The sequence below is a fragment of the Dipodomys spectabilis genome, unplaced genomic scaffold, assembly GCF_019054845.1.
Source record: "Dipodomys spectabilis isolate Male_0828 unplaced genomic scaffold, ASM1905484v1 ptg000024l, whole genome shotgun sequence".
In the NCBI taxonomy this organism is placed as follows: domain Eukaryota; kingdom Metazoa; phylum Chordata; class Mammalia; order Rodentia; family Heteromyidae; genus Dipodomys; species Dipodomys spectabilis.
Window position 1 is genome coordinate 24,344,756 of NW_024870701.1, and position 144,179 is coordinate 24,488,934.

The 144,179-nt window shown below is 41.4% G+C and overlaps 2 protein-coding genes and 1 non-coding gene across 8 annotated transcripts in view; all 3 read right to left on the reverse strand.

Annotated features, from left to right (window-relative positions):
- Positions 1–4,795: 4,795 nt before the first annotated feature.
- Positions 4,796–61,604, reverse strand: St8sia5 (ST8 alpha-N-acetyl-neuraminide alpha-2,8-sialyltransferase 5). 3 transcript variants are annotated; one of them, XM_042675252.1, is made up of 8 exons: positions 61,427–61,604; positions 40,755–40,868; positions 27,166–27,258; positions 18,024–18,110; positions 14,675–14,819; positions 11,795–11,907; positions 6,903–6,995; positions 4,796–5,300 (listed from the first exon to the last, which is right to left on the reverse strand). In XM_042675252.1, the coding sequence occupies exons 1-8, from the start codon at positions 61,555–61,557 to the stop codon at positions 4,832–4,834; spliced, it is 1,245 nt and encodes a 414-aa protein (XP_042531186.1). In that variant the 5' UTR covers positions 61,558–61,604; the 3' UTR covers positions 4,796–4,831. The 3 variants fall into 3 exon arrangements, with proteins under 3 accessions (XP_042531186.1, XP_042531187.1, XP_042531188.1); XM_042675253.1 differs by lacking the exon at positions 40,755–40,868; XM_042675254.1 differs by lacking the exons at positions 27,166–27,258; positions 40,755–40,868.
- Positions 29,876–29,944, reverse strand: Trnaa-ugc. The gene has a single exon. It is a non-coding gene; the product is annotated as a tRNA-Ala (tRNA).
- Positions 61,605–92,263: 30,659 nt separating the features above from the next.
- Positions 92,264–144,179, reverse strand: part of Pias2 (protein inhibitor of activated STAT 2) — a 70,990-nt gene continuing 19,074 nt past the window's right edge. For 2 of the 4 annotated variants that reach the window (XM_042675014.1, XM_042675016.1), the window contains 13 exons: positions 137,398–137,872; positions 128,346–128,430; positions 121,591–121,641; positions 121,376–121,466; positions 116,604–116,738; positions 114,070–114,175; positions 113,398–113,471; positions 112,213–112,373; positions 107,213–107,346; positions 104,391–104,562; positions 102,405–102,544; positions 97,431–97,468; positions 92,264–94,329 (listed from right to left, as the gene is read on the reverse strand). In XM_042675014.1, the coding sequence (XP_042530948.1) occupies positions 94,147–94,329; positions 97,431–97,468; positions 102,405–102,544; positions 104,391–104,562; positions 107,213–107,346; positions 112,213–112,373; positions 113,398–113,471; positions 114,070–114,175; positions 116,604–116,738; positions 121,376–121,466; positions 121,591–121,641; positions 128,346–128,430; positions 137,398–137,872 (1,845 nt within the window). In that variant the 3' untranslated portion in view covers positions 92,264–94,146. Of the gene's footprint in view, positions 94,330–97,430; positions 97,469–99,911; positions 100,387–102,404; positions 102,545–104,390; positions 104,563–107,212; positions 107,347–112,212; positions 112,374–113,397; positions 113,472–114,069; positions 114,176–116,603; positions 116,739–121,375; positions 121,467–121,590; positions 121,642–128,345; positions 128,431–137,397; positions 137,873–144,179 lie in introns of those variants that run through there. The other 2 variants (XM_042675015.1, XM_042675018.1) reach the window with 2 other exon arrangements.

Below are 144,179 nucleotides of genomic sequence, written 5' to 3' on the forward strand. Positions count from 1 at the left end.
ACATAAATGCAAGATCCTAACGTAACAACAGGGTTCTGAGAGAGGGAAAGGAATATAAACAGAGTGTGTCATTCCATTCTTTTGTTTAAGTTAGAGAAAGCAGGTGAGTTAGCAAGCAAGTGGATGAGCAAGAAGATTATAACTGGAGAATCAACAAGAAGATGATGGAAGAAACTGGGGAATGGAGGTACCAGGCCACAGACAGCTCACTCTGGGGCCCAGAGCTTACCAAAAAACATACAGGGGGAAGTTTATGCCTGTCTTGGCACAAAATAACCAACAGAGACACACACCTCCATTGACAATATCCCTTTGGTGGCGCTTAATTTATTAATGGGCTTTTTTGAACTGCTAGAACCCACTAGGTAATCCAAGACCTCATTGATGGAGTAACAGCTCCCAGCTCTGTGTCGGTTTTAAGGGCACAGAGATGACCTAGATTCTGCACCTTCCCTCAGATAAAGACAGACCAGCCACCAAAGACAGAGGGGCATTTATGCTGTGTGCTCGGAGTATATCCTAGCAAACAACAGTGATGCGATGGTCACTAGAGAAGTTCAGAGGAGGGAGTTCCCAGCCCAGGTCCAGAGGGAGGTAGTAGGAGCCTTACATGTTCATTGCCTGCAAAATTGATCAGATGAGAGGAAGGGGGGGGGGAAGAGGAGTGAGGAGCCATCCAAGGCATTTGGAACCACTTGAACAAAGGCACAGAGCCTGAAGAAGTACCAGAGGATAAGTAGCAGAAGGGTTTCTGGGAAGAAGCCTACTTGAGACATGGGCTGTATGACTTGGTAAAGAGACTGAAGTTCATGACACTACATAAGCAATGGGCCCCTTAAAAAGGTATTTTTAGTTGTTAATTCTCTGAACGCAGAGAGGTCATTCAGATAAGCAGAGGAGGGAATGAACCCAAGAGATCATTATGAGTTGGAACTGACCAGATTTAGTGCATAAACAGAGAATGAATCAGTTGGGAGGTAGGAGTAACCTAGGATTGGACAGAGGGAACCTGAGCTGACCATCTAGTGTGTGGCAGCATGGTGCTAGGCAGCACTGAGTCCTTGCAACAGCTAGCTGGTGAGTTTGGAGTCTCTCCCTTATTTTTCAGAGGATTAGTCAGAGCCCCTAGGGCCCATGGAGGTTCCTCAAGGTCATATCACTACTAAGCAGTAGGAGGGGAGTCTGCATCCAGATTATTCTTTTACCTCTCTGAGTTGAAGACAGGCTGAGATCGGAAATGCAGTGCAGAGGCAGTCCCCCAGGAGACCCTGGTGTTCATGCTTCTGTTCCTGGGGAGTAGGAGACTGCAAGCAGGGACACTGGCCTGCAAGTGAGAACTCCGATGTAAGGACAGGAGATACAGGAAGCTGTGAAAAGGCACGACTTCAACTGAGTTTTCCTAGTAAGAAAGAAAACCCTGAGGAAGCTTCACAGAAAATGAGTCATGAAAGAGTCAGAGGAGGAGCATCAAAGAGACAGGAGGCAAGTCACAAAGAAACAGCTTGTTAGGAGTTGGAGAACAGGAATGCAAGAGCAGAAAGGCCAGCCCTGTCAACTGTTCTGTTTGATAAGAAGACCTAAGACATCGCCTCTGCTTTGGCAATTACAATCCTTATGCTGCCAACCTTGAGGATTCAGAATCAACTTTTACACCACCTTCTCCTCCCTCTCCTTGCTAACTGTCCCTGAACCACTTGACAGCACAGCACACAGCCAGCTACGGTGTGTTTGCAAGATGCTTCTTTTCATGACTATATACACCTTCTGCCAGGAGGGCAGGGATGATGTTTTATTCATTACCTTTTCCCTGGTACTACTACAATGCCTGGCACAATGAGCACACAGCAAATAGATAGGCAATGACTGGCCGAAGCCCTCAATCCACTCTCCCTGGTTGTCAGGAAACACCCGCTATGCTCCCTCCCCAGACTGAACGAAGTCACTGGATACCTGTCTGTTCTCTTCAACTCTAGGTGGATAAATGGTCCCACAGGCCAGCCTGACCTCAAACCACCCTTCTTTCTGCTTGGCTAAGCACTGAATTTTGTACTTTCTCCTGCTGCTTTTCAAGCTTGGAGCCGCGGTTTCAGCACAAATGAAGGTGGCTCTTTTGTTCATGGGGAATCAATGTCCCTTAAATGAGAATTAAACTGCTAGTCAGCACTACCCAGAGGAACAGTGATGGGGCTGCAGAAGACACGATAGAGGGCTGCTGGAGTCAGTGCCAAGGTCTCCTGAGCCTTTGGAAAAAATATTACAAATGGTGGCTTCAGGAGAAAGCATGCAGTCTTAGTGTCAGGAGACTGCAAGGGTCCCAGTTGAGTCTTAGCTGACCATGTGGCCCTTGGACAAATCACTCATGCCATCACTTAACTTGTACTCTTTCTTGGCATCTCTTCACTAGGGGCCTCGGTTCTATCAGGGGCCACTGTGAGTGGGTTAGTCCTGATGCAAGGGCAGGGCTGGGAGAGGACCCAGGATAGCTTCTCTGAGTGTTTTCCCATTGAGCATATTGTTTCCATTGAGTACCATGTTGTGGAGACATTTTAGTCAGGATCTCTTCTGTTCCAGCCCTGATGATGCTTGTTAAGATAGAGGTTGAAAGCAAAGGCTGTATAGACCTGCAACAGTACCAGGGTTCTGTAGCTCTAGGGCAGTGCCCTTCATGGGTGAGTTCCTGAGTCACTCTGAGCCTCAATATCCTACTTGGCCATCAGAGCCTCCTTCTTAAGTGGGTCTTAGGGAGATGATGGGAGTTAAGCAGGGAAAGTGCTTAATGCAGGGCCTGACACAGAATGAAAGCAAACAAATCTCAGCTATTTTAATAATAAGTATTATTTATGGCTTAGATCCATATATCATGAATGCCTCAACAAATGGACACTGGAGATAACCTAGAGATCTTTTTAAACCTGTAGTTGCAGAGATGAGCAAACTAGGCCCTGAGGGACAGGAAGGAAGTATCCTAGGACAGAAGTCACAGCTCCCCCATTGGACTATATCCTCAGCTCCTACAAGGGCCCTGGCTGGGAAAGATTCAAATCCCAACATGCTTGACTGTGGGGACTCTGATTCACTAAGGCTCTTGTCCATCTGGAACTAGAATCTTTTCCAGAAGCTCCTTCCATGGGATAAATACACAGAGCCCAAGAAAACTATCACCATCTCTGACCTTGTGCACAAGTTTACCAAGTATGGGGCCATCTTTGTCAGTAGCTGATCTCCAACTTTTACAAACTTGAAGACTTTGGCCCCAGGCTGCCTGGAACCACCTCATTCAGGCCCAGATCCCAGAAGGCAGCATCTAGCACAGCACTCGGCATGGACACACATTCTGGGTGGGCTGGCTAGTGTACAATACAGCCCAAAGGAGGAGGAGATATGGCCCAACAAAGAGCCTAAAGGCCAGCATTTGCTGTCTCTTTGGTTGGGCCTGTGGCTTTGCCTGTAAAATGAGGTGATCAGATAAAAAGTCCCTCTTTCTTTTGTATTCCTGAAGGTCTTTCTTAGACACTTGCTTGGTAATAGGAACAGTGTGTATGATCTGCCTCTATCCTAGAGGTAGTACCTCTGGCACCATATCTTCCCAAGCCCAACCACAGAGCATAGAAGAACAGACATTTCAGAAATGTTTGAGGGAAAGAATAGCAAAGGGAAGGAGAGAACAAGAAAAGGAGGGCAGGCAGATTGAAGTCCTCCCCATGTTAATATCCTACAATCCCCCACAACTACATCTAAGTCAGCAACAATAACTATCAAGGACAGTCACATTCAGGGCAGGAACACACACAGGGGAAAGCAAAGGGAGAGAACTTCAGATATGAACATAACACATGAGTCCCCTCAGCCCAGGTGTAGTGACTTCCGCCTGAAGATGCTAGGGGTCTCTCCTTCACAGTGTAGAAACCTCCCCTAGGTTGGTATCAGAAGCCCCAACTGGCTTTTACTGCTAAGCTCATGTAACAAGTCAGTGATTTCCAGCTACCAGTTCCCATTTGGGAACACAATTTAGCAGAATTCTGCAGTACTGAAGAACGTAAAGAGGAACAGATCTTTATAAATAACTCCTGGTTAAAATGGAGCTGAAAATAGGGAGACAGAAAAGGAAGCAAATTGCTAAGCACTTATTGAGTCGATAACATTGGCTTGAAAACATCAGTGCAAATGGCTGGTCTGGTTTAATTTCCTTCTTGTCAAAAGGTCAAATACAGGGTGGAACCTAGAGGCACCAAGGCTGTGTGTCAGAAGATGGTTTGAAAGGGTGTGGCTCTCAGCATCGAGCATCTCAGGGAGATGCTAACACATCTTCCCACTGGGACATTTTGAGCTTAACTGGATGGTGTATCAAGATGAAGTCACTAGAGGCTCTGAGCCGCACTTCACTGGAAGGTCTGGCCACTGGACTGGCCTCTCAGCTCTGAGGCTCTAGATAGTAATTCACAGCTGAGTCCCGAATTCCATCTTGACTGTGTTCCAATGTCAAGCGCTCCGTCTCCTCCCTCTAGGCCATTTCTCCATAGGGCCTGCCTTTAGTACGGTTTGTGCTCTCTCCAAAGCTGGAATTGAATGGAAATGTGCTTATTCACTTGCAATGTCCAGGCCCCCTGATCCTGGGGCGGTGGCCCAGCTGCATGTTCTGAAGGGCAAGAAGAGAAACAGGGCAGTGGCCCAGGAACCCTGCAGGCCACATCCCCTGACTGGCTGCCCCAGGTCCCAAGCACAAAGCCAAACTACTGAAGGAGAGAAGGCTTGAATGCCTGCCCAACCAGGGGCCCCCAGCTGCACCAGGAAGTGGAGGAGGAGTCGGGGGCCGGTCTGACTGCCACCGGCATCAGCAGCAGCTGCAGGTGCCAGTGTGCACACGGAGGATGCCCCGGCTGTGCAAGTGCAGGAAGTTGAAGATCTCAGAGGGCATGGCGTGGAAGCCGGGGCGGGGCTTGATGTTGTCATAGTAATGGTGAGTGATGTAGAAACCTGAAGGGTTCATGGGGAAAGCCCAGAAGCCAAACAGGTGCACTTCCTCGCAGAGCTCCAGCGCCGCGGTGACCAGAATGAGGCCCGTGCTGATGCGCTTAGCACGCACCCCCAGGGTAAGCCAGTAACGTGACACATTGACCAGGTACTGAGGATGGAAATAGTAGACGGCCTGCGAAGACTCAAAGTCGTCCAGCACGTACTTGACGCGGATGGACACGTCGGTGTTGCGCGTGTTGTAGAAGGCCGGCAGCAGCACCGATGCGTTCTCATACACCTGCAGCACGCGGTAGAAAGGTCGCCGCCACTTCTCCAGCTTGTGGAACCTGCGCACGGGGGTCACAACGTGAGAAACAGGGGACAGCACCCTTCCCCCACGGCCCAAGGTCCTTTGCTTCCCCACTCCCACATCCTGAGGGCTTTACAAAAGGCGAGCTGGGGCTGGGAAGGTGGCTCAATGGTAGAGTGCTTGCCTTGCATGCATGAGGCCCTGGGTTTGATTCCTCAGCACTGCATAAGCAGAAAAAGCCAGAAGTGGCGCTGTGGCTCAAGTGGTAGAGCGCTAGCCTTGAGCTGAAGAGCTGAGGGACAGCGCCCAGGCCCAGAGTTCAGGGCCCATGACCAGCAAAAAGAAAAAAGAAAAGAAAAAGGTGAGCTGGGCCTCACAAGGCCACCTGTCCCTTCTTTCTCCACCCCCTCCAACTCAGCAGATGGAGGTAGGGCCGTTCTCTGGGATAGTCATGTATTTGTGAGTGGGTGCATAAGAGGGTTAAATGAACCAAGAGAGTAAATACTGAGGGTGTGGCTGCAGGGAGAGGACTTAACCCCAAAGGGTGAATGTAATGGCCCAGGGCAGGCAACATATGGAGGGGATTGAAGAGCCTGGACATTACTCTCAGTCTTCCCCAAGATTCTCAATGACAGGCTCCAACTGAACAGTCACCTGGTGCGGCTCCACCCCTCCCCTGGCCTCTTGGCCTACCTCTCACACCTTTTTCTGTACAGGGAACAGGCCTCCCCCATGTCCCTCACTCCGCTCTGGACCTCCTGGCTCTCTGGGCATCTGATGCAATTGAACAACTCACCCTACCCATCACCTGACTTGGACAGTGTGACGATGCCCCTCCCCTAAAACATTCCACAGATGCCTCCTCCCTTCTTTCAGGACCAAAGCTGAGGGGTTTTGTTTCAGGGGTTTTGCTTGTTTGGTTTGGTTTTGAGATAGGATCTCACTTTGCAGCCCAAGCAGCCCTGAAACTCACAATCCTTCTGCCCCTGCCTGTGGAATGCTGGGATTGCAGGGTGTGGCTCAAGAGGTAGAGAACCAGCCTTGAGGAGAAAAGCCAGGCAAGAGTACAAGGCCCTGAGTTCAAGCCTTGGGGCCAGCAAAATAAAATAAAATGGGCTCTGTTGAGGGATAAGTGTCAGCAGGAGGGAGAGGGAAAATGCAGAGGTTGAAGGAGGAAGAATAGGGTAGATGTATGTTATATGCGCATGTGAAAATAGAATAATAAAACTTGTTGAAATCGTTTTAAGAAGGGGTGAAAAGGTGAGAGAGGTACAGGGTGAGTTTGGGGTACACTGTATTCACGTTTGGAAATATCACAAAGTAACTCCCTTATACAATGTATGCTGATAAAAACTAAAAAATGTCCTAGTAAGTACATGCTGAGAAGTAGAAATGAGGGACATAATTTTGATATTTTATTTAATCCAATATATAAAAGCATGATCATTTCAACTTGTAATTATAAAAACATAAATGAGATATGTTTCACCATTGTGTTCCTAGTATGCTTTGTGTGTGCTTCCTTTTGCAGGCAGCCGGCACAACTCCATCAGGACCAGCCATATGTCCAGTGTCCAGTGGCTGCTGGTGACTGCTGAGCACCAGAGATCAACACAGTTCTAGCACGAGGGACACTAACCTCTCAGTGATGATGCTGGGGTTCACAGTGACCACATCTGTCTTCACCCCCACATCCACGGTATACTTCTCTGAGATGGGGGGCAGGTTACACCTGGAGAAGAGATAGGGCAGCCTCATGCAGGTGGTCAGCCATCTGCAGGTGGCTGGGGGGGATATTTGGGGCGTAGAGATACAGAGATGGTCACCCGGGTGGGACCTCAGTGGCTGGGTAATAAGACTGCGGTTGGTCTTTCTAATGTGGTATAGACAGGGAGAAAGGGAACAGAGACAACATCCAGGAACCAGGGAACAGGTGCAGCACCTTGTTCAGATGCATTTTGCCAAACTTCCTTCTCTACCATTGTACTTTTTAAAACAGTGGTCAATGGTCTCCATCAACAACCTCAATAAGACCTTGCCTAACTCTCCAGGTTAGCCAGAGGTCTCATTTACATCTCATTATAGTGTGATTTTATACATGTACCTCCCTGATTTTTCAACTAGGCTCTGAGGACCCTTATTAGGTAAACCATTTTGCTGGTTTGTAGAAATGACCTCTCATTTCTTGGAGAGTTCCACAATTATGTACATCTTCTTAGAATAGTCATTAGCATAATCATGAAGCCCTACTCATGAAAGTATCTAAGACTGAGGGCTTAATGGTCAAGCCACCACTCTCAGTTTTCCTTGGGGTGCACTATTGCTTTATAGCCACTCCTGCTTTAATAACATCTAGCTTTTGCTTAAATAAATCTACTCTGTTAAGGACTGCTCAGTGCAGCTGGGCACTGGTGGCTCTGTAATCCTGTCATGCCTTTAATTCTAGCTCCCCAGGGGGCTGAGACCTGAGGATACTGATTCGAAGCCAGCCCAGGCAGGAAAGACAGTGAGACTCTTATTTCCATTAACCACCTAAAAAACAGAAATAGAGCTCTGGCTCATAGTGGTAGAATGCTAGTCTTGGGCAAAAAAGCACAGGGACCACACGCTGAGTTCAAGCTCCAAGACAGACAAGAAAGAGAAAGAAAGAGAGAGAGAGAGAACAAGAGAGAAAGAAAAGAAAGAAAGAAAGAAAGAAAAGAAGGAAGGAAGGAAGGAAGGAAGGAAGGAAGGAAGGAAGAGAGAGAGAGAGGAGGAAAAGGAAGGAGGGAGGGAGGGAGGGAGGGAGGGAAGGTTGGTAGATTGCTCTGTGTGTCCATTTCTAAAGCCTTTCCTCAGCAAGATCAAAGACCTGGCACTCTGCTCCATTTCAGGTATTCAGACCATAAACAAGCCCAGTCCCAAGATTCACTAAAGTTCTAGTCCTGAGAATCCTCCAGCCAAAATCCAGTTATGAAGTGAAGTAGTCCTTGGCCCTCTGGAGGACGGGGTCATGGTGCTCAGAGAACAGATGCAGGAGAGCAGCCTTTTAACCCGTCAAAAGAAGAATGTAAGCAAAAGCCAACTGGCAGGAGGACTAAATAAATGTGGAATCCACATGAAGATGAGACTCAGAAATGCAATACTTGTGCAAAGCAAGCTGGAATGTAATTTTTAGGAGGCCCTTGTGGTATAGAGTCATGGTCTCCAAAATTGTCTGCAAGACCCTAATCCCTAGATTTTCTGAATAGGTTCACTAAAACAGAAAGGCTGAGACTGAGTTAAGGATCTTGAGATGAGAAGATTATTCTGGATTATCAAGGTGGGTCCAGGGCAATGCTGTTACAGTGAAAGAAAGAGAAAACACCTGACAACAGAATTAGAACCAGAGAAAGAGAGCAGAATACTGGTATTGAGGAAGCCATGAGCCTAGGAATGCAGACAGCTTTTGGGAGAAAGAAAAATAATTCTTCCTTCGTGCCTCTAGTATTAACTTCTGTTAATACCTTGAGACTTTAGATGTAAGACCATATAATCTGTGTTACTTCAAGCCCCAGATTTTTGTGGCAATTTGTTATGACAGAAATAGCAAACTAATATAGCTCCAAACAAGTAATTATAAGTAAAAAAGGATAAGACATGTATATGTAAAAGAACAATTTTTAATGAGAAAGGAATCAGTAAAAAAAAATTAAAGTTACTGATTAGCTTGGAGGGAGAAAGCAAATCAACTGAAACAATAGCTAGATGTAAACTTTCAACTTCTCAAGGGGTTGGTTTGCAAATACTTTGTAATTTTATTGTTTTGCTTCATACCAATGGAAGCATTGCAAATATTTCTTTACATCAAATGTTATGTAACAAATAAATAATAACTTTGAGAAGGAGAGTGTTAACTGGGTGAAGAAGGATGCTACTGTGCATTTTCAACAGAGGTCTAGGGCAAAGGCCTAGAGGAAGGGAACAGGAAGCATTGAGGATGAGTAAAACCTAGGTACTATAGCTCAGGAGAGGAATGGTACTAGGTGAGGTAGAGAGGGAAGAGGGAGCAAGACACCAAAGGATGTGGACCATGAGAAGGATCTGTCCCTCATCCAGGAAGAACATAGGTACAAGGAATAACTATACAGAAGAAATGTTTATAACAGAACCAGGTCTGCCATACATCTTCTATCAACACCCTAGGGGGGGCAGTTATATTTCCTTTAAAGATGGGGGTGGGCAAGGGGTGGCAGTCAGTGAGCTGCTGTGAGGTGCCAGCATCTTACATAGCATTATATACAATATCAGTAACCTTTAGGACGGATATTGAAGTCCCTGAGTTGTAATAGAGAAGCCAGGCATTTAGAAAGTTCAAGGGACTTGATGGTTTGGAGTGGTGGAGGGAGGGCAAAGGGCAGACCTGTCTGACCTTGGGCCCAGGGCTCTTTCCCAATACGGTACCATCCAGTAGGGACATCGCCTAGAATATGCCTGAGACTCCTGCATCTTGAGAACATAGGGTGGGCATTCAATGAGATTTGTCACTGCTGTACTTTGGGGACAAAAAGACAGTGACAATGATGAAAAACTCCGAGTGTCTCTAAAACTAGTGTAAACCATGATGTGCTATGACAGGTGTCGGGTGGAAGGACAGTGAATTCCCCAAGGGAAAAGCCGTTGTTATAGCCTTAAGCAAGAGATAATGTGGACTAACAGGAAGAAGTCAAACCCAGGCCTGTGTCCCCATTTCTGACTGTGACTAGCCACATGATCTTTGCAGAGAATGTCAACCTCTCCACACGGATTTGTTTAATTTATAAAAAGATACTTAAAGGCGTTAAAAAAAAAACATAACAGAACTTAAGATATCTTACATTGTTTATTCCATCATCCAAAGTAAATAATGTCACCTTGTCACCTTACCTTACCTTTGAGAAGGCAGAAGCAGAATAGTTGAGTCACTCATCTAAGGCAAGTCAGCCCCTTATTCAAAGTCAGGCTGCCTGGCTGCACAGCCTGGAGGCCTAGGCACCTGCTGTTGCATCCTGAGGGTCCTGCAAACTATCCTCCCACTTGCTCTTTTGCCTTTTCATTTCACACTCATTGTCTGGGTGCCTGGGATATCCAAGTTACTGGAATAGAACAAGCCAACCCACTTGGTCTTGGCTAAACATGCCATGTAAGAGGTAGCACCAGGTTCTGTGGAAGCCTACAGAAGGCTGCATGGGGAGCACTGTGGAAGGAGGTGGTTATCCCTGAGTTGAATTTGGAAGGATAAGGGAACAAACAAAACTGGAAGGAAGAGGCTAGGGTAGGTTGGGGAACATTCCAGATAGAAGGGACAGGATCTGGAAATCGTACCAGATGATTTTTTTTTGGACACCGTTGGTATGTCCAATGTAAGAAGCACTGACAGCTTTGGGGGGCATTTTATCTCATTTAATCCTCAAATTCTGAGGAAACGACTGTATTAACCCCACTTTGCAGATAGGTAAGATGACTTTACTGAGGCCATTGCCTAGAGGAACGTTTGGGTAAACTTCAAGACCTGTGAAGCTCCCCAGAAGATATCTTACAAGAGATTTCCTGCCTCCCTTAGCAGTGGTATGGCTAGACTCAGGGAGAGACTTGAGGCTAGAGGACTCAACTCTTGATTATGGATGCATTGGGCATCCACAAGGAGCACAAGGGCTCACCTGGCCAGCAGAGGTTGGTTTGTCACACATGTGTGTGGCACTATATGCACCCACCCATCAATGGTGGCAATACTACTTCCAAGCTTACAGCAGGGCATTGTTGGCTTCCCTCTTCTAGAGACAGAAGCCTGGGGTAGCACTCTAGAATCCAAAATATGTAGAAACTTTAATACTTCCAGTTGCATCAAACCTCCTCTACCTATTCATTCTCATCACTGGCCACCAGTGGCTGATGGATCCATGCTATAGTTTCACTTGAAGCTTTTATATTCTTTTTAAAAAGATTTGTTGTAATTATAATGGTAATATAGAAGGGATCACAGTCATTTAAATCAGGCAAAAAGTACATTTCTTTTTGGACAATGTTACCCCTTCCCTTGCTTTTATTTTCAACCCATCTTCTTTACCCAGGCTAAAGAGGAAAGCAAGGATCCCCAAAGAGATAAAAAGGCTTCCCACATGGAGAAAGAAATACAAGGATCAGTCTCCAGCTTAGTGAGAGCAAGCTGAAGCCACAAGTTCACACCAGTGCTTATGGAAGGGGAGAACCTGTCCAGGAATGTGGGTGCTCCAAGGACTCCATCATCAGCTGTGTGACCTATAAGTCCGCAGGGCCTTACATCTGGAGTGCTATTTTCTTTTTATATGCCTCTTATTGTACAGATGTGGAAACTGAGGGTCTGAGAGCTCAACATAGCCTTCCCAAAGGCATAAGGCTGGGCAGGAAGGGATTCCTGAGGTCCTGGGTGTATGCAGGGACAGGGAGTAGTGGATGAAGCACTCAAAGAGCAGCAGCTGGGCACAGGGTAGGCTTGCATAGGGCAGGGTGCATAGCGGGAGGACCATGAGAAAAAATGGCAGGTGGTTATCTTACCGGAAGACAAAGTCAGCACTATTGATCTCCCTCCCACAGCGGCTGTTCTTCAAGATGCCTCCATTGCCCACCACCGCACACTTCTTAAACTGGGACCGGTAGTAGGGCATGTCCTGGGGAGACACAGACAAAGTGTCAAAGCTAACACCTTCATCTGGATCCCTCCCTTCCGTAACCACATCCACCTCTGTGAGCTCTTGGTCACACAAAACAGCCACACAGGAAATGTGAGGGGAAAAGTGGTTTCCACTGAATACACAAGAAATGTGTTCAAGAGACTTGTTACTAGTCTCTTCCATCTCTACCACCCAGGAGTCCACTGGGGCACTCTCAAGCACATTCAGTGGGCAGCTTCCAAATGGAGGGGGCGTCCCATGGAGACCACACTGCAATGGGGCCATCAGAAACAATGCTATGCTCCTCTGTAGGATTCTGACCATGTCTACAGCCGATTTTCCTTGCAGGGACAGGCCCACATTGCCAGGCCAGAGAGAACAAGCCATCTCATAGTCAGTGGGAGAAGCTGCATCATTTGGCCTTTACAATAGGAAAGGGGGGAAAGCCAACATTATATTTGGAAAAATCATCAAAGGCTTATAATTTTTATGAGTTATTTCCCAGACTCCTGTAAATCAGGAACTAAATCAGGAAAATATCCATTGCTAGGCTTCATCCAAGAACTGTGGAATCAGGATCTGCAGGGCTGGGTAAGCTGAAAACATTTTATAAACCCCAATAAATAGTTTCCTTAGGGAAAATTGGGAAAATGCCACCCTGTGCCACAAGTTTTTATTTAGGAACTGGCACATCTGGCTTACCATCTGTTTTTACATGGCCTGTAAGCTGAGGATGGATTTTAATATACATTTTTTTCTTTTCTTTTCTTTTTTGTCAGTCTGTGGGGTTTGAACTTTGGGCCTGGGCACTATCCCTGAGCTCTTCAACTCAAAGTAACCACTCTACCACTTGAGCCATAGTGCCACTTCTGGTGGTTTTCTGGTGGTTAATTAGAGATAGGAGTCTCATGGACTTTCCTGCATAGGCTTGCTTTGAACTGAAACCCTCAGATCTCAGTCTCATTAGTAGCTAGGATTACAGGGATGAGCCACCAGCACCCAGCAGATTTTATATATTTTTTAATGGGTGGAAACAACTATCTGGAAGTGTGGCTCATGCCTGTAATCCTAGCTACTCAGGTAGCAGAGAAGAATCACAGTTCAAAGGCAGTCCAAGCAAGAAAGACCTTGAAACTCTTCTGTCCAATTAACCCCAAAAAGCTAGAAGAGGAGCTGTGGCTCAAGTAATAGAGCACTATCACAGAAGATCAGGGATAGCCCCCAGCCCCCAAGTTCAAGCCCCACTCTCTCTCAGAAAGAGAGAGAGAGAGAGAGAGAGAGAGAGAGAGAGAGAGAGAGAACAAAACAACCCAAAGGAGGATATTTTTTGACATGTGAAGATTATATGAAATTCAGATTTCTATGTCATGAGGATTTAGCCACTATCATTGGTCTACTCAGACCTATGGTTGAGTTTTTACTCAGACCTATAGCTAAGGTTTCTTCTCACCACTGGAATAACAGTGGAGAGTACTTGTGACAGAGAAAAGATGTCACCTTTCCAGAGAACATTTGATGACCCTGCTCTACTTTCTGGGGCCTCAGCAGTCTGGATCCTGGCTCTCTTTGGACCCATAGGCCAGGCCAGGCTGTTTCACAGAGCCATTGTTGTGTGGGAGAAATGCAAGTTCACCTGTCATCCATGTTGTACTCCAGGCCTTGAAAGATTCTTTTTGTTAAAGGAGACTCAATGCTATCCTCTGCATCATTATGATATGGGCAGACCCATATGCCATGTGTTACTATTAGTGACTTCCTGAAGCCCCCAGGAGGCTGAATCTTATCTAAGGGCTCTGGTACCAGTAACAGAATGCAAAGAGACTCTGGCTTTGTCTCATGATGCAGCCCCAAGGTTCATCCAGAAAGAACTGTGTACACGTCCACTCTGCATGTCTACAAATTGGACAACAAAGTCCTTCCCTGGGCCCAGAGTTCTCCACAATGTGGTTATGAATCTGTTGGTGAAGCTATAACACCCCAATACCTGCAGAACCACCTAGCAGACACTAGCCAGAGGTACAGCCTCCAGGACCACTTTTCCACATCTGGAGCTAGGATCTACACCACCGGTCAACTCAAGTGAGCCCATCTGAATAGGCTGTGTATGTGGATCCCTACCTCTGTATACCCCATGTTCATGCCAGGCCTGATCAGCACACTTCAAATTCCCTCATGTGAAAGGAAAAACACAAATGTCTTTCCTGTTTAAATCTCTGATATTACAGATGTTGTTTTATGAACAATCAAACCTATGCCTAATTCAAACCCCAGTATTATGGACAGAGACTGAAGCTTTAAAGGACAAAATGACCGCTCAAGGTCATCTGATATGAACTGAATCTCTGAGCAGCTGGATCTGTGTCGGGTTATGTTTTCTGGGGCTCATTGCCTTCTCATGTTTTTGCTCTGTGCCTGCCCCAAGTGGATGGAGGAAGGTGCAGTCCCTCTCCCACATAGCTGCAAGCTATACTCAGCATCAGTGCCGTAGACAGAATTTTAACCCCTTTCTTGCTGAACACAGGTGCTCAGATGACCACTCAAGGTCATCTGATATGACACACACAAATGACAGCCAACTAGCATCGGTCTCACCAGACAAGAGCTCAAGGAAATCCAGCAGACGAGCTTCTATGCCTAAGACAACTGGCCAACCATGACCTAGGTGTCAGGGTGCACACTACAAGTTGTCCTCAGGGTACTGCCCCTCAGACCACAGCAAGGGCAGCTCCATGGCCCATCCAGACCACCCTGGACAGAGCCTCACCTTAGGGAACATACGGAAGATCTCCGGATTGATATGGTATGTGCCACTGGTCTCTACCTCATACTTGAGCTTCGTCCCCACTGGAGTGTTCTTCTGTGTGGTGAAGAGAAAGGCGGGAGCATTGCAACACCTGGACAGAGTGGATCTGCAGAGTAGGGAGACAGGGAGGTGATGTGAGGCAGAGTGCAGCCTCAGCAAGAACAGAAGGGTCACAGAGGTGAGCCTCTCAACACCCCCCCAGCCTCCCACTGCTATCTACCCACCCAACCACCCCCACCTCTGCTGGTGCTTCCCTTCCCCCTTCAGTTGTCTTCCTACTGCCCAGGGGCCTCCACCCTTCCAGGGTGTAGGCCAGGTTCCCCCAAGGGATCCCAAGAAGTCCCAGCAGCCTCAGCTTTGCCTCCTCCCATTGTATTTGATTCAAAGGTTGTGGCACAGACTGGGTGTCTCACTCTTTGGACAGAACAGCCTGGAGGGCAGGGCCTCTGCCTCTCCCAACCCTGAACAGCGCTTGGCATTCATGTGGGTTCAGCCAGCCTAGGCCCACTGTTTGAGGGATTGATGGCTCCGCCCAGCTTGATCAGGATCTGCAAGTGTGGATGCATTCTCTGCTTCTTTCACTGGTCACAGTTGAAGACCAAGGAGTGAACTCCTCCTGAATGTCTCAGCCCCATGTTCTACTTGCCACAGATACTGACCGTGGCTCCCCAAACTCAAATCCACAGAATCAACAAAAGGTGAGAAACAGATGTAAGGACGAAGCAGACCATGACATAGAGTAGGGGGTGGATTCTGGCTGGCTGCCTATAGAAAGTGGGGGCCTGGCTCCAGAAAGTTTTCAGAAGTTCATTATTATTTCTTTAATCCCTTTGGTTTTCATCTCAGAAAGCTGAGCTCCAGAGAGGATGAAGTTCAGTTGCCAGCTTTTAAAAGCCACCTGCAGAGAAAATAGGGTTGATGAGGCGGCCATAGCACCAACCAGGCAAGACGGTTGATGTTCTCTGCAGCAGGTGCTCCACCCGGCAGTGTATGCTCTTGGGAGCCGGGGGTTGGGGTCCAATCCTGGCTCATCTTGTTCCCTCTTCCTGGGGGCCTGAAGGCCAGGCCATAGAGGGCAGTGGACTTGACCAAGGGCACAGTTCACTGCCCCTCTCACTCAGGGCTCTGAGCCCATGAGATCTGCCCCTCCCAAAGCTGCTGGCTATCCTCCAAGGCTCCGATCACATCTCCCACAAAGCCCTGCAGTGACCACTAACAAACTTTGTCAGTCATGAGCCTGAACTCTGGGCCTGGGCACTGTCCCTCAGCTCTTCAGCTCAAGGCTGGAGCTCTCCACCTGAACCACAGAGCCACCTTCAGCTTTTTCTGCCTATGTGGTGCTGAGGAATCGAACCCAGGGCCTCATGCATGCGAGGCAAGCACTCTACCACTGAGCCATCTTCCCAGCCCCCAACAAATGTTTTAACAGCTCCCACCAAAGTCAGGATGGAAGCTTGGATTTACAGCTTGGTATCAAGAACCCTAGATTCTAGTTTCTGCTCTGATCCCACAGCTATGGGGCTCCAGACAGGTTACTTTCTTCTCTAGGCCTTTGTTTCTTTGTATGTAAAATGCTAGGATGGCTCCTCTACTACTGACTCTCCAGCCTGCCAAAAGATAGAAGATGAAGACATCTACTCTTGTCTTTTTTATGAGTGTCTCTTTCTTGCAAGGGCTTCACTGGTGAGCACAAGTGGCTGCTAGTTGCAGAGTAATCTTTCTGTAAATAGTTAAATGTGGGAGTATGACGAAGGCTTCCAGTAGGGGAGCCAAAGCCTGGCAAAGAAGGGGCAACAGATCAGCATTATGAACCAGCCAGCCATTGGAACTTTGAGCTTTTCTGGTACAGGAACTCAATCTTGTTGGCCCATTAGAGTATTTCCATTGAGGAAGACTGAGTCATACTAACCAAACTTACAAGTAACTGATATTTAAGTGAGAATGCCAAAGCATCTTATTTGTAGGCAGCAGGGTAGGAAAGGACCCTGTTACAAGATTCCTTTCCTGTCATTGAAATGCTTGTGCCTCTTCTCCTCCTCTGCACCAGGTTTCTGCCAACCTAAAGGAAGAAGCTCATCACTGTTCCAGGAGCTTGAAATGAGAGCAGAGGAGGCAACTGATTGGCTCTCAAGGTTTTTCCATTTAGAGCTCAGCAAGGCCTGATGTCATCTGCCGTTCCTACACCTGAAACCACTCTATCTTCCCTACCTCCTTCCAGCCCCCAGCCTCACCCCTGGATAGTGCTCTCTGATTCCTTCCCAAGGCTCTCACACCGAATACGTTTCTCTTGTTGCCTCATTTTTCTATTCTTTCTTATTGCTTTAGACAAATGCATCTCATCAACGAGACTCATGTGCCATCCCAACCTGGACCACATTGTCTTATCTGTACTCGTCCCTCATCAGTGAGGTTTTATCATCTGGCTTCTAGGGTATCTACAAACCACCAGCAGGCCCGAGCTGAGTTTCTATGGTCTTCAGGGCTCATCATACTAAACATTCACATTTCTTAACATGAGCCACTTCAAGCTGCTATTCTAAGTCTTGGCCTGGAATTGCCATAGACTGGAACAAATGACTTATAAAGAAAGTACAAAATGCGGGTGACATTCTCCTCACCCCCAATCTCAGTACAGAATTTCTTTTTTTCTGGTTGCTCCTCAGCATATTGAAACTTGAACCCCAGGAGCCAAAATCCATCTTGACACAAGTGTCTGGGTCACATTAATTCCATAACATAAAGTCCACCTGCATTAAGAAGATACTCTAGACTGGCAGGAATTTAGAGATAGAGGGAACCAAAGCTCACCATTAATGATAAGGGAATTTTGGATATCTCTCATCTGCTTGGCTCACTCAGAACCTTGGGTTATAGCTGCTGCCTCTCAGTTAATTGTGGTTGGAATGCAATTAGGAAATAACCTATGTTAGGCTCAGGTGTCTGTTGCATGCTGTCAGAGTGCCAGCATGAGGCTGCTGCATTAGAGGCACCACCCCAGGAGTGGGAGGTAAGGGCACTGAGGCCATGGGGACCTGCAGGGACACCTGGAGCAAACGCCTTACTGCCAGGATTCTCAGTGAACCCCAACTGTGGATTGGAGAAGACAGCAGTGGCCTCGCAGAGATATGGCAAGGATTTCAAGAGAGCACCGAGGGCAGTGGTCTTGCCACTTCCCAGATGCCAAAGTCCATTGGAGCAGCTCTGAAGCAGATGCCCACCAAGAGCTGAGCCTTGTGAGACAATGGAAACCTGCAGAGGTAGCAGCGGGACCCCACACCAGGAGGAAGGGGGGCATATGAATGGTAAGTACTTGAACTGGTTGGCTTCCGAGATGTTCATAGCCCACTTGCATGTCTGGAGACTTTTCCACCGGTCAAACAGTTCCGATTGCTTCACCCTGTGGGAGGGGAGGACAGAGCAGGTGATAAGTCAGTCACCATGTGGTCCTGTATGGGGTGACCTGCCTCCGGTTTCTAGGCATCCGTGAGTATAAAATCTTCTTATTGTCAAACCTGGTAGCTAATGCCTGTAATCCCAGCATTTGGGAGGCAGAGGTTGTAGGATGAGGAATTCAAGGTAAGCCTGGCCTACATAGCAAGATACTGTTCCTCTCACCAGAAACAAAACCACCCAGGGGGTACAGCCTAGGAGGATCATAGTCTGAGCCCAGCTGGAGCAAATCGTTAGAAAGACCCTCTCTCAATCAACAAGTCCAGCCTAGCGGTATGCACCTCAGGTATGTGGGAGGAGGATTGTGGTTTGAAGCAGTCCAGGAAAAAAGCAGGATCCTTCCTGAAAAATAAGGAAAGCAAAAAGGGCTGCTGGAGTGACTCAAGTGACAGGGAAACTGTTTAACAAGCACAAGGCCCTGAGTGCAAAACCCCAGTACTTCCAAACACAAAACCAACCAACCCTCCCACCTTCTTACTTAGTACAATCTCTCCAGGTCTACATATCCTATCAGGTCTGACTCAAACCATCACCCTCCCTCACATGCCTACTCTCAATGGCCAGCATAATTCTCTCAGAAATTATCTTTCTCTAAGTGGAACAAGAATGCCCTAGCAGAATGCCATTGGAACCCTCCACACTGGGTACGGGTCACAGTAAGGCTCAGGACCAAGGCATATCCTTCCCAATAGGAGACTGTTATTTTCCAGTATCAGGTAAGAAAAGAAAAGAATCTTAAGGGCCCCTCTCTTTCCTCTAAGCATCACTTTCAGGCAAATCTCAGCATTAGGCTGTGCCTACACACTCTCAGAAAGGGGAATCTCAAAATCATGGACAAGTCTCTCTTCAACTGAAACTCTATGGAAAAAAACAGTATCTAAATTTGCATTTACACATTTATAGTTATGTATTCTCTTTTTGCCAGGCCTGGACTTGAACTCAGGGCCTGGGCACTTTTGCTCAAGGCTAGCACTCTACCACTAAGCCACATTCCTAGCCCCATTATGTATTCGTATATTCCATGTGGGATCTCAAGCTTTCAGAATAATGCCTAGCAAAATATAGACACTTGGTAAGTACTGTTGAATGAACCAAATCAAAAATACAAATTCCAGCTGGGTGTTGGTGGCTCATGTCTGTAATCCTAGCTACTTAAAAGGTAGAGATCAAATGGATTATAGTTTGAGGACAGCCCGAGCAAAATGTTCATGAGACCCTGTCTCAACCAATAGCTGGGCACGGTGGCATATGCCTATTATCCTTGCTGTAGAGGAGACTGAATATGGTGGAACATAGTTCCAAGTCAACTTGATCAAAAACATTGGTGAAACTCTTCTACCTCAACAGGAAAACCTAGGCATGGTGGTGTATGTATGTCATCTCAGCTATGGTGAGAAGTGTAAGGATCAGGGTCCAGGAGTCATGGGGAAAAAAATGAAGGCCTATCTCAAAAATAAGAAGCAAAAAAGGCTTGAGCAAGCCTGAGACTCTAGAGTTCAAACCCTAATACTGCCAACAATAACAAATATAAATTCCAGACCTCAGCATAAGTGTACACACCTGTAAACCCAACACTGAAGAGGCTGAGAAGATTCAGAGTTCAAGGATAGCCTGGGCTACATAGCAAGATTCTGTTTAAGGGAAAGTGGGAGAAAATCAAGGAGAGAATAACACTATTTGAAAAAAAAGTGTACTTATTATGTTACTTATATAATTGTAGCCTATGTAAATATATGTATACATATAAATATATGTAACTTATATAATTGTAACCCAACCTCTCTGTACATCACATTTACAATAAAAAAAGAAAATTTAGAAATGAAAAATGGCTGGGGAGACAGTTCAGCAGAACAACACTTGCTGAGCATGTACAAGGCTTTGGGTTTGATCTCCAGTATAGCAATAATGACAGTAACAATTCTTATGAGCACTAACTATGTCATAAGGAGTTAAAGGCTGCTTTTGCTTTTAAATAAAAAAAGCCCTGACTCTCCACTTGGATCTGCAGATGTCCAATGGATAACTAAACATAGGATAAAACTTGTCATCTCTGACTTCATTTTATATATGTCTCCCTAGTCTTAAAACTTGAGGACAGATTCTTGGTCAGCTGGGCACTTCGGCATGTTAATCATTTCAGGAGATTCTGTCTGAAAACTGGTAACACAAGCTTGATTAGCCCCTTTTACCTATCCTGCTACACCACTCTGCAAAGACCTTGGGGCAGGAAACTTCTGTGCAGTTACAGAACTGGAAGGAGTCCTTCCTCTCATCCTGAGGAAGGGAAGCCTTTCTCTGGAGTCCCCAGACTTCTTCAGGGGAGCTTCTGAAGTGCCCTTCTCAAAAGCTTCTAGCACAGAGAGGTGCCATAGCACAGTGACACCCTGACTTACTGCTCCCCTTCCCTGCACCTCCCTGCAATTCATAGGCCCCTAGAATAGCACCTAAATACCTGCTGCCTCAAACACTCTCAGGAACACAGCCCAGCCAATGCTCAAGGTCAGAGTCCTGACTCAAATCGTTCACCAGATCCTATTCTCTGTGCCTCCAGTGCCCTTGTTACACCCTGAACCATAGTTGGAGCCTGGACAACCTGACTTGAATCCTGGCTCCATCTCCAACTTTGCAATGTGACCTGGGAAAGTCATTTAATCTTTCTGGGACTCAGCTGTAACATGGATATCAGAGCCTCAGCCCCTCTGATCTCAGGGCTGTCTGAGAGATCAAGAGAATCACATGTGTGAAAATACTTTATAGACTGCTCTACAAATCCAGAGGTCACCTTTGCTTAAAGTTGCCTCTAGGTCCTCATCTCTTTTCTCCAAGGAATCACTAATACTCTGGTAGAGGAATAAAAAGGGTTCCCACCTACCAGATGATTAGAATGACAGGACAGGTATCTCAGTGGAAGAGGGATCTTGACAAATGGAAGGCACAAAAACAGGATGACAACATCCAGAGGAAAATTCTAAAAGGGGGCTAAGGGGTTGGAGGTTACGGATCTCCAAAATAGAATCCGTTGTAAGTATGTAAGAAGAACCATCAAGTTCATCCTACCACCTGTTCCAGCCAGTACTTCATATCCAGCAGAAGAGGAAGGATAACTCAAACATCTATTCCTCCTTAAAAAACTGGTATTCCCAGGTAAAAGAACTAAGCATTATAGCAGCAAATGGGTGAGCAGCATCTTGCATAATTTCATACTTACAGCTCTGACCAGCTTTTAATTGCTTCTAGTTTAAATATGGACAGACAACCAAGGGTCACCTGGTCTACTTATGGGAGACAGACCAAGATAAACCATCAGATAAGAAGACCACAAGAAAAAAAGTGGGAAGAACAAAAGAGACTCAAAACTATTCTACTCAGTGTCCCCAGAGATACTCAGAACAATGACACATCATTGGAAATAAACATGGATTGCTTGGGAGCAAAGAAAAGCTTTGGGAGAAGACTAGATTCAAAGAGAAAGCAAGGACAAATCTACAGTGGGCTCTAAGTAAAGATACACCCAACCTTCAACACAGAGAGGAAATGCCCAGACATCTTTCAGGAAGCTCCCGTGTGGCTAAACAAGAAAGCCACCTCCAAATCTATGCAAGAGGGTAAGGAGACCCTGGAAATGCCTGACTGGTGAAGAAGCAAGGGAAACTACTACAAAGTGTACTACAGAGATGAAGAGGATGGAGGTAAGACAGCTAGAAGCTCCAAGGGGGAAAAAAGTTAAGAAAGGAGATGGAATCAGGTACCTCCCTGATTTTGATAACAATAATTGTCCTAATAACAGAAACCACTCTGCTGATCTTCAATTTTTAGAGTCAATCTCTACAGAAATCATTTGCTATGGTTACAAACAAAATATAAATTTGTTCGTAAACATGTAAATCTTGACATGTAGGTAAAAACTTACCAATGAGTGATATCATACTCTAGAAGGTGGAAGTCAGGGTAATTTTAATAGCTGTATCTTACATGTCACAGTATCTAGAGACACCATCCCTATTTAGTAGAAGAAGAAATATATTCCTTAGATAATCTATCCATAGAGGAACTAAAATTAGCAACACACATTATATTAGTCTGTAATCTGCTGCTCTATCAAAATAATCAAAGTCAGATACTTACCAAAAAAAAGGTTTATTAAGCTCAGTTTAGAAAGCTGAAAGTTCAAGATCAAGTGGTCCCATCGCAGTGGTATAGCCTCTGGTGAGGTACCTCAACCACATCAGAGCATGCAGAGAATCAGAAAGGAAAAATGGCCACATCGGAAGAAATCGCATGACAAGTTAAGAAAGCAGATTTAGGAGGTAGGCTCACTCTTTTAAAACAACCTGCCTTCACAGGAATCCACTCACTGCACAAACCCAGCTTAAATCTCTTCCAGCAGTGATGTCCCCAGTGACCTAACTGCCTTTTACTAAACTCCCACCCCCTTAAAAGTTTTCAGCTTAACATTGGGGCCAAGCCTCCAGTACGGCAAACCATTTCCAAACCACAGCACCCTTCAAATGGGAAAATGTAGGGTGGGAGGTGAGACTGTGGGAAAAATGGGGGAGACCTCACCTACCAAAGCAGGACACCTTGAACTCAGGAAAAGTGGTGAATTGAGACACAGTAGCAGGCATGTTTTATTGAGAGAGGTGGAGGCAATTACCAGAAGAAATGGTTGAGAATCAAAAGGAATCGAGCTGGTATGAGAGGGCGTGGAACAGAGGATTAGCTTTTTATTATTATAAGCTTTTGTGATCTACTTGTTTTTCATGTGCAAGACACAGTGATCACATGAGAAGACAATGACCTTCTCAGCCTCCTTCTTTGTTCCCTTTTCTTCCGTGGTTTCCGCTGTGTGTATGCAAGTCCCATCCGCTTTATCTGCCCACTCATTCATTGCACAGTTATGTCCTGAGCCCATGCATGGTGAGATGCAGAGATCTAAGCCCAGGCCCTCCCCTTAAGGAGCTCCAGACATGAGAGGACACAGACTTGTGAATGCTGTCCTGGACTTCAGGTTCAAGAACCACAAAGGGCCTCTAGGCTCAGAGTGGGCATCTGCCCAGCTGCTAGGCCTCTCAGCTTAGCTCTCTCTTGGTTTCATTGTTGAGCTAGGTTCTGGGTTCCTAGCCACAGAAAAGTGAGAGGAACACGGGAAGAGGCCAGCTGGGGAGTTCAGGTACAACCTCATCTGGTTATATGCACAGGCAGAAACTAAAGGTTTTATTAAAAAATACAAGCTCTAGAATGACCACAATCAAGTGTAAGTATTTAACAAGAATCAGCAACAGTCATTTTCATAGCAAATCACCATAGAATAATTCCATGTGTAGCTGACACTGTCAGAAAGAAAGGCACTTTCCATGTGGGAATTTTCTGGCTGACTGATTTTTACCATTGATTCGAGCAATGTTGGAACCCAATTATTCCCAGATGAATCACACGCCTCCCTGTTTCCTCAGACAGAACACTAGCTGACATTCTGTGTGCCTGAAGGGACATGAGTGCATCCATCTAGCCACCTCCATCCACAGATGGAGATTTGACCTTCTCCTGATGACTCAAGGCCGGACATGTCACAAGTCCAGGTCATGGCGCTGAGCTGGAGCACAGCAAAGCCTGCAGGTTCCTAGATGATGTCAGGGCCACTCAGATCAGATGCCAGCCTCTGGAGTGCTCTGATTTCATCCTTTGAGGGCCTACAGATCACCAGCTTGAGGACTCAGGAAGGAGGCACTGGGCTGCTATTTCCCATTGTCCTCTAAACTGACCCATAATGACCCATGAGTACCTGTCCTCACCTCTCCTCTCACTCCAGACCTCCTGGATAAGGCTGAATAAGACATGCCTAGCCATAGTACATGACAGGACATGCTGCTTGTGCAGTTGTCCATGCTTTCTTATGGTGTTTGTGTGTAGGCTCCAACCAAGGGGCCTGAGTAATTTCTCATCTGCTTCCCAAACAGAAGCTGAGATGGGTACTGTCACAGGCTAAATTGTGTCTCCCCAAAATTCATATGTTTCCTCCAGTATTTCATAGTGTGACTGTATTCCAAGAGTCTTTAGAGAGGTAATTAAGTAAAGTGAAGCCATGGGGGTGGATAATCTGATATGACTGATGTCCTTATAAGAGGAGGAGATTAAACAAAAGGCACAGACTTAAGAATAGCAATGTGGGGACACACTGGAAAGATGACCATCAACAAGCTGAGGAAGAAAACGGTATGTTTTTATTTTATTTTATTTTATTTTGGGTTTTTTTTTGGGGGGGGGGGTCCAGTCGTGGGGCCTGAACTCTGGGCCTGGGCGCTGTCCCTCAGCTCTTCAGCTCAAGGCTAGCGCTCTACCACTTGAGCCACAGCTCCACTTCCAGCTTTTTTTCTTTCTGCTTATGTGGTGCTGAGGAATCGAACCCAGGGCCTCAGGCATGCAAGGCAAGCGCTCTACCACTGAGCCACCTTCCCAGCCCGTTTTTATTTTTTTTTTTTTAAACTATTTTCCTTTTGAAAACTCGGGTATGTGCTGAAGTTCCAGTTGAACATGTAGGACCTAAAGTAATTGGATTCTGAGAAAAATAAGAGGCTTTCCATTTATGGGCTTTGAATGTGGCTCCAGACTGGGGTCAGGGTGGTCTTTGTCACTTAACTCCTCAGCAGTGTTTCAAAATATCAAACAGATCCCACTTCCATGCCCTCCCTGGGTTTCCTGTTCCTTGGAAAAAGACAAAATCCCAATGTGAGTCTGCATCAAGAGGCACTTTTTGTGGCACAACCCCTGTGCCTTCTGCTCAAGCTGCCCTTCAAGCTGCTCTGGTTCTTCAGAGCCCAGACACAGCAGGCTCCATCCTGGCTCGGGGCCTTAGAAAAACTGTGCAATCTGGGATCATCCTAACCTAGTTAATGTTCGTTGCTCTGCAGACCACAACTCCACTGTCCCTTCTCAGGGAACTTTGCCTAGCAATCCCCTTCATACCCAGCCTAGATCAAGTTGTCCCTCATCCATTGTCTCCTTAGGGCAATTAGTTACTCATATCTCTTTCATCTACTGGGCTTAGAGCTCCACGAAGGCTGGGATCACAGTAGTATGTGCTTGACTCAGGGATGAACTGACTGCCTAGGAGGTGGGCTGCCTCATATTTTCATCTCTAGGGAGTCCACAGACCACTGGCCAATACAGGAGCCATAGCCAATGTGGACACCTGGGCTCAATCTTGGGATTTTTCCAGCAGCTGTTAAGAAGTCCATGTGTTAATGGATTATTCCCCACAGTGATGTTATTGGGCAGCTTCAGAACCTTTAGGAGGCAGGGCCTCATGGGAGGATTACAAGTCATTGTGGAAGCCTAGTCTCTTGCTCTTTCTCACTTCACATCCTGGCCATGAAGTGAGCATTTGCTCCATCTCATGCTCCATAACATGATGTGCTGCCTTTCCATAGGCCCAAAAACAACGGACCATAGACTGAAACTTCCAAAACTGTGAACCAAAATAAACCTTTTCTCTTTATGAGTTGATTTTCTCAGGTGTTTATTAGAGAGACAGCTGACTAACAAGACTCTGGGCATGACAGTCCTGCAACAATTGTTGTGGCAGCTGATTTCAGAAGGGAAATAAAGAAGTAGCAGGAAAGAGAGCCAGGCATTTATGTTGACTAAGCACATACCATGCATGCCTCTGTATATGCAAACTGTTGGGCCACCCACTTCACATATATTATTTCAGGCTAGTCAATAGTAGCCCCTTAAAGGTCTGCAGTATTGTGCCTATTTTTAGAGCCAAGAAAAGGCTCAGAGAAATTAGGTAATTTTCCTAACAATTCAGAGCTAATAAGGCATTGAAATCAGGTCTGCCTGATTCTCAAGGATCCATGCAGTCCATATGACCCATACCACCTGGCATCATATCCAGTGGCTACCAGAGAACTTGGTCTTGCCTGTGGGACTGGGCAGAAGTCCTTTGCGTCACATACAGAGGCCATGAGTTATATGAGCTCCTAGCATTGCTACTTCTGAATAAACTCTTATTCTTCCACATTCATACCTGTGCTCTCAAACTAATACAGACACCCCCCTCCAAAGGGGGTCTGCTGAATTCATGCCAGTTCCATGCAGGAGGGAAAACTGAGGTGGGGACAGACATGTTAAAATGTTCAACTTTTCCTCTTACTGGTGAGAGATAAGCCTAGTTGATATGCGATTGAAAGGGTCTGTCTCAGCGTAGTGTTTGGTTTTGGTTATTTTTTTTTTTGCCAGTCCTGGGTTTAAACTTAAGGCCTGGGCACTGTCCCTGAGCTATTTTGGTCAAGGTTAGCACTCTATCACTTGAGCCACAGCTCCACTTCTGGCTTTTTTGAGTAGTTACTAGAAATAAGAGTCTCATGGAGTTTCACCTGGGCTGGCTTAGAGCCATGATCCTCAGATCTCAGCCTCCTGAGTACGTAGAATTACAGATGTGAGCCACTAGCACCACCTAAGCCTAGTTCTTTTGATGTGTGTGAGAAATCTATGTAAAGAGTCTCCAAACATAGATGATGGTTTATGCACTCTGGACATGCTGGGTCTCCAGGAAGGAGAACCTAGTGCTATAACAATGAAACACTTCATCCTTTGGTGCCACTTGAATATCATATCATTTAAATATTTTAAAAATCAAAACTTTTAATGAAATTAAAATTTTAAAAGCTATAGTAAGAAGGCAGTGCTTATTCCTGTAGTGCAAAGTACTGAATTTCAGGTCAGACTCTCCCATGCCCTCTACAATTTCTACACAAGGACAGCCCAAAGATGATAATCAAGAAGACTGGTAACAGAATCCAGGATGTTAAGGCCGAAGTCATCAGAGGTGACTTTGAAAAGCTGGTCTTTTGCCATAAAACAGCTTCCAGGGCTTTCAGATGCCAGTGACCTGGAGAATGAGACCTAATTTTTGCTCCAAGACATACATCCACCCTGTGCCCGGCTCCCTTCTGCCCCTGGCCCACCCCACCTCCACCCAGCCCAGCCCTACTCACATTGACAGCACCTTCACCTCCAGGATCTCGTGCCTCAGCTCCAGACATCTTGTGGAGTTATATTCAAAAGGCCCCTCGTAAAATTCAAAGTACCTGAGAATCAACAGGAACAGAGGTTACATGGAGAAGCAGGTCAGGTTCTCCATGGTCTGCCAAGGGTCCTGTTGGAGGGAAAGGGTCTATCTCAGTCCACCAAGTGAAGTGAACTAGCCCTACCCCAGCAGAAAACCATGTGGAGGCTCCAGGTATGGGATGGGGGAGGTGGTAAGGGTGATCAGGAGGATCTACAAGAATAAGAGTGCACTTGCTCCAACAGTGAAAAGCAGACGTAGGTTTGGGTTCCAGGGTGTGGCTGTGAAGAGGACGAGTGCAGAGAGATGCTCCGGGCACTGTAATCAGACAGAGTCGGGGAGGGGGGCTAGAGGCAGCAGCCCTTGGAGGAGGCAGTGAGTCTAGAGGCCTCTAGGCTACTTGTCCTTCCTGTCCTTTTCTCCTTTCTCCCATCCTTGGGAAGATGCTCAGTCAAGCATTCACATTTCTTCTTTCCTTCCTTCCTTCCTTCCTCTTTTCCTACCTTTCTTTTTTTTAAGTACTGAGGTTTGAACACTTGGCCTTCTATCTGATTAAAAAACTATTGTACACATGAGTAATGCCTCTAGCCCTTTTTTTTTCATACTTTTACCCTGGGATCAGACCCCTATCTTCCTACCTATACTTCCTACATAGCGGGGATTAGAGGTCTGAGTCACCTTGTCTGGCTTGTTACCACCACCCCTCCCCCCCAGCCACACAAACCTCTTTCCTTTTAGTTAGAGTATATTGATTATAAAAAGGGGTTCAATTTTTGGGCTAGGAATGTGGCTTAGTGGTAGAGTGCTCACTTAGCATTCATGAAGCAAAAAGACACCAGTGGCTCAAGTGGTAGAGCCCAGCCTTGAGCAAAAAAACCAAGTAATTTCTCAAGGACTTGAGTTCAAGCCTTAGTACCAGCACAAAAAAAATACAATTTCATATCTGATACTTTCAAAGTTATATTTTAAAATTTCATTCTGAGTAATTTTACTTAATCTAATATTTAAGTAATACAATTATACATTAAAATAATTTTGGATAGTATTTTCAAATGTTAAAAACACTTATCCATCGAATTGACTCCTATTTACAAAATAAATTGGCTCTTTGGTGTCATCATGAAAGACTTTAGGCAGCATTCATAGAACTAAGAATTGATTTGCAAAGTATCAAACTTCTCTCACTTCTTTCTCTTATGTTGGAACTACTTTCTCTGTCCTTCTCACCTGGAAAACTCAGATCCAGTCCTTTGGTACTTAGCTCTAGTGCCCACACTTCTGGGAAGTCTTCTCTGATCCCAACTTCAGGGCTCCCTCTGTACTCTGTCATAGGACAAATAACACTATATTACAAGCCTTTTTATGCATCTATGGCTCTCCCATCTGTAAGTGTCTCAGACATAGTCTATGTCCTTGTTATTTCTCTACCTTCTGTACTACAAATGTAAGAAAGTGAAAGACTACATTTCCCAGACTATTTGCAGCTAGAACTCTGGGTGCAGTTTGGGTTCAACCACTCAAAAGCATTCACAGGAGTGAATTCCAAGCTGTTACATGAGATGGATGGCGAAGTGGAAGGCATGGTTTCACTGGTGCAGAATGCCACAGAGGTGGCATAACTCTTATAAACTGCACTAGTGGCAGTACTTGTGTGATTGTATCGGGGCAGCAGCTTTCATGATGGCCCCATTTGACAGTCATTTCTTCAGCCTTCCTAAAGATTCCGAGCTAGCTGTGCCCTTCATAAATCCCTTTCCCCTTCAACTAACTGACTTGGATTCTGTTATCCATGTTATCCAACTAAGAACCAGAGATCATCCTGGGGCCACCATACAAGTTCATGACCTTGGCTCTAGCTTACTTAGTTCTCACAGAGAAGTAAGTCACAAATAGCCTGGTTTGCAACCAGAGATGGTGTCACTAAGCCTCTGGAATCCACTGGGTTTGGTGAAGCCACAGACCTAGGCTGTTACTAAGAAAAGCTCCAGATGCAAACGTTAGAAAACTAAAGTCCTTAGGGAGCTGGGAAACTGGGAGACATCTCTCCTGCATGGCTACAAACCAGCTTTGTGTGACTTTGGATAAATCGCTTCTCCTTTCTCTATTTCTTTTTTCTCCTCCTTTAAACTCTTTGACCTAGGCAGCATCTTCCCTCTGTCCAGCAGCCCTTCCATTGCTCCCACAAAACCACCTGGCCTTCTCCCTTCATCCACCACTGGCCTTCCATTCTCATGAATCCCACCATTGTTCATATACCAACCAGGCAGGTGGTTCCAAATGGTCTCATGACATGTGTCTAATGACTCTTAGCTGGAGATAAGTTCAGAACTGGGTTCTCATCTCTCATTAGCCACTGCTATGTTTGTGCCCCTCAACCCTATGTTGAAATCCTAACACTCAGTGGGATGTTCATTGGGCCTTCAGGAGGTGATGGAGCACAACCCTCAAAAATGGAATTAGTATCCTGATTTTTTTGGGGGGGGGTCCGGTCATGGGGCCTGAACTCTGGGCCTGGGTACTGTCCCTCAGCTCTTCAGCTCAAGGCTAGCGCTCTACCACTTGAGCCACAGCGCCACTTCCGGCTTTTTTCTTTTTGTTTATGTGGTGCGCCACTTCCGGCTTTTTTCTTTTTGCTTATGTGGTGCTGGGGAATCGAACCCAGGGCCTCATGCATGCAAGGCAAGCGCTCTACCACTGAGCCACCTCCCCAGCCCCCATCCTGATTTTTTTTTAAAAAGATCTGGGAAAGACAAGACCCTTTGCCCCTCCAACTGTGTGAAAATACTGCAAGAAGGTGTTGTCTATGAACCAGAAAGTTGCCTTCACCTGAGTTGTGGACTGCCAGCATCCAGAACTGTGAGAAATTAATGTTATGTCTGAGTTACCTAGACTATGGTATTTGATTATAGCACTAACGCAATCATAGTGACAGAGTGAATACGCTGAGGAGCATTCCCAGGACAGCACTAGCACACAGGAAGGACAAGACAGGTTCACTCCTGCTGTCCCCTTTTTCCTATAACCTAAAGGGCAAGTATTGCCAATGGATGCCACTGGGATTCAGGTACTTGTTTCTAGTCCTCGCTGAATGATGGCAGAGCTGAGTCAGGGATGAATAACTCCAGAAATCTCTCCACCATCTGCTCCAGAGACTCACTTCTGCTGAGTTTAGTAAACCAGCCCCCCTCCCATCCACCATCCTGAAGATGGAGTCTATATGTAGTCCTGCATGGGTGTGAGGATGTCCTTGATCAACCTGTCCCTGCTGTAGACTCCAGATATCAAGCATATGTTCCTGAGGCTTTGGCCTACTACAGATTCCTAGCGGTTCCTAGAGGTAATTACAAGGAGCTTAAGAGCATACCTGTCATATGCAGCCCAACCAATACAGATCTGAGCCAAGATCCCCTCCTCCCTCTGATCTACTATCCCATGTCCTCATGACCTGAGGGCCAGGTACTAGGTAGCCAGGGACTGATCCTAATACCCTAAAACTAAAAAAATAGCAAAACAAGTCAATTATACTTACAAATCTTGCCTCATCATTCCTGCCCTTGAAGACTCTTCCCTCCCTCCCCAACATACACATATTTCCATTGCCTCCTGACTGGCTCTGGTACTTCCCATTTGGCCCTGTGTGGTGTGCCAACCCTCTTGTCTTCAAGGATCTATGAACAACACCTCCCTCCCACACACACTTTGCTCACATCTGTCAGTTCTGCATCTATGTCCCATCATCACCTGATTAACTCAAACCCCATATTCTCTGAAAACACACTCAGCCAGTTCATCAAAACTGCTCTATATGTGGGTTTGATGCCTCAGTTTACCCATCTGGAAAAGGGAGTTTTAATAACCTTTGCTCCTTCTCCATCTTGGGGAACTTCAAATGTCACACTGTCTCACCCCAAGATAATGCCTCTGATGGAATACCCAAGAGATCTGTGTGGTCCAAAACAGCCACACTGAAGACAGTCAGGAAAAGGATGCTCACATAGCTTTGTATAATGATAATAGAAGATGCTCACATGATAGTGTTAAATGCAAAATACAAGTTACAAAACTGCGATCCCCAGAAAGAATTTCACACACATAAGGCCAACCCTGAAGAAAGCAGAGAAGGAGGGCGAGGTGTTAATGGGGGTTTCTTGGAGTCTTGGAACAAGGAATGGTTTTTAAAGTGTTTTTTTCTGTGTTTTATAGGTTTTCTGTAGAGTTATGATTCTTTCATTATAGGCAATCACTGATAAATGTGCATCATGGATTCCCCTTCAAATGCCTTCAGCTTCTCCTTTATCTGCAAAGAGTCTGAGAGAACATCTCTTCTTTCAATTCTGGAAAGACTATCTCTCCCCAGCTCAAAGGGAGGGAGGGAACCTGGCACTACACTAGGCATCTACGGGTATAAAGTCCTGACCAGAAGGTGATATCAGGAGCTCAACTCCTCTCTGATACCATTTGACTTCCAGGAGCCAAATCTGATGCTGATGCCAGGCTGCATCTGTCCTGCCCTCATGGTCACTGATATGGAGGTCTGGAGGTGGGTTGGAGTAACTACAGTTGCCTGGTCAACAGCCTCATTAACTAAGGAGACAAATGCTAAAGGCTAGAGGGGTCACTGGTGGCCCTGGGTATAGTTGCCCACTTCCCATTCACATGGGAACTAGTTTTGTGAGTTGAGGAAGTCATTCTCAGCAAGCTTCAAGTTGGCCTATGAGGAGCCTGCTCTATGCCCCTGAGCAATTCCCACCATCCCTTTCCCAGAAGCCACCTGTAGGGGCTGCATCATGGCCCCATCCCATCTCCAGAATCTCTCAGGGGTCACTAGGTCTTCCTTGGGGACACAAGATTCTGGGCCCCAGATATTACTAGCTGGTAAGAGGTGAGGGCCTCTGTGTTCCACTCTCTACCCGCACCCCTACCTTAGCCCAGTGGCTGGTAGCATTCAGAGTTCCCTGGGCCATGCAAGAGCATATCTGGTAGGCTTAGCCACCTGTCTAGTAGGGTGCAGGGAGCAGGGAAGCCATGCCAGCTGAGCAGTCTGAACCCCTGGGCTCCTGTCAAGCCTGAGACAGAGTCTCAATGAACCTCAGAGTGATTGGTTTATTCCACATTGGTAAGAATACGATGAACTCCTATGACACCTTTGGGTACACTAGGAAAAAATACTTTTTTGCCAGTTAATCATGCCTTATACCAGGCATATGGCTGATGGAGTGAAGGAAAGCTGAATCTCAGCCTTCCTTGACTCCTTCGCTATCTTTGTGCAGGCCCATCCTGCACAACTCCATGGAGCAGCCTGATTCCAGACCACTGAACTGTTATCTCATTTAATGCTCCCAAAAGCCCTGAGAAGCATTCATTAATTCCTTATTTTATATCTGAAACTCAGATTGGGCAGCTTGCCCAATTTCATCCAGCCAATGGCACTGCAAAAGAAAGCTGAGAACCCAGGGTCTTCATCATATTTGTGAATCCTTCCCCTTCCACGGTTCCCTGGGGGGGTTTTCTAAGCAGGCAGCCCCCTCCCCTTCCCAAGAGTGACAGCCCTGCAGCAAGCTTGGTGCTATTCCTGGAGCCAGAACAGCTGTTGTCTGGAGTTAGCATACCACCCATCAGCAAACGTTCAAGAATCAGAATTGGGAAATCACAGTCTAACAAGTCCAAGGACAGAGTATCTTCCAGAGAGGTCAGAAGGACTCGGTTGTTAACCAGTGAGGCCACAGCTGCAGGAGGGGACACTGTCACACTAAATGGAGAGCCATGGCTGGACCACAGCCTTGATCAACAGCCTCGGATGTCACCTGCCCTTTCTGAAACACAATTTCCTCATCTGTTGCCAGAAATTGCCTTTGTAAAATTCCTTCAGAAGCCAGGAACCGGTGGCTCACACCTCTAATCCTAGCTACTCAGGAGGCTGAGATCTGAGGATCGTGGTTTGAAGCCAGACCAGGCAGGAAAGTCTATGAGACTCTTACAACCAATTAATCACAAAAAAAAAACCTGGAGGGGCTGGGAAGGTGGCTCAGTGGTAGAGCGCTTGCCTTGCATGCATGAGGCCCTGGGTTCGATTCCTCAGCACCACATAAGCAAAAAGAAAAAAGCCGGAAGTGGTGCTGTGGCTCAAATGGTAGAGTGCTAGTCTGGAGCAAAAGGAGCTGTGGGACAGTGTCCAGGCCTAGAATTCAAGCTCCAGAAGGAGCAAAAAATATAATAATCTCAGCTTGAGACACTATGTCCAGGTACTGGTGAGTGTTCTATCTGCTTCTGATGGGCTCTGGCCATTTCCCCAGGATTCAAGCCCAGAGAAGTATCCTAACTGCAGCTTTCTCTTTCATTTCCCACCAAATCTCCCCACTTGTACCTACTTAATCACCCCTGTCTCCATCCTAGTATGGGGTAATGATTTGATTCTGCATTCATCTCTGTGTCTGGGATAGTCTTCTTCCACATGTCTTCCTAATTACTACTGAAGCATCATCAGAGGCAGCCCAGGGTCAGCTTTCTCAGCTTCCTGTCAGCCCTCCCTCTGGTCCTCAGTCCTCTCACTGGCACTGACTCTCACCTCCACGGCCATCCTGAGCCCCTCAGAGGTACAGAGGACTTTTCTCTCTTCCATCCACTGACAATTTTCTTATCTGTTACTGTGGGCTGTACCAGGCACTGTTTTAGGCAGAATACAGTGATGAACTTTCCAGGCAAAATTCCCCACCCTCATTCAGCTTCCAGAAGAGGAGACAATAACATTTTCATTCACCATAGTGCCAAGTAACCATGAACACTACAAAACAAACAAAATAATGCAAGGTAGGAGACTACAGAGAAATTGAATGTGGTAGAGGAGCCGAAGAAGGCCTTTCTGGACAGAGGACATGAGGAAAGGGGTGCAGCCCTAGACTCTAGACAACAGATGTGCAGGAAGAACTTCCCAGAGAGAGAAAACAGTGAGTAAATACAAATGCTCTGAGGACAAGCACCAGCAGCTGCAGACCAGCCCCGGCCAGGGTTGCTGAGGCAGAGAGCAGTGGAAGCCAGAGCAACATGTGGTGCCCGCCACGATGGGCTGGTGGGCTACGCAGCGGGATGGGAACTCACGGAGCACTTAAGCAAAGAGTGGTAGGATTTGATTTAAAATTTTACATTGTCTGAAAAAGGGATTGGAGAGGTTTGAAAGGAAACTGTGAGGATTGAGGAGGACAAAGAGGTACAAGTGGTAGCAAGGCAAGTGTGGAGGAGACTAAGAAGAAACACCTGGGGGATGAAGCTGGCAGCATGTGTTGATTGCTAAGACTTAGCAAGTAAAAGACAGAGAAATCCATGGGAAATCTTAGAATTTCAGCTTAGAAATGAATTGGGTAATGAAGCCACGCAAGGAAGCAGAGTGATAGACAGGTGTGGGTGTGAATGGAAAGGTAAATAGCCATAGGAAGTGTGCTATTACCTTCAGACATCCAAGAAGTAATAGGTAAGAGTTAGATAAGTGTGTGAAAGGACCAAAGCAGAGGACACGGATAGAGACAGATGTTCCAGAGGCAAAATACCCAGAGTTCCCTATCAACGGAGAGGCTGTCCCCTCCATGAAAGAGAAGAAATAAGAGAATGGGGGACAAGCCTGAGATTAGCTCTGGAATATAGGTGATAGGAACTAAGAAGGAATTGAGAAGGAGGACTTAGGTAAGAGGAAATCCCAGGCACGCTGCCCAGGGACAGGAAGCTCCAAAGACGCAAAGATCAACTCCATCCCACTAATGAATCAAGCTTAAGGAAGAAAGGAAGACACAATGGATTTGGCAACTCAAAGGCCATCAATGACCTTGACAAAAGTAGATCCACTGGCACAAACTGAGGCAAGACTGGGAAGCGTTGGTAATAGTGACCCTGGAGTCTCCACAAGAAAGAGAGCTGAGGCCCTGCAGGGTAGAAGCTGAGGGCTCTGGGGAGAGTGCTCCAATATATGGAAGGCCAGCAGGAGGAAAAAGAAAGGATAGGCTTAAATTCAAGTCCAGCCAAGCATTAGGGAAGGAAAGTTCACACTCAATCTAAAAAAGCCCATTCTAACAAGGTGGTCCGATCACATGATAAAGGATGGCTTTGTGAGCCTCCATGGCCTTCTATCCTAATACAGTCTTAGTGACCACTGGTTGGGGAGGTTGTAGTGCTATGCCAGGTTATGTGGTACTAAGTGCTTCTAGAACTTCTACTTTCTAGTGGACAATCACAAGCCTTCTCCAAGCTACTGGTCCTCTCAAACCCAACCATCATCCCTCCTTTCTATTCTTCATTTCTTTCTATCCTGACTGCCTCTCAAAGTCTTTTGCCTTGCCAAATACCTAGTACAGTGTTCTTAAAGACAGTGGAGGAGACAGGAAGTTCAGAATATGAGGAAGGGGAAGAGAGAGAGTAGATGATGGTGAGTAAAGGCAGAAGAAGTTTAGGGAGCTGGCTAGGATGAGTAGGGTGACCCGACCTCCTCCCTCTAATAGAGAAGGATGCTACCGTACCAGCCCTATGTAACGCCTATCACTGAAATGATGAATTTTTCCAAAAGACAGTCTATTTGCAAGGCAGCCAAATATGAAAAAACGGAGACCAAAGTCTTAAAAATCCACCTTGCCCAGGGATAGAGTTTGGGGATATTTATGGAATACAGAAGCAGTGCAATTTAAGGCAAGGAGGAAAGTGATGGGAGGGAAAGTAATCAGTGGTCTGTGAATACATAATCAATCTTCATGGCCCTTCTCGAGATGCATCTTTAGAAAAAGCAGTGTTAGCATGATTTGAGGAGATTTTGGCCTCCTAGTGCTAAAGAGTCACCCATGAGACAACTGTGAAGGCTCAAGTGAAGAGCTGGTGGTTTTCATAAAAGCAGCCTTCAAGTACCTGAAAAGTAACCTAGGCAACCATTATCACCATGACCCACACATCAGAGGTGTGATCTACAGCAAAGCTTGCAGAAAACTAAGAATATATTACTCAGCTGTGTGACCTCCAAAATGAGTGATTTTGTAGTCAACAAAAAAAAAACAAGTGAAGTTAAAAGTTCAGTTCAGTCTTTCCTTCCATTTCAAAGAGAGAAAACCTAGAGAAGTGATGCTACTTCTGCAGGATAATGCCCAGAGTCCAGGGCAAATCTGAAGTCAGGCTCTACCTATAAGGCCCAGACTGGGGACCCTACCCAGGACTGAGTGGCAGTGATCTGTGAGCCAGCTACAGAATACATAATCTTCTCAATATCAACCTGAGAGATGCTTTAATGTCTCCAGTTTACAGATGAAGAAACCGAGGCACAGAAAGTTTATATAGGCAGTTATTTGCCCAGAAGACTTTAATTCATTAAGACTCAACTAAAGTCTTCATATCTAAGGGTTCAGGGTGCTCATGAAGCAAACATCCGAAATCTCCCCACACCAAACCCCCACTTGAAACAGCCAAATCTCCTGAAGTCTGGTCCACATCAGATGCAGAGGAGGAAAGGGAGAAGCCACCATTTTTGTTGTGCTTGTTTTTCTAGCACCCTACCCAGAATATTCTGCCAGACCTGACTGTACAAATTCTTCTCAGATGGATGGAGCTCAGGAGCTCTGTCCCTTCTGTCACATCTATCAAAATGAAATTTGACTAGAAAGGCTCATACAAAACCATCCCCATGGGGCCCACAATTCAGGAGCACTGCCCAATGCTCACCTTACCACCATACCTGGAATCCCACTATGAAATCTGGGGCTGTGCTTTTCCAGTGCAGAACCTCTATGTGTTTACCTTGTAAGACTTGAAACTACCAAGTGTAAGGTCCACTCCTGGATGGGTAGCAGACTCTACCCTCCTCGCAGCAAAGTCTCCACCCAGTACCTGCGTTACCTAGGCAACTGGGACACCTGGTAGAGGTCACATCCACATCCGCTGAGGTCACATCTGAATTTGATGTGGCCACACCTTTCTCTGCCCATACCCTAGATAAGGCCTAGCCCAGGCCCAGACACTCTCTCGCTGCTCTTTTCTAGCTCTCTCTGCTCTTTTCTAGCTCTTTCCTCTCTCTTTCCTCTCTTTCCCAGCTCTCTCTCATTCCCAGGCCTTTCCCAGCCACGTGGAGTGCCAACCTTGCCTGGTCCCAGCAGGTCTACTGAATAAACCTACCCCTTACCTGAATACCACGTGCGTGCTGCCGTTCTTACTCGGCTACCTCTCTCTCTGCTCTTGTCTAGCTCTTCTCAAGCTCTTTTCTCTCTCTTTCCCAGCTCTCTCTCTTTCCTAGGCCTTTTGCCAGCTGCATGGAGTGCCAACCTTGCCTAGTCCAAGCAGGTCTACTGAATAAACTACCCCTTACCTGAATACCACGTGCGTGGTGCTGTTCTTACTTGGCTACCTCTTTTTAAAAACCTAACACCAAGGAGGCAATTGCTTCTACCCCTAGAGCAGTTCCTGGAAGACAGGTACCTAGGATAGGCTAGAAGACACTGAGCGGACTAGGGAGGAAACATACTCTGCCCTGCCTCTCCCCAGAGTGTGGGGATTAGGAGGTGTCTCATTTGGTTACCACAGAACTACATTTCTCCCTTTGCTACATCTTCTACATTTCTCTCGCTTTCCCACCCCCAACTTCTGGTTTCCTGTTCTTTACACAGTAGTCTAGAACCCTTAGGTTACACTGCCATCTGCTCTTTCCAAGAAAAAATCATTTGACAGTTTCAACCTGAGAGTAAGTTTATGACTTTAAAGTGTTTCTCCTTCCTAGAGACACGTTTTCAATGACAGTGCCTGAAGACAAGGTTGAATCCAAAAGAATAAATCTCTAAAGGGAGATTTGGAAACACTCAAGTTTTTATTACCAATACTTTTCTAGTTCACTAATTAATTCAATCTTCCATTGAATCAACATTTATTGAGCATCTCTTACATGGCAGGTACCATCATGGCTGCTGAGAACTTTAAGAAGAAGCACAATCTTGTCTAGCTGAGGTGAAACAAACAAAAACCCCAAAACTGAATTTGCCAAGAACTGTCCTCAAAGACTGTCCTACTTGATCAAAGAAGCCACTTAAATAGAAACATTTGCTGATTAAATATTGTCCCTATCTGTTCATTAAAGCAGTTCCCCTAAGGATGCTTATTAGACAACACTTCGTAGGCCTAGATTTGAACTTCACAAAGTTATATGTCAAGGTCCATTTTCTAGCTTATATACTGTGCAATTCAGCGTGGCCTTTCCCCAAGCATGTACTGAATGAAAAGATCTGACCACAGCTGTGACGTGTAGGCTCTGGCCCGGACTTTCCTTGCGGTCTCATTGGGGGGTTCAGACTAATCATTTGGACTGACTTCTTCCCCTTATGGCTCCTGCTTGCACTTAGGGTATATGAATCATCTGCTGTTTTGCTCCGCTTTATCCTTGGTTATATTTGGTATTTCCTGACTTCCCTTCCAGCCCAGTTAATAATAAATGATAACAGGTTGCACCACACTTCCACATACCACACAACTATAGATAGAAAAATATGGCACACACTGAATTATTCAATAAGTGAATAACACCACAAAGAGCATTCAAGATCCCCCAACATGGAGAGTTGTTAACTGGGATGATATACATGAGATCCTCATTAAGATCCTCCCCCAAGCCCTGAAAATCTGCTGCCAGGAGCTGTCCAACCCATTTTAAAGAAGGCACAAACTGCTCACTCACCAAGATCAAAGAATCTCCCATGTATAGCTCACTTTTGGTTCCTTTCATCGTCATTGCCTACACATAGAAATAACACATAGGACAGTTTTCTCCAAATGTAGGCAATCTGGGAGTTAACAAGCAATTGATATTTGAAATTGAAATTGTCCTTAAGTGAAATTCAGGATGTGTGGTCATGACATTTATTCTGTGACTAAGGGAATTCTTGGTCAAATGGCAGCACTCCAAAAGGAAGTCAAGTCAGCTAGTAGTGACATTGGATAAAGGGCACACTTGAATTCCAAAACCAAATGGATAGAAGCCAGTGGTATCTCTGACCCTAAGGATTCAGTGGCAGGAAGGGCAGGCTGGTCTGAGTCACTGGAAGGAGAAGAGGAAGAGAAAATTAACAATAATGGAGATGAAAATGGATGGAAAGGTGAATGAAAGGTGAATCAAGAAAGGTGGCAGGAGAAAGGGCGAGGAAGACAGGAAGAGTAAGGAGGCAAAAGAATAAGAGGAAATATTGAGTAAGAAGGCTATACTGACAACAGAGAAAGGCAAAGACAGAACCCAATGCAATGGCTTCAGACACTGCCCAGAAACAGCCTTTCAGGGGGTTTTCTGTCCTAACTACTCTAGTATTTTCTAACCTTCTCAAGTATCCATTTAATCCAGGTTCCCTTGAAGATGGACAGTTGCTCAGTTGCTTCAGACCACCTCCCATCTGTCAGGGAAGACACATAGCAGATAAGCCAACAAAGGATGCTCACTATCTGGAGGTCAACTATGGACCACTCATTCTTCCTGTAATGTTCAAGAATGTCATGTGACTGGCCATGTTTACTAATACTCATATGTAGGAGGATCATCCCAAGAGGCCATCATCAGAACCTTGAGTCATCTCACACACTCCTTCCCCCAACTCGTACAGGGAATTCTGTAAGTCCTAGTTTCTGACATTGCAGTCACGCCTTACTCTTTGAAAACATTAAACAAAAACATACCTATCAGGGGTCCCCTGATACTACTTCTTTCCTGAAAAGTCTAATTCAAGTTTAAACACCAAAAGCAACCAAAAGGAAAACCCAAACTACTTTCTCAGAAAGTGAACCTGAAAGTTAACCCATCCTTAGAAATAAAAAAAAAATTAGAGAACTTAACAGTTTAATTAGCCCCTAAACACCCTTAGCTAGGTGGTTCCAGCCATATCCAGCTCCAGGTAAATAAGAACATCCTGCTTTATCCAAAGAAATTCTCCATAAACCATCCCTGCAAGAAGCGGTTTTAACCAAGGATATTCCACCTTCACTTATCCAACAAACATCACTGAGCTCCTACTCCTGAGTAGGCAGCATGCCCTTTATTATGGACTTTGGCTCAACAGGCTACAACAGAACAAGAGAAAATAACTGTGTGATGGTATGAATGTGGCACCTCAGTGCTGTCTTGATGGGAGTGGCTCTGTTCTAGCCAACAGCAGTCTCACTAGGTACTATACTTCAGAGGAGCAGAGAGCCCTCACCCAACACTCACCCCTGGTGTCATCCACATTCCAGCCAACATCTGAGTTCCCTGCTGTAGGTATCCACCTTCAAATGTAGACTTGAGACCCAAAGGCTCTAGTCCAGTCTACTTAGAAGGAGCCAGAGAGTCCCTACTTCACTGAAGTTGGGACCTAATCCTCTCACTTCACATCGACTTATGCCTTAAGTAAAAGGAAACAGGTGGGATTCCAAAACACAGCAATGGAGACACTGGACCAAGGCATTACATCTCCAAGGACAGGCAATGGACAGGAGCTGATGGATTCCCACAGGATGGGTTCCCACCCTCAAGACATTTTCTGGGGTCTGTACCTGGAGCTGGAGTCACTGCCGCTCTGCACTGCCACTGCTGGGTTGTCGGTGACATTAAAGAGCCCCGTCCAATTGGCCAGTGGGTCACCATTCTGCCAACCAAGCTGGAGGCCTCTGGCAAGAAAATGAGGCAGTCGGTATACATGCTCATTTGTTGGGTGAAGCCAGTCTACCAGAGAGCTACAGTCTATCCTTGTGCCTATATAGCACATTGCTTGGAGCTTTACTTTCTTGATGGTGATGATCCTAGCCATGAAGATGGCAATAGCAAACCCTTCCTGTGACTCTGCCCTCCTACAGCAACCCTTCACTTCATCTTCACCACAGGATTGAGATCACACCTTTTACACTCAGGGAAACCAAGGTTCAGTGGGATTAAGGTCATAGGGCTCTTCCACCTCCTAGGTGTTGCCATCCCCCAATTCTTGTTTCTAGAAACGATCTCTAGCAGCCAGTACATTGTCTTTGTCAGGCCAGACATACTTCAAGGATTTTTTTATCCAACACATAAAGATACTATTTCTGGTTTAAGATGATGGACTGAACACATCTTTATCTCCACTCCTTCCCCAAATTTAATGAAAATAACCACAGAGCAATAATAAGGAAGTGATACAAGGGACTAGCAACATTTTGAAAGATGATAAGCAGATGGATAATTGATTTAGAACAAAGACAGTGGGATCCTGAGAACCTCTAAGAAACAAATGGAGCACTCCTGAAGACTTGGGCATGAGAAAGGCCAAAGCAGAAGGGTCAAGACAGGTGTGCAAAACTGTCCCAAAAGCAGTAGAACTGTGTTAAGACTGAGCAAGGGGGCAGGTAGACACCCTCTACACACACTCAGACAAACTAGGTCCTCTTCCTAAGCTCAAGCAGTCTGCACTTCACCTGTCCATATACACATGGTAGCAAGCTTGCTCCCTGGAGAAGCTGACCCAAGGAGAATCTATACTCTTCTCATGTGCAGACTGCACTGAGAACTGGAATATGCTGAGTGCACCTGACTTCATGTTGTACCATGTGTGGTTCTGAACCCTCCAGTTGGGCTACAAGTACATTTCTCAGGAGGGAAACCAGTCAGGTTAGAGGATATGGCTAATAAGAAAGGACTAGCACCTATTTGAGCACTTGGAGCAAGCTTTCTCCAGCTGGCACTGTGGCTTTAGAGTTCTTTGTTGTGGGACTGTTCAGTGTCTTATATAATTTCAAGCAACATCTCTGTCTCTGCTGCTAACTAGATGCAGCAGTTGTGATGATCAAAAATATCTCCAGGGGTCAGGCATGGTAACACATCTGCAATCTCAGTTGTGAGTTCTAGCTCAGCCTAGGCAATAGGAGACTGTGTCTCAAAACAAACAAGCAAGCAAGAAAAAAATCCCAGATGTTGTTAAATATCCTCTGGGGGCAAAATCATCTTGACTGAGAATTATTATATAACAAATGTTCTAGTGACGACTGGCTCTTAAACATGCACAGTTCATTAGCGGTCACTCCAGGTAAAACCAAAGCTGAACTTGAAGGCACAGAACTAACAAAATTTTTAGATAGGAATTCAGGAGACAAGCAATAAACATATTTTAATAAAACCCTAACTAATAAATAGTCTCTCAGCTAAGGGAAGAACATACAGGGGCTGGAGTAGATCCATGTACATCTCCACTTATGAACTGATTGATGCCTTTAGTTTAGCCTGTACCTCTGTTCCCATATTTCAAGTGAGAGAACTATCTTAAACATCTCCAGCATCCTTGACCAAAACTGTCACAAAGCTGAGGCATTTGCTTCAATTACTAACATCTCCATCCTTGGAAGTCAGCTTGCCTCCCAAGTGCGTGTTTGCCCAGCTTCCCAGATGCATCTGAACTGAAGAAGCCCCTTGGGGCAATGCTAATGGAGAGTTACATTCATGAGGTGCTCAATCAATGATTTGTTGAGTGGCTGTTAGTTCCCTTTTCATTGTCTCAGTATGAACCATTGAGAGAGCTAAGCCTGGGAGAGGAAGCAGATACAACTCACGGGACAGAGCTTGAAGCTCGATTTCACAGTCCATTCAGAAGTGCTTCATTCTCATTTGATTCTATAGTTATTCATTAATTTACTAAAGTGGTTACATTTCATTATTTAAGAAATTTGTGAGGTATTTCTTAGGCAGCATCTGAGGATGTTTAAATCAGAAAAGAGACATTTGTTGAGCACTTAGTATGAACAATGCACATTACCTATATGAAGTTGATTCTTCCAACAGCTCACACAGAAAGTCTCATTAATGATGTTTGTAGATAGCAAAATGAGTATTTCAGAAAGTTTTAGCAAACTGCCTCAAGTCTCAAGGGTAAAAAGTAGCCAATGTAAGACTTAAACCCAGAAATGGCTCATTCTAAGCTTTTTATTCCTAGAAGGCTTCACAAGACTATCTGTAGACCAAAAAATTATTTCCATCTAAAATTTTGCAAATTAAGTGGTTTATAAGCATGTTCAAATCAGTTCCAAGCCCAGAAATCTGTCATGAAACCCATGAGTACTTTAAAAAAAAATCTGGTCAACCAGACACTAGTGGGCTCATGACTGCAATCCTAGCTACTCAGGAGGCTGATACCTGAAAAATGTGATTTGAAACCTGCCCAGGCAGCAAAGTCTGTGAGACTCTTATCACAACTAACAAAAAGGCTGGAAGTGGCACTGTGTCTCAAGTAGTAGAACACTACCTTTGAGCACCCAGGCCCTGAGGTCAAGCCTCAGAACTGGAACACAAAACATTTGGTCAGCCAGGTGCTAGTGACTCATACCTAAAATCCTAGCTACTCAGGAGGCTGAGATATGAAGCTTGCTGTTCAAAGCCAGCCCAGGCAGGCAAGTCTGTGAGACTCTTAACTCCAATTAATCATCTGAAAACTGGAAGTGGCACTGTGGCTTAAGTGGTAGAGCGGAGCACTTGCCTTGAACTGAAGAGCCCAGGGACAGCGCCTAGCCCCAGAGTTCAAGCACCACGACTGACCAAAAAAGAAAAATTGGTCAATAAAACTTGAGTATGGCCTGCACAAAAAGACATCTAGCCACACTGCTACTCCATCATCTACAGGAAAGAGTCCTTTCCAATTGGGAAAGGGAATCACTAAGCACACTTCACAATCTTTGAGAAGGAAATAGGATGATGTAGAAAGTCTCTCATTAGAAATTAAAACTTTAAAAAAAGCAGTCTATAAGAGATATATATTAGTAGCTATACTTTTATATGGCTTTATACCAAAAAGCTGGTTATATTTGTATATGGAACTAAAGCTTATTCCTTTTTTGTTTTTGCAAGCTTTCTTGATTCATCTTAAAATTTGATGGCAGAGGAAGGGCAAGAGGGAAATTAGAAACATCTACCATTTTGACACTGTAAATGAACAGAGTCAAGTAAGAAAGGAGAGACTATACTCTGAAGAGAGGAAGAGAAGAAGAGCATCAGGAATCACAAAAGAAATGGAAGAGTAGCACAAAAGCACAGAGAAACAGAGACAACAGAGAAAAGCAGAAGAGAACAGCTCCCAGATCATATGGCTCTGCAGAGCAGGAGGGGAGCTAGAGATGCCATTACAAGGAGGTAAATTATCAGCTGGGGTCTGAAACCACTGAGACTTGTTTCCTAGGAATTGCATAATGGTGTGTGTTTGTTGACATTCAAGAGTGAGGACTTTCATCATGAAACTTCCATAACTGCCTCTTCTGCAAAGGAAGGTTGAACTGCTTAACTATAAGCATTGAGACCAGCGGACAGAGAGATTAGGACAGTCACCCCAGTGCAGACTTCAATGTTCTGTTTCTCCCCTACTTGCTGACATACTCAGGAGTTATACCAAGGCTCAGAAGCTTGCTATGCTTGAGGACACAAACCAGGATGTACATACAGAAAGTAGAAACCTGCCCTGTGCATAGCTGTAAAGCATCAGCCAACAGGAGCTCCCAGTACACAAAGAACGAAGGCTTCTCTAGAGATAGCAGCTCAGAGACTTTAGTTAGTTTGTCTGGATTTAAGTGCCAATGAGAATCAGGCCACAAGTTCCCTGAGCGTGCAGGCAAATGTTTGGCCTCTGAGCCATAACTCTGTCCAGTGGTGATAAATAACACTTTAACCATAATACTACTCTATTCTTACTAAACAATGAGAATATTTCAACTGAAATAGAAAATATGATTAAAACTTCTAAACAATAACTTGACCTTATATGCATTAAATCAATAATATAGAAAGACAAGTAATATGAAAATTTAAAAAAATGAAAAAATAATATAAAAAGTTAAAACAACATGCCTCCTCCACATGTCAACAATCCCATAAAGGATGTGAAATTTCAAACAATGAAGTCAAAAGATCAATAATAAGATAAAAAACAAAAAAGATATGTACAAGTACGTGAATTAATTTTTAAAGATATAAATAAACAGTTGAATAAACTCAAGGGGAATTCAAATAAACAACTGAATAAAGTAAGTAAATTCATGTAGGATATGAAAGAGGAATTCAATAAATTCTGAAAACATACTGAAATCCTGGAAATGAAAAGCTCAATTGTACAAATAAAAACTCAATAACAGGGGCTGGGAAGGTGGCTTAGTGGTAGAGCTCTTGCCTTGCATGCATGAGGCCCTGGGTTCGATTCCCCAGCACCACATAAGAAAAAAAGTCGGAAGTGGCGCTATAGCTCAAGTGGTAGAGTGCTAGCCTTGAGCTGAAGAGCTGAGGGACAGTGAGTGCCCAGGCCCAGAGTTCAGGCCCCACGACCGAACCCAAAAAAAAAAAAAAAAACTTAGTAACAGTCTTACTAATAGAATGGAACATTGAAAGTAGAGTGTCAAAAATCAAAGATAAAGTAGACAAATTAGATCAATCAGACTAAGAAAATGTGAAGAGAACATTCAAGACCAATGGGACAACATCAAAAGTCCAAATCTAATCATGGGCATAGAAGAAGGAGAAGAGATACAATCTAATGGCATAGAAAACACATTCAATAAAATAATAGCAGAAACTTCTCCAATCTTGAGAAAGAAAGGATCATTCAGGTACAGAAGGCTATCAGAACATATAACAGGCAAGATGATAAAAGAAACATAGTTCAGACACTAAATTACAGAACAAAGAAAAAATTGATGACTGTAACAAGAAATAAGTGATGAGTCACATATACAGACAAATCCACTAGAATAACAGTAGATTCTTCAACAGAAACTCTAAAAGCAAGAAAGCCAGAGAATGATATATTCTAAGTCCTAGACTGAAATACTCCAAGCCCTCAAAAAGAGAGCTGCTGACCTAGATTAATGTATCCAGCAAGGCCATCCTTCATAGTTGATAGCAAAATAACAATCTTCTATGATAAACAAAAGCTAACAGAGGTGGGTGCCAGCTTACACTTGTAATCCTAGCTACTCAGGAGGCTGAGATCTGAGGATTGGGGTTCAAAGCCATCTTAGGCAGGAAAGTACATGAGACTCTTTTTAAAAAAAAATTATCAAGATGATGTACAGAGGGGTTACAGTTACATACATAAGGTAGTGAGTACATTTCTTATCAAACTTGTTACCCCCTCCATGAGACTCATCTCCACTAAACTACTCAGGAAAAGCAGGAAGTGGCACTATGGCTCAAGTGGTAGAGTACCAGCCTTGAGCAAAAAAAGCTCAGGGCAAGTGCCCAGGCCTAGAGTTCAAGCCTCAGGACAAAGCAAAACAAAACAAAATAAAAAAAGGCTAAAGGAATTTATAAACACTAAATCAGCACTTCAGGAGATATTTAATGGGATCCTACATACTAAAGAGAAAGATATGTACCACTAGAAAAATACAACAAAGAAGAGAAGATTAGTAAACGAGGATTGGGAAAGAAGTATATATCACAGAAGCAGGAAAATGACAGGAAACACACATGCTTTTCAATATTAATATTTTTATTATTGATATTTGATCCCAATTATCCAACCAAAAGACAGTGATAAGTTGCATCAAGAAGCAATTCGTGACCACTTGATGCCTCAAAGAAATGCAACTCACTAACAAAGACAAACAGTGGCTTAGGGTAAAAGGATAGAAAAATATTTTCCAAGCAAATAGACTCTGAAAGCAAGACTCATAAATGATAAACCAAAAGAGTACGAAGAGATAAAGAAGGTCACTTCATATTAATAAAGATAACTGTTCATCAAGAGGAGATAACAATTGTTAACTTATGTGTGTGTGTGTGTATGGATATATGTGTGTATATGGATGTGTGTGTATATGTGTGTGTATGTGATATTTAGCATATCAAGCTCATTAAAGAAATACTACTGGAGTTATACGCACAGATAGATCCAACACAACAATAGTGGGAGACTTCAATATCCCACTCTCACCTCCCCCCCCACCAAAGTTCACAAAGACACTTCAAAATATACCAAATGGCCTAAACAGATATCTACAGAGTATTTCATTCAACACCTGTACAATGCACACTCTTCTCATCGCATGGAACTCTCTCTAAAATAGGTCATATTTTAAGGCATAAATCAAGTCATAATAATATAAATGAAATGATCCCCTGTAGTGTATCAGACTACAATGGAATTAAACCAAATCAACAACAAAAGAAACTACAGAAATATTGAAACATAGACTAAACAATACACTACTGAATGACCAGTAGTCATGAAATTAAACAAGGTCAAAGGAGGGTCATAAAAATTCCTAGAATCTACTGTAAATGAAAAATCTACCAGGAAATCTTTGATACAGCAAAGACCATAAATGCAAAGAAGAAAATTTATAGTATGAGCACCTACATTAAAAAAATCTCAACAGATAGCCTAATAATGGATCTCAAGCTTATAGATAAACAAGAACAAGCTAAATCTAAAATTAGCAAGTGGAAATAAATAATAAATATTAAGTCAGAATTAAATGAAGTAGGGACAAAACAATACGATGAATCAATGAAACACAAAGTTGGTTGTTTGAAAAAATAAAAAAGATCGATAAACCTCTAACTGAATGGATCCAAAGGAGGGAAAAGCCCCAAATTAATAAAACTTAGAGATAATAAAAGAGATAGCACAACCAATACCAATGAGGAAGAGAAAAGCCATATGAGGATGAAGGCAGGGACTTCCAGCCAAGGAACACTGATGACTGCCCGCAGACAACCTGACAAAGGGAAGCACAGAATAAATTCCCAAGCACAGCCCTAGAAAAGGAGCCAAGCCCAATGACATTGTGATATGGGACTTTTGGCCTCCAGAACTGTGAGGTAATAACTTGGGTTGTTTGCCCTCACAATTTATGGTACTTATGACAGCAACCCAGCAAACTAAAATATACAGAACTACCTCTTTAATCTTCTTTGCCAATATCTTCCTTTCAGGCTTCACTCAAATTCTAAACTTTTTCCAGTGGTTCCCAAACTTGACCTTGAAAAGCACCAGGAAATGTTTGAGTTTCTGAAGACGATTGGAAGAAATAGGGAAGGGCTGAGCTAAAGAAGAAAGAGCGAGTTGGGCAGGACTGGAGCCTCCATGCATGCTATTTTGAGCAGAACAGGTGAACACAGGCTCCGCTATGATGTACTGCCTCACTACAGGTCCAATCAAGGAAAATCAGCCATGAACTGTAATTTCAAAAACTGAACCCAAACCAACCCTTTCTTCCTTTAAGTTGATTATCTCAGGTATTTTGTCATAGTGACAAAAAGCTAAATAACATATTTTTCCTCTCAGCATAAGCATTAAATGAAGAGGAAGACTGAATCAATTTAACAGGACTATGGTATAGATTAAATGAAATAATCCTCATTTAGGACTATCTGCTTCGGTAGAGACTGGCTTATTAACCTTTGTTGAATGCTTGTAATTAATATAATTCATTATTCAAGGTTTCCACTTGCATATGTGAGGGTCTACCAGGATAAGTATGGTGAAGAGCCGAAATCATTCAATAAGAAGTAAACAAACATGGATGACTCCAAGAGAAGATATTAAATCTTCTGAGAGGTAAAATTTTCCTGGAAAGAAAGCACATCAAAAAGAAGATAAAGGAAAATGAATGAATCTGTAGATCATGTTGAATGAGATTAGCCAAACTCAAAATGCTAAACATTGTACGTTCTCACTCATTTGTGGAATAAAGATATAAAATGATATTATTGATAATGATACTATAGTGGTGTCATAGTAATGGGAATAAAAAGACAAGGTAGACTATATAGGAAGAGATCAGTGGGAAAGGAAAGAAGGAAAGGAAGCGATACTAATTAGTAAAGAGGACCAAAGGCATTACAGATATCTATCTATCTATCTATCTATCTATCTATCTATCTATCTATCTATCTATCTATCATCTACCTATGGACTGTAACATAAATAAAAAATAAATAAATAAATAAAATCCAACACTTAGCCGGATGCCGGTGGCTCATGCCTGTAATCCTAGCTACTTAGGAGGCTGAGATCTGAAGATCACGGTTCAAAGCCAACCCGGGCAGAAAAGTTCATGAGACTCTGCTCTCCAATAAACCACTAGAAAACCGGAACTGGCACTGTGGCTCATAGAGTGCTTGCCTTGAGCTGAAGAGTGTAGGGACAGTGCCGAGGCCCAGAGTTTAAGCCTCACAACCGACCAAAAAAAAAAAAAAATCCAACACTTGAAAAATGTGAGGAGCGTGATTTTTTTTGTTGTTGCTTTGTATGTCCCTCCTCCACGGTATAACCCCTGTTTTCACTGTATTTGATGTTGGTATAATTTGGGGAGGGGAAGGGAAAAAAACAAAATGTTTAAATAGGGATACAGGTTGATCCATTACAACAATAAGATGCACAAGATGTTATGTTGAAAAACAAACTCTACAATTTATTGGGGGAGGGGAGTGTAGTTGTGGAGATGGGAGGGCAGGGATGGTAGGGGAAAAACAAAGGAGGAGGCAACATTGCTGGATAAGAAATGTACTCATTATCTTGCTCATGTAATTGTAACCCTCTGTACAGTATTTTCACAATAAAAACTTATTTTAAAAAAAGAAAAATGTGAGCAGGAAAAGAGCAATGGCAACATTGCTGAGGGTTGAATTTGCTCAAAGTACGATGTGTACATATATAGACCTATCATAATGAAGTCTCTTCATATTACAAATATATCTTAAATTTTAAAAAAATAAGCTTGGTACCAGTTGGTCATGCCTATAATCCTAGATCTGAGAAGTGTAGTTCAAAGCCAGCCCAAGCAGACAATTCCTCAAGATTCTTTTTTTATTGTAATTTTTTACTTTAATTTTTATTTATTATTTTTTTTATTTTTGGGGGCCTGGTCCTGGGGCTTGAACTCTGGGCCTGGACGCTGTCCCTCAGCTCTTCAGCTCAAGGCTAGCGCTCTACCACTTGAGCCACAGCGCCACTTCCGGCTTTTTTTCTTTTTGCTTATGTGGTGCTGGGGAATCGAACCCAGGGCCTCATGCATGCAAGGCAAGTGCTCTACCACTGAGCCACCTTCCCAGCCCCTTCCTCAAGATTCTTATCCCCAATTAACCAGCAAAAAGCCAGGAGTGGAGATGTGGCTCAAGTAGTAAGTGCCAGCTGTGAATGGAAAAGGCTGAGCTCAGAGCTTGAAGCCCAGAGTTCAAAACCCAGTAGTGGCACAAAATAAATAGACCAATAGACAGGATTGGAGACAAAGAAGGAAGAAGAAATGATACCTAGGAGTGAGGCGATATCTAAGGACTTTGGAGTAAGAGCAAGAAACAACTACCCTTTGCCTAGAGCAGAGCTGGGCATACAGAAAAGGGCAGGACTAGAGGCACATTTAAGGAAGCCCTCAGCCCTCAGACCTGTGCAAGTATAGGGATGGCACCGGCAAGTGAGAGTCTCTTAAATTTTGTTCCTTGGATCCTTTATGTATCTCATCTTTATCCCAACCCTGAAGCAGGTTATCAGTAGCCATTGGCCGGGACCAGCCAGGATATCAAGCTTATCTGCCAGCAGAACAGGTGCCATCCCAAGCTGCAGTCAGTTCAGCATCCTGTCTCCTTTCTAGGCCACTTTCCCAAGAGCCACACGCTGGAGAGGAAGATCTTCAGCTTCCCATGCTCCCAATCTCCAGGAGCTGCACCTGTTTCTCAGGGCACTAGACCAGTAGGCTTGGTCCCCTGAGGAGAGGGAGGAGAGCTGGCTCAGCGATGAGAACCTTCAAATGCACGTATGAAGACAGCCCAAAGTCAGGCTGTCCTTTTCCTTGACCCAATTTCAAGTCCTCAAGTCTCAGGCTTGTATCATCCACACAAAGCAGCCTAGATCTGGACCCTGGAGGTGTGGGAGGAGGAAGGGGGCAGGGAGACAAAGTACAGGAGCCTTTTGTACTTGGTGCAGAATAGAACAGGCCCTGCCTCTCATAGAAAGCAACAGGCCAGTGCTGGGCAGTACACGGCTAAGTACAGAAAGCGTGCTAGGAATTCAAGGGAAAGAAAGAAGTCTGTGGGCTGGATACAGAAAGAGAGGCAGGATTTGGACTGAAGGGCAGGCAGGAAGAAACAGCAGGCAATAAACAACAGCATGGGGACAAGCACAGTGTTTGGACAGATGTCACGTGTGAAAACGACCCTGGGCTGACAGGAGAAATGCTCAGCTTGAGCGTGGGCTGCAGATACTGGCTGAATATTTGGAGTGAGATTATTATTTTTTTGTTCGGGGGGGGGGGGGGGGATCATAATCGTTCTCTGCAACATGGAAGATAGAGAAACCCTCTGTGACAGGCCCTACACCACCACTCCCCACCCTTGCAGGAATGAAGGCCTTCTTTCTGTCTTGTTGGGGATCCCACGTGCTGAGAAACCTCAGCTTTCAACTCTCTCCTGGAATTACCTTGGATGAGGAGAGTCCTCTTCCCCAAGGTCATATCCCTTTCAGGGAAGCCCTCATTCCTCATCTAATGCCCGAACAACCTAAAAGTATAATGGTTTAACTCCTCACCCCAAATCTGGACAAGTCTGGAGGGCAAGCAATTCCAGGCCTGCCTATGGGATCAGCTGAGGCTTTTGCTGGGATTATATTATATCTCAACATCACCCTCTGCTCAATCATACTTCCCCCTCCCTTTCCTGGCTATTGATCATTACAGAACCTCTTACTTAACATCCCTCACCCTAGGCTCAGACTTGCTTTCCAGAGAACCCAATTTGCATTACCTTCACACTACAAAAACACTAAAATAACCAAAACATCTATAAAATGTCTTCCTAAATCTGATGAAGAGAGAAGTGAGATGAATCTAAAGCCAGAGGCTGTTCAAGAGGCATCAGCCCATCCCACATATTTCTGTCGCCTTGGTAAGAGTCACAGGACCTTCCCAAGGTGGAAGGTCACACTAGAAACCTGCTACTCAAGCCAAGAAGACACTAATAATCAAAAAGATAAAAGGGACGAAAGGCAGAATAGGGTAGGATACACACACACACACACACACACACACACACACACACACACAGAGGCAGAAATAAAACCTTATTCATAAGTAATCACAATAAATGTGAATGTTCTAAATTTTCCAGATAAAAACTAAATTTTCTAGATAAATACTGTAACTATATTCTGGTTATGATGGAAGAAAGTAAACATTGAAAAGAAATTAGCATAACCAATGTCAACTTTTGACTTACTAAAACCTTTTGAGTAGCTTTTTGTTGGTGGTGGTGGTAGCTGTCCCTGAACTTCTTTGTGCTCAAGGCTACTGCTCTACCACTTGAGTCACAGTGCCACTTCTGGTTTTTGAGTGGTTAACTGGAGATAAGAGTCTGATCACAGGCTGGAAAGGTGGCTCATTGGTTGAATGCTTGCTTCACATGCATGAGGCCCTGGGTTTGATTCCTCAGCACCACATAAGCAGAAAAAGCCAAAAGTGGCACTGTGGCTCAAGTGGTAGAGTGCTAGACTTGAACTGAAGAGCTGAGGGACAGTGCCCACACCCAGAATTCAGGCCCCATGACCAACCAAAAAAAAAAGGAGTCTGACCATGATCCATAGATCTCAGCCTCCTGAGTAGCTAGGATTACAGGCATGAGCCACCAGTGTCCCAATTGAATAACTTTTTAGTTATTAAAAAAATTTAAGGCATCAAAACAGGAAATACCTGGAAATTTCAAACTTTTCAAAGCGTATGAATAAAAATCTCATTACAGAAATTAGAATATATTAAAAATAATGAAAATACCTCTAGTAGTTAGTAGCTACTAGACTTCCAACAAATTACTTAACCCCATTGTGCCTTAGTTTATCCATCTGCAAAAGGAGAATTATAATACTGTCTATTGCTATTGTTATAAAAATTCAGTATGTTAATATGTAGAGCAGTTTTATTAGCACAACAGGATTTTTACTTGCTGTCATTGCCATCATCATCCCAGAATTAAAGAAATACAATTGGAGAAGCACATTAAGACTGAAAATAAAAGAGACAGCATCCTACACAAGAAGGTTGAAAAAGAATGACAGAATAAAACCAAAGCATAAGAATTATTTAAATAAAAAGTAATCGAGATAAAAATCAACACAGCAAAAAATCTGGCCACTTAATAAATATTATTAAAATGTAGAAAAGTAAGTAAACGATGCTACAAAATTTTAAAGGGGGATAAAAACTCATAAAGACTATTAGGAAGCATGACAATTACGTTGATTTTTTTAATTTCTAGAAAAATATAATTTACCAAAGTTGGAAGGAGAAATAGAAAATCTAAATAGTCCTACAACCACCAAAGGGTGAGATTCTCACTTCAAGTTTTTCTGCAAGAAAAAAAACATTAGGTGCAGACGGCTATACAGGTGAGTTCTATTAAATTTTCAAAGAATAGATGAGCTTGGGTTGGAGGTATGGCTAAAGCCAACTTAGCAAGTGAAAGGCTCAGGGTTTAAATTCCAGTACTGAAAAAGGAAAACTCACAAAAGAATAGATGGCCTCAAAAATGCGCACAAACTATTCTAGAAAACAGATAAAAAGGGAACACTCCCAACTAATTTGGTAAGATTAAAAAATCAAAGACAGCATGGAAAAGGACTTTATATGCCAAGATTATTCAAGACATGAGAAATAGCATCCTATCTAAAAATAACAAAGAAATTTCACATGATGTATAACATGAACAAGCTAGATTTTATTTCTAAAATTATATGCACACCTAATATTGTAATTTTTCAGCTTTTACTAGGGTTTGAAATAAAGGCCTGGGGCTTGCTAGACAGGTGCTCTACCACTTGAGCAATGCTCCCCAAGCCCTTTATGCTTTAGTTATTTTTGGAATAAGATCTCCTGTTTTGTCAGAGCTGGCCCCAGACTATGATCCTCCTATTTACACATCCCGTGAAGCCGAGATGACAGGTGCAAGCTACCATGTCCAGACATTGGTTAAGAAGGGTAGCATTTTCTCCTGGGATGCTTTTGAACTACAATCATGACAGTTTCCATTTCTTGGGCAGCTGGGAGTATAGGAATGAACCACCAAACCTACCTTTTTAAGTTTTGTGTTTGTTTTTTGAAACAAACTATGTTATGTACATATATATCAGTCTTCTAAGTGCTAGGATTATAGGTGTGAACTCATACTCAGCTCTGTCAATGAAAATTACCAGCTTAAAAAATTAGGGATAAACTATGTATCATCCAACTGCTGTAGAAAAATAATCTGATAAAATATCCAGACAAAAGTGGGAAGCGGTGGCTCATGCTTATAATCCTAGCTTCTCAGGAGGTGGAGATCTGAGGATAGCAGTTCAAAGTCAGTCTGGGCAGGAAAGTCCATGAAACTCTTATCTCCAATTAACCACCACAAAACAGGAAGTGGTGGTGTGGCTCAAGTGGTAGAGCATTCACTTTGAGCTGAAGAGCTGAGGGACAGCGCCCAAGCCCAGAGTTCAAGCCCCACGACTGACAAAAAAAAATCCAGACAAAGCCTTGTATTTTTTCACACATGCATATATTATATTTTAATCAGTATAATCCCTTCTTTATTCTCTCTCTCTCTCTCTCTCTCTCTCTCTCTCACACACACACACACACACACACACACACACAAAACTTCTTAACACAGTATGAGTTCATGAAACTTTCTAACCTATCAGAGGATATCTACAATCTTTTTAAAAAGCTAAACAAATATCCCCAATGGTGAGACTGTTTGACATTCTTTTTATAATTAGGATTTATCACAACATGTACAAAAACTAACTCCAAATAGCTACTTAGAAGACTGAAATCTGAGCATCACAGTTCAAAGCCAGATCAGAGAAGGAAAGTCTATAAGACTCTTATCTCCAATTAGTCACAGAAAAAAATGGAAGTGGAGCTGTGGTTCAAGTGGTAGAGAGATAACTCTGAGAGAGGGACGGAGGAAGGGAGGGAGGGATGGAGGAAGGGAGGGAGGGAAAGAAGGAAGGAAGAAAAGAAAAGAACACTCTCAGAAGAAAGCATAGGTGTGAATCATGATCTTTGACGAGACAATGGCTCCTTAAATATGAAAGCACAAAAATAGATTTTTGGATATTTTGTGCTTCAAAAATACCAAAAAGAAAGTGAAAGAATGGCTAGATATACAGCTCCATAGTAGAGCACATGGCAAGCACTGGTGAGACCCTGAGTTGGATTACCAGCACCACATAAAATAGGAGGGATAAGTCACAGAATGAAGAATCACATATCTGATAACAGATTTACATTTAGAATCCATAAAGAGTTCTCACAATTGAATAATAAAAAGATATTCCAATTTTTAAGTATAAGCAAATTATCTAAATTGCCATTTTCCAGAAGAAGGAATAAACATACACAATAAGCACACAAAAGATGTTACAGGCTTGAGGCACGAGTTAGCAGTAGAACACTGCATAGCAATTGTGAGACCCTGAATTCAAACCTCAGTACAGGGGGAAAAGGATATTCCAGGGCCAGGCACAGTGGTACAAGCCTGTAATCCCAGTTATGCAGAGGAGACAAAATCCTATTTCAAAGCCAGTCTCAAGCAGATTATGTGCAATTTTCTCTAAAAAACAAGCTAGAGACAAAAGGACTAGTGAATGTCTCAAGTGGTAGAACATCTGCCTACCAAGTACAAGGCCCATGACTCAAACTTCAATACCACTAAAAGAGAAAACACGAAAGATACTGCGTATCAGCTGGAGGCATAACTCAAGCCTGACTAGCAATTGAAGACTAGGCTTCAAATCCAGTACTGCCCAAAGAAAGCAAGAAATGAAGATGGTACACATAATTAGTCATCAGAGAGATGCACAATCAAAACCATAACGAGACATCACCTCCAAAGCAGCGTACAGGTCATGATGGGTCAAAAAAACTGGTAATAATGAATATTGCCAATCACACATATTGTAGAGAGATTAGAACCCTCACATACTGCAGAAAGAGTGCACAAGGATGCAGCTTGTTTGGGAAGCACCCTGGCACATGCTCAAATGATAAAAACAGGGTCACCATATGACCCAGCAACGCCACTGCCAAATATAAACCCAAGAGACATGGAAACATATGTCCATGCAAAAGCTTGCACAGAAATGCTCATAGCAGTCATTCAGGACAGCAAAGAAGTAGAAGCAACTCCAATGTCCATGAGATGAAAAATGAATAAACAAAGCCTCCTAGCTCCTCCCACCCCACACAGCCTCCTCACCCCTGTGGGTGTGGACATTCCTCAACTTCCCCTCATGCCTTATCCACTGTCATTTTCCAATCTCTTCCCTCCCGAGTATCTTATCCAACCCCATCACACAGACCAGCAAGTGGTGTGATTGTATTTGTGTATGTGTGTGTAGAGCTGAAGATCCAAACCAGGGCCTTACCCATTCTAGGCAAATAGTCTACCTCTGAGCTACATTCCAAGTCCCACAGATCAGCATTTTCACACACACACACACACACACACACAAAACATGAACACACTGAGGCCAAAGGAGGATATGCACAAGAGTAGGTGACAAAGGCTCAATAGCTATGTGCATGTGATCACATAAAATAATATTTTAGTGCTCACCTTGAGCTGAAGAGCTGAGGGACAGCGCTCAGGCCCAGAGTTCAAGCCCCCCCACCCCCAAAAAATAATAATAATAATATTTTATGAAATGAACTTCAAGAAACATAAGATTTTTTTAAGTTGCTATTATTGCTGATTTTGTTTTCTTTTTCTTTTGTCTGGCTGGTTTTTACTTGGGAGGATAAGGAAGACAGAAACGGTGGAACAAAGGGTGAACAAGTACAACTGCGGCATTCATTAGACACTACGTGGAAAATGAACTGTACATCTTGTGGGTGGAGATGGGAGGAAAAATTGGGAGAAAGGGAGAGAAAGGGAGACATGGTTTAAAAAGAATTAGAGCTGGGAAGGTGGCTCAGTGGTAGGGTGCTTGTCTTGCATGCATGAGGCTGGGTTCAATTCCTAAGCACCACATAAGCAAAAAAAAGCTGGAAGTGGTGCTGTTGCTCAAGTGGTAGAGCGCTAGCCTTAAGCTGAAGAGCAAAGGGACAGCACCCAGGCCGAGTTTAGGCCCCACGACCAACAACAACAACAACAAAAACTGTACTTATTAGCTGACTCATGTAACTGTAACCCCCTATGTATCATTTCTAAAATAATAAAAATTAAAAATTAATTGATTTATTTTTCATTCCATTAGTGTAACAATCTTTTTGAGCTTCTATTAAGTACTACATATTGCTCTGTCCTTGGAGAACAACAGGTCCCTTCTCACCACGTTTCTACTTTGTTTTCCTTGTCCACTTCAGCCCTGTACCTTGGCAAACAACCTACACTAAGGAGAACACTCAGTTCCTCCCTTGCTCCTCACACCTTGCTCATTTACTTTCAGCCCCTTCCTTCTACCTCTACCTGTGCCGCGCAATATTCCTCTTTATGATCTCCTTCAAACACTTCCGTGAACCCTGAACACACTGATTCACTATGGCTCCCTCCTCATTTGGAGTCCTTTGCCTATTCCTTCAGGCATAGACCATATTTGAGTTTTGTGTCTTTCTGTCTTTCCAACAGCCCAGAAACTCCCCAAGACCCTGACCTGAATCATCTTGCACTTCCAGTGGTGCTCAGCATATAGTCAATCTTCATTAATATGAAGCAGACATGAGAAATAAGACCATCCAGACAAATGTCCCAACTTCGTTCCTCCTTTTTCCTCCTAAACCACACAGCCTGTGCTTTCTCCAGGAGAGGTAAAATACTTCCCAGGACATTACACTGCTCTTCCTTCTTCCTTCCTAATCAAGGTTGATCCCCAGAGTCAGACAACTCAAAATCAGCCTTCTCAGATATGCCCTCACTGCACAACTCAAAGTAGAGGCCAAGGGTCCAAAGAAATTCTTATTGGAAGAGCCCACCAACTCCATGTCCCAGGAGCTTTGCTTCTGCAGCAGCTCAGTGGTGCAGCCTTCAAGAATCTCTGACCTCTGAAGTGGATCTACTTTCTGAGCCAAGTTCTCCTCACTCTTGACTGGGCTCTAAAAACACCTATATGAAGCACAGATAACTTTCCTTCCCAGTGGCTTCTTTCAAGTCAGTACACTGCTCAAAAATCACATGTGGCTCCCTATGGTAGAATAACCAAGTTCACGCCATCCTTCCCAGTTTTCCAAACATTTCATTAAAGGCTCTAGCCACTGTTACATCTATGTGCTGCTTTCCTACATTCCTCCTTCCTACATTTCCTACATTTCCTCCTTCATTCCATCCTGGAGTGTGCTCCAGGATCCATGTGTTTGTTGTTCTATTTCTTTGTTTCTTCCAAGTACTATCCCTGCATACACATGCACACACACCTGCCCTAATCTTCAATCATTTCTTCACTACCTATATTTACATATATTATGGGTCAGAAGCATAGGTGGCCCCCAGGGTACAGCTAGAAAGCAAGCAGTAAACCATCTCAGAGCTTGACATTGAGAACAGACTTTCTCATTCTGGGCCTACTGACACCCAGGGCTGATCATTCTTTGTTGCAAGAGGTAGACTGCTCATCTAGGATCTTCCTAACATCTTTACCATCTTCTTCTGGATGCTAGTAACCCCTGTTTGACAACCAAAAATGTCACTTCTCATTGTGTAGGGGCAGAATTGCCCAGGACTAAGAGGTGATGGACTGAAGTATCAGGGGAACCTGTTGTTACAATCCATTGCAGGGGAAGTCTAATCCAGTAATCTATATGTCAATGGCCTCCAGGAGAAATCCTGGTGCAGTGCTGCAGTCAATACATCCCTAAGGTCAGCTCATGACGATGAAGATGTGTATCAGAAACAGGACTGATGAGCAAATGCGGTGTATAAGCACTGTGACAAAATACAACTGATGTGGAAGCCATAGGCCAGTCAGGACTTGGAACAGCCTCCCCCTCCCCTGCCCCCGATGGACTAAGTGCAAGTGGGCTCCGGTGTGGAAAAGACGAGAGGGGCCAGTGCCATATCTGTACCCTTCCACCCCTGTTCCAGCTCTCTTCAGTTCTGGATACGCAAGTTCACTCTTCTATCCCAATCTTGCTTTTCTTCAAGGCCCACTCAAGTTCTGCCTCCTCCTGGCAGTCTTCCCTAACTTCTACATCACTGCCTCTCAAGTAGTTCAACACTTAATTCTTATCTTATTATTGCCTTCTATTTTCCCAAATTGACTTCGACCCCCACCTCCCTCAGCACCAGGACCACTCCTTGGCTTCCTGTTTGTTTTGTTTTGTTTTGCCTGTCCTATGGCTTGAACTCAGGGCCTGGGTGCTGTCCCTGTGCTTTTTTTTTTTTTTTTGCTCAACACTAGCACTCTACCACTTAAGACACAGCACTACTTCTAGGTTTTTTTTCTGAGTGGTTTATTGGAGATGAGACTCTCACAGACTTCCTGACCAGGCTGGCTTCGAACTGTGATCCTCAGATCTCAGCCTCCCTAAGTATCTAGGATTATAGGTGTGAGCCACTGGTACCACTGGTGCCCAGCTCATCATTGGCTTCTTTATAGCACCCAGGTTCCCTTCAGAGATTGGCCCTAGACAGATTTTCCTTGTTTGGTTGGATTTCACCCAGTCTCTGGAGTGAAGCCCACAAGGTGGAATCTAAGTAATTTAGAAATGGGGTCTCTGGAAGAAGGAGAATGGAAAACAACTGGTACAGACAAGACAGATCATCTGGCAGGCTTGCCAGAACAAGCAGGTTAGTAGTGTAGTTAGCTTTTGCCCTGGCACTGATACCTAACTGCTGTTGTCCAGGGAGGAGTCCCGGTAGCCCCAGCAATTCTGGGGAGGCACCAGTGGGGACAGCAACCCAATGCTGCCCCAGTGAGGAACAGATGCCAAGACAGAAGCCATGGAAGCACGCTGGTTCTGAGGTTACTTGGGAATAGGGTAGGGGGAACAATAATCACAAAAGAAGGAGACAGATGTGATCAGATCCAATAAGAGACTCTGCAAATGTCCTTTAAAGACCATGTGCTCCAAGGATGAACGCTCTCTGGAAAAGCCAAGGGTAGCAAATGGCTGGGAATAAATGTTTGGGACAGGAGGTCTCATACTCCCCAGCTGGGGGGCAGTTTATAAGTAGGAAAACAATCTGCCTTTTTAGATTTCCTACTAGAAGCAAGAGCAGCAGCAGCAACCCTGGCTCTCCCACTCTCTGGGCAGGCCAGGGTGTGATCATATGATAGATACTGACGCCATAAGATGGAAACAGAACTGCTCCATTATTTTTGAGAAGTTTTGAGAAGATAATAGGATGCTTATGCAGCTGGAGATGCATTTTCTTTCCTAACAGTCTGGGGGAAGGACTGTGAAGCTTGAGAGATACAGCTGCAAAGGACAGGCCTCCTGCAAGGGGCCAGGGAGGACTCTTCTATGCACTAGAGGCTCCAATACAGCATCAGCCTAAAGCCTAACCCCAGCGCCCCCAACCAGGCAGAGTAACCTGCAGTGTTACCCTTCAGGACGCATTTTGGTATTTCCCTGTATCTTCTGCACACAATAGACAGGCTCTGCCTGAATTTCTGAATGACAACTCCTACTGCCCTTTCTGTTATGGAGTTTGCCCCTGGCTGAGGTCAAGGTGAGAAGGGCCCAACTTCTGTTTCATCTCGGACCTTTGGTACAAAGGATGAGAACCAACCATCTGCTTCTGAAGGAACTAGGCTGAGAGTTTCACAGATCCAGTGGCTGTTCGATTGCAACAATTCATTATTCCCTCTGCATCGTCACAATCCACTACCACCACCACCCACACACTAACCCAGCCTTCCTGTGGGTTGAAAAAGGCATCTCCACCAAGGATCCCTACAATAATTTAAGACTCATCAGGTTAAAAAAAATAAAAATAATGCTCAGGGCATTCACGGGAATTTACAGTCAATGTGGCTGCTTGGAATTCCAAACTGCTCCCCATTTTTCACAGCAGAGCAAAGTTGTCGCCCCCTCTCCCCCCCCCCCAATCCTCCTGGTCCCCAGCTGCATGAAGCAGGAGCTAGAGATGCTTTTGGGGAGGGCCAGGAGCCTAGCCTGCCGCGGCTAGAGTGCTTGTGGCTAAGTGGAGACCCCACACAGCTCCTCACTGCTGGTGGGCGCTGCAACCACAGCGTCGGTCACTTGGGCCATCGCCCATGGGCTCCGCACATGTCACCCAGCCTCTGGGACTTTCTTACCTCTTGATGTAGTTCCTGCCATACAGGATCTGTTGCAGCAAGGTCACCAAGGCAAAAGCGCAGATGAAGATGAAGAGCAAAGTTCGGTTCCCCAACAAATCTCGGCTGGCCGAGGGGTCTGCGTAGCGCATCCTGGCGGCTGGTCGCCGGGGATGCGGAATGCGAGGCGGCCCGGCAATCACGCGTTGGGTTCGGGGGCCCCGGGGGGCGCACGGTGGATCAGACGTCTCACGGTTAGGCGGTTAGGCGAGCAGGAGGACTTCGCGGGGCAAAGTTTCCGGCTGGCGCAGCCAAAGCCAGCAGCATCCGCACGTTGGTGGAGCCGCGGCGACAGCAGGGCACTGCTGGCCGGGGGAAGCTCCGCCGCGGTCCCAGGCCTTTCCCTCGGCTATTTGAACCTCTGGGCGCCAGTGCCGGGCAGCCGCCGACGTCCCCGCAGAAGGGCGACTGCAGGTGCCCCCGACCCGGGGGGCGGGAGGGGGGTAGGCGGGGAGCAGCTCCTCCCGCTAAGGTGGCGGCCAATGGGGAGCCAGGCCGGGCTTGGCCCGCCGGTGCGCTGGGGTGCGCCGCGCACCGCCCCCTCCAGGCGTGCTCCAGATCGCCGTTGCCGGGCGCGTGGGGCTCGCCTGGGGCGGGCTGCGTCCGATCTTCGGGGTCGCGGCCAGGGAAGGGTGGCCTCCGGTTCTGCAGCTGGAAGGTGAGGGTCTAATGACAGGTGGCCCGTGGAGAGGGGTAGAGGGGGCCGCGCAAAACGCGGGGCTTAAACGGTGGGATTAAAAGAAGGGCAGGACGCGGGGAGCAGAGGCTGCAGAACTGGGCTTGCGGGAAGGGATCATGTATTTGCATGCAGCGCGCAGGGAACTGAGTCACCGCCGTGGCCGCGTCCTCGCGCGCTCCTAGGGATTTCAATGGAGAAAGCGGAGCAAGGTCAGCCCGGCGGCCCTTCAAGGACGGCGCGCACCGCTCTGGCAAGCTAATGGCCTTGCGGGGCTGCCGGCCCCGCGCCCTCCCGGAGCCCAGTTTGGCGAGGCAGACCTTCAGGGGCTGCTGGCCTCCCTCCCCAGGCCTCTTCCTCCTCCCCTACCACAGCTCCTCGCTGTCCCCCCGTTCGCCCCATCACCAAGACAGGAACCCAGTCTCATCCTTGGAACCACGCTTAAGTCATAGGTCAGGGTGTCTGCCGTCTTAGGGTACGTTGGTCCCCGAAAGTCACTACGTCTGGAAGCACTCTGTGCTTCAGAGTGTACGCCAAGGAGAATAATCACATGAGAAGGCCTGACCTCTGCAGAAAACCTCCCCGGGAAAAATGCCACCCCCTACCTTGCTCCAGAACTGCCATCCTCACACCGTACACTCCCAGCACCTGGATTCAGGTGTTTGGGGGCATTCACTGCTCATCCCTGGCTAGACGATCCCAGGGCTCCCTACCCTAGGTCTTCCACACACGCTGGGAGGTTCCAGAGTGAAACTAGTTTTGTGTTCAAAACCCATACCTTTTCAAGAACAACTTTACTTGGAAATACCCAGCTTCCAATCTCCTCGAACTTGGCATTTGGTAATTTTCTCCTGGAATTGGAAAGACCAAAGAATGCACAGCAAATTCCTGCGATTCGGACTCCATCAATGATTCGGAATCTTGTGTTATGTTAATTCACAAAGCCAAAGTAGATCTTGTATGTCTGTATTTAATTACCCGAAAGGTCATAAGTGTGGACTTTTAAAACAATTCATTTATTAAACTAAAATAACCAAACACTTGGAAAGCCTATCCTTGTAATATGACAATTCTTGTGTTCTTTTGGTGTTTTACACATCAAAGAGCGCCTATACTCAGGTACATTAATGAATTTTCTTCTCCTAGCCTCTGACTAACCTACATTACAGATGTATGTATCAAAGAGCTAGTTGTTCAGAGCAATTCACCTATCAAGGAATCCTTAGGTTCTTAGATGCAGTTTTGACAGATTGCTTAAGAGTGCATGTTCAGTGCGCATGCAGGCATGCCCCTCCCCCACACCACTGGCTTTACTGCTCTACTCTGGTTATTTTCAAATTTTGGAGCTGTTGTTGTTGTTGTTTTCCATCTCGAGACATCTTCCTTTGTAGCCTAGGGTGGCCTCGACTCACAATCCTGCGTTGGTCTCCTGAATGGTGGAATTACAGATGTGTGCAACCACATCTGTCTATCTTCAGATTCTTTTTTTTTTTTTTTTTTGGTCAGGTCGTGGGGCCTGAACTCTGGGCCTGGGCGCTGTCCTTCAGCTCTTCAGCTCAAGGCTAGCGCTCTACCACTTGAGCCACAGCACCACTTCCAGCTTTTTTCTTTTTGCTTATGTGGTGCTGAGAAATCAAACCCAGGGCCTTAGGCATGCAAGGCAAGCGCTCTACCACTAAGCCACCTTCCCAGCCCTATGTTCAGATTCTTGAACAGGGAAGTCCTGCATGTCACTTTGCACTAGGCCATGTAAGTCAGGTAGCAGGTTCTGCACACAGGTCCCAAGTTGATGACAGAAGTTAGATTTTTCATGTAGTTGGCACTCGTAGAATTGGTTAGTCTTTTCCAGTCCATGCAAGACACCATAATTTCCTTTTCAGTCCTCCCTCCCGTCAGGTCCTACCCACTCTTAAGAGTAGTCTGGTTACAGGCTTCTTTTAACAAACTAAAGAAAATATTTTCTAGTAGAAAATTCAAATTATCCTAAGAACTTTTTTTTTTTTTTACAGTATTTTTTTTTACAGTTTGAACTCAGGGCCTTGAACTAGCTAGACAAGTACTCTACTACTTGAACTTCACCCCATCTCTTCCCCCACCCCCACCTTTAACATTTTTTTGCTTTATTTTTCAGGTAGGATCTTGAGTTTCCTAGGCCAGCCTAGACTTTGGGCCTCACAATCTTCGTTACAGGCCTCAGCCTCCACCTTGGCCTATTTTCAGAACTTTGTAATTTTAGTATAATACATTTATAAAAAGTACAAGACCCATAAATTTACAGCTAGCTGTGTCTTCAGAAACTGAACCCAGCCATGTGGCCAGCACATACTTCAGAAACAAAAAACATGGGATGTAGGCATGGCCAAAATAGAACAAGTCAACCCTAGCTAGTGCTAGGTCCTAAGCTTAAACCCTAGCACTTCAAAAGAGAGCAGGGGGGGGGGAACGAAGGGATGGGAGGAGTGACAGAAAGAAGGAAGGGAGAAGGAAGGAAGGAAGGAAGGAAGGGAGGGAGGGAGGGAGGGAGGGAGGGAAGGAAGAGAAAAATGTATTCAGCCCCCTACAGACTCTCCTAGTTACTAAGTACTCAAGGTTAACAACCATTCTGACTTCAAACACCAAAAGTAAGTGTACTTCCTGGCCCTCTAGTTCCCTTAAATGAGCTCATATGGTACATATTTACGTCTAACTTCTTCGACTCAGTGTTGGTTGTGAAAGTCTCCGTGCCACTGTATGTAGTGGGTAGACCTCTCAATGACCTGCAAGACCCTCATCCTCTCTTATTCTTTACCCAGCCATTCAATGAGTATACGTCTAGGTGCTTCTGGGCAAGGAAGTTGTAATTAGGTGGAAATCGGTTAGAATGAAGATTGGGAGATTGCCATTCCGGGGCCTGACTGGGCTTCTTGTAAAGGAAGTATAAGAGGGACTGATATGATGGGGCTCTTTATAATAGCCTTTGGAGATAGAGGAAACCAACTGGCAAAGGATGCAGATGGCCTCTCAGAGATTGGCTTCTAGATGACAGCCAGTGAGGAAATGGGGGACCCAGTCTACCAATCACAAAAAAGACTCTGAATTCTACCAACACCTGGAATGAGCTTCCAGGAAGGTCCTGAGCTCCAACCACCTCATACTTGATTTTGACCTTTGAGACCCCCTCAGCAGAAACTCCAAATAAAATTGCACCCAGATTTACAACCCACACACAACTGGGGGTTCACAAGTATTACTCAGGCTACTAAGTTTATAGTCATTTGTTTCATAACATAGAAAACCAGTACCTCATATAAAGTGAGAGTTTTCTCAATCTTACCTTGTATGGCTGTAGAACTATGTATTTATCTTTCCTACTGGACATTGAGTAGCTGGTGCCACCATGAACCTTGAAGTCATGTGTTTTTTGGTGAATAAATGCATGCATACTGCTAGATGTCTGTATCTGGAACTGAAATTGTCAACTCAGACAGTGTATGTATGGTTCAGCTTTAGAGGATACTGCCCAAGAGTTTTCCAAAAGGATAAATTGTTTTTCAGTAGATATTTTGTTCAGACTTGCTATGGCCAGAAAGGAATAGTCCCCAATCCGAGGTGACACAAACATGAATCAGCTAACCTAAGAGCAAAAAGCCTATGAAGCCAAAAGTAAAAATAGTTGAAGGACAAAAACAACTCCACAGATCCTTACCCTCCATGAAGGAGGTATTTACTCTCCTTAGTGGCATGAATTAACAGAGAACAGCACTAATGCTAGGGCTTTGTAGCAACACTCTGCCTCTGTCAAGGATATGTTTCCATTTCTTAATACTCTGCAAATGACCAGCAACAGTCCAGGGTGCCTTTACTGACATTGCTCTTTTATCCCGATGGTGTTTTAAACCTGACTTCTTCATATCAAATCAGGGAAGCTAGGAATCCATGGCACATTCTTCAAGAAGGTATCTTTAACCTGCAGAATCTCTGTAGTGGAGTCAGAGACCTAGCAAAGGTTGTGTAACACAGTCTGTAGTCCTTGCTTTTGCTATCAGGATGGAGCCAGGTTCCATTCCAAGCCGAATTTATATTCTGATCCCAGAATTGCAGCAAACACTCAGGAGGCCTTGCAAACAAAAGAGTAAAACACATGGCTAAGTGATCAAGATGCCAGATTCAGCAAGCACCATTTTTATGCTGTAATTGCCAGGAGTGGGGACAGCTGTATCATTGTTTAAAACACACACTCACGCACAATTAAGCCAAGAACAAATGTCAACACTGGCACACAATCTGCTAAATTACTGATAACTGATGGGCATTACTCACACTGTGAGCATTGTCTCCCAATATAAAATAGAAAGGCTTGAAAAGAAGAAAAAAAAAAGAACTTGGAGGGGTTTTTTTTTTGTAGCTTTAAGAAAAGCAGCTTTTTTTCGTTGTTGTTTCATACGGCACAACTGCAGCCTGCCATATTATGTAAGTGGCATTCCACCCATGTGTTCAAGGAGTGTGTGATAAGTACATGCCGTTCTGGGCCTCTTTACATTTGTGTTAACCAGCCAGGCCTTCAGGAGGCTGACTCCTAGCTTTGAGACACTGTAACAAAGAGCATTTTGCTGCCTGGTGAGTAGAAATGCCCTCATTACAGCCTTGCAATCCAAGTAGCTGGGGTCTGCCCCTGTACACTTACTTACAGACATTGGACTTCATCAGTCCTGTTTTTATTAAGTTAAATAATGGAATGGCAATTTCAACTCCTTGTTCCATTTCCTTATGCAGGATGAGTTGTATTCTATAAAATTTATGATAAATCCTTTATCATCTTTTGAACTCTTAGCCCTCACATCTCCAACCTGAGAGTACCCTCTTCTGTCCTAAGACATCCTCCTACATACTTCTCTCCTACATTTCTTCCAACTGAACTAATTTGTTTGAAAAGGTAGAGACATCATCATCACCATAATTATTCCATAAACTAACAAATGCATCAGAGTTCAGAGTCTGTTCCATTTTGGATGAGTTGTATCCCCACAGAGAGGCAGGAACAAAAGCACTGTCACAAGGTTGCTCTTTCCACACTTAGATGACATGGCAGCCAAAATGGACCCTGAATCTCCCTAAATTCTCCTTTATAAAAGCTCTCTCTATAGTAGTGCTTCTTCATGTTTTCCCTTGGGGAGAAACACGGAGATCCAGTCTGTCCTTTGAGGAATGAATTCAGCTGGTTTTCATAACAAATCTGTATAGGGCTTTCAAGAGAATGATCTGTAAATATAGCTGCCTAAAATGTTTATCATTCCTCTAGTGTCTGAGAGGAAAAGGATGAGAGTTCTAAAGCAGTCCCAATCCTGATTCACCACCAGCCTGTTCTGAAAGCTCTATGCATTTGGCAGACAGGACAAAAATGACCACTATGTACTAGACATTGTGCAAATGGGAGGAAAGCAAGGCTCAATGATTCAGTCTGTGCCCTAATAGGAGTTTAAGTTCAGTGAGGAAGACAGACTATGGACAATCACAAAAGTAAGAAAAGTATGCCTCTGACCTAATTAGAAGTGACAGGGAGGATAGTGGGGAGGCAGATTGGCAAGTGGTGTTTGGCCTGAGTGTGATATGCAAGAATGATTAGCCAGGTAGAGATGATGGACTAGGAGGCTCTGTGTAGGAGATGTGCATGGGCTGGGCCCTGGTGGCTCACGCCTGTAATCCTAGCTACTCAAGAGGCTGAGACCTGAGGATCGTGGTTCAAAGCCAGCCTGGACAGGAAAAAACCATGAGACTTATCTCCAATAAACCACCAGAAAACCGGTAGTGGCGCTGTGGCTCAAGTGGTAGAGCGCTCATTTTGAGCTGAAGAGCTGAGGGACAGAGCCCAGGCCCAGAATTCAAGCCCTATGCCTCCCCCCCCCCCCCAAAAAAAAGAGATGTGCATGGTAGTCAACATAGCTGAGGCTAGGGATGGGAGGGCAAAGGCCAGGGACTTGGAATTCTTCCATGGAACCATTGCAAGATTTTGGGTAGAAGAATAATACAATTCCTCTGCATCTTTACTAATCTGCACACTGGTAGAGCAGCACCTGAGGTAGCGATGCCTGGTGGGCATGGATGGGCTGGCTTAACTTTCTTTTCCCTGCAGGTGTCAGACTCTCACCCCCAACCCACTAGCAGTTGGCTCTGCCACTGAGCTCCAGTTATTGTACCAACTTGAGACTTAATTCTCTGCTTCCTTCCAGAAAAGAAGGGAAAGAGAAATATGATCACTACTTTATAAAAGCTGTCACCATATTAAGTGCCTCATTATTCAATTCATTTGAGATTCCTGGAAATAGGTTAAGCATGGTTAGAGCCCGTCCACTGAAAATTTGTGTCGTTGGCAGAGCATATCTTTGGTACAGACATTTCACACCTCTTTGGGCCTCCTGTGTCCTACAGGCTCCTGATGCAATTCCACACTCTTCCCCTCTCTTTATAATCTCTGCTCTTGGGAAAGGCTTTGCTGGCTTTCATTTAGGTTTTACTATTCTTGATAGAATGAAATTTAACCTGAAATATCCTGAATAGATGTGGTGTCCTGTTAGACCTGTGTTCAGTGCACTGCAAGATGGACAAGTGGCTGTCATCTTAACCACATCTTCAAACATTTAATTCAGTGTGCTGGAAAATAGTTTTCCTACGGAATATATATACACATATATATGTATGCTTTTATAACAGAATTAGTGAAAATAGAATTTGTACATATTTATTGCCATTCAACTACATCCATACTTACTCATGATTACAAGTCAAAACATAATCACAGGATTGTTGTATTGTGAGAAGAGACTCTTATCTACAGGGGGTCTCAGATTGTCATTACTCACAGGCCAAGAGGACAAGTGGGGTTACCAAGAATCATCATCGTTCCTGAAGGTCAGGCAGTAAAAGCAGAAGGCTTTGTGGACCATACAGTTTCTGCCCTTCTTCTGTGCTGTGGAAGGTCACACAACACAGGATCCAGTGGGTGTAGTCAGAATTGGCCCACAGGCTGTGTTGCTGGCATCTAGTCCACATACTGTGTGGTATTCAGGACCCATGCACATAGTCCCACCTCAGGACCTAATGGGTCTCTACAACAGACTTCCTTTGTGCTTAGGATGGTATTCATGAAGACAGGTTATTACATGTGACTATATTATGATCAACATATCAGCCCAGACTCATTTATCCTTGAAGCAGAACTGGAGATCATGGGTGACATTTCTGTGCACAAGTCATCCATAATCTCATAAAGGCATGTCCTTGGCCATCTTGGATCATGGAGCATAGATTTGTTGGGTTTCTTGGTGAGACTCCACCTCTACTTCTGGAGACAACCAACTATTGTTTTGAAGGTCCGTGTGTCAATTAGGAGCTTCTGACTACAGGAAGAGGAACTAGGAGGAATTCATTATTGTCTCACACATCAGGAAGTCTGGGGGGCAAGGGTCACACATGAGCTCCTCAGTAATCCTAGGACCGAGGGTCTTTCCATCTCTGGGATGGCTTCTTCCTCGGGGAGCTGGCCTCATGGTGACTTCAGCAGTAACTAGGACAGCAGTAAAAGAGAGAAGGGGATGGGAAGACTGAGTGGGGGAAATACTGACTCTGATTCTCCCCCCAATCTGGGACCAACAACAATCACCCGAGGAAAGCTGAGCACTTTCTTGCTTCAGCTTGGATGAGACAATAGGGCTATATTGTCACCATTGGCTCAGTTTACCTCCCCAGGTGCTAGGAGAAGTACAGATACCATGGGCTGCTACACAGATGGCAGGAGAATGGGTGTTGGGAATATAACTACATGTCCATGTCAGGAGAATCCATTATACACCATCTTTCCCTCTTTCTTCCCTTTGGTGGAACCCTGGTGTTATGATGAAGAGTGCAGAGAACTAAGAGGGTGGGGAGACCTGTACCTCCAGCATCCTAGAACCATGCCCATCTCCAAACACATGTGTATACACATATATACACCCATATGCTAGACCATGACTATAACCACCACGCTTATAGTAAAAGAAACCAGGTAACAAGTATGGAACCAACTTTGACTTTTTTGTTTTTATGCCTTCATGTTTAGCACAAAACTGTGACATGCTGAAGGAGGTAGCTAGCAGTGCCCCCAGAGACTGACAAAGGACAGGAGAGACACCTATCACCTCTGACTGTAAGCTAGCTCTGCAAGTGTGACTATGTCAGGATCAAATGTCAGAGCCTTTTGTAACTAAAGACACTATATAGCCCCTAAGGTAACAACATGTTCTTATTTTTTTAATTTTATTTTTTGGTAATACTGGGGTTTAAACTCAGAGCTTCATATTTGCTAGACATACACTCTGTCACTTGAGGCACAGCCTCAACTCTTCTTAGTTATTTTTCAAGTATGGTTTTCATGCTTTTCTCTGGTCAGTCTAGACCACAATCCTATTTATATTTCCTTCATAGCTGGGATGATAGATATACACCACTATGCTCAACTTTTTGCAAGTGCTGATCTCAAACTTCAATCCTATCCATCTCCATGACCCAAGCAGCTGAGATTACAGGCATGAACCACACTGCACACATCCCATAAGCCTCATTCTTTACTATGACCTTGGACAGGGGCTGAAATTTCACAAACGTTGAGGCTCAACCAACCCATGGCATTGGTCAGGTACCCAAAGTAGTATCCTCTTCCCCACCAATACTTGTCCTACACTGTCATCCAGCATGACACTCCAATGTCCTAGATGAAGCTCAGTCCATGGCTGTCCCTCTGCCACCAATACCTTTCTACCTCGAGTCTCACCATCTCAGCTCCTTAATGCAAGTCCAGAGCTAACCTAGGAAAGAGAACAGTAGAGCTGAAATAAGCCTGAACGCTAGGGCTGGCACTGACTGGTCATCTGAATAAGGACTGATTAGCTTTGGACTTATTTGAACTTTGGAACTTTACCTGTCTTCAGATACTTAAACATAACATTTAATGTCATCTGCATAGATGCAAATGAGAGCTGCATAAGTGAACGTCAAGAATACATTAGGACTCAATAACTATATGCTACAAAGTTCTTCTCTTCCTTTTTAACCTTTGTAAAACATATAACATATGTTCAACAAAGCACATAAATCACAGCGTACAGCTCTCCATGAATTATCGGGAGTAAAGCCACCCATGTAAAGAAAATAAGGAAAGAAAGGAAGTGGCGCTGTAGCTCAAGTGGTAGAGTGCTCGCCTTGAGCTGAAGAGCTGAGGGACAGCGCCCAGGCCCAGAGTTCAAGCCCCACGACCGACAAAAAAAAAAAAAAATAAGGAAAGAAAGAAACCCAGCAGCTCCTGGAGCCCCATCCCCATCTCCTCCCAGTTTCTGGTGCCATCTTGAATCCTTTTTTCTTCTTCCCCATACTCTTCAGGCCTGATCCATCCCTCGATGCACCTGATCCCCACCAGGGCTGCTTTCCAGAGGCTGCCTATAGTCTGGTATAGTAGGAAAGTCATATACGCTGGAGCCAAGGTTCCCAAGATCTGCCATTCAGCTCAGCAGCTTTCTAGCTTTGGGGATCAGAGCAAGGCAGGCCACCTCCTCAATAGCACTCAGTACTATCCTGAGTATCTGCACCCTTTTGGGTGCCTCCCACAGGACCTGGGCTTGGCAGGAGCTCTGCATGTGGCAGCTCAAGTTCAATCACTGGAGTGTCACAATGGCCTCGGTGTGGGCCTCTCACCCTGCATGGGAACACTCACCATGTCCACTGTATCATCCACAGAGATGCCACAACTCACCTAGCATCACATGGTAGTCATGGCAAAGTGGAGGCTGTCACTGGGCTCTGAGACTTACCCACATGATCCAAGTTGCCAAGATAGAGGCAGGGGGATTCAGATCTACCCACAGTCCTCTAGCTGTCCCCATGCTGGTTTGGGGCTAGGCTGCCTGGTTCTTTAGAAGATTCATCATCATCCTCACTACTATTTATCTGAGCACCCCTGAGATGCTTCCTAAATAAGGACACAAATGTCAACCTTACGACACTTGCTAATAAAAACCAAGTATCTCAGCAGGATTGGGTTCCAGTGAGGCCTAATAATAGCTGCAGACATGCATGAGGACACAGCTGGGAATGCAAAGGGTGTGCAGGACCCTTCAGGACCAGATGGAAGGTTGAGACAGCCAGGGCCAAAGGCAGGGTCTTCAATCAGTACTGGTGGCAGCCAGGCCTAGAGCTACAAATGGGCACCTGGCAGGCATTGGAGGGCAGTGAGCCAGCCCCATCCTGGCTACAGTAGCTAAGCCAAGGCAGTTCATGTCATTGTCCAGTAAATATTACCAGATAATCACCCTGAAATAGGCACTCAGTAAAATGGGTATGTGTAGTTTGGGAGTTGAACGTTCCTTACCTCTTCCCAAGGAGTTCAGGTATTTAGATACAGGTTAAGTCCTTCCTTAGATACATAGACTGACAAACAGATAACCCTTGAGAAGAGGCCTGGGGCCATGGCTTCCTTGAGGGGTTGGCTGACAGAAGGGAGGCACATTACTGCATCTGGTGTCCCCTCCAGCAGCCTCTCCTCTTCAGCTGCCTCCACTTCCTGGCTCCCCTTGGCCTAGCTCCCTGTCTGCTCTATGGAGCTTGACAAACACACACAGCCACACTGAGGGCTCGCTGTGGGGTGGGCCTGTCCAGCTCCCTTGCATCAGTTCATCTGATGGGCACAATCTTGTGAGACGGATCTCACCCTACACATGGGGAAATGAAGGCACGAAAGCTTACATGTAATTTGGCCAAGATGACCCAGTGAGTAAGGACTAGAAATGTGATCTGAACATAGAACCTACGTGCTTCTGCTTTAGTCAGGGTTTGGTCCACCCTGCAGACACACTGTTGCCCTGCATCCCTGGGCATTTTCACAGGCCTGGGTCATCCCAGGGCCTGGGGTGGCATCAGTATGCTGATCTGGATGACCAGATCTATTATGTGTCCCCCTGCAGGGCTCTGCCTATGTACTCAGAGTCTACGCTGTGATCCTAAGCTTTCCTCTACCTTCCTTCTAAGGGTTTGAAGATTCTAGAGGTTCTATTCACCTGGAAGCCAGCCTCACTGGTTTCCTCTTCCTCTGAGCCTATCAGTGGCTTCCTGGCCCTGGCCAGACCTAGGGGCTGCAGGACAGAGAAGCTAGCATGGTAATACAGCATAGTATGGGCTGTAGAATCACAGTGAGAGATCTATTAATCTTCCTAGTTTTGTCCCCTTGGATAAGTTTCTTAGCCACTCTGAATCTCCATTTTTTCATTCATGAAATATGCCAATAAAATAAACTGCTGATGCCTAGCTTCTTGGGATGCTGACAGAAGGAATGCAGTTCAAGATCAGCCCCAGCAAAATGTTCATGAGACTCTCCTCTCCACCCCTAGCTGGGCATAGTGATGTGTACCTGTTACTCTAGCCTCATGGAAGTCTGAGATCAGGAGGATTATGTTTCTAGGCCAGACTGAAAAGTCCCCAAGAGTTGACCTCAATGGAAGAAGTTGGGCATGGTAGTCACTTGACATCTCAGCTATGATAGGAAGCCTAAAATAGGTCTAGGAACAAGGTAAGAACAAGGTCAAAAATAGCCAGCACTAAAAAGGACTAGAGATACCTAGCAAGTGCTAGGACACGAGTTCAAATCCCAGAGCCATCAAAAAAACCCAGAAACAAAATCTACCATCCAGAGGGTAGTACAAGCTGGCTACACAGTAGTAGTCTAGGGACAGTTAGCACCAAACTCACATCTTGTCAAAGCAAATCTGAAATCTTAAAATCAAGGATTCTACCTCCTAAAATCACACTTCCTGTTTTCTACTTTAAAAGACCTTCTCCTCTGCTATATTCGTCTGGCCCAACCTGAAGTCTCCATTCTCCAGTGAATGGCTGCCTCCTGGCTTTCTGCCTCTATTACTTTGTATAGACCTCATGGCAATCACTTTACTGACATTATAATATATCTATAGTTTCATCACACTTGGTCTGCTAATGTTTGGATTTGATTCAGTAGCATAAAACAGATTACCCGAAATAACAGTTCTTACACTCATGAGAGCTTATTTCAAATAAAACAAATCCAGAGGTAGTGAGCCCAGGGATTCTGCGTTGACTGAGTCTGCCAGGGACCCTCGCTCCTCCACTCTTGCTGTCTGACATTTTTTAGCACACTGACTTGTCCAATATGACTGCATGAGCTCCAGCTACAACGTCTACATTCCAGCCAGTATAACAAGGATGTAAAAGCTCTTTGCTAAAAAGCATTGACTCTTCACTGCGCCCTGCAGATACTCAATGGATAGCTAAAAGCAGATTTGTTTCTGCTCTATATCTGTCTCCTCCGCCTTACAACTTTGTAGCAGAGGGCTGCTCAATTCAGAACATAAACATGTTAATCATTTAAGTAGTATCTGTATAAAAACTGGTAAAATGAGGTTGAATTGCCCTAAATTCACCTAATCTCTTATCTCTACTTACAGTTGAAGGCACTCACCAAAGAATAAGTAGCTCAGTGGTAAAGCACTAGCCTAGCAGGCACATGCCTCTGAGTTTGATCCTAAGCACTATGGGGTGGGTGTATGTATGGACTAGTGAACATCCTATGTCAGATCCCTAGAGAAGCACTTTGAAGTCTCCTGTTGTTGCCTAAACCTTCAGTCATCTTGGATTCCAGGAACAACATGCCTTGCAGGCAGATTACCCATAATGAAACTGCTCCCCTCAAGAGGGTCAATTACTTCTTGATGGGAGCTGGGCTCACTCCAGTTCAACATGATGAAAACTATGTTGCTGTAGCAAGTGATGACAGTGATAAGGACCACTTCCAGCCACCTTGCAAAACCAGAACTAAGAAAATGATCCACCAGACCAAGACTTGTTTTACATACCTCTAGTCCTGTCCCAATTCTCCCTGCATTTAAAGCTAAAGCTCACGTCAGAACCTGGAAACTGGAGCAAGGTGCTTGTTCTGCTTCATCTTCCCCATATGGCTAAATTGATGAAGTTCTTTTCCTGCTTTCCACCATTGCTTTTCCATTTGATTTCTGGGACAAGTGGCCAGACTTAGTTTGTTGAGAGACTCACAACAAAGTCCTTTGGCCTAGGACTCCAATAACACCACCACAATAGAGGAAAGATGAAGAGTCCCCCACCATCTCTCCTCCTCCTCAGGAACCTCCACATCTAATGCCTTCCTTGTATATCTCACTGGCCAGAACTCAGTCACATAGCCACACCTAGTTTCTGCTCCCTTGCAGACCCAAATAAATGAAGAAAAAGCAGAGGTCAGTCCTACTGATGCACCTGCCTAGTCAATCCACAGCTAGGATGACTATGTCACCCACCTCTGCCCCCCATGTGGTCCCCAGTGCTGGAGAAAAATCACACATTTGTGTGGGCAGGCATCTCTGCAGTACCCCTCACCCCCCCCCCCCAGACAAATCCCTGATCTTGTGTTTGGCCTTTAGACTTCTTGTTGTCCTTGCAAGCTCCACCTACACTAAAGGCAAGAACAGCCCCTTTCCCTGACAAGCCCCACAGCCATGCTCAGCACAGGGCTGAGCATGCATTTAGCAGAACTGAACCCATGAACTAAAGCACTAAGAACAGCTTAATTTACACATTCTCCCATGAGTACCTGAGCAACACTCCCAATCCTTTCATTGTTTTGGGGACAGTCTTGCTAATTTTGCCCTCTCCTGAGTTTAGTCTTTCTGCCTCTCCTCAGAGTAGCTGGGATTATGATGTCACCATGCCTAGCCAGAATTGTATTTAAACCAGAACCTTCCACACTTCCTTCCAAAGAAGAAGGTAGCTACAGGAAAAAGGGGGCTTGAGCTGGTTGGCTTGGAGTATTTCAAGGACGGTGGCTCCTCAACCCCAGAAATCCTCTGATCCTTCCTTAGAGGAGATAACCCTTGGACAGATGTCATTTCTCCCCGAAGCTCAGCATCAAGCGGCCCGTGGCCCTGCCACTGTGACACGCCATCATCACACTCTGTGCATAGGCACTTGGCACCAGGCAGGCACACAGCCCATCTCAGAATGGAGAAAATCACTCTGCAGAGATTGTCAGTATTCCCAGAGCTCTGTATTCTTACAGAAACGTCTTCATTACAGTGCTATTCATGTGAAACCACCTGGGGCAGGGTCCCCCATTATTCGGAAAACAGAGAACAGGGAGAACAGAACTGGCATCCAAACCTTACCCAAGCCTCCTGCACAGGACCTCTGGTCCCTGGCCCACTGAAAGGACTCTGAGGCGGCGGGGAGCCATTCTCAGATTCCATATTAGATCCCAAGTCCCAGAGGCCTCCTTTCTCCTCACTCCTACCAGAGCTAATGAGGGCTTGGGTTAGAAAATCACTCAGAAGCTCTGGGGTTCCTACTTTGTGTGAAAAAAATCAGACTTGGAAGTTGCTATAAAAAGGAACAAGAAAGCAGATGTGTCTCTTTGTCTTTATGTTCCCTGTTTCATTTATCACACACGTAACAGCTACTCATTTTCACATTTTCCTGTCATTTCCTCCCTCCAACATGAATTACTTAAAATAATAATGCCTCTCAGGGTCAGCCTGACAGCCATGTGCAGCAGGCAGCTGTTCCAGAGCATGGATGAGCCCCAGCGAAGCCTCCATGTCCTGCCCACTGTCAGCCGGCCAGCAGCAGTCACAGGTGATGCTGGGAAGGGAGGTATGGGGACTCTTCCTGGACAGGGGTGGATATTGCCGAAGACAAGCCTGGTTAGTAGAGAGAAGAATGCAGGTCAGCTGATATGGAGACAGCATCTGACCAGAGAGGATCTAGATTTTACTCAACATAGTCAATATGCTGGGTAGCAATGGTTATATTACTTCCAGTCTCTGGGCCTCAGATGCCTCAAATGCTGCAGAGGTTACAATTTTGTTGACATATCACATCACCCCAAGTCCACCAGGATTCATTTATTCTTCATGTTATATGTCCAGTGGGTTTCTGGCAAATGTATACTGTCCTGTATCCAACAGTAAGTACAGGATTATGTCACACAACTACCATAAGAATCCTCTGCACTCTGCCTCTTCCTCCCACTAATACCCCCCCCCCCCCCAGCAGTCATTGTCCTTTTTACTGTCTTTTCCCGAATGTCATATACTCGGAATCCCTGCAGCCTTTGAAGTTTAGCTTCTTTCCATTAGTAATGCCTTTTTGTGGCTTGATAGCTCATTAAAAATTTTTTTAAATGCTGAGTAGTACTCCATCATCTGAATGTACCACCATTCATCCACTGACCTCTTGAAGGACATCTTGATTGCAATCAAGTTTTAGCAATTTACAAGTAAAGCCGTTATTAAATATCCATATGCAGGTTTTGTGCGGTTAAGTTTTTAATTCATTAGGATAAACCCTGAGGAGCATGACTGGTGAGTCATATGATAGGAACATGTTTACAACCATATGTGTGTGGTGTGGGGGGTGAGTATGAGTCCTGGGGCTTGAACTCAGGACCTAACGCTGTCCCTGAGCTCTTGTGCTCAACACTAGCACTTTACCACTTGAACCACTGCTCCACTTCTGGCTCTTTAGGTGGTTAACTGGATGTAAAAGTCTCCTTCCCAGGCTGGCTTCAAACTGTGATCCTCAGATCTCAGACTCCTGAGTAGCTGAATTACAGGCACAAGCCACCACTGCAGCCAGCTGGGAGTATCTTTACTTTTGAAAGGAACTGCCAAATTGTCCTCCAAAGCAGCCATCTCATCTTGCATACCTACCAGCAATGAACATCCTCACCTGCATTTGGCATTGAGACAGAAGAGAGGGAGAGATGGAAAGGGAAAAGGAGAAAGGGAAGAGGGAACAAGGTGGAAAGGAACAAGTGAAAGAGGAAGAGAGAGAGAGAAAGAGAGAGCTGTATTAAGAGTCAGTAGAGTTGGGTGTGGTTGAGAAGCTATCATATCTTATACTCATACCTATAATTGGAGATACTCAGGAGGCCAGAGGAAGAAGGATTGTAGTTTGAGGCAATTAAAAAAATTGGGGCTATAACTCAAGTGGCAGAATACCTGTCTATCGTGTGTGAGGTCCTGTATCAAACCCCAATATCATACACAAAATGATAAATTAGAGTTTTCAGAGTAAGACAGATTTAACAAGCAGTCAGTATGAAAACAGCATTAATTACAGTCACTGAGAAAAACTGCTTGATATTTCTAGCAAATTATCATGCATAATACATACTAAGTCCAAGTTTTTCAGGGTTCCTTTCAAATCAGAGGTTTTAATGGCAGTACTTAAGGAGACAGGCTATATTACCCATTTACTTGGGCCAGTCCTCTTACCCGACTCACAAAGATTTCACTTGAAAAAGTGTCACCAAAGACAAGGAAAAGACAATGGGGATCAGGAACAAGGAGGGATATGATTTGTAGGCCATTGACATGCATAAGTTAATCTGTATGATTAAATCTGCTGTGATTGTATTCAATTATACCTTTTTCTCTAACTCTGAAAAAGAAGCACAATTAGACATGAAAACACATTATAAAACCACAATATGTAGCATGACTCTTGGATTACTAATGAAACAGAACAGAACACATGCAATCAGATCAAAGTACAGACAAGAATTTGGTTCAAATAAAGAGGTGGCTCATTGTTGAAATCTCTAGACTCCCTTTAGTTCCAGTTTTGAGAATCATTCTTAAAGTTTAGTTTTTTATTTTATTTATTTATTTACTTATTTATTTATATATTGTCAGTCATGAGGCCTGAAATCTGGGCCTGGGCGCTGTCCCTCAGCTCTTCAGCTCAAGGCTAGCACTCTACCATTTGAGCCACAGTGCCACTTCTAGCTCTTTCTGCTTATGTGGTGCTGAGGAATCAAACCCAGGGCCTCATGCATATGAGGCAAACATTCTACCACTGAGCCACCTTCCCAGCCCCATCTTTTTCTTTTAGTAGTTATAAATCATATGGCAAAGTCAATGGCTTTACAAGCAAATATAAATTACTGGTTTCGTTTAGGAAAAAGTAGGGAGTCTAACTAGACTGAAAAGTATTTGAAAATGTAACCAAAGCATCACCTCTGGGGCAGGCCAACTGGTTGGGAAAATAGTTGCTCTAAATTATGAGAGACAAATGAGAAATCTCTTAAATTCTTCGAGAAGGGAGGTTCCAAATGGGGGCTTTACTTTGTCTTATCTATTGTTATGTTTTTTCTTCAAGCTAAAGGAACATCCACTTGTACTTAAATCATTTGGGACAGCTGGACTATAGGCTCAGTGTTGCTGCTGCTTTCATGCTCTCATGGCCCACAGAGTTCAGAATCTGCATCCCTCCCCACTGTGGATAGTGGATGCTGAAAAGTGCAGTAAATTTTCACACGAGTCAAAAGCTGCTTGTATACCATAAAGCAGAATGCTCATAAGCAAGAAGCATCCCTGATGCAAAGCCTGAGTTTGAGGGTTGTCAATGCCTGATGTTGCCCCTTCCCAAAAGGACAGGCAGATGCTGATTTTGAATGTCTACCCACTCCATCTCCAAAAAACACCAAAAAAACTAAAAACAAAACTTTCCTTGCTGTTTGGTGATATATACTTGTAATCCTAGCACTTTGGAGGTGGAGACAAGAGGATCTCAAGTTCCTGGCCAATTTGTGCTAGACAGTAAGCCCCTATCTCAGCAACAACAAACACAAACAAAAACCCCAATACCACTTAGTTGCTCTTATCACATTACAAGCCACCTTTTCAGTATATTCTATAGCCTATTTCATAACACACTCAAATTTTCTACACTTTACATATACCAATCAATTTTAAACATGGTCTATTTTAAAATACAAGCACTTCATGTTTATTTATTTTTTTTGGATCCGGTTGTGGGGCCTGAACTCTGGGCCTGGGCGCTGTCCCTCAGCTCTTCAGCTCAAGACTAGCGCTCTACCACTTGAGCCACAGCGCCACTTCCGGCTTTTTTTTTTTTTTCTTGTTGCTTATGTGGTGCTGAGGAATCGAACCCAGGGCCTCATGCATGCAAGGCAAGCACTTTACCACTGAGCCACCTTCCCAGCCCTTCATGTTTATTTTTATTCATTATTTCACATCAGTCTTTTTGGCTATCTTTACCTAAGAGTGACTTTTAATATCCAGTTTGGACTTAGCTACTTTAAAAAGTAAAAACTAGCCAAGGGCTGGTGGCTCATGCCTATAATCTTAGCTACTGAGGAGGCTAGATTAGTAAGTTTGAGGTGCAAAGCCAACCCAGCAGAAAAACACTCAAGACTCTATCTCCAACTGCAAAATGTTGTACTGGATGTGTGGATCAGGCAGTAGAGCATCAGCCTTGAGTTAAAAAAAAAAAGCCGGTGAGGCCCAGATTTCAAGCTCTGGTAATGGCAAGTAAGCAAACAAATAAAAGCAGTTACAGTAAATTTTGTTAATTTCAATGTTGCTTATAATTTTTTGTTGTTGTTGTTGGTTGTAGAGCCTGAACTCTAGGCCTGAGCACTGTCCCTGAGCTCTTCAGCTCAAGGCTAGTGCTCTACCACTTGAGCCACAGTGCCACTTTCGGCTTTTTCTGCCGAACCCAGGGCTTCATTCATGCAAGGCAAGCACGCTACCACTCAGCCACCTTCTCATTGCTTACAAATTTCTGTACAAACTGATCCATACATGCAGAATGAATTTAGATCTGAGTTTTATAAAACTCATTCCCAGTAATAAGGTTCCTGATTGACCCCTTTATCAGTTAGCTCCCAATTTGCTCTCTCAACCAAAGTGATCCTCAGTAATAGCTCAATATGAAGATCTAGGATCATATAATCAGGAAGGTGCTGAAGACTTAAGTTCTACCAGGACCAAGAATGCTTTTGTCTTTACCCCATCCAGTACCCAGAGCAGACAGAAAATGAAGTTTCACTAATTGAGAGAAGTCTTGCTTCTCTACTCCCACAGCCAAGAGGCTCTGGGGCTGGAAGTCTCAGGTATTGGGCCTTGGCTTCTGTGGCCTTTACTTAGTTGTCTTCATCTCAATGGGGAGCACCATTCCTCTATCCTATATTCTACCAGACATCCAGCAATATTCCCTCAAAGGACTTAGGGCAGGCTGAGGGCAGCTAAGGTCCAGGCAGCTTCACAATTTAACAAGAACTCCCCAAGCTGGGCACGTGCTGCATAGACAACTAGATTGGAGTTGAGTAGTTTGGGTGGTAGAGCTTCTGGGGTAGGCAGTGACTAAGCTTCAGAGAGCTGCAATATCCCAGGGCTCATTCCCCTTTCATTCAGTCCAACTATGTATCAAAGGCATCCCACTTAGCAGGCATTATGGTTGTTAACCTTGGCTGTAATTTAGAATTGCGAGGGGAGCTTTTAAAACATGCCCATGTCTGGGTACCTCATCTTCTAGAAAACTGACTCATTAGTTTGAGGTAAGGCTCAGTCACAAGTTAATTTTCAAAAGCTCCCCAGATGACTGATGTGCACTCCAGGCTGGGAACCACAGGTCAGTTTGCCTAGATGAAATGGATATGGATATAGTAATAGAGACTTCACACCATCCTTCAGAGCCCCACCACCTCAGCCTTACACAATTGGTTATGGCTACTCCTGAAGGTACCAGGATCTCATATGAAAGGTCTTGGGTGGAAAGTTTGGAGTCTGACTCTTGGCCAAGAATGTGTGGCTAGGGTTTCTCTGTAGAAGAGGAGAGGATAAGTATTTCCATCTTGCTCATATGCATAGGATATAACTTTTTTTTGGAGAAAAGTTAGATAAAAAAAGCATATTAGACTGGGTGCCAGTGGCTCATGCTTGTAATCCTAGCTACCAAGGAAGCTGAGATCTGAGGATCACAATTCAAAGCCAGCCCAGGAAGCAAAGTACATGAGTCTCTTATCTAAAATTAACAACCAAAAGAGCCAGAAGTAGAAGGATAGATCAAGTGATAACCAGCCTTGATCAAAAAAGCTAAGGAACATCACTCAGGCCCCAAGTTCAAGCCCCAGTACTGGCACAAAAAGCAAAAAGCACTTTAATATACTTCATTAATACCCCAATGCAAACAATATGTTTTAGTATCTTTTACTTTTTCTTGGGTTGCAACACTTTTACCTCTAAGCTGAGTAGAATTTCAAAATTAAAAATTGTTACTAGTTACACAATTAGTAAACTATAGTAAGTTTATTATATGCAAAATATATCCAGTAAGAAAATATTTCAATTAGCAGTTTGAAACCAGGTTTATTTTAGGGCTTCAAACTGTTGATTTCTTAACACATGCTGGCTAGCAAATACTTTGATGCACTGGGTTTAATAATTTTATCAGTATGCATTGCTTCACTACTTATTTTTCTATTTCAGTCCTCATGAAAGGGTAAAGATCACAGGCTTAATTGAGGGCTTGGAAAATAAAAGCCATTTATTACAACCTGAGACTTAATAATCAGTTAATTTCTGACCACTTATATAAGTTAAACAGTGGAATAGCTCTTTAAAAATGTTAGGTATTTCTCTAATTACATGTATTTTATTTCTCAAAAATGACCAACTCATATAAATTGTGGTATATGTACATAGTGAGTTTTCTTTAGCAGCAAAGAAAAATGAGCTTCTCTTTGCAGGAAAATGACAGAACTGAAGATTGTTATTAACATAATCACTTGAGTAGATTGTATTAAGTGATTAAACCAATCCCCCAAAGGTAAGTATCATGATTTTTTCCCATGCATGAAGTTTAGAATGAGCTATGAAATTGAAAAGATGACAACTAGGGATATGGGATAGGAAGAAGAAAAGTGGAGTTGGGAAGGGAGGAAAGGGTCAGAAAAAGTAATAGAGGTTGTGAATACAATCTTGAAGAACACTATGCATACTTACCTAAAATGTAATAAAAAGAACACTTGTTTGGGCAGGATAAAAAAAATGACCAACCCCAAAGGATCATTTTAAGCCACATTTTACACAAGAGGAAACTGACCATGGTGCAATGCCAAAATCACAATTGACAGAAGACACAGATTTTTAACCTAGGCAGCCTAGCCTTCTGGTATTGCTAACCACTACCACTCGGTCTGATGAGACTGCATGAGGCAACTTAATTTCATTGAAGTGAGGGGGAAAATCTATTTCGGATCTGCTTCTTCTTCTAGAAACCTCATCTTAAACACAGAACACTTGCCTGTATTTGTAGTTCTGTCAATGTAAGAGAATGTCCCTCAGCTGGGACGCATGTTAACCAATCCTGTTTAAGTCTGCCACCAATAATTTCGGGTATTTTCCATTCTAATCCACTCAACAAACACTGAATCCCTGTCAGTGCTCTTTAGTTAGTGCAAGGGAAACAAGGTCTTTTCTTCCCAAGAACTTCCTATTAGAGACAGAGGTTAGCTGTCTGTGCTGGCCAGCAGGGATCAATGCTGCAGTGTTTCTAAAGGTGGCTCTTAGCCTTGACTACATATTAGGAACACTTCGGAGAATTTTTTTTTTTGGGGGGGTCTGGTTGTGGGGCCTGAAATCTGGGCCTGGGCGCTGTCCCTCAGCTCTTCAGCTCAAGGCTAGCACTCTATCACTTGAGCACAGCACCACTTCGGTTTTTTACTTTTTGCTTATGTGATGCTGAGGAATCGAACCCAGGGCCTCATGCATGCAAGGCAAGCACTCTACCACTGAGTCACCTTCCCAGCCCAAGGGAGATTTTTTTAAAAGGTCACCAGCCAGAATAAACTAGAACCTCTTGGACATTTCCTTAAGACCCCTAAAGCAGTGCTAGATCCCACAGGAGCAGTGCTAGATCCTTGTGAACTTGCAGGAAACCAACCCAATTCTACTCAGCCCTCTAAAGGATTCTATCAAACCCAAGTTTGAGCACTGACTCAATCTTCAACCAGAGGAAACTGCTCTGCAGAGTTGCTAAGCATACAACCAAATGTGAAGAATGGACTGAAGGCTTTAGTCATTTGACAAAGCTTTTTTTTTTTTTTTGGTCCATCATGGGGCTTGAACTCTGGGCCTGGGTGCTGTCCCTGTGCTCTTCAGCTTAAGGAGAGTGCTCTACCACTTGAGCTACAGCACCACTTCAGCCTCCTGAGTAGCTATGATTACAGGCGTGAGCCACTAGCACCCAGCTATTTGGCAACTCATGAGTGCCAGCAATGTGCTGCTCAAAATGCCAGGGACCCAGAAAGGCCATAGTGAAGCCCCTCTTGCATGAGCTAAGACTGGGACATCAATCCAATAAATAAGCAGATGTCTGACAAACACAATGCAGAGAAATTGGTGTAAGGGGAGAAAGTGGTACATGGGAGGCTCTTTCAGACTGGGTTCTCAGAAGACAGTTATACTGGACATGGATGCTTGTCTCACAAAGCAAAATGTAAGTGGAGCACATGGTCCAGAATAAAGACCATATTGCCCAGGCTTATTTGCAGCACCCAGCCATGACAAAAATGAGGAAAAGGGTCATGCTCTAATGTCAGCAACCAAAAGGAGGCTGGGTTCCGTAAGGCTGTAGGGCCTTATACATGTTTAGGCCATTGGTATCTTGGGCGGTCTTCATATTTGTGATTGAACCCAAAACTAATTGTCTTCATGTCAGTTTTAAAGGAAGCAAACCATGCAGGTATCCGGAGGAAAAAACAGCAGGAGCAAAAGTCCTGGAAGTGAGGCTGTGCTCAGAGTAGTTGAGAAATAAGGAAGCTAGGATACTTGGAGGGAGCTGAGGCAGCAAGGGGTGGGAGTGGTTCTGATCATAAAGTTTTACTTTTCAGCTTATTGTTAGTTCACACATACAAAAATGTGCATAAGCATATATATATATATATATATATATACATATATATATATTAAATAAAGCAAGCATCTCTATTACCATCCTTGGGATTAATGAGGGCAAAGCTGCAAGGACCTCAAAGGCTTCCTGTAGTGCATCCTGTACTGACTTTGTGATAATCAAGTCACATCACCCATACATAAACTAGCTGGCTTTATCCCAGAGTTCAGCTGTTTGCTATATGATCCCACAGATAGTCCCTTGTGCTCCACACTGTTGGTCTGTTCAATGCTATTGAATTTTAACTAAAAAGTGAGTGATCTGTGCCTGAAAGGGCCTGGTTAAGATGGCAAAACTTGTAAGGTCACTTAATTATGTGTTTTATATCTCCCTAAACACTAAGAAAGAATTTTACAGCCAGGCACCAGTGGCTCACGCCTGTAATCCTAGCTACTCAGGAGGTTGAAATCTGAGGATCACAATTCAAAGCCTGCTTGGGCAGGTAAGTCTGAGACTCTTATCTCCAATTAAACACCAGAAAACCAGAAGTGGTGCTGTAGCTCAAGCAGTAGAGTGCTCGTTTTGAGCTGAAGCTCAGGGACAGTTCCCAGGCCCAGAGTTCAAGCCCCATGACTGGCCTCTCCCCCCCCCCCCCCAAATTACATATGTGGGAACTCCAGATGCCTCTTTTGTAATTTGCCTTAATACTGGCAGTCTAATTTGCAAGGGGGAAAATCTACTTATTTCCCTGTATTCTATGCTTGCATATTATGAGTGCAGCAAGTTATCTCTTCACAACATATATTCTCTCACTCTTGGCATCTCTGGATGGTTGGACATTGTTAATCTTAATGACATACCTTACCAAATGTTTCTGTTTTTGCTCAATTACCAAGATTACTGTATTGCACTCCTTTATTCTGTTAATGGAATGTGAATTCCATTAGCTGATTTCTGTTCAACTGTCACCAAATCATATGGCTAAATTCAACTAATTATTTGTTATCCTTTTTGAACACTCCTAATTGAGTCTGCCAGAATCTCATCTAATTTTTGTAATTGTAATGTAACTTTTGTAAACTGCAATGTTTATAACTTTTCTTTTTCATGCTCTCCTTGTTCCATTGGGTTTCAAGGGTATGTGAATTGTAAAATGAGCTAGGGAATTTGGGGGAGTTTTCTTTATGCTCATGAATGGTTTGTTATATAAAAAATGGAGTTATTCCTTTTGAATGTTAAACTCACTGGTGAAGTCAACTAAGCCTGGATTTTTCCTTGCAACTGAAGTTGTTCAATCATGTTAATTTCCTTAAGTGATTATGAAACAATTCAGATTTTTCAGTCTCTTAAAACCTGTACTGGGTAAATGTCACTTTGCTATTGCTATTTACCCACCTACATTTTTGCCTTTGTTCACATAAAGGTATATATAGTATCACTATCATGTTTTATTTTTTGTCCGGTCGTGGGGCCTTAACTCTGGGCCTGGGCGCTGTCCCTCAGCTCTTCAGCTCAAGGCTAGCACTCTACCACTTGAGCCACAGTGGCACTTCTGGCTGTTTTCTTTTTTGCTTATGTGGTGCTGAAGAATCGAACCCAGGGCCTCATGCATGCAAGGCAAGAGATCTACCACTGAGCCACCTTCCCAGCCCATCTGTTATTTATTAATAATATTTACTGTTTTTCTTTGTGTGTGTGTGCCAGTATTTTGGCTTGAACTCCAGGCAGCACACACTCATTTTGCTTTTAACTGGTACTCTACAACTTGAGTTATGTCTCTAATCTGGTTTTTCACTGGCTAATTGAAGAACTCTCAAATTTGTTTGCAAGCATGAAAAACGAGAGAGAAGTATGTAAATATCAGACTGAAAGTCCTAGCTAATGCAGTAAGACAAGAAAAGGTATTCAGACAGGGAGAGAAATAAAACTGTCTTTCCTTGCAAATGATATAATCATCATCTATGCAGAAAGAAGAGACCAAAAATTGTCCTGGAACTAATATGTTGGCAGGATACAAGATGAACATAAAGAAGCCCATGGCTTTCTTACATAGCAGCAACAGATACTGGAATTTGTAACAATGTTCCCTCAGCCCCGTATTTACATTAGCACCTAAGGGAGGTGAATGGAATTAGAAAGAAATTTAATAAAGAATGTATAGGACCTATAAAGGGAAAAATATAAAACTCCCAATGAGAGAAAAATAAAAGGATAAATTCCCTGTTCACAGACGTCACTTCTTGCCAATTGGATCTATACAACCAATACAACTCTACTAAAAATCCAACAAATTGTTTTGTATACAGGCAAAAGAGAATGGGCAACATGAGATTAAAGAAGCGAGTGTGAAAACAGACTCTACTCAAACTTTAAGACTTACTATGAAGTTTTATTAAGAACAGTGTAGCTAGGTGCTGGTGGCTCACACTTGTAATCCTGGCTACTCAGGAGGCTGAGATCTAAGGATTCTGGTTCAAAGCCAGCCTGGGCAGAACAGTCTCACAGGGACTCCAACTAACCACTCAAAAACTGTAAGGGGTGCTGTGTTCAAGCTGTAGAGTGCTAATCTTGAGCACAAAGAGGCTCAGGGATAGTGCCAAGGCCAAGTTCAAGGCCCACAACTGACAAAAAAAAAAAGTGTGCTATGGTGAAACAGATCAATGGAGCCCAGTGGTGTCTCTCTCTCTCTCACACACACACACACACTCACCTTGATAAACAGGAAAAAAAATCCGATGGCTCACACCTGTAATCCTAGTTACTTGAGAGGCTGAGGATCACAGTTCAAAGCCAACCGGGGCAGGGAAGTCCATGAGACTCTTATCTCCAATAAACCACTAGAGAACCGGAAGTGGTGCTGTGGCTCAAGTAGAGCCTAGAGACAGTGTCCAGGCCCAGAGTTCAAGCTCCATGACAAAAAAAAAAAACAAACAAAATAAATCCTAAACCTGCCAAGAGATTTATAGCTTTCCTTATGAACTATTTACTCATTGCCTAGGCTCCTTTTAGTCATAAAGACAATATTGTACATCAGCTCACATTTTCGTAAGCCTATTACTCTTTGTAATCCATTTAGTAAAAAAAAAATTGAAAGCTAGTTGACAATGGGAAAAAAGGGAGTAAGGCATGTACTATATATGCTATGGCATGGATGATTCTTCAAATCCTAGGCAAAATGAGAACAGTCACAAAGACAACACAGCCTGTGATTCAATGCTTGGAACTGCCACATGTAGAGACAAAGTATTCTAGTGGCCATTTAGTGCTGGGAAATAAGGTATGATTATCTGGGGAAATAGAGAATGAGGGATTTTTAGGCTACTGTAGCTCATCTGAGCATGTGGGCATGACTTACAGGACATGAGGTTAACTTGTTCCAGTTCCAAAGACCTGAGACCAATAATGATTTGGGTCACATTTGCTACTCTTATGAATAAATTATATCTACAATTATATTGTATAACTCAGTATGATATATTCGACCCATTTAAGGAATTCCCCCAGTACATGATCTAGATTCTCAACTTTTATACATACAGTAGTGTAACTTTACAAGGGGTTAAACATTCAATTTTACTGTTAATCTGCTTATACATTTACCATCTCTACCATGCACAGTCCTACCAACCCTTCATGGACAACTTGCATCTGGAGTCTGCTGTGAGACTTTTCTGCCCAGGCTGCCTTTACCCCACCTCCATACACGATTTACCACTGCAAACACGTACATTCTCTTACTTTTCTCTGTTGGTAGACATCTGCTGTTCAGGTAATAAATTTTCAACAGGCATTAATTTTCCACTTAGCACACTTCAAATGGAAATGATTATCCATCTTTTCTTCAGTCACAAATATTTATTGATCATCTACTATGTTAGGCTCTAAAATGCAAGTGAAATGTTATCTGCTATCACACCTGCCCTCATGGAGCTTACAGTCTAGAAGATACAGTAAATTAATACATAAAATCATTGGTGTGGTGAAAAGACCACACAAGATATAAAGTGGGTGATATGAAAGAAGACGTAGAAATTAGGAAACATCTGTGGGTATAGTTTGGTGATACAGCATATGTCAATAGACCCTGGGGTTTAATCCCCAGCAACAAAAATGACAAAAAATAAAAATAAAACAGGATATGGAAGGACTTTCAAGAGCAGTGAAAAGCTGGATTAAAAGCCAACTTCTCACTTGGACTGTCACTTACCCTCCCAGAATGTTTCCACATTTGTAAAATGGAGATAAGCACATTAAACTTGACAACACTCATTACTGTTAATGGTCAAGAAACTCTTCAATGCCTTTCCACTGTCTCACAAGACCTCTTCCTTGAGAGGCATTCAGACAAAGGCATCACAAGAAGGTGAAAGAACAGCAACTAGCACTTCTTGAAATACACAGCACTCACTTAGAGCGCAAGGCATAGCAAGATCTCAGGTTACAGCCAAGTTTGTTACTGCAAAGCAGTGAAGAGGTAACAAGACTGAGATGTAACTAGGCATGGCTCAGGAAGGCATGAACAGGCCACTGGGAGTGACTGGAGTACATATCATGAAGGCAGGTAAAGGTTAAAGAGTGATAAAGGAGGCTTACACATCTTAAATTAATGCAGGAAATCCAGGGAGAATTCGGTCATTTCCCTAACCTAAATGACTGACCACTCTGTCTCCATTCTCTGTAGCATATTATCAATATGATGATCAATAGCAGCTTATCATCTCAGGCTAACAAACAGACCCTGCCCTTACTGCTGTCTCTGTTAAAGCACATAGTTTTGAGCCTTCTTTTAAAAGAGCTCATTTCCACTCCTTCCTGATTACTGGTCATGATCTGAAAGTGTCATAATCATCTGCATTTCCAAACCAAGACTGGTATCACTTTAGTCATTTTTGTTAAGTCAGAGGTCTTGCAATGGGTGTGGGACAGACCTCCCACACCCAGTTTCATCATGTTCCAAATAGGATACAACTTGCCTTTAAAAGACTGCTCATTTTTAAAAACTGGATTAAAGACCTTCTGAAGCCAGAGACAAGATCTCTTAACTACTACTTTATCCCACATACACATAAAAAAAAAAACACTAAACATTCCTTGAATGACTAGTCTGATGATGGTCCCATTGAGGTACTCTTATTTTAAAACACTCTATAAACTTTGATAACACAAAATAAAGGAAGCTTTAAGATCCATTCACAAATAAAAAGCAGTACAAAAAATACTATGCCATGCCAATCAAGAAAATGCTACACCTTTAAAATGTGAATATAGCATGTTTTCTTTCCCCATAGCAGCCCTTAGAACATCAAGAATAAGATCTAACTAGCAAAATAAGCCTTACCATTTGTCCAGTTTGAGTTGGACTGCCTTTGTCTCAGTAGGTCCTAATGGCTTTAAGGAACTCACAAAGGCCAAATGGAGCCTACAAGAGGAAAGAGAGAGCCGGCTACTAGGGGCTGGCCCCAGGCATAAATAGCTTAAAACAGACCACAACACAAAATGTAGGCTGACAAGAATACAGATGCTGCTTCATAAGGCAAACCAAATGTCTTATAAACGACCTAGCTGTTTTAGTGTGTAAAGGAGCTGACATGTAGCTTATATGTACATACTAGGCACATTTTGAGACTTGAGCATCAGTACATTTTGGTGTTCAGGTACAGTGTTGTCCTGGAACCAATCCCCCACTGATAATAAGAGACAAGTATATATTTAAAACTGAAAAAACCTCAGGAAAAAAAAAAAAAACCTCAGAAAATGTCTGCCAATTAGATAATTTAACCCACTTTACGATCAGAAGAGCTGAAGATCCTAGTGCAAATTCCTGTATAGAGAAGTTATGCTCTTAGAAAATGTATTGCAACGTGTTTTCTAACATCCTTCTCCCCCAAAAGTGTGCGTGGGGAAAACAAATTTAGGTTAAAATAGCATCAACAATTAAAAAGCGGAGGACGCCTTAAATTCTTTTCCACAAGTTTTTATCATATATATGTACAAAAAGATAGTGAATCCAACTGCCCAACTCAGTATCTCCAAGTTTCCACACCATACGGACCCAGGGCAACTAAATCCAAGGTCAGACACAAGTTTAAATGGCCTTAACTTTACATTTACTAAAATGAAGAGTAAATAATCATTATAATAGACACGGAGAAAAACTTACAGAAAAAATGTCTAGTAAAATAAGTACTTAAAAGGCAAACCTGAGAATTAAAAGAATGTTTTGTGAAACCTTTCTTAAAAATACAAACATTATTAATAAATATTTTATTCCAAGAAAGTAGGCTACTAAATGTTGAGTGTCCAAGACGGCCTGGCCTGAAGTTTTAATGGTCTCTGTTGTGTTCCACTTACCCTAAAATCTCCTTGCTCCTTTCTTTTCATTCTGTAAGACTATTCTAAGATAAACTTTTTGATACTTGAATTCACCTCAACTGTTTCATTTGGCCTAGGGCAGACGTTGAACATTTATAACTCTGGGCTGAAAGGGAAATAAAGCTCTAAAGTGCTCACCTACAGGCCAGAAAACTAGTATATAGACTATAAGCTATAGACAGCACCTATTATACTGCTAGAAGTTATCAAATCAAGGGAAAAACCTTCTATATTTCTTAGTGAAGGCAGATCAAAATCCAGGTTAAATGACTGTAATTAACTGCAGTCCTTTCCTTTAAATAAGATACTCTAGATTAAAGCTGGTTGGATTCCAGGTAACAATCCACTCCTCTTTGCCATTACACTTGGTTAAGCAGACATCCAGGTGACAAATACACTACTAAAAGGTCAGATCCTTAAAAGTAAGTAGCTATATTAAGAGTGGCGCTGTCAAAGGTATAAAAAAAAGTATCCTCACAGATATCTAGAAAAGCTCTAACTTTTTAAGTTTAAATTCTTGTGTATTTTTAAGTCTTAAGTCATCTGAGATTTTTAAAAATTTTCAAGCATAAAGCACCAAAAGTACACATTGAAACTGTTCATATAAAATAGTAATAAAGAATGCTGGGCATGGTAGTGTACATCTTTAATCCCAACACTCAAGAGGCAAAAGGAGGAGGACTTTGAGTTTGCGGTCAACCCGGGCTACTTAGCAAATTCAAAGCTACATAGCAAGACCTGCCTCAAAAAAAAAAAAAAAATAAGGGCTGGGGATATAACTGTTAGAGCACTTGCTTAGCCTGAACAAAGCCCTAGGTTCCATACCACTGAAAAATAAAATAAAATAAATAAAATAAATAGCGACAATGAAACACATACCAAAAGTAACAAGTACTATTATCAACTGCAATAACTAAGAATAAACTAATTTCTAACAATATATTAATTTACTTTATAAAACACTGTTTGATTAAACAGGGAAAAAGGGAGACTCTGAGACTAATGGATAACAAAATGATAACTATACATCATTCTTTTATTAACAAATTATGCCACACAAATCAGATTACTTTATCTAATTACAGAATTAACAGAAAGTCCATCTGTACTTACAGCAGCAACATAAAATCCTACTGTAAAGAAATTTGGTATTTTCACAAATACTGTTACCTGGGTTGGAACCTACTAAGATGGCAAAGCTGGTGACTGTGGTACAAGTACTGCTGTAAAAGTTTGGTCTGGCTTTGCTGTTCCACACTTAATGATACATAGACCTCCTAAAGCTACAGCCTCGAATACGGGATGATGTGAAAAACCACATATTACGTCAGACACAAGAACAGCACACAAAGGCCATGAAAATTTGAGAAGGTAAAAAAGCAATCCTAGGAGGGATGAGTCGCATCCACCTTGACATAGTAAGCCCCTCACCTGACACTTCTATTTGAGAAATCAGCCACTATAAACAGTTTTGCCTTAAAATGGATAAACCTTGGAGATAGAAAAAAAAATTAAGTACTAAATCCTCAAGAACTCAAAATGACTTAGGAAGTCAAATGGAGCAAACTATAAAAGCTGGATGAAAATGTTTCTCTATAAGCCAAACCCAGTTATTTGAGGGATTAAAAATCAAACCCCATAGAAAACTGGTCTTCAAAGTACAGCCGGCACAGCCACAACAGCAGTGTTTCAGGGAGTCATAAAATAAGACTTTCTCACTTAAATCCAAACACTTCGGTCTTTTGTGATTTGGGGAAAAAGAATGATCCAGATGCTGCTCCTAATCCCTTCCCATTTTCTTTTCCTTAAATTTGAAAATCACTGCTGGACAGAAACTGTACTGACAAGATATATGATCACAAACAAAATATAATTTGTCAGTGCCACCAAAATTTGAAAGGTTTCAGCAAAGATTATGTATTTAGTATTCTCTTCTATAAAATAAATGAGCAAATTAAGCTTATGGGAAGAAACTGATTTTTGTTATCTTCATCTCCCATATAATCCCTTCTGCTGCCTCCAAACCATCAGTATTTCTGGACACTGAATGAATATTCTAACAAACATTCTAGCCATTTTACCTCAAAAATATCTCAAAGGCTGCACAGAATTTGTTTTTCTTAAGAAGGAAAGCCTCATATTTATAGAAAACTCTAGAATGAAAATGTACAGTTACCAAAAATAACACATTATGTCAGAGCAGAATCTGCATAGTGTTCTTAAACATAATCACTAATAAAGAGCAGCTAAGTCCCAGCACTTCACTCTGCATACATTAGCAAACAGTGTCAAAAGTGTAAATGACAACCAGAAAAATGCACAATATAGTTTTCTTTGATGTGATCATGAAGCGTTGACCTTCAAGAAGAAAAGCGGTCCCAAGCTCCGGCCACTTATCAAAACTTCACTGCTTCAACAAAATAGAGCAAATCTCTGTGGAAAGGACTCATTCAGCAAACATGATTTCTTTCCCCATATTTTTTCCTTCACATTGGATCAAACAGAAGTTGTTGTCAATCTAGAATCAGTGATTATATCTTTAATTAAAAAGTTTAAATTTTATGTACATAATTTTATTGCTGTTTATTGTAACAAAAAAGTTTAAGTTGATTTGTAGAATCCATCCAGTAATATATGAAACAAATCCACTGCTCAAGACACCATTATGGCTGAATGTAGCTGATGCTCAGCTTATGAGTAAGGAAAGTCCTTTCAAGTCATTTGGTTCTTGCTGGAGTCATCTGTGTTCATCTCTCAGAAAGTGAAAGAATCCATTTGATGTTTCAATAAATATCAAATTGCCAAAACTAATAAACAAAAAGTTTCCATGGACCAAAGATCCAAGAAAGCAGTTTTGATGAATGATTCCCAGAATCAAATAAGTCCTCCTTTAGTCCAATGAGATGATGTCAGGAATATTACTTCCACTGCTGGTTATGACCCCTGTCTCACTCCTGCTGCTGGATGAACTAACATGAGTACTGCTTTCATGGGGGCTGGTGGTGGTGACAGACGTACTGCTTGCTGTTAAGGGTGAGGTGAGACTATCCAAAAACATAGGAGGACAGTACTGCTTGAAACAAACAATGATGTGGATAAGGAAGAGGCTACTTGGTTTTAAGTAAAGACTAGAAGATATGTACAAGTGAGAGCCACAAGTGAAATCCCCCTGGGACTTAAAAAAAATTTTACCTCTGGGTAAAAGATGGCATAAATTTAACTACTTTATATTCTTTAATGAATGCAGTATACTTTTTATTCAGTTAAAATGTATGCATAATTTGTTTGTTGACCATATCCAGAGGTAGAGGTACCTGTGATGTCAACAATAACTGAACATTAAACCTTAGCCCCAAATTTGAGACTGAGACTTAAGCACAAAGTAATTTGTTCAACTAAATGTATTTAGATAAGATTTAAACAAAATTATGAAAGGCTAACAAGGATTTTCATATTATGAAAAATGCTAAGGCAAAAATCCAACAATTTCTCAAATTATTATCAAACACACCCTTTATGAATTAAAAATGACCAGCTGAATAATGGCATTAGACTCCTGTGGACATACATACATAAATGCATACTAATAATACTTGTTAATTTAGACTGTCAACATTGATTCTACACTACATAGTAGTTAATTACTAGAAGATGCTCCAGAATCCTATCATACCATCACAAAACTCTGGAACATATCTTAGAGAGCTACATAATCTTCCTTGCAATGTTTGCTTTACATCTTTCTTCAAAGTGTTCATATTTCATGTCCTCTTACCATCCTGGTGGTTGACAAAGAACTGGGATACAATGTTCTAACACTGACCATGAGGAATGGTTTAAACATTATTTTTTATGTTACAACAGAATATTTTATATGAGAAACAATGCCACCGACTTTTTTAGCACAAGTGATATCTAATATACTGCAGAATGTGATTAAAACTGAAGTTGCCTAAACTGTATTATCTCCCTAAAATGGTAATAACGGCTTCAGATTTAGCTGTCAGTCAGAGGAAGAACAGATACAGTTTAGACTGCATTTCAATAGTCACTTAATGTTTTGGATGCAAATCAGTTGTTTCTTTGGTAAAAATTACTGCCACAGGGCTGGGAAGGTAGCTCAGTGGTAGAGTGCTTGCCTTGCATGCATGAGACCCTGGGTTCGATTCCTCAGCACCACATAAGCAGAAAAAAAAATGGAAGTGGTGCTGTGGCTCAAGTGGTAGAGCGCTAGCCTTGAGCTGAAGTCGAACTGAGGGACAGTGCCCAGGCCCAGAGTTCAGGCCCTACAACCAGAAAAAAAAAAAAAAAATACTGCCACACACAGTAGAGGAAGATGCCTTAGGTCTAAAAGAGTTTGTAAGTTTAAAAAAGTTAAACTATCAAATAAAATTTTTAAATTTTTTTTAAATCTCTGTACTTGTATGATCTATGTATCTGTGTGTATGTATATGTGTATATCTATCTGTCTATAATCAATCATCCATTTGGTAGTATAACCTGGGGTATGAACTCAGGGCTTTGAGTTTGCTAGGCAGGTGCTCAACCACTTAAGCCACTCTTCCAGAATGATTTTGCTCTGGTTATTTTGATATAGGTTTGCTCTTGTTATTTTGTCACCTTTTTGCCTGGGTTGGGCCACAATCCTCCTATTTACGCTCCCTGTTATAATTAAAACACTAGGTGCGTTATCACCACATCCAATGTTGTCTGTTGAGACAGGGTCTCATGGACTTTTTTTGCCCAGGGTGATCTGGAACTGTGATTCTGCAGATGTCAGCTTCCCAAGTAGCTAAGATGACAGATGTAAGCCACCATATTCAGCCTAAGTCAATTTAACTATAAGTGAGGGGAAAATCTAGAAAAAGTCCAGAAACTTTATTGATGTTATTTTCAGTCTGTCTTTGACTAGAAAGATACTCGTTTATAAGTGCTAAATGCTAAAGTCTTGTTCCCAAAGGATGTGTAACTCAATACTCTTGTCTTTCAGCGAATTTACTTTTAACCCTACATCCCTATGTATACTTCTGCACAAACACAATAGGTATTATGGGGCATTATGGGGGTGAAAATGGAAAGTAAAGATTCTTTGGTAAATAGAAGGCACAAACTTAGCAACTTATGAGGTAAAAGTCACTCTTCTAGTATTGTCCACATATGCCCACATTTTTTTTTTTTAAACCAGTACCAGGGTTTTTTTTAAACCAGTACCTGTTCAAATGGTACCATATTCCTTGAGCCAAACTTCCAGCCTGGCTTTTTTCCTGGTTATTTTGGAGAGGGAGTCTCAGTCTTTTCTTCCAGGGATAGCTTTTTAACCTCCTGAATAGCTAGGATTATAGGCACAAACCAGCAGTAAAAACTGGTCATCGTTTTATAAGCCTGAAGAATCTATATCCTAGAGAAGTAAATAACTATGGTATAAAATGTGTTTATAAATGCTAAAATTTCCTCAGTCTACATGGGACAAAATTACCATGTAGTTTGTGCAATCAAATACAAAACACAAAGAGGAGGCTCAAACTAGACATGCAATTAGCTGATGCTGAGCAGTCCATGGAGCAAGCAATATGTGGGTTCTTCCTTCCTAAGTGCTCTTTTGATATTTTCTTGTCCCCTTCTATTTTCTTCTTTCACTATACATCTGCTGTAAGTCTGACAGTAAGATTCATGCTTACTACACAATCAGCCTAGGACTGAGATATGCAAGCATTTCTTATCTTTGACAGAAAAAGTAGAGATCCCAAAACTTTGAATTGAGAGCGTCCCCTGTATAAATCTTTCTTTTAAACAATGAAGAAAATAAGCTAGTGAGTCAAGTCTGTTTAAAGTTTTAATGGCTAATTTTCTAAGTTTTATGTGTAAAATGAAATTTTACTCTAATTTTTAATTCTGGTCCTCCAGAACTGGTTCCATACATTCTAATCTCTTAGATGTGTATAATATCAGCTGACTATGCTCAGTAAAATTAGGTATTAAAGACAAAGAATTATCAACTGAGAACTTGTAACTTTATTACTCCAAAAATTATGAGGTATCTATCTAGTACTTGTTTCCTATCAATATAGGTTATTGAAAGTTAACTGTCCTGATTTTATGCAACTGGTCATTTCTAGCTAGTATGATATACCCAACAATAGATACAAATTAGTTGCTTAAATTCAGGATACATACCTGGGGATCAACTGGAATAAGGGAAAGAAAATCCAAACCTAAAACAAAAATTCTTTGTTAATAGTTGCCTCATATTTTGGAGACTAGAATTATTTTCTCAAATCATTCTCTACCATAAATCACAAAATACTTGAAGGTAAATGCTCATCACTCTGCCAAAGAGAAGTTCAATAACCATGATCAGACATTTTAATGTGTCTTGAAATCCCAAAGACCAACATATTTCCTGACCAAACAACTGGAAAAACCACCTCCTAGTAACTCCAAATCAGTGGTCCAAAAAGGAAAGGACTACATTCACGGCAAATATTTTTCATTTGTCATTTAACACAATTGAGAAGCAATGAAAATCATAATGATCTTCAGACCATTAAAAAAAAAAACCCATACTTAGGCTCTCAAGATATTTCACATTTATTTTTCAGAAATACACACCACACTGAGGTTCATCTAAAAATGTCACTGTTAAAACAGGTATCTATTTCTTTACTAGCTCTCTTCCTCATTCCCACATCAAGAGAAGTTAGTACAAAGTGCAATACTCTGCACCAAGCAAGCACTTGGTAACTTTCTGCTCACTAAACAAGCTAAGGGGTAAAGGGATTAACAATACAATTCTCTAAACCAGAAGAACTAAAATTTTACAATTACGTTTTAGAAATATGGATGTGGGAAAGGCCACTTGCCCACATCATTTTGAGGTATTAAAATAATAGTAAAAATATTCCAGATATGGGAAGTCTGAAAATAAACTTCTAAGTCAGTCCCGTTACACCTTTTATGTCCAAATTCTTTTAAAATGTATTTTTAAAAAAAGATATCAGATACTAGGTATAGGTCCATTAAGACAGGACAGTTATCTATTTAGTATCAATATCATGACATTTTATTTTCTGGTATTCAATGTCATCCCAAATGCAACAACAAAGTATGGTCCTATACTGTTTTCGAAATAGTATGGAAGGTATTAGAAAAATTTAATAACCACTATAAATAATTTTAACTCAAAAATTTAAAGTATATTCCAAATGAGGGTATTTAAAACCTATCAGTGATTTAGGCTATAGTACCAATCATTTCAAAGAAATCACTGAAACAATTTCTAAAGCACTTTAAAAAATGTTACTATATTATTTTAATTACAGCTGTTCTTGCTATATAATATTAGTTTGAGCCAACATCAGCTAAGGAAATCACAATGCACTTTTCCAATGACTTGATCATTATACTGATCACGAGACCATTTCTCTTCACTTCAATGATATTGCTCAACAACTATTTTCTCTGCTTCTGAACAGCACTTCAAAATTTGTATAGCCTTTAAGTAACTTGAATGTTTTATACAGTCAGTATTTCCATTATTGACTAAGCCATACAAACTTTACTGGAATGTTAAATGGCTTACTTGATTTTTTGTTTGAATTTAAATAGCATTTTTCCCCCTTGTAATTTGTGCTGGCCTTGGGGCTTAAACTCAGGGCCTTTATGTGATCCCTGAGCCACTTTGCTTTAAGCTAGTGTTCTACTATTACTTGAATCAAAGCTCTTCTTTGACTTTTTTGATAGTTAAATTGGAGACAGAAGCTTCACAGACTTTCCTGCCTGCATATGGCTTCAAACCACAATCCTCATATATCAGCCTTCTGAGTAGCAAGGATTACAGGTCTGAGCCACAAGCATCAGGCCACTTCTTCATTTTTATAAGAGCTTTCATTTTTAATAGTTTCTTAGTTTTCTAAATTCCAGGTTTTCAATGTTTATTCAGTCCATTTTAATATCTGAAACTAAGGCATTGATAAAGTATTGATACCTCTGATGAAACTAAAGTATTGATACCTCTGATGAAATAAAGTGTACTGAAAACAAATCACTTCAAACAATGTTACTCTTTTAAATGTTCAACTATTCCTATTTCATAATTTCAAATAAATTTAAAGGTTTGATATAATATTCAAACTTATTGTAACTATCATTTTAGGAGCATATTAATTATTGCATTCTGAATTTGCAGCATTTTGCATTTTAATTATTACAATTATCCAGATCTTCAGATGAATTCTCTTTGATGTGTGCTTAATTCAGAAAAAAATTTTTAAGTGACTTATTTGTTTTCCATCTTTTGATTCCAACAGGAATATAGTGACTTACATAATGTCCAAATAAAATACCTAGGTATTTTTCTGAAATTTTAGTGGAAACTCTAGATTGTCTTCCATGCATTACATAGGTGGTATCTATTTTTAACTCCCCCCAAAAGGTTTCAATAAAACCATTTTGTCTCAAGCACTCAGCAGTGAAAAGTTTGATATATTTTGTATTGATTCCCCCCTCAAATCAATTATCACTGAAATCTTCCAAACTCCAACATAAAATTTCATCAATACTGATTTGACTTTACTGCCTATTTTATGTTTAGCAAAATACTACTTCCTTATTATATCTTAAGTTTCAATTGTAATAATCCATATTAATGTATTTTTCGCCTTCACAAGTATTTCATGGTTGAAAATCCTCTATAGTTTTAACAACAAAGCAAATCATGTCAAAAACTCTGATCATACATTCTAAATCCTTTTGTTCTGGTAACAGTGATAAAATTATAATTTTTGAATTTTAAATCCTTTATTAAGTGAAACGGAACTCATTTTTTCCCTCATTGAGGTTAATACATTTTCCCCTTTACTTAAGCCAAGAACTTTCACAAAACATAACTGCTACATGATTAAATATGTAAAGATTTAGCACTTTCAAATTTTAATGATACAACTTTTGAGCACCATTCGCACCTGACAGTATGGCACTAGCAATAATAAGGCAGTCATAATTTTTTCTTGAAATAATCAAGCTGTTTTCCATTCCATAAATACAAATTATTTATTTTGTATTCATTGTTGCACAGTATCAGAAGATGTTCCAAGCTGCAGTTCATTATTAATATCATTTCTTCTTTGTTCTCCTGCAGATTCAGAAGATTCATATTTATGATGTTTAAAAGAAATGTTAAGAAATGGATTAAACTTTGTCATCTCTCCATTTTTGGTGTTCTATTTAATATTTTATTATAAAATTATTACTTTATCAATACCAACTCTACATTATGACTAATTAAGTAAAAATTATACACAAAAATAAATTCAAAGTACTAATTACAAAAGAGCACATTAACAACAAAACCAAAGTAAAAATTTAAAGTATTTAGGTGTAGTAACTGCCACATAATTTATACTCGATAATAAGCTAGAAGTTCTTTCTAAAAATAATTGAACCTATTTAAATTTATAAATTGGTAAGAAGCTCTCCAACACTGTAATAACCAAGTATTAGTTTATACTAAGTATAAGCCTTAAATATGAATAATCAAGACCAGCTTGAAATGCATTTTATGAAACAGAGTCCATATATGTTTTATTTTCTCCCCTGAATAAGTTTGTTCATTTCTTTTCTTTATTGAGATTCAGTAATTACAAAAATTTCACAGTATTGTGGCATAGTGATACTTAGCTAAAGTCACCAACACATTTTAACCTTCACAATGTTAATTGTCATTGTCTTGATCTACAAAGCCTATGAACTTTACAGATTTTTAAAAATAAAACTATTTCTTCTGAATCAGGTGATATGTAAATTTCTTTCCCTTTGCTTAGTGTCAGCTGTTTCCTCTTTCTCCCTCATTTTTTAAAAGCAAAAGATCAGGGACTTAGTGGCTCCTGCCTATAATCCTAGCTACTCAGGAGGCTGAGATCTAAGGCTCACCATTCCAAGCCAGTCCAGACAGAAAAGTCTCTGAGAGTCTTATCTCTAATTAACCAGCAAAGAGCCCAGAAGTTGAACTGTGGCTCTAGTGGTTGCATGCTAGTCTTCAGCAAAAATGCTTAGGGATAGGGGCTGGGAATGTGGCTCAGTGGTAGAGTGCTTGCCTTGCGTGCATGAAGCCCCAGGTTCGATTCCTCAGTACAACTTTTAAACAGAGAGGGCCAGAAGTGATGCTGTGGCTCAAGTGGTTAAGAGTGTTAGCCTTGAGCAAAAGAAGCCCAGAGATAGTGCCCAGCACCAGAGTTCAAACCCTAGGACTGGTTAAAAAAAAAAAAAGCTTAGGGACAGTGCATAGGCTGGCCCTGAATTCAAGCCTGAGGATTGGGGGGAAAAAAAAGAAAAAGAAAAAAATGTAAGTCATATTTGAAAACAAGCAATATAGTTAGTAAACTTGGTCTATACTATTGCCTACTAGCCAAGATCACTAAAAAAAAAAAAAAAATAGAATTCACTGCCATTTTTCAAGATTAATTTTTAACTCAAGGTCAAAAGTAAACAAATGATCTCAGAATGCTTATTTAAAAAACAGATTAAGATAACATAAACATTCTTCAAGCTATTCAAGGTTAAAGTAACATGTGACATTAGGAATTAAGAGTTTTTATCTTTGCTGTGAACCAAAACCTCTCATCTACACCCTTATACAGCCCTATACAGAACAAATACTTTTTAATTAGCGTTTGCTATTTTATAAAAATAAAAGTAAATAAAAATATTAATTCCCAAATCACATATAGAACATGTAATTCTTAATACTTCTAAACTGCAATTCATATAAAATGTATCCCCAAATGCTAAGCTCTAGTCTTGAGAAGCACCAACTCTATCCTTATGGGTGGCAAAATCAGACTCAAACTACATAAGCATACTCTGAAGTTCTGATGGGCTACTAAGAAGAATGTAAGAAAATGTTCTCCTTAACCTATGAAATAACTACGGTAATAAACCAAGAAAAGGTCTGGTTACGAAGGAGAATCCTTTCAATAAAATTTTCCTACTAGTGTTCTCTATTTCTTATTATTGAAAATCTATAGATCTCTCAGTAAACAACTGAATATGATGTACTAAAATATTGAAACTTTTATATAAAGCCTTCAAATTTCCTTAGTAATTCTAGTTCTAAAAAGGGAAAGAAAAAGAAAATAAACATTCCCCACATACCTGGTAAATCTGATGACATGCTTGATATTGGCGTGTGGTGGAATGGTACTGAGTAGTCTGTCAGTGAAGGTGGAATAGCAGCAGGATCAACTGAAGTCACACTGGGCACCCTTACAGAAGATGGCTGATACATGAGAACCCTGTTTTAAATAGCATGAGAAATTACAACAATCTGGCTGTTAGTTCACTGGAAAGAAGAGCTGAACCTCTCTGGGCATTCTTAGATGTATATTTATTCTCAAGTAATTATATGGCCACTCACTACATAGTACTCTATACTTTATTTCACTTAAAAGTCTTCATATTAATATGAATATCTTGGTTCTCAATAGCAACTGTGATGCAAGAGCAAGCTGTCATTAATGCTCCATTATGTTGTTGTCATTAGTGCTGGATTTCATCCATAAGTAGAAAGATACTTTATATGTGTTTATTAATAGGTTGATATTAGATAACTTACCTATACATTAAAACTTAATAGAGGACTCTAAAATATGACACTACTCATACTAGATCAACCAGAATTTTAATTCTACTTGAAATGTAATATTTGAAATCTTACATAGGAATGATCTGAGCAAAACTCAGTATCTTAAGCTAGCCCATCTGACGGTGGTAGAAAGCAATCAACAAATCAGGGAAAGATGGCCAGTACTTAAGATATAATATCCAAGCCGGGCGCTGGTGGCTCACGCCTGTAATCCTAGCTACTCAGGAGGCTGAGATCTGAGGATTGCGGTTCAAAGCCAGCCCGGGCAGGAGAGACCGTGAGACTCCTATCTCCAATAAACCACCAGAAAACCGGAAGTGGCGCTGTAGCTCAAGTGGTAGAGCGCTTGCCTTGAGCTGAAGAGCTGAGGGATAGCGCCCAGGCCCAGAGTTCAAGTCCCACAACCGACAAAAAAAAAAAAAAAAAAAAGATATAATATCCAGAAATAAGGTTATTGCCTATTCTGCTAAGATGGTTATTGGCTTTGAAATTAGCTGCTCATGCTAACTAAAGATACAATTAAACACATAGTACTTTATTACATAAAATACACAATATTTAAATAAAACCTAATACTATCAAGAAGTAGTATCAAAAAGCTGAGGCTTAAATTGAAAAATGATTCTGAATACTTTCATCTAACCTTTAACTTTTTCTGCATGTTGGAAATACTCAATGGCTGACTTAGGATGATGTGTACAATTCTATGATATATACAACTATAAGGTAAGTAAATGTTATTGTACATAAAAACCTTACAAAAAGTGGACCAAGAGACAGTAGATTAGTACAAGCACACACAAATGTTTGAAAGAATGTGTTCACAAGTTGTCAAGAGAACCTTGTTATTATGGTCTAAGATTGCACTGTGAAAAAGTACCCTATATTAAACTCTGAGAAGTCTTTTCATTAAGATCAAATAGCTTCTTCGATATGAATCAGAGAGTAGATGACCAAAAAACTGTATCTACTTACCCAGATTTTGCCCTAGACAGGGTAGTAACGGTAAGAGTCCATTTTTATTGAAAAATTATTGTGTACCTAGCATGGAGGCTAAGGTTTTTCATGATTTCATGGAAACTTCAGAATAATCCTGAGACAAATATTATTTAACCTCATTTTACAGAATAGAAATAGGTAGTCCCAATCAAGTTAGAGTTTTCAACTGAGACTACAGAATAAGTGTACAAATGTCAGAAAAAGTATCTGCTTTTATAAGATTCCTTCCTCACATTTGCTAAGGTAGCAAATATCCTTACAAATAGATTCAAGACTATCTAGTTCCTCAAACTCTCACTTCCCAGATATGTTGAGTATTTTCATCAAAATTTGCTTTACTGTAAACAATGTGCTGACTTGAAGATACTTCAATGAAACTAAAATTAAAAATGCCTTCTGTAGTGACTGCAACTTCTCATTTATAGACTCATTGCAAGAAAATCCCAAACAACTGTTTGAAAGTGTAAAGAACAATAGTGAATTCAAAATTAACAAACCCTTTGGTTGGGCTGCTCTGTGTTTCTGACATAAAGATGCATTTCCTTTTGACAGGAGGGTCTTCCTCTTCATCAGAAGAGCTTTCTATTGTTAGATCAATAACATCTACTTTTTTCTTACTTGCTTCATTGGCTACAGTCACTGAACAAGGTTTACTGAGGACACTTGAACCTGGATATAAAGAAACAGGAAGAAAACAGAAACAAGGTATAACACAATAAACTCTATCCATTGCTGTTTCAACAGTGCATTTCCAGGGGCTGGGAAGGTGGCTCAGTGGTAGAGCGCTTGCCTTGCATGCATGAGGCCCTGGGTTCAATTCCCCAGCACCACATAAGCAAAAAGAAAAAAGCTGGAAGTGGTGCTGTGGCTCAAGTGGTAGAGCGCTAGCCTTGAGCTGAAGAGCTGAGGGACAGCGCCCAGGCCCAGAGTTCAGGCCCCACAACCGGACCCAAAAAAAAAAAGAAAACTGCATTTCCATAATGATACACATCTAGGAATGCCACATGATCTGTAATATAGATAAGGACCAACTCCCTAACTCAGATGTTAATTAACTGCTTATCTGCAGAGACAGAAAAATTGTTCCTCCTTGAGAGAGACCAAAAGCATCCTTGAGACAATGTTTTCAATTCTCACCAATACCGTTGCTGGACATGGGCAGATCTCCTGCTGCTCACACTTTCTCTCAGATTAGCAGTAACTGTACACACAACACTCTGGGATCATGGAACTGGTCTCCAGCTACAGTATTGACAAAATTGTGGGAAAAGAGTATGTGGTGTGCTGGGAAGGTGGCTCAGTGGTAGAGCGCTTGCCTTGCACGCATGAGGCCCTGGGTTCGATTCCTCAGCACCACATAAGCAGAAAAAAAAAAAAAGGCAGGAAGTGGCGCTGTGGCTCAAGTGGTAGAACACTCACCTTGAGCTGAAGAGCTGAGGGACAGTGCCCAGGCCCAGAGTTCAGGCCCCATGACTGGACCCCCCCACCCCCAAAAAAAGAGTATGTGGTTTCACATGCTACATGTTCTCAGAGACATTTCCCACAGTTAGCTACCCCCATGGTAGCAATTCTGCTCAAATTAAAGAATGTACAAATAAGAAACGTCATTCTATGTCAGTACTTGACATAGAATTTACCTTGAAGCCAAGCACTGATGACCCACACCTATAACTATAGCTACTTAGGAGGCTGAGATGTGAGAACTGCAGTTTAAACCTAGTCAGCTCAGGCAGATAAATCTGAGCAACTATGTCCAATAAACAAACAAAAAGATGCAAGTGACAGTACAGTTCAAGTGGGAAAGGTAGTAGCCATGAGAGAAAAATGTAGAAAGAGAAAAAGAGGCTAGGAATTCAAGCACTAGTATTGGTAAGAAAAAAAAAGAAAAAGGCAACTTGATAAAGTGAAAATAATCCCTAACTTGTGAATGAAGTTAATTCAGACATTTATAATTTATGAGTTATCTACTCATTATCAAAGTTCTAATTGCTCATAAAGAGAATTACATACTATATGTTAAGTCATATTTTCATAAAGACTATATTATTCCCAGTATTATTATTTAGTGGAAAATGAAAAGTAGTTGATAATGGAAAAGCAACTGCAGTTAATCAAGTTATTTCCCATCTTTCAAAAGCCTGGCTATTGCACTCTTACATTCCAATTACAGAATAAATAAGTGCTTGTTTTTTTCTTTTCCTTTTACTCTAAAAATCTATCATTGAATTTTAGAACTTTATAGAGCTAAGACAAAATCACATGTAGCTGGCTGCTGATGCATGCTTGTTATCCTAGCTATTCAGGAAATTGAGATCTGAGAATCTTTTGGAAACTAGCCTAGTCAAGAAAACCTTGAGAATCTTATATCCAATTAACCAGTAAAAAGCCAGAAGTTGGGCTGTGACTAAAGTAGTAGAGCACCAGCCATGAATGAAAAGCTAAGGGACAATGCTCAGGCCCTAAGTTCAAGCCCAAGTACCAGCATTAAAAAAAAAAAAAGTAAGCTGGGCACTGGTGGCTCATGCCTGTAATTCTAGCTACGCAGGAGGGTGAGATCTGAGGATTATGGTTCAAAGCCAGCCCAGTAGAAAAGTCTGTGAGACTCTTATCTCCAATAACCACTAGAAAACTGGAAGTGGCGCTGTGGCTCAAGAGGTAAAGCGCTGACCTTGAGCTGAAGAGCACAGGGACAGCACCCAAGCCCAGAGTTCAAGCCCCATGATCGATTTATAAAAAAAAAAAAAAGTAGTAAATAAACTGATTTGGTTAAAAAGGGACTTTCAGGTTACCTATGAATTTCAAATAATTCAACTACTTCAGTTCCTCTAGTTTATGTAAATGAGAATAGTTGACCAAATGCTGAGTGTATATACTATGTAACCAAGACAAATATACTTCCCAAAAGCAATCACCCTCTTGATAACTAATCTGTGACTATTTGCCTTCACATCCATATGAAACCAAACCTTTCTAACTGCAACTCCATTTGAGAGCTCTGGCCAGATAGGTCTCAAAACAATTCTGAATGCCGATATACACGTATTTTCTAACTTTTCATTCTATAACATAGCATGTTCAGATTATTTTAGATGACTCTCTTTTATTGTATATATGAAACAGCTATCATGAGAAGGTAAGATGAATTGTTGTATATTATAGCACATTTCTCATGAAAGAATAAAGAGAATATAGGAGGAAATAATGACGTGACAGGTGACAAAAATATAAAGTGAGCAAATCAACTCCAAAAGCAGTTCAATAAATGACAGTGTTGCATTAGTCTCACTGATTATATTCTCTATTGCCATTCTACACATACTTTCTATTTTTGTACATGGTGGGCTAGATACTTTCATAGCTTCTTTCTTAGGTCTCATTGGACACCAAGAGCCGTCTTCTTGGAATTTGATCTCATCCACATCTGAACAATCACTGAGAATTTCCATAAAAAGCCTGTAAACCAATTAAGAAATAAAAACGTCATCACTTGATTTATTAAAAGATAAATAATAACATAGTTAGTATACATCAGGAAAAAGCAATATTGACCTTTTTTCATAAATTTCAAGATTTCATACTTTATAAAAACAAATTATACCTTCTTCCTCCTAAGAGCCTAGAATTTGTGTGTGCGAGGATTCAGGGTTTTGTGCTTGCTAGTAAGCGCTCTACAACTCAGCTAAGTCCCCAGACAGGTTTTAGGCCTACAAAAGGCACAATGTCAGTGACTAAAACAGAAATAGACACCTGAAGCCTCTTAGCTAGGACTGGCAGATAAGAACTCCAACATGGCACATAAAACAAAGAGCAAGACAAGGTTATTACACAATATATTTATTAGCTTTAACATCACAAATAAAGAGCAGAGGGCTGAGGGGAAGAAACAATGCAGACAAAGAGGTTACAATAAATTTAAAGTAATACAAGGTATTTTCTATGAACAAAATAAAACTAAAATTTAAGCCAGTTTCAGAAGAATATCTAGAAAATCCCAATATTTGGAAACAAAAGATACAAAATGAAAAGGAAAATAAAACCTAGTATTTTGAACAAAACTAAACTGAAAGTACAATGAAATGTGTGAACAGCAAATTATAAAACTTCTAGATAGTTAATAGACAAACTTCTAGATAGCTACTTAAGTTCACTCAAGAAAAAAAAATTGTACAGTCTTATGCCTGCTAAAGACACTGGATTTGTCATTAAAAACTCTGTATGACACCAATATTATACTGATAATTCCAAATGCATTAAAAGAAAAATACTTAATCATGAACTTAGTAAAACCAAATTGGATATCAAGTGGAGTTTATGTAAAGCTAGTTTAATATTCCAAAGTCAATCAACATAATCACATTAACTGGCAATTAACTAAAGAAAGGACAAAGGAATCTTTCAAAGATTTGAAAGAAATAAAATTGTATTCAAAAACAACATTATTGTCTTTTATAGAAAATCCTAGTGATCTGCAATAAAGCTGCTAGAACTGCTGAGTTTAGGAGTTTCAAGATGTAAGAGCAATGTACGGAAATCAGCTGCATTTCTACATATGAGCAACAATTAAAAATGTCTTGAGCCAGGAGCCAGTGGCTCATACATGTAATCCAAGCTACTCAGGAGACTGATCTGAGGATTGAGGTTCAAAGCCAGCCTGGTTCCGTGAAACTCTTATCTCCAATAAACCACCAGAAAACCCGAAGTAGTGCTGTAGCTCAAGTGGTAGAGCACTCACCTTGAGCTAAAGGGCTGAGGGACAGCATTCAGGCCCAGAGTTCAAACCCCATGACTGACCAAAAAACAAAATTATTTTCTTGAAAAACTAATACATCAATAATAGGAAATATGCAGAAACAAATGTTACAAAAGAAAGATAAGATATATTAAAAACTATAAAACATTACTAAGAAATAGATATATCCCAAGAGTCAATACTGTTTTGTTACCCCAATTTTATCTACAGTCAAGGCAATTCAAATAAAAATCTAATTCTGCACATTTGTTTAGAAAAGCAAAAGACCTCCAACAGACACTATCACAAGGAAGAGCTTATCCATTAGACAATATTCACACTAAGCAATCTGGGTGGTGGGTGAAGAAGGGGATAGAAGGGACTTATACTAAAAGGGGTTTACCTAGTCCATATCCTAACATTTCTTCCCTATCCCCAACTGTCCTCATATAGTCTTTGCTGTTCTTTGCCTTCATAACATTTAATAACTTAATATACCAATTTTTTTATTATATCCTACCATTTAAGGACCAGTACCTGACACAGAACAGGCATTAATAAGTACTGTGTGATGTATATTCTTTTTTTGTGTGTGTGAAAATACCGTACAGAGGGGTTACAATTACATGGGCAAGATAATGAGTACATTTTTTATCAAGCATTGTTGCCTCCTCCTTTGTTTCCCCTTCCTATCCCTTCCCACCTGTGGTGTATATTCTTGAAGGAATATATGACAAAACAAACTGCATAACTAAAAAATGCCATAAAATTCATATACCTGATGAAAAATAAGTGAATGTTTATATAAAGACTCTAGAAACAGACAGAAAAGACAGAAAGATGAGACAGGGATAATAAAATCAAAATGTAAATATTCCAGAAAAAAAAAGTCACAATAAATATAATTAAAAGTCAAACAAATTGGGAAAACATTTAATATACCAGAGAAATTAACAACAGAGAAATTAATAACTCCAATATATAATAACCACTTATGAAAAAGTAGGAAAAAAAGAAACAGCAAAATATAAACCATAAAAGATACTATAATGATCAATATACGAAATAAAGAACTACCTAAGCCTGGCACTGTGGCACACATCATTAATACAAGCAATGGAGGGTAGAGGCAGGAGAATCATGAGTTCCAGGTCAGCCTGATCTATATTTGAGACCACCTCAAAACCAAACCTAACCAAACCTCCAATTCTGAAAACATAAAAAGTAGAAATTACAATCCTGAGGTGGATGTGGTGGCACCTGTCTCTGATCTCAGCACTAAGGAGGCAGAGACAGGAGGACCAAGAGTCTGAAGTTAGCCTAAACTACATAGTGAGTTCAAGGCTAGTCTTGTCTCTGAGACTATTATCCTATCCCGAAAGAGAAGGAAGGAGGAATAGATCAGACCAATGTGTTAAATTTCCCAATTAGAAAATCGACATAGAGAAGATAAGATTTTACAAGTAAATCCAGTGAACAGACTTGAGAAGTAGGTAATATACATGTTGCCAGTAGTAGAATGAAATGATTTATAAGCACAGCAAAACTGCTAATACCCAGGTGGCATCATAACAATAGAGAAATCTGAAGGACATATATTTTCTTTGTACTGGCATTTCTAACCATTTATCTTAAGGAGAACTCCACATACACACACACAATTATACCTTCAAAATGTTACTATCATAAGACAATTTGAGAAGAAGTAATAGAGTATGGGATGTCTACCCTGAAATATGGAAGGCAAAGGGATATGAGACATGCAATTTCCTGATCGTTCAAAAGAATTCTACCAATAGTAGAAAAATAGATATTCCATATATTTTGAGAGAATGTGAGTAAAAATTGTGGCAGATGATTAACAACTAATGCATCAGGGTCAAAGTTATACTGGAAAAGCTTTGTGATATTGTTGCAACTTTTATAAGTTTAAAATTACCTCAAAATAAGCTTAAAAAATGACAAAAATAACATAGCGAAAGTTTAGAAAAGTCAAAGTTCCATTTACTCATTATTGTCCTGTTTGTTCTTTCCACAGTACATTATTCTTCAAAAACCTTTCTTTTGGAGGAAGATGGGGTTTGAACTCAGGGCCTTGAGTTTGCCAAACAGTACTTAAGCCTGTCTCAGCCCTTTTTGTATTCATTCTCTTTCAGATGTGGTCTCTCATTTATGTTTGGGTCACCCTGGGCCTTGACTCTCCTATTTACACTTCCTGGTAGGAGCTGGAAGGAGAGCTGGAAGGAGAAGCACATATCAACCTGCCCAACTTGTACCCAATCAAACCTTGAAGAGACAGTTGTGACAGATGGCGGAAGGCAAGTAACAGCTGATGGAAGGCATGACATGAGTAAGATGTATTATACACAATAAATGGACATGTTAAATCGAAACCACTGTATAAATATTGAAATAAAAAGTAAAAACTGCTATGTATCCTTAAAGACCTACACTGCTTTTTACTGTATATATTTAGTGAAAATTGTATGTATATACAAATTAAAATGACTTGAATCCTTTTAATATGTTAATAACAAAGTAAACATCACAGGATAGGATTGATTCGTTTCATGAATTTTACTTTCTAAATCTTAACAGTGGTATATGGATGACATACAATCTTTAAAGTGTCATCTTAAAAATTAAAAAACTGAAAATTATATAATGTTCAAAGAACATTTTTTTCCTTTGGTCATGGACCTTGAACTCTGGGCCTGGGTGCTGTCCCTGAGCTCTTCAGCTCAAAGCTAGCACTCTACCACTTGAGCCACAGCACCACTCCTAGTTTTTTGAGTAGTTTATTATCATTGCTGAGTCTCACAGGCTTTTCCTGTGTGGGCTGGCTTGGAACCACGATCCTCAGATCTCAGCCTCCTGAGTAGCTAGGATTACAGGCATGAGCCACCGGCACCCAGCAGAATGTTCAAAATTTTAATGTAAGTAATATAAGGATAACCTGAACATGAAATTATAGATTAAAATTTACTGGTATAATGTGACTATAACTATCCTATTACCTTCTTTTGGTTTTGTTTTTTTCGAAGACCTTAACTGCTATTACAAGAAGGTCTAGGTAGACAAAATGATATCACTAAGCATCACTTTACCATATGGACTTTTATATGACTTAGAAAATAAAATTAAAAGGAAACTATATACCCACTTGCCCCAATACAATTCATATTATAGGGTGAGCATCATAATATGAAAATCCGAAACACTTTTAAGCACTAACAAGTAGCAGAACATTTTAGGTTAAGAATTTTCAGATTAGGGATATACAACTTAAGTATAGCAAAATCTGAAAAACTCCAAACTCTAAACAACATGGTTCTAAGCATTACACAAAAGGAACACTGAACTTGTATAAAGACAAAAGAGCCACTAACCATTGTTTGAAAGTAAGACATAATTATAAAACAGAAAATGTATAAACGTGGACTTTACCCTAGAGTAAAATTTACATTAGGATTTAATGAACACAGAGCTAGTAACTGTTAATTGTTACACTAACTAGGCTATGGGTATAACATTTATAAGGTCCTGGGTTAGATTCTCAGTACTAGAAAAAGAGTAGAGGGTGCACTTACCCATCTAATATCAGACTTTCGTAGGCAGCTTTTTTGTCACACACAGGACAAATCCAGGTAGGCTTCTTCTCATTCATTTGTAGGTAAAGGGCAGCATCAAAACACTGCAGATGTGTACAAGTCACTGCACGGCATGGGATTGTCAGCCTCATTTTTCCTAACTACAGGACAGGGAATACAATACAGAAACTGGTTTAAACAAAGAAAGCCTCACAGGATCCAGAAATGCTCCTAACTTCTGAAGAAACCATACAGATGATCAGAATACAGAAGAAAACCGAGACTTATTCCCATCAAGATTTTTTTTTTTGGGTCCAGTCGTGGGGCCTGAACTCTGGGCCTGGGCACTGTCCCTCAGCATTTCAGCTCAAGGCTAGCGCTCTACCTCTTGAGCCACAGCACCACTTCCGGCTTTTTTCTTTTTGCTTATGTGGTGCTGAGGAATCGAACCCAGGGCTTCAGGCATGCAAGGCAAGCGCTCTACCACTGAGCCACCTTCCCTGCCCCCACAGCAAGATTTTTAAAAATTCATTTTGACTACTCTATTTTTCAAATCTCAGTTTTTTGAGATATGTAAACTGTAAGTCAGAGGTAGATTACACATAATGAAAACAAGGCTGTTTATTACCTCGGTAGTAATCAAATGCTCCCCAAACTACATAATTCCTGATTCCATAACTTTTCTCATAGAGTTCATAGTAAGTTCTCAGTAGTTTCTCCCATAATTAGCTCAGTGTCAAGCACATGGAAGGATCTCAGAGTAGCTAACTACATGATTTAAAAAGATATTCCACACACCTTAACTTATTAAGGCAAAACTACAAATTAGCATTCAGGCCCTAGCAAAATTACTGGTGTTTTTCAATACAATATATATTCTTGTCAAAGAAGCCAACAATGTATATTCGCTATGGATTAGTTATGTAATTACTGTAAGATTATTCTCAATCAACATATATATTGGCACTTGATATAATAGTCTTTTGGGTTATCATTCTGTCATTCTCTGAAAAATACAATGAACTATAAAGCTTACTCACAGATTCCTAAATGGAAAAAACAAAACAAAAACTTGAGTTTGGAATTCTATTGAAATATATCATTCATCCTACCCTTACTTTTATTGAAAACTAGTACTTTGTAAAAAAACTAAAACTGACCAGAATGTTTTGTCACTTTACTTACAGGACACATCAAGGATACCCGAAGACTAGTAGTAGCAATTTCACTATCAGGATCTGCAGTAAGTTTTTCTTTAACTTTTAAGAGAGACAAAATAGTAACAACTTTAAATATTAATGGTGACATATGAGCAGAACTACAGAAATACATCTTATTTCAAAATTTCCTACTTTTCTTCAAAAAGGGCTAGAAACACAAAATGTTGAATACTTATGTACTAAACAAGACAATATTCTCCATATTTGAAATTAGGATTCTGCAAACTACAGATCACATACTTAATTGAATTTTTAGTATTTCTCTCTAAAAGCAAGATTGCTCATCAAGAAGAGCTACAAAACCAAAGTTGCTTTTAACACTTCAGAACAAAGTAATAATTAGGAGAGGAACATGATGGCAATACCCTGAACTTCAATTCTTTTCTAGCAAATGCTCATTACTATTTTTATTAGCTTACTAGTTATTTCCAATAATTTTTAAATTTTGACTAAAACAATGTGTACATGGCAATGTGTGTGATTTCTTTCAGCAGACAATATGTACAAGTTACTCTGCATACAAGGTAAGTTAATATAACAGAAATGCAATAAATACCACAAATTAATATGTATATGAGAATTTGGTCTCCTTCCGAACATAGCATCTCATATGTTCCCTATTACAAACATTACTTACTTAGTGCTCTGGAATGGTCAGGATTCCTAATACCTTTCATTTTTAATCTCTGTAGTAACATGGCTGATGTGAGCTGCCGTACAAGATACACAGACATGGAGTAATTCTGAAAAAAATCCAAAACACAAAACAAAACAAAAAAATCTCTCCATTAGACAAGATACTGCCCTATATAAAAATCCATTTACCTAAGAAATTGGTTTCTGAAAATAACGTTCAAAATAAAATCTGCAGAAAGACCAATGAGATGGTGACAAAATCAAGAAGGTCTTTTCAGGGAAATGACTCCATAGTAATATAAGACTTTCTCAAGCATTTATTTTTACAGTATCTAGTAGTTTGATAAATAGCTTCCATGGTGGTTTGTAAATGATGCTAATAATAGGAGTCATCCTGAGAATGTACTCTCCCATATTCACTTCCAACCAGAATCCTGCTTTGATCTACTTCTGTAAAAATACTCTCATATTTTTATTTACAAGAGGGTTTCATTGCTGAAATAGTTAAAATGCCAGTAGTCTGACTAAATGTTCCAAGCCCAGAATTCAAAAGTTCTAATTCTGAAGAAGAGACTACATGTTACATGCATGTAGAAAATCATTCAAATAAAGACAGTATCACTTTCTTCTGAGGAAAGCTATGACAAATTAATTCTACTTCCTCAGTAGTCATTTTACCAGAAGAGGGCAGCTGCTATAGTATGTACTATACCTGAAGAAATAAAACCCAAAAGTCAAGGCCAGAAAATAATAGCATCCAGTTCCATACCTAACAGATCTGACACAAAGGAGCCTTTGTTAGCTATTATGAGATGAAATATAATTTACACTGAAATATCCTGTATTCCCATTTTACTACAAATATTTTTTAATTCAACAGATTTTATTCATCTATTTTATTTAAAAGATTCACAATAATGATATACTTTAATAGTTGTCAAACCAAGTATTTTACTTTTAAATGTTGTTTGAAATAACTGAATACTTAATACATTGTACAAATTTTAAGTCCATTAATTGCTTTATGAAAAAGAACTAATAGTAAATATGTGGCACAATGGCCCAATCTTCAATGTGTATAATAATTTATTCAAATATTTGTAAATTAAGATGGGTATACTAGCTTAAGCCTGCAATCCTAGCTACTTGGGAGGCAGAGATGGAGTGATTAATGCTGAAGGCCAGCTTAGGCAAAAAATGTCTAAGAAACTCCATCTTACCCAATGACTGGGTAGAGTGGCATATGTCTATTATTTCCAATGATACAGGAAGTACTAGTAAGAAGATCACAGTCCAGGATAGCCATAAACTGAGACCCTATCTTGAAAATAACCAACTCAAAAAGGTGCTGGAGGTATGGCTCAAGTAGCAGAATGCATGCCTAACCAACTCTGAGGCCCTGAGTTCAAACTCCAATACTACACAAAAAAATTGCAAGTTATTTCCAACTCTGTAATCATCTCAATAGGTAAAAACAAACATTCTTTAAACATATGCCTCTATTTCTCCATCCATAAAATAGTAAGATTCTTGGTCTAAAGTTTGAATTCAGGCCCTCGCACTTGCTAGGCATGCCCTCTACCACATGAGCTACCCCTTCAGGCCTTCTGGAGGATTTTGTTCCCTTCAACAGGGTCTCTTACATTTTGGCTAGGCCAGCCTGAACTACAACCCTCCTATTTACATTTCTTGAATGGCTAGGATGACAGATGCGTTAACCAATTGTATTATGAGCAGAAAGCTATATTCATCAACCTAAAGGTGTATAAAAAGCAATTCTTTAAAAAACGTTTTTTTCAATTTTGATATTGAACTCAGGATCTTGTACTTCCGAGGCAAGCCCAGTTGAACTATGCCTCCAGCCCTTTTCAGTTTAGGTTCCTTTCCAGATAAGGTCTCATGCAATTTTGATAGGTTTGGCAGGGTTACTTAAAAGTCTCAATCTTCCTTTCTTTGCCTCTTGAAAAGCTAGGATTATAAACAAGTGTTTCGATGCCTGACTCTATGCAATTATTTTTAACGAAATGGCTATGTGTTACCTTAACTATTAGTTATTGATTCCAAGCTGGAAAGAAATTATTTCTATTCAGAATGTAAGTACACTGAACAATGTCCCACACAAAGACATGAAATTTTTTTTTATTCTTCATACTTACTCAAAGCTTTTGGTTTATTAACATACCATGTACACACACAACCATTACTTTAAGGAATAAAAAAAATACACATTTCCATTTACTTTAATGCAAAATGAAGAGACAAGACTAAACCTGAGTCAGAGTGTTTAATTTTTTTTTTTTTAAGTCATAGCCCCACCAAACTTCCCCCAGTTCTCTTCTGCTTTTTAATTAGTTTTCAGATAGCTATTTGTCTGGGCTGATGATGTCAGACCATGATCTTCCTTAAGAATTTCCAAATACCACCCCTCAATTGAAAGCTACTGCTTTTCAGAAATTAACAACAAGAAAACTGTAAGACATGGAGCTAGCATCCTAAGTGGAGTCACTCTCACTACCTAGGGGAGAGAAGTCTTACCTTTCCAATTTCAGATGCCCAAGAAATAGAAATCTGATTTGGCACAGCTGAAGACAATCTAACTAAAGAAGTAATATTCAAAGGGCGTCCAGGGCGCTTCTGTTCAATCCCATTTTTAGGTGGAGGTGCATAGCCCTATAACAATTTAAAAAAATTGTAGGTGATTAAATATTTTCTGAAATACAAATAGCCTAATTTTGGTTCTACTAAGTCATTTTTGTTGTTGTTGTTTTTATTAGACATGGGGCTTGAACTCAGGGCCTAGATGCTGTCCCTGAGCTTTTTCGCTCAAGGACAGTGCTCTACCACATTGAACCACAGCTCCACTTCTGGTTTTCTGGTGGTTAATTGGAGATAACACACTTTCCTGTCTGGGGTGTCTTCAAACCACAATCCTGATATCTCAGTCTCCTGAGTAGTTAGGAGTACAGGCATGAGCCACTAGTATCTGGCCACTAGGACATTTCTATTTTATCCTGAAAACTAGTCTAATAAAATAGAAAAATAAAACTCTACATTCTGGCTGGGTGCTGGTGGCTCATGCGGGTGAATGAGATCTGAGAATCATGGTTCAAAGCCAAGCTCAGGCAGGGAAGTCCAAGAGACTCATCTCCAATTAACGTCCAGAAAATTGGAAGTGGAGCACTATCCTTGAGCACAAAAGCTCCGGGACAGCACCCTTAAAGCCCCAAGTTTAAGCACCATGACCAACAACAACAAAAATCCACATTCCATCATCATAAAGATACTGATATCCTGCCATATTACCTATGAATCTTCTTCCTTTCTATAGGAAACTAAGCTTTCCAAATAAAGTGGCAACTCTTTGAAATGACTCATTTTAGGAGGCCCCAGTCAAAACCAAACTAGGATGGGAAAGTGAAAACTTTGGAATTAAAATAAAAAAAAAGAGTGTCTAAGTGAATATCAAAGTGATGATTAAAGTCTTTTGAGTCTGGTTAATAAAAAACTCATTAGTCTGATTTTGTTTTAAAGAAAAAAACACTTATTTTTGGTCACAGTAAACCCAATTCTCAAAAATAGGCACAAAACATTTCAGACTAGTTTTCAAACCCAAATATTATTTTAGAAAATTTAAGCTTTCTCAGTTTGGTAACATCTATGTATTAAAAAGAAACCATCATATTTCTTTTTCTTTTCTTTCCTCCTCCTCCTCCTCTTCCTTTTTTTTTTTTTGCCAGTCCAGGGGCTTGAACTACATCTGGGTATGGGTGCTGTCCCTGAGCTTCTTTTGCTCAAGTCTAGCCCTCTACCACTTGAGCCACAGTGACACTTAAGGCTTTTCTGGAGATAAGAGTCTCAGGGACTTTCCTGTGCAGGCTGGCTTCGAACCCTGATCCTCAGATCTCAGTATCTTAAGGAGCTAGGATTACAGGCATGAGCCAGGAGCACCTGGCTCATCTTTTTGTTCCCTACCCAACTTTATAGCTCCACAGGTTTAACAGAAATGCTGATCATTAAAACATAAAAATAACCCAACTACTCAGCTAAGTAAAGAGCTTTTTCCCTTCTTCCTAAACATATGGCATTTTACTCATGGCTTTCAATCTGTACAAAAACAATCATTAAAGATGGAGGAATGACTGAGGACCGCTTGTCTGTTACCTTGTAACCTCTTCTCTGAGATACTTACTGTCTTCCCTGCATTAAGAGAACCCAAGTGTTTTATAGAACTTACCATCTCAAAGCAGTAAATAGGCTGATTTCACTATTGTTTGACCCTTAAAATAAAAGTCCAGAGTCAAGCACCAGTGGCTTATGCCTGTAATCCTGAGGATCTGAGGATCATGGTTCAAAGCCAGCCTGGGCAGCAAAGTCTATGAGACTCTTATCTTCAATAAGCCACCAGAAAACCTAAAGTGGCACTGTGGCTCAAGTAGTAGAGCGCTCACCTTGAGCTGAAGAGCAGAGGGACAGCACTCAAGCTCAGAGTTTAAGTCCCATGACTGACAAAAAATAAATAAAAGTCCAGGTCAAGACATAATACAATTTCCCATTCTATTTATTCTGTACATGCAATATAATAGTCAACTGCTGTGGATCCTCAATGACTACATATTTTAATACAGTCACACACACAAGGAAAGTCACAAATTCAAAGAGGTTTAGAGCTATCATGAGAAGTGTCATGATCATATCAACCTTATTCCTCAAGATCATGGGTAAGAAATACATATCAATTTATATTCTTTTTTGTGACTTGTTAGTGGTGCTTTGAATTTTAACAAGATCCCCAAGGCGCTAGAATTCAATGCACCTACTACAGACTCACTCAATGAAGCTTTCTTCCTCTGCAGCTGCAGCATACTCATAATCCCTAAAAATCATGCTTTACATTTATACTCTATAGTTCACATCCTAAAAAATAGTAATTGTGTTTCTACAAGTGATCTAACAAGTTCATCAGTTTCAAGTCAATTTACACCAGTTGTTCCATATTTACTGAAGGCTAGTGTTTGATTTTCTCTAGGATGGTTTTATCTCAATCAGGCAAGTCTTCCCTATTGCCTTCCTTTTTTGAAGTATGTCGTTGCCTTTCTCCCAATGCTCTATTTCTTCTTCTCCTTCTCAATTGCCCCTGGCCCAAAGGGTGTGTGGCAGGCTCATCAGACAAAGGATGCTTTATGTACTAACTGTTATGTTCCCAAATAGCCTAATGATTTATCAAGGGTTAGCTGGTACAGCTGTTATTATTGGCTTAACAATGTCACAGAGGAACTGGCCAACTATCTAATTTTTTTCGCTAAAAAGGACTAGAAGAGTTACAAATTCATAGCTACCACAGCAGAGTTGCAGACCTCATCCATGAAGACACTGAGTTGTCCAATTTAGAAGTTTGATGTAAGTAGTGTGTATACATTTACATCTACTGTATTTTCTGTAGAAATGGCAAAGTGTTAAGCAAAACCTCATGCATTTTGGACACAGTCTATTACTGCCAAAGACACATAATGATATACTGGGTTGGTCTTTTAAGAGTAAATATGTAGCAGGATGCCAGTGGCTCACACTTGTAATCCTAGCTACTCAGGAGGCTGAGATCTGAGGATCGAGGTTCAAAGCCAGCCCAGGCAGCAAAATCTGTGAGACCCTTATCTCCAATTAACCACCAGAAAACCAGAGTGGTGTTGTGGCTCAAGAAGTAAAGTGCTCACCTTGAGCTGAGGAACTCAGGGACAGTGCCTAGGCCCAGAGTTGAAGACCCACAACCACCCAAAAAAAACAAAAAAAGAGAGAGAGAGAGAGTGTAAATATGTAGATATCAACAAGGATCTATAGTTCGTTCTTCAAGGATAGTGAGAAAAGAAATCAGCCACAGCCAAAGGTTAAAGGAAAAGAAAATTAAATATGAAAATGTATTTGAAAGTAAACAGAGTCATTTTGTAATCTATAATTCTGTCAGGCTTCCTTCGTCATACATCTCACCAACCATCAGTTATCCTTTAACTCCAAGTAGGACTTTTTTGTACAATCCATCTAAATGAAAGACAGCTTTTAGTAATCCCATTGCTGGAAGCCAGAATGTGTGAGGCCAAGTTCCCACCTGACTTTTGAACTTATACAGGACCATGTAAGCAACCCTCCCTGACAATATCTATTCAGTCTGTATAATTTTCCCTTTTGTATTACAGAGGACTGTACATTGATTTCAGTCTTGAGCATATTTAAGAAAAGCCCATCACTGATGTGGTGTTCAAGCCCTGAAAAATCTGTAGACATTCACGAATATGAAATTCATGAGACAACCATATTTCAAGTTTCAAAGTCCATAAGCTAAGAATAAGACTTTTTAACAAATAAGAAAAGTCAGATCTAACTCAGTTATAAGCATTAGGCTCTGAGATACCATTGAGTCCAGGCTATTCTGTCTGACTTGCTCAGCTGCTAATAGTAAAATTGTTATACACTCATTCCAGACCAAGACTCATGCTCAGTGAATATGCTAAACAGCTTTCATATCACTGGAACAGCTGCCATGATATATTTTGCTGACATAGCAGCATGATATATACCAGGAGGGTTTTTGTTCTCAGAGAACTTCAGTTACAACAAATATACCTACACTTTGTAGTACTTAACAAATGGATCAGACTATAGGTATTTTATTACTGTTATGGCTTTGTTGGGCTTCTATATAACTGCACCAATTTAATAAAACATTGCATGTTTCAGTGCAAACTAACAGTCAGAAATTCACTAACTTAAGCACTATTTAAGACTTGACTAGAAGTCAGAGATTTGACACTCAAATATTACGTAAGAAAAAGGTTATTATTCATTCACATTACACACACACACACACACACACACACACACACACACAAGTATCTCAGGTTACCCATCAAAATATCATTGCATTCACCTAACTGAAATCATCAAGGAACAAACATGGAATTTAGAATTCTGTGGCCAATCATTCTCAGCAGCTTCTGTTTTCCAAAATGTCATTTCAGCTCTAGTCTTAGCAAACCAGACATCCACCACAACATGCTGTCCTATATTCAAGAGCTACATTCAACTGTCTGATGAGATTCCAAGAGTCTTTCAGAGCATCTCTTTAATTCTAAAGCAAGATTTTCTAAGCTCATCTTCTCTAGACTTGAAATTAGCTATAGATTATTCCAGGGAAAAAAACTATATTTAGTTGGGATGTTAGAACTATTTACTGGTACTGAGTTGTCCTGTTTCTAGACATTGTCAGTGTTTATTCTAAGCTTACATAAGCATGTGATGAATAAAAAGCAACTTACAGGCAAAGGAAACAGCTTTCCATTTACTTTTATACATAGACTATTGGGATAGTTATCTTCTTGAGGGCAACTTGTCTCAGCCAGGCAAAGTCTGTATTTAAAGAAAAAGAAACCTTTCTTAAGTTTACTCAAACATGCTTCTGTGTTTTCAAATTCAGGGACATGTACACAGTTAACAAGGGCAAAATTATAGAAACAAAATTTTTCAAACTTACCTCAGCTGAACTTGGACTGTATAGTCTCTTCTGCCACCTGGCAAAAAATCCCTGTGATGAGAAAGAAAGCAAGATTCAAAAGTACTGTAAGATTTCACAGGAGTACTCATACAAGGAAGAAAATGTGCATGTTCACAGACACCCGTGTGCATGTACACACACATCCCATATATTCTTACCTTTAAAAGATAAACAATACCCTATCAACAGCATAAGCTTTAATCAAAATGCAGCAACAACACCATTTACTTTTAATTATTCTTCAGGGCAATGTCTAAGATTCAATGCATAGGAACTTTGATGGTGCAATACTTACTTAAACAGGCAACAAATTTGGTTAACATGAAAAGGAACATCCTAGATCCTGAAGGAGTCTGATAAATTAATCTGTATTTTTAGTAGTTCTTCATCTTGGCAATGAATTGTCTTTAGTTTATAATACTCTTTTATTGAGATTAAAGGATTACATAAATTTTACAAATTTCACAGTATTGGAGGATAGTGATACTTAGTTACAAATACATTTTAACCTTCACGAGGCAAATTGTCATCATCATGGTCTATAAAGTGAATTTACATGCTTTGACAGTACAACTATTTCTTCTGTGTTGGCTATGGAATTCTAAGCAATTCATCAAGTGATTTGATAAGCATTTTAAGATATTATTGTTGGTTTGTTTTTACATACAGTGAGCACCTAGAGTCACAATTATCCAATACCAGGCAACTACATACTATATATCCAATTATAGATACAGAACTTCTTATAATTCCTAGATAAGAATCAAGAATCTCACATAAAATATCTCTGATACCCAACTCTCAAAACTCTTGCCACACAAAATGAAATGCACAGTAAAGCAGAAATGTTTTTTTAAAGATTGTTAGAAATGCAGAATTCCAAACTTCATCCTAAAACTGACAGAATCTATTTTAGCAAGATCCTCAGATGACCTGCATAAACATTACAGTTTAGAAAGTACTATTCCTTAACTGCTATTGTAAATCTTGTACTTTATCAAAGAGACCATTAGAGAGTAGGCCAGTCCTGAGTAAACTAAAGAAATACATTTGGCCTTCGCCTTGCTCAGTTTCCAATTCTTTAAGTTCCTTGAACAGCAGTAAAGCACAGAAGTCACCTACTTGAGCTCTATGTTACCACACTCCCTGCCCCGACTTCTCTCTCTCTCTCTCTATATATATATATATACACACACACACACATAACATACATATACATTTTTTTATTTTATTTTTATTTTTGGCCAGTCCTGGGGCTTGAACTCAGGACCTGAGTATAGTCTCTGGGCTTCTTTTGCTCCAGGCTAGAACTCTACTACTTGAGCCACAGTGCCACTTCTGGCTTTTTTTATTTATGTGGTACTAAGGAATGGAACCCAGGGCTTCATGCATGCTAGGCAGGCACTCTACCACTAATGCACATTCCCAGTTATATAATTTTATACTTTGTAGGACAAGTAGAATTATATTTCACACTTCAGATACCTGTGTACTCTGACAGTTTGGCCTACAGCCTTTTGGAGAGGTCGGAAGGGTTAGTACTGGGGCTCTACCTCAGGACCTGTTGTTCTTGCTTGACTCTCTTGCTTGAGGATGGCTCTTTACCACTTGAGCTATGCCTCCAGTTCAAACCTAGAGGTGATAACTTCTTATTCCATTTTACATACTGGATAAGTAATAGTCAATGTGATTTAGTCACTTGCCCAGTGGCATACAGACCTTGGTGGTAAAGGAAAAAACTACTATCCCATTTGTACTGCTCTAAAGATCATGGTCAAGAGTTGAATTGTCACATTTTCAATCTGCAAAGTGATAAAAATCAACAGGGCTGGGAAGGTGGCTCAGTGGTAGAGCACTTGCCTTGCATGCATGAGGCCCTGGGTTCGATTCCTCAGCACCACATAAGCAAAAAGAAAAAAGCTGGAAGTGGTGCTGTGGCTCAAGTGGTAGAGCGCTAGCCTTGAGCTGAAGAGCTGAGGGACAGCGCCCAGGCCCAGAGTTCAGGCCCCACAACCGGACCTAAAAAAAAAAAAAGAAAAACCAACAGATGGTAACAAGCTGATAGGATATGAGATGTTGCTAAAGGGGACTATGGGAGGATATATGCCAAGCAAAAAATCTCCTTAAAGAGAATTTTTGATGTATAGAATATTGTCTAGACCACAGCACATGTGGTAATGAATAAATGAGAAAACACACAAAAAACAAAGAAGGTTTGAGAAACAAGCAAATTTAACTCTAGATGTGCTATGCTGCTGTTTGTTTTCATAGCTGTGGTTTTGTGCTTGAACTTGGGGCCTTAAGCTCTAACTTAGTGTTCTTGCTCACAGCTGGCTTGTAGTCTACTACTTAAACTATGACCATAGACTGGCAATCTGCCATTTGTAGACTTTTCTGTCCAAGCTGGATTCAAAACAAAATCCTTTAAGTCTCATTCTCCTCAATAGCTACATTTGTAAGCCACTGGTGCCCAGTCTGTATTATGTCTGATGTACTTGTGTATTATCAAAGTAGACTACTATCAATGATAACAGTCTCCAGAGGGAAGTCCTGATAATTTTTCTGCTTCCAACAACAACAAAAAAAAGCATATTCATGATACTGTCAAGGAACAGGAAGAAGAGAATCACGGGAAGAGAATCATAGACTGATTTCTGGAAATGTGTAAGAACAATCAATGGGAGGGAAGGACAAAAATTTCTAGTGTAATAGTACCAAAAAGAAGTAATGAAAAAGTTAAAAAGTGTTCACCCCATGGATTAATCTTCACAAACAGAAACATCTCCCCATCTCCAAGTCTGAATTTACTCAAGCTCTACTCTAGATCTCACTATTACTACAAGAAAAAGAGAGGGGTTAAAAATATAATAACAGTTCCTAAATTTGCTGCATACTACAAATACCCAAGGAGCCTTAAAACCCAGTGATTTGAGGGTCTGATTCTCCAGATTTTCATTTTATTCATATGAAAAATAAACCCTGAGCATCTGAATTGGATTTATAAAAATTTCTCAGCTGATTTTAATAGGCAGGCAAGTCTGAGAAACATGCAAATAGGCAAACTAAAATGACATAAGAAGCAACAATTCAAATTTAGAATGTGTAGTAAGCTAGAGTTATATGGATTATTTTTCTTTCTTCTATTTCTTTAATAGCTCTGTTATAATTTTAAGAGGAACCAGCTCTCCATAGAGAAGTGACCAATTTTTTTTTTTTAAACAAAGATGGCCAGGTGCCAGTGGCTCATGCCTGTAATCCTAGCTACTCAGGAGGCTGTGATATGAGGATTGTGGTTCAAAGCCAGCCTGGGCAAGAAACTTCATGAGACTCCTATCTCCAATAAACCACTCAGAAGTGGCGCTGTGGCTCAAGTGGTAGAGTACTTGCCTTGAGCTGAAAAGCTGAGGGACAGCGCCCAGGCCCAGAGTTCAAGCCTCACGACTGACCAAAAAAAAAAGAAGGAGAGAAAGGAAGAAAGAAAGGACGGAAGAAAGAAAGAAAGAAAGAAAGGAAGGAAGGAAGGAAGGAAGGAAGGAAGAAAGAAAGAAAGAAAGAAAGAAAGAAAGAAAGAAAGAAAGAAAGAAAGAAAGAAAGAAAGAAAGAAAGAAAGAGAAAGCAAGCAAGCAAGCAAGCTTGAGCATCTTGTGAGGGAAGAAAATAAAGAAGTATTTTAAAACATATTTGGGAAGCAAAGGAAAAGGCATAGGCGACAATCTAAAAGAACCACTAATAATGAAACAATAATCAACTGAGCTACAATATAAATTTTTATAATTCTAGGTTATATCCCACAGCATACTTAAATAAATATATAAATGAATGAATGAAAAAATGAATGAGAAGGGACAGCTGTCCCTTAAATGTAAAAATAAAATAAGGACCACAAAAAACCACCACCACTGCAACAGGAATGTTTTGCTAAAGGAAAGATTCATAAGTGATTGACGAATTAGTTTCTGTGCCCAATCTCAAAGTATTCTCCTCAGGATATACACTGATAACAAAGAAAGTCAGTAACTTTGCAGTGCAGAAATTTAAGACACAGTAGATGAGCCTGATGATCAAAGTTAGTATCACAAAAAATAAAGTCTCTCAATATTATGTAGTAACTGATAAGACATACCAAGAAGAGGATCTAATTGAAGATATTCTTCTCAAAAATAATCTCAATCTGCCAGAAGCCGGTGGCTTCATGCCTGTAATGTAATCCTAGCTACTCAGGAGTCTGAGATCTGAGGATCATGGTTCAAAGCCAGCCTGGGCAGGAAAGGCCATGAATCTCATGGATGGGGCTCAAAATAGTAGAGTACTTGCCTTGAGGAAAAATATTCACAGACACAGTGGCATGAGTTCAAATGACCCAGGCCAGGGGTGGTGGAGCTAGGGGGTAGAATGTGCGAGCTCCTTGATGAACACAAAGACTTTTTGGTTAACCACCTGGTAAAAGACTGTGAAAAGGGCTGGGCTGGGGTTTGGACTATACATATGTATTTGTGTGCTCTTTCTAAAGGAAGGAGGACTACAAATTTAGGTTAAATACATGTAAAATAAATTCATTATTACAACGAGCTAATGGTCTATAACATTCAGTATATTCATACTGTGCAATCATTGCTACCACTTACCTGTAGAACATGATTTTTTACTTTAAAATAATTAAAAAGTTAGTCATTTATTACTTAACTACTAATACATTTGTAGCCCAAACCTCAAAACAATACAAAGCATATAAAATGAAGAATCTCAGAACCAGCTCTCAGTCACCTACTTACCCAATCAAGAAGCAACCTATCTTTATACAATATGCATTCATATTTATATATTTATGCATATAATCAAAGTATGTGCGCATATGAAATCAGAGCCTCATGTTTGCTCGGCAGGTATGCTACTACCTTTTTATTGCCTGGGCTACTTTTGAGAGGGGTGTCACTTGCAGCCTAGGCATTTGGACTGCAATACATTTATTTTAGGCTTCCAATTGTAGCTTGGATGACAGGCATGCATGGCCACATCCAGCTTCTTTGGCTGACATGTAGTTTCAAACTTCTGCTCAGGCTCCAGGAACCATAATCTTCTCAATCTCAGCTTTCCACAGGCTTAAGATGATAGACACACACCATGCCCAGCTATGAGCTGAGAAGAGGTTTCATGGTAATTTTGGCCTGCACTGCTTCAAACTGCAATCCTCTCATTCGTTTCCTATAGAGCTGGGATTACAAACTACAAACATGAGCCACCAGCTCCCATCTCACACATATATTCTCAAGGCAACTGTTAAGTAGTAAACTATTCAGAAGCACACATGTTCACACACAAACAAATCCAGATATTAACATTACAGATGATCTTTTTTTTTTGATCAGTCATGAGGCTTGAACTCTGGGCCTGAGCGCTGTCCCTTAGTTCTTCAGTTAAAGGCTAGCATTCTACTATTTGAGCCACAGCAGTTTATTGGAGATAAGTTTCACAGCCTTTCCTGCCTAGGCTGGCTTTGAACCATGATCCTCAGCTCTCAGCTTCCTGAGTAGCTAGGATTACAGACATGAGCCACAACACCTGGCTAGATGACCCTATTTTTTACTGGGATAATGCATAATACACATTTTTTTTCCTTTTCCATTTTTTCATTTATTTGTCTTTTCCAAATGTGTCTAAGTTCCTTCTATTTTCAAAACTATTAAGGCTAACAGCACTTTTCTTAATTCAAATTTCTACTAAGTTTTGGTCAAGGTAACTAAACAGCTCAATTTGCCCTGAATTATTCAAGTTTTGCTCTTAGCTAGTAATAATATTCACTTTTATTCAAAAATATTTATTCAAAAATGTCTCACTTTGAAATCATAAACACTGATGACCACCCTGTCTTTGAGCTGTTATCAGATATTCTCCTTGACAATATTTGCATACAAGACCTTTCAAGAAGCAATTAAGGTTAAATGAGCTTTGGGTTTTTGGAGGTCCTGGGGCTTGAACTCAGGGCCTGCACACTGTCCCTGACCTGAGCCTCTCTCATGTTCAAGGCTAGTGCTCTACCACTTGAGCCACAGCACCACTTCTAGCCTTTTCTGAATAGTTTATTGGAAATAAGAGTCTCATGGATTTTCCTGTGGGGCTGAGTTCCAACCCAGGATCCTCAGATTTTAGCCTTCTGAGTACCTAGGTATGAGCTACCAGTGTCTGGCTTAAATGAGTTCTTAAAAGAGATCTAAGCTGGGCGCCAGTGGCTCACGCCTGTAATCCTAGCTACTCAGGAGGCTGAGATCTGAGGATCTCGGTTCAAAGCCAGCCCGGGCAGGAAAGTCCATGAGACTCTTTTCTCCAATAAACAACAAGAAAACCGGAAGTGGCGCTGTGGCTCAAGTGGTAGAGCACTCGCCTTGAGCTGAAGAGCACAAGGATAGCACCCAAGCCCAGAGTTCAAGCCCCATGACCAACTAAAAAAAAAAAAAAAGTGATCTAATAATGCTCATAAAAACAGGAAAAGACAGCAGGATATACTGGCAAAGAAAAAAGCTATATGAGGACATTATAAGGACACACAAAAAAATATGAAAGCAAAAAGGAAAGGACTAAGAAAAATAAAACCTGTCAATACCATGATATTGGACAGAACTCTCTAGAATTGTGAGAAATCAATTTCTTTTTAAGCCACTCAGTGTGTGGCACTGTCATGGCATCACTAAAAGACTACAGACATTCATAGAGACACATATTTTAAACATTCCTCTTACCTTGATATGCATATTTCTCTAACTTGTTGAGGTGTCAAAGCAAAAATAAAAAACTTCTCCTGAAATCGTTGAATGCTGCTTTGAACTGGGAAAAGGAGAAAAAACAGTAACATATCAGTAACAAATACAAGGATCTAAGCAGTTATAACAACCAGGTATTTGTCAAATCTGAAAATGCTAAAAATTCTAAACTCAAGTATGTAATAAACTGCATTATTCTTGTATTTACTTGTATTCTACTTGTATTCTTTGAATACAAGTAAAAATCACTGCAAAGGAGTTCCCTTAATTCCAAGCATTTAATCACTCTTTACTCTAAAATACTAGCTTCCCTGTTCTGTCACATTATTACAAACTTGTTAAGATTAAGATAATATTCCATACTGAATTATAACCCTTTCTAATAAAAGTCAAAGGGTCAGAAACCTACTCAGGAAGAATGCTATGCAAAAACTACCTGCTTTGTTATGCCATGTTCTGAGCGCCTTCCAGTCACTTAAAGCATAGAAGAAAACGTAACATTTTATAACTTCTAAGTAAATAGAAAGGGTAAAATATTGTTGTATATTACTACAATATTCCTAGAGCATTAAGATAAACAAGATGCTTTGCTTGGCATTGGTGTGCAGGCTCATGCTTATAATTCTAGCTACTCAGGAGGCTGAGACCGAGGATTTAGACTTAAAGCCAGCCCAGGCAGAAAAGTCCTTGAGACTCTGGCTCCAGTAAACCAGCAAAAATGTGGGACAGGAGATATGACCAGTTTGAGGCCTTCTGTTCAAATGCTAGTACCTGGCACCCAAAACAAACAAAAAAGATAACTGCTGAATAGTAATGTCCTGACATATATAACAAAGTATACACATACAGTGAAGCATTACATAGCCATGAAAAAAATAAAATGCTATCTGTTAGAAAAATGGGTGGAACCAAAGGATATATTGAATGAGATAAGCCAGACTCAAAAATAAGACATTATATGTATGATTTTGCTCATTTGTGAGTCAGACATAAAGACAAACTTACTTATGAACGCGAACATATACATATATATAGCTTTATATATAATTACACATGCATGATAAACATAGGACATGAGTCTAAGGGACTACTTAGGAAGAAAAGTGAAAGAACAAAAAAAAGAGGGTAACTTTGAGATATACTGCAACTACCTATGAAAACAGCATAAAGAACCTCAACAAAAGTTTTGATCCATTAGGCAGTGGGGGGGAGGGTATAACAGGATCTTTTGAAGGAGGTAATAGTACTAGCAAGAAAGGGTTAGGTTAACAAAGGTGTAATGGGATGGATTATAGTCAAAATAAATTGCCAGCAAGTAGGAAAACAGAACAATGAACCCCTTGAAACTGTATTAGGAAAGGGGAAAAGGCATCACTAACAGAGTACACACATTCATGGAGAAACATATTCTAAACATTCCTCTTACCTTAACATGCATATCTCTCTAACTTGAGGTGTCAAAGCAAAAATAAAAAACTTCTCCTAAAATCATTGAATAGAGTCAGGGAGAGTAGTAAAGATGGACAGATTAGCCATACACAGTATACATACATATATGAAAATGTCACAATGAAACTCCCCCTTGTATAGCTAATTATGTGAGGTTAAAAGAAAGAACTGGGAAAAGATCTGAAAAGACAATTTTCAAATATATGTATGTGTATATATATTTTTTATACCCACACACAGCATGAAAAAGGTCAATGTCACTACTCATTAAAGAAATGCAAATGAAAACTATTAATTTCCTACCACTTCATATTCACTGGATGCACATGCCTGTAATCCTAGTTGCTCAGTAAGTAGTATGTCAAGCAGGAAGATCCCAAGTTTGGGTAAAAACAAACTAAAGGGATGAGATGGGATAGTATGTCTCAAGATATACTTACATGCCTATGTACATAGCATAAATAAGGCTCTATATTCAATCTCTCAATCATTAAAAACACTTTTAAAAATGCCTGGCACTACAGGCTCATATCTGTAATCCTACTCAAGAGGTTGAGATCTGAAGATTGAGATATGAAGCCAGACTGGGAAGGAAAGACCCTCAGACTCTGATTTCCAACTCACCACCAAAGAAGCTGAAAGTATAGGTGTTGTTCAAGAAATAGATCTCCAGCCTTGAGCAAAAAAACTCATGGACAGCACACAGACCCTGAGTTCAAGCCCCAGGACTAGCACAAAAGGTAAAAAAAAATAAATAAGTGTTCCCAAGGATGTGGAAAGAGAACAGTGTACACTATATGCTAGTACAAATATAAGACCACACAGTTATAGAAAACAAAATTAACTTGTTAAAAAATAAACTGAAGCCAAGTGCTAGTGGCTCACACCTATAATCCTAGGTACGCAGGAGGCTGAAACCTGGGGAAATGTGATTCAAAGGTAGCCCACATGGTAAAAGTCCGTGAGTCTCATCTCCAATTAACTGGTAAATGCCAGACTGGAAGCATGGCTGAAAGAGCAGAACACCAGCCATGAGCAAAGAAAGCCCAGTGAAAGAGTGCCAAGAGATCCAGATTTTAAGCCCTGAAAAATAGAGAGCTAAAGAGATATTAATTACCACTAGAGATTAACACTAAACCCAGAAACTGTATCTCAAAAAATACTCCAGTCTAAGTTAAAATTAATTCAATAAAAATTGAAGACTGAGCCTGGTGCCAGTGGCTCACGCCTGTAATCCTAGCTACTCAGGAGGCTGAGATCTGAGGATAGAAGTTCAAAGCCAGCCCGGGCAGGAAAGTTCATGAGACTCTTTTCTCCAATAAAAACCACTAGAAAACCGGAAGTGGCACTGTGGCTCAAGCGGTAGAGCACTCGCCTTGAGCTGAAGAGCACAGTGATAGCACCTAGGTCCAGAGTTCAAGCCCTACTACCAACCCCCCCAAAAAAATTGAAGACTTAACAGCAAGTTAAAGAGATAATTTGTACATTCACGTTCATAGCTGTAATTAGTGTGTGTGTGTGTGTGTGTGTGTGTGTGTGTGTGTGTGCGCGCGCACGTGAGGGCGCGCGCCCAGGTAATGGGACTTGAACTCGGCCTGGGCACTATATGCTACCAATGATGAGTCTTGAGGACATTATACTAATTGAAATAAATCAAGTCAAAGACTTGGTTTCATTTACATGATGTACTTTATGATCAAAATCATAAAGCACTGAACATTAAAATGTTCAAAATGCTTGAGTTTTATATGTATTTTAGCATAATAAAAATCAAGGAAAAATATTTGTAAAGTACAGAAGTGTTGAATCTCAAACGTATATAAATAAAAACTGTAAAAACATTCTCACAAAATGGTTACCAGAAATAATGCTTTCATGTTAACTAAGGAATCCATTTTTGATAACTTGTTTCAGAGTATGTTAAAATAGAACTCATAACAGAAAGCAATTATCACAAAGGTCAACTGGGGAAGTCAGAGAACTGAAGTTTCATATCTCCTTAAACATAGTGAGGCTGGGGGACAGAGGTGTGGATAAATTGGTAAAGTGTCAGCCAATGAGCAAAGCGTCAGGTACTAAGTTTGAATCCTGGTCTTGCAACAACAACAACAACAACAACAACAAAAATAGTGACTTTAATCTGGGCATTAGTGGCTCACATCTATAATTCTGGCTACCTAGGAGGCTGAAATCAGTGGGATTGAAGGTCCAGGCCATCCCAGGCACAAAAGTTCACAAGACTCCCTCTCCCTCTCTCAATGTAAGGGAAGCTGGAGGCAGCAGCACATACCTGTCATCTCAGCAACTATGGAAACCAAAATAGGCAGACTGCAGTCCAGGTACATGAATAGAAATGAACCATAGTGAAACCTAACTCAAGTTATAATCAAGCTATGGTGTATAACCTATGGGTGGCTCACGCTTGTAATTCTAGCCACTCAAGAGGCTGAGATCTGAGTTCACAGTTTAAAGCCAGCCCAGGCAGGAAAGACTCATCTCCAGTTTCACCAGAAAACCAGAAGTGACCCTGTAGCTCAAGTGGGAGAGTGCTTGCCTTGAGCTGAAGAGTTCAGGACAGCGGCCAGGCCCAGAGTTCAAGACCCACAACCAACCAAAAAAAAAGTTATAATGAAAATGTGGGATGGAGGCATGGCTCGGTGATAAAGTACCTGCCTTGAAAGCATGCAGCCACTGAAGTGAAACTGGCTCAAATGGTACAGCAAGGCCTTGAGCAAAAAAGCTCAGACAGGGGCTGGGAAGTTGGCTCAGTGGTAGAGTGCTTGCCTTGCATGCCTGAGGCCCTGGGTTCAATTCCTCAGCACCACATAAGCAAAAAGAAAAAAGCTGGAAGTGGCACTGTGGCTCAAGTGGTAGAGTGCTAGCCTTGAGCTGAAGAGCTGAGGGACAGCGCGCCCAGGCCCAGAATTCAGGCCCCGCACAACCAGACCCAAAAAAAAAAAGCTCAGACACAGTACCCAAGCCCTGAGTTCAAACCCTAGGACTACACAAAATGTAGTAGTAGTAGTAGTAGTAGTAGTAGTAGTAGTGTTTTTACAAAACCTCAAACAACCCTGGAAATCCAAAGCAACCTTGAGGAACAAGGCTAAAAAGTACACATTTCTACATTTCAAAATACTATGCAGGGGCTCAAGCCCATAATCCTAGCCACTCACAGAAAGCAGGTTAGATGCCAGCCAGGCAGAAGACAGACATCATCTCAACAAGACAGGTATAGTGGTGTACCCCTATAATCCCAGCTACTCGGATAAAGGCCATTAGTAGAAGACTGTCGGGAGCCCTAAGCTTGACTATCTCGCGAGGCTATTTACAGAATCTGGTCTTTGCATCCTGCCCCAAACAAAGACCAGGTAGCTGCTATTGACCACCTTTTCACATTGCCTAAGCAAACATCCTGCAGCTGCTACGGCCAATGAGAAAGCTTCCTTATTCTAAGCATATAAATACCCCTGTGTGAAAAATAAAAATTTGGCAGCTTGATCAGAATCCTTGTCTTGCTGTCCTTCTTCGTGTCTCTTGTCCCTTCATTCCTTCTCGCTTAGGTTCATTGCCCTCGTTGAAGACAGACTGAGGTCCAACTCTTACCCCAAGAGAAAAATTAGACACCTTATCAAACAACAGGGGAGTTGATGCTAGAGGGGAATTCTTTTTTTTGTTTTGTTTTGTTTTTGGGTCCGGTCGTGGGGCCTGAACTCTGGGCCTGGGCGCTCTCCCTCAGCTCTTCAGCTCAAGGTTAGCACTCTACCACTTGAGCCACAGCGCCACTTCTGGCTTTTTTCTTTTTGCTTATATGTGGTGCTGAGGAATCGAACCCAGGGCCTCAGGCATGCAAGGCAAGTGCTCTACCACTGAGCCACCTTCCCAGCCCCAGCTAAAGGGGAATTCTATTCAAGGTTAGAGAGTACCTGCTAGCAAATTCCTAAATTTACACCACATACAACAACAACAAAAATGTACTACATACTTAAAAGTAATCATAGAAAAAAAGGAAAAGACAAACCAGCTTAATTTTGTGTGTTATGGTCAAGTAATTTTTGATAAGGGTGCAAAGATGATTCAAAGAGGAAAAATTAGAGGATATCTACTCACAAAAGAATAAAGTTGAACCCGTATATGACTATACATAAAAGTGAACTTAAAAAGAATTAAACCTAAAATAATAATACTCTAGAAACACGCAGGCAAAGCCTTACAATTTGGAAAAGAGTTCTTGGCTATGACACCAATAGCACAGAGACAACAAATTGAAATACAGACAAAATGTACATCATTAAAAACTCTAATTCTGCACCAAAATATACAAGCAATAGGGTAAAACAAGGCAACTCACAGAATGGAAGAAAATGTTCACAAATCATAAATCTGGTAAAATATATGTGAAATATGTACAAATATACTAAAAATAGCTGGGTGCTAGTGGATCATGACTATAATCCTAGTTACTCAGAAGGCTGAGATCTAAGGTTCATCATCAGAAACCAACCCAGGTAGTTAAGTCCATGAGACTCTTTATCTCCAATAAACTACTCAGAAAAAGCCTGAAGTGGCACTGTAGCTCAAGTGGTAGAGCATTAACCTTGAGCAAAAGAAACTCAGAAAATACCCAGGCCCTGAGTTCAAGCCCCATGACTGACACAAAAGGGAAAATACTAAAATACACATGCATACACAGGGAGAAAAAAGCTAAAAAAATAAAACTGGCAAAGCTGCCTGTCTTAATTTTATTGTTTTTTAGAGACTGATTTCTTCCTTCTGTAGAGAATTTATTGAATGAGAGTTTTCTATATAAAAACAGATAACTAAAAGGACATGGTGGCACATAGTGGTAATCCTAGCATTTAGGAAAGAATGTGAATTTGAGGCCAACCTAAGCTACATCATGGTAGCCTTTATCAAAAACAAACAAACAAAAGAGGCAAAGGACATGAAAAGAAAGACATTCACAAATAAGCACATGAAGATGTTTAGCATCACAATCACAAACATGAAATCAAACTACAACCATTAAAATGGTTACCACCATATGAACCAATGAAAAATAAGTGAGGAAGGGAGGGAGGTGTCCAGGAAAAAAAAAATGCCCAGGCCCAGAGTTCAAGCCCCACAACTGACCAAAAAAAAAAAAAAAGAGAGAGGAAGAGAGAGAAGGAAGTTTGGCAAAACATGAAAACTGAAACCCCTAGAACTGCCAATAGAAACGTAAAATGGTACAGCTGCTGTTTAATATGCTATGGTGATTCCTCAAAAAATTAAAAGTAGGCATGATGGCTCCAGGCTACAATCCTAGCAGGTCAGATCAGAGAATCACAGTATGAAGCCAACCACGGTTAAAAACTTGTGAGACTCCATCTCAATCAACACTGGATATAGTGGTTGCATCTGTCACCCCCAACAACAGGAGTAAGCACAAGTACAAGGTAATAACCCAGTCTGGCCAGCATATAAAGCATGACACTACCTTGAAGACATCAATGCAAAAACAAGGTCGCTAGAGGAATGGCCCAAGTGGTAGAGTGCCTACCTAGCAAGCATGAGACAGACATGAGTTCAATCCCCAGTACCACCCTTTCAGTAAAAAAAAAACAGGCCTGTTATCCCAGCACTCAGTAGACTGAAGGAGGAGGATCATAAGTTCAAAACCAGCCTGGCCGACAAAGCGAGACCCTGTGTATATATACATTATATATATTATATACATGTATATATTATATAATATGTATTTATATATTATACACATTAATAGGTGAGATTTTATACATACATACATACATACACACACACATATATATGTATAGAAAGAAAAAATACATTGAAAAAGAGAACATAAAGACATTAAATTACATAAGCCTGAGGACAAGAGGTACATAAGCCTCTTCACAAGAAGACTGCAGGATTTTATTGATATAAACTACCTACAGTAGTGACAAAGTACAATGGTTAGGTTGGGAATGTGGCTCAATCATAGAATATGAACTCAGTATGTCAAGTCCTAGGATTCAATCCTAAATATCAATAAAAAGAAAGAAAAGCTGGTGGCTCATTACTGTAATCTTAGCTATTCAGAAGGCTGAGATCTGAGGATTATGGTTTGAAGCCAGCCCAAACAGAAAAGTCTGTGAGAGTCTTATCTCCAATTAACCACCAAAAAGCCAGTATTGGAGCTTTGGCTCAAGTGGTATAATGCTTGCTAGCCTTGAGCAAAAACATCCAAGGACAGTGCTCAGGCACTGAGTTCAATATCAGGACTAGCATAATTTTTTTAAAAAAGAAACAATATTGTTTCTAAAGTATTTATAATGTACCATGTGATTTTTTTTTCTTTGTATGTTCCTTCCTGGCAGTGTAACCCCCATTTTCACTGTACTTGATGTTGGTGCCCTGCATCTTGTATATACACTTTTCTAATTTGGGGAGGGGAAGGGAAAAAACAAAATGCTTAAATAGGGATACAGGTTGACCCATTGTAACAATGAGATGTACAAGACACTAAAGTTTGTTGAAAAACAAACTTTACAATGCGGGGGGGTAGTTGTGGAGGTTGGGAGGGAAGGGATGGTAGGGGAAAATCAAAGGAGGAGGTAACCATGTACTCATTACCTTGCTTATGTAACTGTAACCCCTCTGTACAGTACTTTTACAATAAAAAAGATATAAAAAAAGAAATAAAAATGAAAAGAATGGTGGTTCCAAGAAGGGGAAAGAGCTGGAGATAGTAAGATAAAAACATTTCTGGAGGGGGAGGGTGGGAGGTGATGGGAAGGGGAAACAAAGGAGGAGGCTTGATAAGAAATGTACTCGTTATCTTGCCCTTGTAATTGTAATCCCTCTGTATGGTATTTTTACACACACAAAAAAAAAATTTCTGGAAATGGTGCACAAGATTATGAATATAGTTAATATACTTAAAACACTGAACTATACATTTTAAAACCACCAAGAGGGTCTGGGAAGGTAGTTCAGTAGTACATTGCTTGCTTTGAATGCATGAGGCCCTGGGTTCGATTCCTCAGGCTCAAGTGGTAGAACGCTAGCCTTGAGCTGAAGAACTCAGGGACAGCACCCAGGCCCTGAGTTCAAGCCCCGCAACCAAAAAAAATACACCAAGAAGCAAATGTATAGTATGACTGAGGCAGGAGGAACGTGAGTTCAAGGCTAGCCTAGGCTAACAGTAAGACTATTGTCTCCCTTACCCCCACCAAAAAAAGGAAATCAAGATGGTAGAATTTATATCACGTGTATTTAATCACAATAAAAAGTTGGAAAAACAAGTGGTGCTGTAGCTCAAGTGGTAGAACGCTCGCCTTGAGCTAAAGAGCTGAGGGACGGCGCCCAGGCCCAGAGTTCAAGCCCCATGACCGACAAAAAAAAAAAGTTGGAAAAACAGACAACATAATATGAAGTTTTGTTAATTTCAGTTATGTTATCAGCATTTTATTTACCTATATATTTAAACATCTGCATTAATGCCTCAAATTTGCAGAATTAACAGCAAATCACAATCAATACTTAAAAGTTTTTGATATTCCTTCTTGTTTAGAAAAAAACTGATTTCTCTAGCACTTACCTAAACTTGTGGGCTTGATGAGAACATCAAGGACATCATAAAATGGCAGATTTTTTAACTGTACATCAGGATGGACAGGAGGAATTGGAGGAGATGGTTGCTGCATCTCAAATGTGGGCTTAGTATCTTGAAGCAGCACAGAACCAACAGGAGATGACGGCGAGTGAGGTGTAACTGACGTGGAAGGCAACGAGTGGATTCCAGCCACAGCCAAGTCAGGTTCTACAGGTGATGGACTACCATCCAAATTGAAAACCGATGACTTGATTGTGGATAAATCAGTAAGTCCTTCAAGAGTCCGTGGATATCGGCGTCTATACAATTCTCGGATTTTAATCTGAACCGCAGGGCTACAGCCGCTCTTCAATAAATGCAGCGCCCTCATCAGGAGGTCATGCTTGCGTCCACTTTTATTTCGTCCAGCAAAGCCTAACAACACTTGTAGTTCAGAAACCCTAAAACTAGAAACCATATTCTAAAAAAAAAGAAAAAAAAGCCACCAGTCATATTTAAGCACATAAAAATTGCAAAATCTGACGTCTCCTGCAGTCCATCAATTTGCATGTATTAGTAACCAGCATTACATGTACTAGCTAGAATCATTAATAGTCATGAAGCCAATTTTGATAAAAATCTAAAAACTATGTTGTTCAAGCCTCTCAACACTGGCACTGGCACACACACGTGCACGCGCACGCACACACACGCACGAGCACACACACACACACACACAAATATATTCTAAAATATTAAACTAATCTCAAGCACAATAGTACATGTCTATAATCCCTGTACTCAGGAGTGAATGGAGACAGGAGGATCTTGAGTTCTAGGCTATAAAGTTACTTCAAGACTAGCTTCAACTACAAGAACTTGTCTCAAATGTTTTTTTATTTGTTTTTGGTTTTTTGTTTTTGTCTGTCGTGGGGCTTGAACTCTGGGACTGGGTGCTGTCCCTGAGCTCTTCAGCTCAAAGGCTAGCACTCATCATTTTGAGCCACAGTGCCACTTCTGGTTTTTTGGTTATTTGGAGATAAGAGTCTCATATGTTTGCTGTCCAGGCTGGCTTTGAGCCACAATCCTCAGATCTCAGCCTCCTGAGTAGCTGGGATTACAGGTGTGAGCTACCAGCGCCCAGCTTTAAGTAGTAAGTTTTTAAAAATCATATACATATTATTTAGCAGTAAGTTAAACTTCTAAAACAAGATTCTCAGCCTGGTATTCAAGTGAGAAAAAGCCCTCTGAAGAGTAAGGAACTTGTTCTTGAATGTTAAGCTTTACAAATATCACCTTTTATTCAACAAAACCTAGTAAGTACTAACCACTTGTTCCCCCATTGTCTCAAGAATCTGGCTACTTAGAGGTTCACAATCAATCTGTAAACCACATCAGTCAGAAAGATCAATGGGGAGGATGGGAGGGAGAGAATGAGAAAATGAGAAAGAGGGAACAGCTTACACTAAGCAAAAGGAAAAAATATGTGCGTATCACTCCATTTGGAAGAAATAGTTATATTGTCAAAGTTAGTAGAGTTCAAAAGCTTTATAGACCATGATAATTATAATTTACCTCATGAAGGTTAAAATGTGTTTGTGACTTTAGCTAAGTATCACTGTCCCACAATATTGTGAAATTTATATAATTACTTAATCTCAATAAAGAAATTTTTTAAAAAAGATCAATGGAGGGTTGCAGGGGTTGGGCAGGGCAGGGCATAGCAGAGACAGACACAGAGACAAGACACCGAGGGGCAGACCCAAAGAGAAAGTAGATCTCTTGGAGGTGACCAAAGCCCTTTTAGAGCCTTATCTCAGGACACCCTCTGCTTACTATATCTTTTGGTTTCCCCATCTTCCTAGATCAGTAAAGAATATCCATAGCAGCCTGGACTACTTTCAATAAAGACTAAAGATCTTATTTGGGTGTCCAGAGGATGGCAGGGAGTTACAAACAAAAAGGAAGACAGAGATAAAGGCTTACAACCATGAATATGCAATTACTAGATTCTGAACAGCAGATGGAATGGTCTTGAACTACAAAATGCTGAAAAGATAGACATACTATCAGAAACACAACCAAAGATAATGAATGGTCGGACTGTCAAAAGAACCCTATGGAAAACTACAGTTAAGAGGTCAAACCCTGACACCAAAAATTAGAACTCTGGAAGACTCGTTCATCCCTCTGGTCATCAATTTTTACTTCAGAAGAACAATAACAACCATCTCATTTATTACTTACATAATGTCCCAAAATCTTAGAAACTAGGATTCTATGGATTTTTTTAACTAAGTTTTTGAAACAAGTTCAGAACTTGGTCCTTCTTATAGCATGTATTATAAGAAGGGTCATCAGAATAAGGCTAGCCCACTACAAATACTATTAAGAACAGATTTCTTGGAAGTGGCGCTATGGTTCAAGTGGTAGAGTGTGTGCCTTGTGCTGAAGAGCTGAGGGACAGCGTCCAAGGCTAGAGTTCAAGCTCCACAACCGACCCCACCCCCACTCCCAACACACACACAAAAAGAATGGATTTCTGAAGAAAGCAAAGGAAGGGGTGATATTGTCCAAAAAAAAAAAAAAAGAAAGGTAGCCATTACCTGACGTTTAAAATGGTAAACCCTCTGTATAACACCTTAATAACAATAAAATCATATTAAATACACGCAAAGAATGAATTTCAACTATTTTCTTTCACTTATTTATGATGCCTACATCTTTGATATAATATTTTCAAAGCAGACTTTTTCCACTCTGTTCTGCTGCCTCCCCGAAGCTCCCATAATCTGCCTCTCAATATTTCAGAGTTACAACTGGGTATTGGCTCTAGGTACAGAGTTTCTACAAAGGGAAATATGTTGGTATAATTCTTTTTTTTTTTTTTAAGATATACAAGAGCTGGGCACTGGGCTCAGGTCTCTGATCTTAGTTACTCAGGAAGCTGAGGTTTGAAAGATCAAGGTTCAAAGACACCTCAAACAGAAAAATCCATAGGATTCCATCCTCAATATAATCAACAAAAGGCTGGGCTGGAAGTATGGCTCAAGTGGAATAGTGTCAGCTGAAGAAGCAAGAAAGCCTCAAAAGCACAGGAATCTGAGTTCGAACCTCAGTATCAGAAAGAAAAGCACAAGTCTGAGGGTGTGGCTCAATGGTAGAGTATTTGATTTGCAGACACAAGGCCCAAGAATCTATCTCTAGCCCCACAATTGATAAACTGACTTCTTAAAAAAATAATAATATAAAAATTAAGAGTTTGAAGAAACCAATTTCTTTACATTTAAGATAATACAGAAAGCCAGGCACCAGTGGCTCACACCTGTAATCCTATCAACTCAGGAGACTGAGATCTGAGGATCGAGGTTCAAAGTCAGCCCGGGCAGGAAAGTCTGTAAGACTCTTATCTTCAATAAACCACCAGAAAACCAGAAGTGGTGCTGTTGTTCAAGTGGTGCTGTGGTTCAAGTGGTAGAGTGCTAGCCTTGAGCTGAAGAGCTCAGGGCTAGTACCCAGGCCCAGAGTTAAAGTCACACAACTGACAAAATAATGATGATTATAATAATAATAATAATATATAACAAAATTATACAAATGTGTAAGCTAATGTGTTATGTAATAGAAAGATTACATATACCAATGAAAGCAAGCTGGAGTCACTACATTTAGAAAATATCTCACTGAACAGGAAAATGGTTACATGTAATCATCAATGAATAAAAATTTGAAACTTAAATATGAGATGAAAATAACAAAAATATGAAATGAACAAAAAATTAAATTTGGAGAAGCTCTAACACAGATACATATATCTGTCATGATACCTAACACGGGGGGCAGAAAGTAAGGCTACTAAGGCTAACAAATCACATTTTTTAATATGGCTATTCTAGCTTAAAATATACTTCAGAGCCATGGTGGCTCATGCCTATAATCCCAGCTACTCAGAAGGCCAAGATCTGAGGATCACTGTTCAAAGCCAGCCTAGGAAGGAAAGCCCTGGAGATTCTTATCTCCAATTAATCACCAAAAAGTCAGAAGTTGAGCAATGGCTCAAGTGGTAAAATGCTAGCTTTGAGCAAAGAAGCTCAGGGACCGTGCCAAGGCTCTTAGTCCCAGGACTGGGACACCCACATGCAGACATACCCAGACTCCCTGATACCCACACACCCACACACACACAAATCCTAAATCATTGTTCCTAAATAGCCATAAAGGAAGACCACAGATTAATATAATCAATGTGTCAAAAGAGCAAGGATACTAATATGATTAAGAAAAATTGTATGCAAACTGAAAAGATGAACTAATTCCTAACTACTACTCATTTTAAAGGTCATGTCAGGATTTCACTCCTGGATATATACTGGGAACGTCATTTATTCCCTATAATTAAGAGTCCTTAAATGGATCTTTTCTTTAAAATATAATGAATTCCCAGATGACAAAGATCAAGAATGAAACTCAGTTATTAAACAATAAAACCACACTACAATTTAAAATCTGTAAGACAAGCTGAAGCTTCAGAGAACACCCCCTGAATGTTTCTATTATATTATGCAATAAAGATGAAGCTGGGCATAATAGTTTAAACACCATAATTCCTAGCTACTCAGGAGGTATAGGCAATAGGCTTTTGAGTTTAAGGCTAGCCAGGGCAAAAGTAGTAAGGACACTCTTTCAACAACAAAAAAGGCTGAACGCTGGCTGCTCAAGTCTTTTAAACCTAGCTACTCAGGCTTATGGTACTTTGTAGCCAGCCTGGGAAGAAAAGTCCATGAAACTCCATCTTCCGAATAATTAGCAAAAAGCCGGGCCATACAATGAAGGCTTAGTCACCAGTGTGTCAAAACTACTGAGGTAACAGAACCTTTAGAGGGTACCTACTGAAAGGAAGTTGGGTCACTGGGTATAAAGACTGCCTCAGAAGTAGACCCAGTCTGTTTTCTGGCTGCTATGAGGTGAGCAACTAGGATATCATGTGTTCCCTGCCTGATGTTCAGCCTTACCACAGGCCCAACAAAAAGAAGCAACATAACCATGGACAGAAAGTTCTGAAACAACAACCAAGATAAATCTTTCATCCTTATATAGTTGGTTATCTAAGGTTAATTGGTCACAGTGACAGAAAGCTGACTAACACAGGGTAGAGAGGACAACTAAACTGATATTAATATGGCTTATTCTAGCTTATTATAATAACTAACCTTTTCATTTATAAAAGCAACACAATTTATAAACCAGTATCAATACATCAATGTTTCTGTAAATATAAACATTAAATTCCTCAAATGAGCTGGACATTGGTGGCTCAAGTCTATTATTCCAGCAACTCAGGAGGCTGAGAACTAAAGAATCTCAATTTAAAGCCAGCCCAGAAAGACAAATCTGAAAGACTTATCTCTAATTAACTAGCGAACTACTAAAGGTGAAGGTATAGCTCAAGTGGTAATCTGTCAGCCAAGCGAAAGAGCTAAGCAAGAGTATGATGCTTTGAGTTCAAGCCCCAGTATTCTCACATACATACAACAAAACAAGATAAAATCAAAATAAAAACAAAAGTCATCAAATATAGTTTAGTATAGAAATGTAAGAATGGTTTAACATAAAGTTCATAAATTACTTGGGTAAGTTGTCTCTATCCAGGAATGGATTTGTCCCAAAGTGGAACAACTACCTAGAGTTTAGAAGAAAAAGCAAACAAAATAGATGATATCTACAGTGATAGTTATATAGTACTAAATATGAATAAAATTATACACTACTCAAGACTTTATTCCAAATAATTTGTAGTGAGCTGGCATATGATTATGTGAAAAATGTTGCAGTTAATAATTGCTAAATTGGGCACTTGGGACATGAATAACTGAGCTTTCTGTCTTCAAAAAGGCAAGATTGTTCATATAAATAAATGCTGGCTTTGCCAGGTACAGGTGCTTGTAATCTTACCTGCTTAGGAGGCTGAGATGTAAGGATCACAGTTTCAAGCTTGCCTAGGCCAGAAAGTCCACAAGACTCTTTATCTCCAATGAACCACCAAAAAGCCAGAAGCAGAGCTGTGGCTCAAGTGGTAGAAATTCAGCCTTGGGCAGAAAAAGCTGAGGGACAGGTCCTAGGCTCAGTACTGGCATCCACACACGTAAGATTTTTTTAGGGTGAAACTAGGTAAAGAACATATAAACACAGAACGACTCTACTAACTTCTAAGCTTTTCTATATAAATCTAGAATATTCCAGGTTTACAATCCTAGAACTCATATAGAGACCTAAAAGACTCCTAAAAAGAACAATCCTAAGCAAAAAGAACAACACTAGAAACATCAGACTTCAAATAATTCTATAGAGAAATAGTAATAAAAACAGCACGATATTGGTACAAAAAGATAGACAAATGGAACAAAAGACTCAGAAAAAGACAATCACACTACAGCCAGCAGATCTTTGACAAAGGACCCAAAAGCATACATTGGAAAAAGACAGCCTCTTTAACCAATGATGCTGGGAAAACTGATTTTTTTTACATGCAGAAGACTGAAATCATTTTCTCTGGTTTAAAAAGCAAATCAACTCAAATAGATGAAAGATCATACGGTTTAAAAAACAAATCAACTCAAATAGATGAAAGATCATATGTAAGTCCTAAAACTACAAGAACCACATGAAAAACTAAAAGACATTGAGATAGGTAATTATTTTCTAAATATGACTTCAACTACCCAGGAAATAAGAAAAAAAGATAAATGGTACTGAATTAAATTGAAAGTTTCTACACATTCCCTCCCTTT

Excerpts from the sequence above, each read along its gene's own strand:
- St8sia5 (XM_042675252.1), bottom strand. The coding sequence starts at position 61,557 with ATGCGCTACGCAGACCCCTCGGCCAGCCGAGATTTGTTGGGGAACCGA. Across the intron at positions 27,259-40,754 it reads GGCAGTGACTCCAGCTCCAG|GTACTTTGAATTTTACGAGG; the intron begins GTACAGACCCCA and ends GTTGATTCTCAG. Across the intron at positions 14,820-18,023 it reads TCGGAAGCCAACCAGTTCAA|ATCCACTCTGTCCAGGTGTT; the intron begins GTACTTACCATT and ends CCTACTCTGCAG.